The sequence below is a fragment of the Protopterus annectens genome, chromosome 17.part0 (assembly GCF_019279795.1).
Source record: "Protopterus annectens isolate FY-2018-M chromosome 17.part0, PAN1.0, whole genome shotgun sequence".
In the NCBI taxonomy this organism is placed as follows: domain Eukaryota; kingdom Metazoa; phylum Chordata; order Ceratodontiformes; family Protopteridae; genus Protopterus; species Protopterus annectens.
This window is the reverse complement of record NC_056751.1, coordinates 749,575,242-749,719,420: the sequence shown is the minus strand read 5'-3', so window position 1 is coordinate 749,719,420 and position 144,179 is coordinate 749,575,242. Positions and strand designations below refer to the sequence as shown.

The 144,179-nt window shown below is 40.1% G+C and overlaps 1 long non-coding RNA gene across 1 annotated transcript; it reads left to right on the top strand.

Moving 5' to 3' along the window:
* Positions 1-31,027: 31,027 nt before the first annotated feature.
* Positions 31,028-108,036, top strand: LOC122791359. The gene is made up of 3 exons (XR_006363148.1): positions 31,028-31,068; positions 98,577-98,644; positions 107,682-108,036. It is a non-coding gene; the product is annotated as an uncharacterized LOC122791359 (long non-coding RNA).
* The last annotated feature ends 36,143 nt before the right edge of the window (positions 108,037-144,179 follow it).

The window sequence follows — 144,179 nt, the reverse complement described above, 5'->3', positions numbered from 1 at the left end:
GATTGATTGATTGATTGATTGATTGAGTGACTGATTGATTGATTGATTGATTTTATGACACATTCATGCCTTCCCATCATATCTTGAAGTGGCTAAGGTGTACTTATGTATTTCTCATATTGTTTTATGTATTGAAATAATTAAGTAATATGATGAGCCATTCATCTTTTTTTGCCTCACTCCCACCCTTTATCACTCATTTTTATTATTATTATTATTTGTTATACATTACTGCTGAAAACAAAATGACCATCAGCACAGAGAAATAGGCTGACGATGGGGGTTTGGCCTGCTATACCTCCACATATAGCTGTGGCTGCATCACCACAGGCAGCACAGACACCCAGCACATCTGGGTCACAACCTGTCAGTGTTACCTCCACAAATCCTGCCATACCTTTTCTACCTGAATTAGGTAGCTCAGTGCTGTGGTAACCTCAGGGAGCAGTAGTAGTCGAGGTGGCGATATTGTCATCCAACAGGAGCTGATAGGGCTAGTGGAGGACATTAAGGAGGGGGACCTTGGTGCCTGAATAGGTATGGTTGGAAAGGCCCAGTATCAGATTGCAGAAATGATGCCAGTCCTGTACTGACACAGGCAGCTGATACAGGAGACAGTAATGACAGATCTGAGGGTGCAGACTAGATTCTCACTGTTCTCAAGCAGGACACGGATGCACCTCCAAGGGCCCCAACCTATCCCCAATCATGGTGCCACCAACCTTTGGTGTCTATCACCATCTCTGTCTGTCTTGTATGCCCTGTATGTCTGTGCTTGCTATTTAAAATATCCTACCTACTTGACCCACTCATTCCTATGTACATTTCCTAACATTATTCTCTCTCTAGAAAAAGGCACCTGTCCCAGAAAAAAACATGCTCCATACATAGCTCTCTACTTCACTTGATTTGGTGCATTGGCTATACAACACTATTCTGTATTGTCATCCATACCTGGTGTGATAACTGTCCAAGGTCATGAAATTCTTTGTACAATTTGACATTTATATTGTGAAGGCATGGATAGCTATGGTGCTCTCTCACCACCCGCCTGCAAATTTTTGCATTCTTTCCCCTGTTCTACCCTTTCCTTGCCACTCCTATTTTCACCACTGTCCTTCAATCCCTTTTTCAAATGTTTAATCTGACCTAAAAATAGTCACACAATGCACATGGCCAGAAATGACCTATCAAAAAGCCTTCATTTTTGTCCTCAGCATTTGCGCGGAAGCTAGCATTGCACACTAATGCTGAGTGGCAGTGAATACCATTTTACCTCCTAGGGCAAAAGGTGAAGATTTTCATTTCAGTCACAGTAGTCTGGCTAGTTTTGTGCAAATGTGCTTAAATCTGCTGTTTTCTGGGAACACAGAGTAAACACAGACTAAAGGCACTATTGTGAATCAGTTGTTGTAACAGTTTTTAGGCCATTGGATGCAATGAACTAGAAGTTCCTATGTGGTGTGTTGAGATAATTCATCTGTTTGTAGACTGATGTTTCTGCATTGTGTAATGGGTTTGATTACAGCTGTAAGTCAATTAATTTATAATGTTTTGTACTCCTGACATATAGTGAACAGCAAACATTTGGATTTCTTTCCATTTACAACATTTCATTAACATACCATTTAAACAGTGCAACAAGACATCATTTGCAAAAACATTCCAGCCCCAGCAGGAAGACTTAGTACATCACCCTTACCCTGCTTATGTCTTAATGTTGGTTGTAGCTCCTACCCCTTGTTTTGGCCTGTACCAAACACTTTATTGTGCTTATGTCTTAATGTTGGTTGTATCTCCTACCCCTTCTTTCACCCTATACCAAACACTTTATTGTACAGAGAGTAACGGAGTAATAATGAATAAATAAGCAAGAGCAACACACAATACAGTTGGTCTTAAGTGTCCCACAAAACATATCGTTGATATTTTTCTCTCCATCTGTCTCTGCCTCTATGTCTTCACTCCTTCTGCTTCAGTAAGTTGTCACTCTCCTCAGTTGTGTGATTTAAAATTTGTGAAGCAGGAGTTCCTTTGTGACATAATGAGATAAGGCTCAGATCTATGGACAAATTTTTGCATACTTTCAAGGGTTTTAATCCAAGCATTAGCTAAGTGTTACTATTTTAATACACTATTCTATGTGTTGCGATTGATTACATATTGATATGAGCCACCATTGCCCTGTTTCTGTCATAAGCTACTCTGTCCCTTCCATCAACTTCCCTCTATCTATGTATTTCCCCCTTCGGTGTCATTAGTCTTCCTCCTTTGCATTTGCACAATGTCCGGCACAGAGCACCAACTCCAACTGAGGATAAGTGGAAGTACACAACGTATGGCAATATCAGCTGAGTTTTGCTGTTGTGCACATTGCTGTCGTGCCCTTTACTCTGCTGCACTGTGTTTACATATGTATATTCTGGTTAATTTACCTTTGAACAAGCTGCAGTGTTGAATGTGCAGCTTACAGTTGTCATGACGATAATGAAGAGTAATACATTCTCCTGTCCTGCAATCCACTGTCACGTAGGAAACTTGTAAAGCAGGAGTTCTCTCCCTTTTTTAACTTCTCCAAATCTGTTGGGTTTCTAATACCAAGATGGGAATGGACCCCATTCCAAAGTCAAAGTACAATTAAAGTCCATGAAATTAGTATTATTTCAGTCTTTGATATCAGCCAGAAGTGCTCTTTGCAGCACCCACAATGTAGCCAGTAATGACTCCTTCTGCAGTTCGTACAGAGTTACATGTCTTGGTAACATAACTAAATATGACTGCAGATTCTTTTTTATAAGACCTGTTGCTCCTACTACTATTGGAACTATCTGGGTATCTTTCTTCCACATTGCTCTCATTTCTGCCTGCAAATCCTGATATTTTATGGTATTTTGTGATTTTGTGTCTATCTGTACTCAAGACACTGTAGTCACTGGGTGTGGCGATTTCAATGATAAATGCTAATGCTACTTTTGCCTTCTTTTCATGGACTACTATATCTGGTTTTCTAGCATCTATCTTTTCAACTTTTGGTAATGGATGATCCCATGTGATATAGACTTCATCATTTTCTATGATGCTTTGTGGCTCATGTTTCCAGTGTTTTTCACTCACTTCAGTACCATAATGTTCGCACAATTCCCAGTGCAACAGTCTTGCCACATTATTATGCCTTTCAGTATACAGTCCTTCTGCCATTAGTATGTCACAACCAGCAACAAGGTGTGCAACTGTTTCCACTTCTGTTTTACAAAAAAAGAAGTTATGTACTCACAATAACGTTCCATGTTTGTAGTCCATGTCATCCTTCAATCTTACACTTGGGTTCAGAGCCAAATTTTAGCTCTGACACGGCAATTCTCTAGCTCAAAGTCTTCTGGTTGGCTCATGGCAAGGAGGTATCCCATCATGCACCGTTGACATATCCCAGATCTTGTTTGCTGCTAGTAGTAGATCTATATAGAAAAAAGAACAAACCATGAAGAAAGGTCTCAAAACATAGAGAGAAAGTAATAGTTTAAATTCCCCCAGGTCCTCAAAGGAGGGGGCAGGAGGGTGGGATAGTAAGAATGAAGGACGAGATGGACTACAAACATGGAACATTATGGTGAGTACATAGCTTCTCTATGTTCTGTAGTCCTATCTCACCTTCATTCTTACACTTGGGATAGCATCCCTAGCACCTTTATCTTGGGTGGCTCATGGGGAAATAGTACTGAATACTGTGGAACCAAAGGAAGACCTGTTCCCGGAAGCCACGGGAAAATACTTCTGAGTACTGTGGAACCAAAGGAAGACCTGTTCCCAGAAGCCACGTCCAACTTGTAATGAGTTACAAATGTATGAGGTGTAGCCCATGTTGCTGCTGCACAAATGTCATCCATGGGAATTTTTGCTTGGAAGGCCACCGATGTAGAAGCAGATCTGGCAGAGTGGGCTTTTACCTTAAAAAGGAGATCATTGCCACTGGACGTATAAATTAATGAACTGCAGCTTGAAATCCAGTGTGATAAAGTAGGTTTTGAGATTTGGTAAACCCTTTCTTGAATCTGAAAAGGAAATAAACAATTGGTCTGACCTTCTGAAACTCTTGGTTCTATGAAGATAGAATCGCAGTTGTCTATGAGCATCAAGCTGGTGAAATTTGTACTCTGCTTTATCAGAACAATTTGGGAAAAAGACAGGTAGCTCAACAGATTGATTAATGTTAGCCTGAGAAGAGACCTTAGGAACAAATGAAGGGTTGGTCTGTAGAGAAACCCTGTCTCTATGAAATACCTTATAAGGCGGCCTAATAGAGAGGGCTTGAAGTTCTGAGACCCTCCTTGCAGATGTAATGGCCACTAAAAATATGTTTTTTCATGAAAGGAATTTGAGATTGCAAGTTGCTGATGGTTCAAAGGGAGGCAAAGTATGTTTTTGAAGGACAAAATTCAAATCCCAGGGTGCCACAGGGTCCATGACGGGGGGGGGGGTCTCAATAATGTGGCCAAATGTAAGGTAGAAATAGCTGATAGTTGAACTTTAATAGTGGCAGCGGCTGAACCTTGATGGAATAGTTGTGTAAGAAACTCCAAAATTGCAGAGATAGGGGCTGTATAAGGATCGAGGTTTCTATTGCGAGCCCAAAAGGAAAACCTTTTCCACTTACTGGTGTAAATCTTTCTAGTTGAAGGTTTGTGAGAAGATGTCAGAATATGTACATCAGGAGAAAAGTCATGAAGCCTGACTAAGTATGGAATCGGAGCAGCCACGCTGTCAAATTCAGGTTGTGGAAGGGATGGAACACCCCTGACATGTGTGTCAGTAAATCTGGCACTGGGTCCAGAATCCAAGGTTCATCCATTAGGTGAGGCCTGAGGAAGGGAAACCAAATCTGACAAGGCCAGTAAGCAATGAGGATCATCTTACTTCCCAAGGATTTTGCTTTCTGAATGACCTTTGATATCAGAGGAAAAGGGGGGAAGGAATAGAGAAGTCCCGAGGGCCAATTGTGAACGAGTGTGTCTCTGGGTGTCTCCCCTTTTGGGGGCATCAGGGTGAAGATGTTGCTGCATTTGGCATTCAGAGGGGTGGTGAAGAGATCGCAGCAAGGCTGACCCCATCTGCGAAAAATCTGTTCTGCAATGTGTGGATTCAGAGACCACTCATGAGACATAAGAATCGCCCTGCTGAGCCTGTCAGCTATCAAGTTGGTTTTCTCTGGAATGTGCGTTGTGACCAGAAACCATTGAGAAGACACTGCCCACTCCCACACTCGAAGGGCCTCTCTGCATAGGGGGTATGATTTGGTCCCTCCTTGTTTGTTTATGTACCATACCACTGACATATTGTCCGAGTGAATTGCAATCATCCCTAGAGGAAGACAGCTGTGAAGTGCTTGCAACACCAGAAGTACTGCTCTCATCTCCAGGACATTGATATGCAAATGAGCCTTGTGTTCCTGCTACGTGCCTTGGACTATTCTCCCTAGATAATGCCCCCCCCACCCTATCTGGGGTCTATATTAGATGCACAAAAAGACTTTAGCACTAATGCTCACATGAGTGAAAATGCAGGGAATTGAAACCGTGATTGTGGGGTCGTGTTTCAGTGAGGAGTGGGATATTTGCCCTTTCCTCACTGTAGTACAACCTCAGAGTTAGAATATATATTTAGTGGGGGGAGTGGGGGGGCACAGCAACTTCGATTACCAGCATTTTCACTCATGTGAGCTTTCACAGTAAAGTCTTTTCTATTTTATAATATAGACCCCCCCCCATCTGGGAGACATCCGGGGGAGATGGAACAAACAGTCTACCTGTGGTCCGATGGCTGGTCTGGGTCCACCAGCGAAGAGCCTGTTTGCACAATTCTGTTATCAGGATGGGGTGAAAAAGAGGTAGTTGCTGCAGAGACCACTGGGTGAAAAGTAACCACTGCAGAACCCTCATGTGCAGTCTGGCTAATGGGACTAATGTTATCGTAGAGGCCATCGTCCCTAACAATTTGAGTACCACCTTTGCTTTTGCCTTTTGCTGTGGAAGTAGACTCCAAATTTGTTGCCTGAGATTCTGGGCTCTCTCTATGGGGAAGTAAGCCCTCATTGTGATGGTATTTATTTCTGCGCCAATGAAACTCACATGCTGAGAGGGCAACAATGCAAATTTTTGCCAGTTTATTGTAATTCCTAGCTGCAAGCAAGTCATAATGGTGCCGTCCCTGACCTGTAATAGTAGATACATGGTGCTGGTAGTCAGGAGCCAGTCATCCAGGTATGGAAACACTTGAAATCCAAGGTGTGTCAAGTGAGCTGTTACCACTGCCATGCATTTGTTGAACACCCTGGTGGCTGTGGTGAGACCCAAAGGGCAGTGCGCGAAATTGGTAATGACTGGCCCCCAGCCGGAAGTGTAATTGACTCCTTGATGCTCTGTCCATTTTGATGTGGTAGTACACATCTTAGAGATCTATGGACCACATCCAAACATCTTTCCGTAACAGCGGGAGTATCAACTGTAATGTGACCATTCAGAACTTGGACTTCTTTACTGATTTGGTCAACTTGCTGAGATCCAAGATGGGTCTCAAGTCCACTGTTTGTTTGGGCACCAAAAAGAATCTGTAGTAAGTCCCCTAATCCTACTTGGTCTGCAGGGACGGGTTGGATGACACTCTTTTCGAGCAACTTTTGGATTTCTACAGTTGCTGAATCTCTGTGATTGGGTGGAACATCTGGGATTCTTCTGGTCCGAGGAGGAGTGAAAGAGAAGGGAATACGGTATCCTCTGGTAATTATCCTTTGCACCCACTTGTCTTGTATTATGTCACGCCAGGCTTCTGGGTACAAAGATATATGTCCCGCAACTGGCTCCAGAGATGCACAGTTGAGCCTCCTTTCAGGAGCGCTGGTAAGGATGACCACGAAAGGAATCACGGTCTCCCTGATTCTGTGGGCCTCCCCTGCCTCTAGGGTGACGTCTACCATTATTTCCTCCTCCTCTGCCTCTGGAGAAGGAATCACCCTGTGCATCCTGCAAAAACCTCTGAGACTTCTTGAACCACATCTTTCCACCCCTCTGCCCTTTGGGATAGGGTCTAAAAGGAACGGAAAAACGGACTCCCATGGCAGACAGGGTTTTCCCTTCCTGTTCACACCTGGTGAGTGTGTTCTTTACCTTAGGTCCAAACAATGAGGATCCATCAAAGGGGGCATTGGTAAATGTAGACTTAAAGGTCTCCACAAAATTACACAAGCGCATCCAAGAGTGCCTTCTAAGAGAAACTCCTGAACCTGCTGCCCTACTCGCTCCATCCACTGCATAAGATATCAACCTCATGGAGGAGTTAGCAATAGAATTTAAGGTAGACATCTGTGCGTTAAGCTTATCAGATACCACTTCAGATACATTACCTTGGAGAGTATCTCCCAGCTCTTTCAGGAGATCTCTTTGGAGCCTAGTGAAATGAGAAAGGTAGTTCAGCAATCTGAGTGTAAAAGCCACTGAAGAAAAAATACGCTTCCCCTACCTATCCATCATTTGAGACTCCTTCTTCAGTGGATGGACGGCGGAGGAAGTTTTAGCAAGTTCCTTTTTGGTGGCTACTGCCACTACCATGGCATCTACTGGCACGCCTTTGATGAGAAAATCTTTGTCCTAAGGTGCTGATAAGAATTTATTTGGTCTTCTAGGAACTGGTTCTACAGTATCAGGAGATTCCCACACCTTTCGACTCACTAGATCCAAACATTCATTGAAAGGTGGAGATACCCAGGAGGCAAACGGTTGAGACCTGAAAGTCTTAAGGTGCACTGGCTCCTCATCAGAAGGGGAGGTGGTGGGCCAGCTGCCTCTCTGTTTCAGGATCTCAAAGATATCTGCGAAAGAGATATCATCAGAGGATGACTTGGGGACCCTTCTGACTCCTCGGGGTCAGTGTCTGATGTAATAGACTCATCAGGTGAGTCAACATGGTTCCTTTTACAAGTTTTCTTCCAAGGGGGCACCTCAGAAGGATATTCTGGGGAGGTCTTGGAAGACTGGGGACCACTCATGGAGGGTTCCTGAAGATGTGAGTCTCCGCTATGTTGGGTGAGAGAAGGTGCTGAGACTGAGGACGGCGCTTTAGGGAGAAGAGTGTCGGTGCCCCTAGTTGGAACTGAAGACTTGGACAGAACACTCCTCATCAGCTCAAAGGCTGTCCCCCTTGGTTCTGAGGACGTCCCTTTTTCTGAAGGAGCAGAGGCAGTCCTCGGTACCAAGGAGACAGGCTCCAAGACAGACGTGGGGTCCGAACTCACCCGAGCCAAAGCACCAAGAGGTAAGCTTGGAACCAAAGAAGTTCAGGTCCAAGTGTCCCCCTCGGGCCTGACCAGAGAGCTTAGGACCCTATACCCACGGACAGTACCGAAGGAGTTGGAGTGGATATCGGAATTGAGAGACCCACCAATGTAGCTGGAACTGACCTTTACACAGCAAGTGGCACTGAAATCTCTGTCTCTGAAGCACCGGAGTGGCTTGGAGGAGGAACGGTGATAGGTTGTATGGGCTCAATAGGCTCCGGAGCCAACTGGGATGGAGCCAAAAGTAAATTTGCCAGCGCCGAAGTCTCCAGGAGTCTTGTACCACTGTCTCAATGCCCTCATCAGAAAGGCTCCTAGAGGACCTGGAGGATAAAGTGGGGGACCTAGACCGCTGAAAATTGGTGATTTGAGTGTCGGAGAAACCAGACGAAGTTCAGCTGACTGGCTCTGAGACACAGATTCAGTTATCGGCTCCATAATCTTTGAAACAGAAACTGATTGCTCCCCATCAATAACCTCTGTCGGCACCGAAACCAGTGGAGCCGAAGAGGAAGTAGTCAATTTTAAAATTTTCTCTGGCAGCTATGACGACACCGAGTGAGTGGAAGACTGCCTTTTTGTAGGTTTAACTTTGTCTTTTTTAGATGAGGGTGACTTGGAACTAGAGGAGGAAGAAGAAGCCAATTCTTCCTCAAAAGAATGCTTTAAGAGACCTTTCAATATAAGTTTGTTCTCTTGAAGGACTCGAGGGCTAAAAGCATGGCAAAAGGAGCAAGATTCTTGAAGGTGAATAGCACCTAAGCAGTATATGCAAATAGTATGCCCATCTGTCAGGGACATTTTTTGGGCGCACTTGGTACATTTTTTTAAACCCAGAAGGCTTGTGGTCTTTCAAGTCTTTAGACATATCTGAAACCAAAACAGATATCTAAGACAGACAGAAAAAAAACAAGTCACAGTTACTAGTGCAAGAAACAGAAACAGGAACTACCTCTAAATTAAACGGTTAGCCCTGAGGAAACAACAGAAAGTTAGACAGAGGACTAGATCCTCTAATTTAAATGGGCCTAGCCATAGAAGAAGAAACACATGACAGACTGAGGACTAGGTCCTCTTACTTAAATGGGCCTAGCCATGGGAAGGAAAAGAACACGAGCGACAGACCGAGGACTAGGTCCTCTAACAAAAATGGGCCTAGCCCTGTGAAGGAAAAGAACATGAGTGACAGACCGAGGACTAGGTCCTCTAACTTAAATGGGCCTAGCCCTGGGAAGGAAAAGAACATGAGCGACAGACTGAGGACTAGGTCCTCTAACTTAAACAGGCCTAGTCCTGGGAAGGAAAAGAACACGAGCGACAGACCGAGGACTAGGTCCTCTAACTTAAACAGGCCTAGCGCTAGGAAGGAAAAGAACATGGGCGACAGACCGAGGACTAGGTCCTCTAACTTAAATGGGCCTAGCCCTGGGAAGGAAAAGAACATGAGCGACAGACCAAGGACTAGGTCCTCTAACTTAAATGGGCCTATTCCTGGGAAGGAAAAGAACATGAGCGACAGACCGAGGACTAGGTCCTCTAACTTAACTGGGCCTAGCCCTGGGAAGGAAAAGAACACGAGCGACAGACCGAGGACTAGGTCCTCTAACTTAAATGGGCCTAGCCCTGGGAAGGAAAAGAACACGAGCGACAGACCGAGGACTAGGTCCTCTAACTTAAACGGGCCTAGCCCTGGGAAGGAAAAGAACACGAGTGACAGACCGAGGACTAGGTCCTCTTACTTAAACGGGCCTAGCCATGGGAAGGAAAAGAACATGAGCGACAGACTGAGGACTAGTTCCTCTAACTTAAACAGGCCTAGACCTGGGAAGGAAAAGAACACGAGCGACAGACCGAGGACTAGGTCCTCTAACTTAAAAGGGCCTAGCCCTGGGAAGGAAAAGAACATGAGCGACAGACTGAGGACTAGGTCCTCTAACTTAAACGGGCCTAGCCCTGTGAAAGAAAAGAACACAAGCACAGACCGAGGACTAGGTCCTCTAACTTAACCAGGCCTAGCCCTGGGAAGGAAAAGAACACAAGCGACAGACCGAGGACTAGGTCCTCTAACTTAAATGGGCCTAGCCCTGGGAAGGAAAAGAACACGAGCGACAGACCGAGGACTAGGTCCTCTAACTTAAACGGGCCTAGCCCTGGGAAGGAAAAGAAAACGAGCGACAGACCGAGGACTAGGTCATCTAACTTAAATGGGCCTAGTCCTGGAAAGGAAAAGAACACGAGCGACAGACCGAGGACTAGGTCCTCTAACTTAAATGGGCCTAGCCCTGGGAAGGAAAAGAACACGAGCGACAGACCGAGGACTAGGTCCTCTTACTTAAACGGGCCTAGCCATGGGAAGGAAAAGAACATGAGTGACAGACTGAGGACTAGTTCCTCTAACTTAAACAGGCCTAGACCTGGGAAGGAAAAGAACACGAGCGACAGACCGAGGACTAGGTCCTCTAACTTAAAAGGGCCTAGCCCTGGGAAGGAAAAGAACATGAGCGACAGACTGAGGACTAGGTCCTCTAACTTAAACGGGCCTAGCCCTGCGAAAGAAAAGAACACGAGCACAGACCGAGGACTAGGTCCTCTAACTTAACCAGGCCTAGCCCTGGGAAGGAAAAGAACACGAGCGACAGACCGAGGACTAGGTCCTCTAACTTAAATGGGCCTAGCCCTGGGAAGGAAAAGAACATGAGCGACAGACCGAGGACTAGGTCCTCTAACTTAAACAGGCCTAGCGCTAGGAAGAAAAAGAACATGGGCGACAGACTGAGGACTAGGTCCTCTAACTTAAACGGGCCTAGCCCTGGGAAGGAAAAGAACACGAGCGACAGACCGAGGACTAGGTCATCTAACTTAAATGGGCCTAGTCCTGGGAAGGAAAAGAACACGAGTGACAGACCGAGGACTAGGTCCTCTAACTTAAATGGTCCTAGCCCTGGGAAGGAAAAGAACACGAGCGACAGACTGAGGACTAGGTCCTCTAACTTAAATGGGCCTAGCCCTGGGAAGGAAAAGAACATGAGTGACAGACCGAGGACTAGGTCCTCTAACTTAAACGGGCCTAGCCCTGGGAAGGAAAAGAACATGAGCGTCAGAACGAGGACTAGGTCCTCTTACTTAACCGGGCCTAGCCCTTGGTGAAAAAAGCTTTGAAAAGAGAAAACAATTAGGCAAAGCCTAAATAGCAAACAAAACCAACAGCGAGAGCAGGGATACACAAAAAATAGGCCTGCGGAAGAAAGGCCAATAAAAAACAGCAGAAACACAGCAAACAATGCCACACAAGGTCTTTAACAGACACCAGACTATAAACGAATACTAAATAAGCTGAATACAACTTTTTCAAACACTACAAATTGAGTAATAATAAGAAAAAAATATTCCACTTAGCCACGGCCAAGAAGAAGCACTTTTGAACTCGTTGAGTGGCAAACGAGATCTGGGATATGTCAGCGGTGCATGATGGCTCGTAGCAAGGAGGGCCTAGCCCTGGGGAGGAAAAGAACACGAGCGACAGACTGAGGACTAGGTCCTCTTACTTAACCGGGCCAACCAGAAGACTTTCCGCTAGAGAATTGCCAGGTCGGAGCCAAGGTTCACTCCGAACCCAAGTGTAAGAATGAAGGCGAGATAGGGCTACAGAACATCCTATATTTGTCTGTTTTTTCCACATGTTCAATGGACTTAGTAAACCAACATGTATGTAGCTCACTATCTTGTGCCACTAATGTTAACCTTTCATCTCTTGGTTTGAATTCACCTCTCCTTAACCATTCCTGCATTTTTTCCTAATCAGCATAAGATTCTTCCAGAAGTTTTCTATACTTGCAACTATATTTCTGCATTTTCCACATCTCCTGCCTTCTCATCTGGTCCTTCACCTTATATTCTTTCTTTTGTTTTTTGGCACATTCAGTTGCTGCTTGATTTTTAACTACTTGTGGTTTGATTTCCATTCCTGCTTGATGCCGATATGCTTCTGCTAGCCTAAGCAGGGATGTCATCTTAGATTTAGTCTCCTCATGTTTCAAAACTTTCACTACATTTGGGTCTTGTGAGGTCAGCAGATATATGTGGGGTCCAACAATTGCAGATGTATACATGTAATCAATTTCAAGGAGGCCCATCCCTACTTCAGAATGGGGAATATATAATCTTGGTATACACTAATTTTTATAAATCATTTGATGAGCATGAAGCATCCTACTTGTTTTCCTGTCTAATCTATCCAGCACATTTTGGGCCCAGTCAGTCACACCAATTATGGCAGAAAGAGCAAACTGGTTTGTAGCTTGGGTTTCAATTTCTGATGCAAGGGCCTTTGAAAACCACTGCTACTACCTTACGTGTTAACTAGAGCGAGCGCCATATGGACAGTAATGGGCAATCAATGGAGTACGATTATGGCAAAGCAGAGGTGTGTCTCTTTCAGATGTACCTCTTTATGAATCTAAATGTTTCTGTAGAGATCAGTTCTTCTGTGGAGGCATCTACAGAGAAGACTAAAGAGGACTTTTGGAAGTTCTACACTTAATTGCACATTAAAATGGAGTCATTTCCTAGTGCGGAATGCCCAAGCTAGAAATGCAGAGTTGAGGTTGGAGAGACAGTCACATAACGGGCATTCCACATTAAGTGTCTGGAGTAAACATGAACATATTCTCAAAATCACAGAGGCTGCTGCAAATGGCATACATTTGTACACAAATTTTCATAGAAAAGAAATGAGAAGTCTAAAAAACAAAGTTTGGTAATGCAGGAAGAATTCAAGGAACTGTGGATGCACTTTATACACAAGTAACACATAACTGTAGCTTCCCAGGAGGGGTGGAATGTTTACATCAAGGGTGAAGTCCATGTGCTCTGCATACTTCTGTGTTCATTTGAATTGCATTTCTAGTTACTAAATTTCATCCATTTTTACTGATTATTTAAAACATAACTCAAAAATGCCAAAAATGCTTAACCAGTCATTTATGCCGGGTGAAAGCACCCATATAGCCTGCACTCATCTTCCTTAAACATACAAACTCCACAGAGAGACACGATAGTGCAGAAAAGTGAAATAAAAATGACTTGCTTTGTACACTGGTCTACCACAAACAGTAACACTGTAGTAATAATGTAAGGCTGTGCATTTTGGGCAAACCAGGATCAAAGAGTGATCCATACAGCAACACCTCAACTCTGGGCAACACTTCCATATTGGAACATGAGCTTCAATAAGTGGAAGGACAACTGGTCCAGCATCTTTAGTGGAGACTTGTGGTGCAGTTAGAATGAGGCGCACATAGAAAAATGGTATCCTTCTCCAGTCCATTAGAGATATCAGAGCATCTGATGACGAAAAAGAGAAACAGTGTAGTAAAACTGATAACAAGAAGGCTGAAAGTAAATGAGGAGAAGACAGCTAGGAAGAAGAGCAAATAAAATAAGCATAGAAAACAACATGTAATAATTACTAAGACTCATATTTAGGAAAAATTGTATGCACAGGAAGCTTTCATGAACTGCAGATGCCCCAGCCATACAAAAGCCACAGAAACATGGTGCAGGGACAATTATAAATGGAATAACAACATATGGGAGGAGCATTCATGAACTCAGGAGAACCTGTAATATTTGTAACCATGATAACATTCCCCAGCATCTTCCTTGTCCATGCTTTTGTAGAACTAGTGGCAACAAGGAACTCAACAAGTGGTTCCACGCTGCAGCAAAACTTACGACACCGGTATCCACAGTAATTTCAGAGTCACTTGAAGGAATCCCATATTAGCAAAAGGTCTGCAGTGATCTACAAGGGTAAGAAAAATAATTTGTCATAGGTTTAAATATTTAATTATCCAGCATTTATGCTGGCCAAAGTGTGGGATAAAGAGACTATGTAACTAAAATGCTTAAGGAAATTCTCAATTATTCCCATAGTATTGTAGTGCTTATTAGCATAATACTGTTAAAGTCAAAGACAAAGCAAAGAACAGCTGTAAATAGAGAAATGTTTTCTCCCTTCTCTTTATATCTGTCGATCTATGGTGACATAGCAAGGGGTTTTCACCAAAAATGTGTAAGGGTTACTTATAAACTGGAAAGAAACATAGAAATATTATAAAAATAATGTGCAGACTTTGTGAAGTATGTGCAGAATTTATATGTAAACTGTATCCCTTTAAGAGAGAATTAAACATGGCTGACCATTTAGCTCACTCGCCAGCAAAAGATGAATAAATAAAGAGGCTGTTCTAGTCCAGGTTAAAGGCCTATCGCCTTTGGAGAAGGGGTCTGGAAGTCCAGAGCATCAGCTCAGGAGACGAGATCTTTTAGCACACTACAGTTTTCCAGAAAGAAAAATACTTGAAACCTGTGTACCTGGAAAAGATGAGGACTAGGGACTTTATTTTGAGGAGTGTTCAGCACCTGTGTTTTTTAAAGGTACTATGATTTTTCTTTTAAAGACTACAGATGTTAAGTTTTGTTACCAGAAGATGCAGCCCCTAAATTCATTGTCTGAATAACTTTTTATATAATGGACTCTTATTGAAGCTGCGTTACTTTTTCTATATTGGTGGATGCAGAAAGTAACTTTCAGGATTAGTTTTCTTGCCTGCAGTCTTGGCTTAATCTGTCGTTGCCAAATAATCTTACTTTTCCACATGAAATAGTACTCTCTGTTTGAGAGGTGCGGACAAGATGTAGCAATGTTACACATTGCAAAGAAGCACACTGTGACCTTGTTATTGAAAAAATATCTCTTCATTTGCTGCATTCTGAAGTTTTGATCCTATTGCTTTGAGAGTATACCTTCTTCTAAACTGTGTACTTATTTACGAGAGAATACACTTGCTTCAGAAGTTTTGTTGTATTTCTGGGTGTGTATACCTGCTTTTTTGAGTTGTTGCATGTTGTGTTTTGGAGAGGGTTTCCCTGCTTCTGTTTGTAGAGGAGACAAATACTGTGGAACATCTTCTCCAACTGATCACCGCCACTGAAATGTCATGAAATCTATTGTGATGCCAAGAGCCAAGTCTCCATTAAAGCTACTGGGCAGAGTGGATGATTCAGAAGCTTAAATCATTACCTTTGAGCAGATTGTCAGACAGAAGTGAAGGGACTGAGCCAACAGGACTCATATACTGAACAGCTGTCAGGAAATCCTCTCCGTGCATTTACAAATGTGAAATGAACCACTTAAAAAGACTGTGTGAAAGCAATAAAAAAAAGTGTTTCCTTGCTCAAGCAGGAGGTACCACTGAGACCTAAGACTGAAAATGTTATGAATGTAGTTCCTGTAAAAACAAACTGACAAGGTCTCAACTGTTTTGCTCTTAAGTAGGATTAGTTTACTTCCTCTGACATTCATATCCAGCCTAAGGCTAAAGTAAGACATTTAGTGCAGGGAAGTGATGACACACATTGAGTATGAAAGCCTTAACCAATGATTTATTTTATTTATTTATTTTATTTTACATTTGTTGACTGGGATAGTCCAACTGGATACATGTCCATTTTCAGCAGAAGCCCTGGGAAAAAAGCTCCAAACATACAAACAGCAAATTATGACAATTGTTCAGGTTAAGCAGAGTTTTCAAATTCTTACAAATAATACCAAACATTAAAAGCATAAAAGACACAGAAGCAAAAAGAGATACAATCTCACATTTCAGGAAACAAGTAGGTAATAGACTAGCAATAGATACAAGTTTGAGTTTTGAACAAGTCCTCTTTAGCATATGGTTATAGGGTAGGAGTTAGTCAGGTATAGAACAAGGACATAGGCAATGCGTTTTAAAGTTTTGTTTAAAGACTAGTTTTGAATATAGTTATAGAGGGTGCCGAAGTAAAATCAGCAGGAAGTGAGTTCCAGGTTTTGCCAACAGCGCTAGCAAACAGAGAATCCCTAGCTAGGTCGTTAGTTTTGAATGTTTGTACTAGCAGCCTGTTAGATGAGTGAAGTGTCTTGAGGTTGCTATAGGTTGTGATAAAGTTTTTAGGCACAGATGTGTTTTCGGGTTGATAAGAGAATCTTATATGCAACTATTAGTTGATTGTTTTGAAGTAGGCCTGGTAATTCAAGCCACCTTAGAGGATTTAGGTTAAGACAGTGGTGTGTTCTGTAGGCTGCTCCCGTGCCAAATCTAGCAATGTGATTATAGCAGCTTGAGAGTTTGTTGAGGTCAGTTTTACTCAAATTTGTGAATAAAGGAGAGGCGTAAAGGAGGGTGGAGAGTAGATGTGTCCAGGTAATAACAGTCCTGGCTAGTGGGGTTAGGAAGGGTTTAATCTTGTATAGGGAGCCTAGCTTTTTGTTAACAGTTTTAATAGTTTTATTAATATGCATATCAAACTTAAGGTTATTGTCTACTATTACCCCTTAAGAGTTTAGTAGAGGGATCAGGGATATGATGATGGCCGTTGTTTGATTTTATAGTAAAGGTTGGTGAGGAGGACCTACGAATGGAGGAGAGCAGTAGTAGCTTCATTTTGTTAGGATATAGTATGAGTTGATGATTAAGGAGCCAATTTTCTACTGTGTTAAAAGCATTTTGGGTTAGAGACTGCAGATCTGTTGAGGAGGTGGCTGAGCAAATTAAAGTGGAATCATCCGCATATTGAATGCAAGTTGCATTTGGGATGACTGTGTACAAGTCATTAATAAAGATGAAAAAGAGAAGTGGACCTAATATGGAGCCATGGGGACTCCAAGGGTGATAGGTAGAAGGGTAGATAAATAATCCTGTCATAGAACAGCCTGTTGTCTACCGCTCAGATATGATTGGAACCGCTGGATAGCCTGGTTGTCAAGAAAAATGGTTTTCAGTGTGACTGAGTAGATGGTGGTTTACCATGTCAAAGGCCTTGGAAAGGTCAAGAAAGAGGGCTGAGGAAAGTATATTATTGTTTTAGTTTTGGTTTATGATGTTTAAGAAGGATAGGATGGCCGAGGAGGTACCGAGGAAAGGTCTGAACCCATGCTGAGATGCTGAGAGTTAGCCAGGAGGTTTTTCTGGATAAGGTAGCTCAGAAGTTGTTTATGGATGCATTCCTCCATAATTTTAGCCAGGGGTGACAAAATAGCTATAGGTCTATAGTTTGACAGTTCAGTGGAACTGCTCTCTTTATGGACTGGAGTCACATGGGATATCTTCCAGATAGAGGGGATGGCAGCTTCTGATATAGTTTTATTAATCGGGATGGAAATGGGGTACGCTATGGCATCCACAACTTTTTGTAGATATTCTGCAGAGAGAAGGTCCGCAGATTGGGTGGTTGGTTTTACTTTCTTAATTAGGGTTGTAATAACTGATGTGGAAACTGGATGAAAGTGAAAGCAGAGTTGGGAACAACTGGGCATAGTTGCAATTGAATTTGGGCAGCCAGGAGATAGTTGGCTAGCTAGGGATTGGATGGTTTCTGCAAAGAAGCTATTAAAGGTATTGGCAACTTCTTCTGAAGATTTTTGGTTAGTAGCCGAGGGAGTAGGAGTGGTGGATTGTCCTGGGTGGAGAAGTTTATTAATATCTGCCCAAAGCTTTTGAGTTTTTTTTTTTTTTTTATTTAATGATTAAAACTGTGTCTGGGTTATTGAAATAGAGCAATTTCCTAATTTGCTCGTATTTCTTGAACATAACTTCCAGTGTTAGTCAATGCTATTGTTAGAAGGCTGATACTCTGGGGGTTAGAATGAGGCTGGTTAGAAACTGGAGAGTGTTGAGGGCCCAGGTTACATTCAGTAAAGCTGCGTGGAAGAAGCATGCTGACCTTGTTCAAAGTGTAGTCCATAGAGATATTTAGTGCTGATAGCATTCTCTTTTATGTATATATATATATATATATATATATATATATATATATATATATCTGTCTCTCTCACTCTTTCTCTCTCTCTCTCTCTCTCTGTCTCGCTCTCTTTCTCTCTGTCTCTCTCTTACTCTCTCACACTCTCTCTCTGTCACTGTCTCTCTCTCTCTCTCTCTCTCTCTCTCTCCCTCTGTCTCTCTCTCTGTCTCTCACTCTCTGTCTGTCTCTCTCTCTCTGTATCTCTCTCACTCTCTCACTCTCTCTCTCTCTCTCTCTCTCTCTCTCTGTCTCTCTGTCTCTCTCTCTCTCTCTCTCTGTCCCTCTCTCTCTCTCTCTCTCTCTCTCTCTCTCTCTCTCTCTCTCTCTCTTTCTCTCTCTCTCTCTCTCTCACTTTCTCTCTCTGTCTCTCTCTCTCTCTCTGTCTCTCTCTCTCTCTGTCTCTCTCTCTCTCTCACTTTCTCTCTCTCTCCTCCCTCCCTCTCTCTCTCTCTCTCTCTCTCTCTGTCTCTCTCTCTCTCTCTCTCTCTCTCTCTCTCTCTCTCTCCCTCTGTCTCTCTCTCTCTCTCTGTCTCTCTCTCTCTCTGTCTCCTCTCTCTCTCTCTCTCTCTCTCACTCTGTCTCTCTCTCTCTCTGTCTCTCTCTCTCTCTCACTTTCTCTCTCTCTCTCTCACTTCCTCTCTCTCTCTCTCTCTCTCTCTCTCTCTCTCTGTCTCTCTCTCTCTCACTTTCTCTCTCTCTCACTCTCTCTCTCTCTCTCTGTCTCTCTGTCTCTCTCTCTCTCTCTGTATCTCTCTCTCTCTCTCTCTCTCCCTCACTTTCTCTCTCTGTCTCTCTCTGTCTGTCTATCTCTCTCTCTGTCTCTCTCTCTCTCTCTCTCTCTCTCTGTCTCTCTCTCTCTCTCTCTCTCTCTCTCTCTCTCTCTCTCTCTCTCTCCCTCTGTCTGTCTCTCTCTCTCTCTCTCTCTCTCTCTCTCTCTCTCTCTCTCTGTCTCTCTCTCTCTCTGTCTCCCTCTCTCCCTCTCTCTCTCTCTCTCTCTCTCTCTGTCTCTCTCTCTCTCTCACTTTCTCTCTCTCTCTCTCTCTCTCTGTCTCTCTCTCTCTCTCTCTGTCTCCCTCTGTCTGTCTCTCTCTCTCTCTCTCTCTCTCTGTCTCTCTCTCTCTCTCTCTCTCTCTCTCTGTCTCTCATGATCTCTCACTTTCTCTCTCTCTGTCTCTCTCTCTCTGTCTCTCTCTGTCTCTCACGATCTCTCACTTTCTCTCTCTCTGTCTCTCTCTATCTCTGTCTCTCTCTCTCTCTCTGTCTCTCCCTCTCTCTCACTTTCTCTCTCTGTCTCTCTCTCTCCCTCTCTCTCAATCTCTCTCTCTCTCTCTCTCTCTGTATTTCTTTGTGATTCGACACTGCAATAAATTGCAACAGCTTTTCAGTGTTTGAGTACTCAGTACTCCAACATAATGAGAACGTTTTTCAAGAACTAACACACACTGGACATATTTTCCTACTTCACAACACACAAGCATCAGCTCTGCCTTCATCTTTTCTTCCTTTCCATAAAATTTCCCAGCGACTTTACATAACCTGAGATCAGGAATCGCTTTCACAGGAAGTGGCCATTATATCGCTCAAGATATGGCAGCCCCTGAATGGCTGCTATAGAGACTTACCTCTTTTTGATTTGCTTGTCTGCTGTGCATTTCTCTATCATAACACACTCTTTTCATACATAAATCTAACATAAGCAACCCTCACATTGAGCATCGCATTTTCCATTCTCAGAAGTAACTATGGCTCATGCTGCCCTCCACCAGTGTAGAATTAGTGGGTTTAGCATTTGTAAATTGGGTTTAAGCCCATAGTAGCCACTATGTGTTTAAGTAACTGTGGTCTAAATGATGTTGTATATTTGACTTGTAAGGCTGGAGGGTCAAAGTCTATCTCTTCAACTTTGACTTGCCGTCCTTTCTTGTACTGACATGTTCATTGATTAATACAAACTCCTTACTTCCTAATATCTGAGGGTGGTATGGCCCACTTTCTAGCAAAAAAAAAAAAAACAATTTCTGTAGCTCAATAATGTCTCTCAACATTTTTTTCTCAAATTATGTAATAGATGAGATGTCCACCAATATCTATAACCTGATACAAGACTACACTTTTGTCTACATCAGAAGCATCCATATGCATTAAGAATTGATAAAAAAGTCTGGTGTTCTAAGGATTGGTTCTAAACCCAAGTTATCCAAAAGATTGTAATGTTTAAGCTGTTCACTTTACCTTCAAGGGAGCCCTACCAATTGTAGGGGCAAGCAATGACAGCAAAATTAGAAATAGATGTACAATAACGGGAATGAAGGTCTAAACAGCCTAAAACATTTTCTGAGTTGCTGAGTTATGTGGCAAGTTTATTAATTTATTTATTTATTTTTATTTACATTTGTTTACCGGGAAATTCCGACTGGACACAGGTCCTTTTTCAGCGGATGCCCGAGGAGAAAAGCTCCACATCATCTGCATGATAAAAAGAGATACAAAGTTGCAGCAATAGTAAATAACATTACAAGTTGTTGGCTTTAATACAATAACAAAATATTGATTATCAACAGTATATACAGTAAATGTTGTTGTCTTTTCTGCTTCAACTTTTTTAGACTGCAGTTTTACTATCCCTCATATCATTTACCATATGACAAATTTTTGTTACATTTAACTTGCACTTCATCTTAACACAGGAATTTAACATGGTTTGAGATTTTAGGGAGTTGTCCTTCCCAGTCATTAGAAATGGTATTTGGTCATCCAGGTAACCAGCTGTATATCTGGAAATGGGTCCAAGAATATTGGGTGTCAGCCTCTGTAGATGCTCTGTAGAGAACAAAAGGTAGGTGAGTAATGGAAAAGTCAGTTTGGTGTGGAAAATACTTTCTTTCCAAGGAATTCAGGGAAATGTATGCAGTCAAATTTTAGTTCTGAGTAGGCGCATTAACAGAGAAAAGCAAAAAAGTCATTTTTCTGTCATGTGTAGAGAGTAACAAAAAATAAAAATTATCCTTCCAGCAAAGGCTGTCCACAGTCCTTACAGAGTCAGAAAATAAACAGGAGCACACCTGAAAAGTCCTTCCACAGAGCTCTACCTGTGCTCGTCTGTACAACAGATCAAAATGCCATGCTACTTATAGAAATATCAGTCCCAAAACAAAATAGCTTCAACAGTTTCCCACAAATCTCTCCTCCACTACTGTGTGGACACCCCTCCCCCTTTTATCCTGCCCAAGCATGCTGCTCAAATATCTGATTTTGTGGAATGTTCCTGGTTTTACCTTGCATTTGTGGTCTGTTACAAAACATTTTGGCAAGTCACTAAGGATTGCATTTGTTTAATAATGACAGACCTTTATGTTTTTGATTTTGCATCGGTCAGAAGTTGTGTGTTAATGCAAACACATTATTCTAGCAATTTCTAAAAGTAGTATTTCAAATCTATTCCTATTTCTGGGCTTTTCCTACCCATTATTTTTGGAGTTTGACAGATTCTTGAGATAAGAGGTTGAGAGGTATACATCTTAGCTTCGGGGATATGTTTCAAAACCTGTTTTCAGAAACATCATTATCTAACTATGTTTATCTCTCTCTGGAGTCTCATATTTAGATTTAGCAATTATGAACCTTGCTTTAACAGCGGTAGTGGTTGTAATTTAGCTCTAAAAGCAGCTGACCCCAATTACTTAAACATAGGAAGAGTTTGCCTGTCTGTTTCAGCTGCTGTAGTGTATCCTCTTTGATGCTCAACAATATGCATCCGCAGTTCAACAGCAGTGTGCATCCCTGTCTCAGCTTCTGGCACAACAATCACTATGCTACTGTGTGTGTGCGTGCGTGTGTGTGTGTGTGGCACAACAATCACTATGCTACTGTGTGTGTGCGTGCGTGTGTGCGTGTGTGTGTGTGTGGCACAACAATCACTATGCTACTGTGTGTGTGCGTGCGTGTGTGCGTGTGTGTGTGTGTGTGTGTGTGTGTGTGTGTGTGCGTGTGTGTGTGTGTATGTATGCATCTGTTATAATTTGTAGAAAACAACACTGCAACTTCAACTTATTAATTATGAAAATAAATACGACAAAATATAGACCCCCTAAAATGTAAAATAAAAATATATAATGTAACAAGACCAAAACATCTGTAGGAAGTTTTGACTGCTTGTAGTAAAACATGCCTATTAACCAAATCAGTGTTTTCACCTATGTTCTTGCCTGCCATTTCTTAAAAAAACTCTTAGTTAATAATGTCACATTCCACTTCATCATCTTCATTTTTGTTATAATGTTCCTTAACTTCATCATCTTCATTTTTGTTATAATGTTCCTTACTGTCATTACTACTGTAGTCCTGTGCTTTTCATATATAGTTAATCTATCATTCCAAATACTCTACTGTCCATTTTTTTTCTATCCCCCACAATATCTCAAAGGGGCCATTTCCTATGACTCTCTTACATGAATCCAGTAAGCCCTTTCATTCCCCTGGGTTGAGAGCTGGACATCCCTGAGCTAACCCATGTGGTTAGAGTAGCATATGCCACTTCTGAAAGCAAAATAGCTACCAGTGGTGTACCACAGCGCTCATTTGGGAGCCCTCTCCTGTTTGGTGTATATTTCTCAGATGTTCAGGCCAGCACTTCTGGACTATGGTTAACTAAGTCTGCAGATAACTGTAAATTCTGTTGTTATTCAATCTTCAGCTGACCTACAAGGGCTCCAACACAGCTTAGACCATGTTAACAATTGGTGCAAAGACAGTGGTCTTAAACTAAATGTAAAAAAATGTAGCATAGTTCATTTTGGTAAACAAAACATTTTCACTTTCTATGTAGGAGATATACCCCTCCAGTCAGACACTGTTGTAAGGGATGTAGGCACTCTTGTTGATAATTCCCTTATCATGTGACTATTATGTCTCGACAGTCATTCAGAAATCCTTTTATCTGTTCCATCTAATTTCCATAGGCATCTCCACTAGATCCAGAAAAGTCTTAATTCCCCTTTACTCATATCTTATCAAACCCATTATTGAAGACCATGCACCTTTTGGCATCTATTTATCTACACATACCAAACAACCTGAGAGATCTCGAAGATTCATAACTGAAAAGATCAGTGGCCTCAAAAATCTTAGTTATCTGGAGAGAATGGCAGCCCTTTCTCTGTGCTCAATTTCTTACAGACTCTTTCATGAAAAGATCCCTGTTTGACTTGCTTTTCCTTTGCAGAACTAATAATACATCAAATACTCAGTTAAAGGAACTTACATCATGAGCAGATAAATAAGACATGTTGGCATGAAACATTCATATCCCAAAGTATCCCCTCACATCTAGAACAAACATCCACTACATGACCAGCAGAGTAGCACCCGTGCCACCCTCAAGGTAAACCTAGATAATTGGATGAGCAGCCTCAAATTTTCTCCTGGCCTATCTTGCCTTGCCCTCCTTGAAGCTAGAGGGAAGTTTTAAATAGGGTTTACCTGGTTAGGCTTGTAATGGTCTGCCAATCAATTGCCTGGTACTTACCTATGAACCTAAGAGAAAGATTGCTATGGCCCATTTGTCCCTGCTCAGGCTTATATATTCCACAAATGGCAACAGCCATGTGATAGAGAGCAGGTCAACTTGCTTGTCCCACTCAGCAGCCTACTCCTAGGCTATAGACTTGTCATGGCTGGCTGGTCAGGGGAGGAGGTATGCATGCTCCCACTCATTGACCTCCTGTTCACCAGCTCAACAGAAATGTCCCTGTTTACTGCAATGTGATCCAGTGTGACCACTAAAGGTAGGTAATGCATTAATCTATCTCTATTACTAATTTTACAAGCCTAGCTGTCTCTTTTTCCATGATGATGAAACAGCTGGCATTAGCCACTCAAACTCATCCACTCCCACCTGGTCTGTCAGAAGCCCGTATCATTTACTGAACACGTTTATGGGGCTATATTCAGATCTTCACCCTTTTAGACAATATCATCAACCATATTCATGGAATAAACATATCCAGTGCAAAATATTCTATAGTCTAAAAGCTATTGCTAGGCTTATGGTTAGGGCTGTTACTATTATTATAGTTAGGGTTAGGATTAGCTCCAAAGGGAAGGCTGCAGTTATAGTTAGGATGAAGTTAACAGTTTCTCTATAATGGTATTGTTATACACAGAATAAAACTATTGCATCTGAAATTAAGCCAAAAGGTAAGCTTTTTGGTATGATAAAGGTGCATATTGTAGAGTATTATGATCAGGTATCTGATCATAATCAACTTGTTATGAACGTATGTGTTTTAAAAATATATGCCAAGATGTTCACTTAGAGCTGAAGCTTGAGAAATAAATTTTTATGAGAGGGATAGCATGATGGTTAAGTTGTTTACCTCACCAACCAAAGGTCTAGGGGTGGATTCTCACCTGGGATGCATGGCTAGATGTAAAACAGCTCCTTTGGTCATTAACCTGGTATACACCTATGAATCTATAAATGTAACTTTCACACAGCTGACTTTGATTGCCCAACTAGGCTTGTAAAGGCCCTGGTAGACATTAGCCTAGTGTATTTCTATGAATCTATCACCTAAGAACATATAACTAGTTAGTTATAATTAAAGAGACTTAATTATATTTTTGTAGAACATGGAGCTTTACCTGTCCAGATGTACTATAAGTTAAAAGGAAAAAGTATATGTGTGTGAAGTATTTTAAAGCTTTGAATGCTATAGCATACTTAGCATTATCACACAGGAGTCTGTCTTGGCTTATTTTTCACCCTGTGTGATAATGCTAAGTATGCTAAAACCAAGTAAGACCATGTGTGTAACAGATCACACAGAGTTTTCTAGTCATAAAACACATTACAGGAATCAAAAAGACAGAGTAGCAATTAATTAATTAATAGAATTATTAGCGAAGGTCCCATCCCTACCTTATGGAAAGTCTCCCATATTATCCCCCTCCATAAAGGTGGACACTCCACTGAACTGTCAAACTACCACCCCATTGCCCTTCTTTCTCCTTTGGCTAAGATCATGGAGAAATGCATCCATAGGCAATTACTCGACCACTTAATCCAAAATAACTTACTTTCCAGCTGTCAGCATGGTTTCAGACCTTCACACAGCGCTACCACTGCCCTCCTTTCCTTTACTGATTACATTAACAAAAAACGCAAGCTTAATAATCTTTCCTCTGCACTATTTATTGACCTGTCTAAAGCATTTGACATGGTAAATCACCGGATTCTCATAAACATACTCAAATCCCTGTCATTAGATGCACTTTCCATAAAATGGTTCCAGTCCTACCTAGATAAAAGACAACAGGCTGTATTGTGGCACAAGACTCTATCTACCCTCCTGCCCATTACCCTTGGTGTCCCTCAAGGGTCCATCCTAGGACCTCTCCTCTTCTCCATATTTATTAATGACCTTCATCTAGCCATTCCCCAAGCCACATGCATACAATATGCTGATGACTCCACACTGATATGCTCAGCCACATCCACCCCTGAACTTCACTCTCTCACCCAGAAGGTATTTAACACAGTTGAACAATGGTTCAAACAGCATTGCCTTCTCTTGAACCCCAAAAAAACTAAACTCCTCCTCTTCAGTCCTACTCACAAGTCCTCTCCTTTGGATTTCTCTGTTACATCCACCAATGGTACCATTATATCACCCGATCCAACCACCAACCTACTTAATATCACCATTGACAACAATCTGAACTTTGACATCCATATCAACAATACTATAAAAACTGTCAACAAAAAACTTGGCTCTCTCTATAGGATTAAACCCTTCCTTTCACCTACAGCCAAATCAACTAAAGCCCACACTCATCTAATCTCTACACTCTTCTATGCCTTACCCATTTTTACTAATCTATCTAAGAATAACCTCAGCAAATTGGAAATGTCCTACAATAACATTGCCAGATTTGCTACAGGCAACCCATTTAAAACCCACCATTACATTAATATAAAGCAGCTAGGATGGTTAGAACTGCAAAACCTGATTAAATTCCACCAACTAACTATTGCCCATAAGACTCTTTATAAACCTTCCAACACTCCTATTCTATCTACCCTCATCACCCCGTACACAAATCTGAAGTCCTTACGTTCTTGTATATACCTCTAAACCTAACAGCAGGGCTGGGGATTCTCTCTTCTCTAATTCTGTTGGAATCTTCTCCCCAATGACCTTTCCTCACTTGCCTTTTTATCACTCTTCAAAAACAGACTGAAACTTTTCCTCAGATCACACTGGTTATGCTCCTGTACTAAACCTGACTAGTCATCTACCTCTTCAAACTTGGCGCTGCCTACCCCATACTTCTCAATAACTGTTATACCTTCCTTATTAACTATAAATCTGATCTCTCTCTAAATTACATTATTTCCAACCTCTGTGGATACTTATTATTGAGGGAACTCTTTATTAATATTACTATACAATAACCTGCCTTCCTTTTTTTATTATGTACTGTACCTGCATGATGTATTGTACCTGCATTTTGCACTGTTATGATTTTTAAACAAACACAAAAACTAGGTCCAGACACCCAGTATCGACAAATTTGCAGCAAAACAATAAATCCTACTGTTGGTAACTATAAAGGCTGTCCTCCACCAATGTGATAAAGTCTCACGATAGGAGACAAAAGCGTGCTCAATCTGTTTGAATTTCGTTTGGATTTGAGACTGTGTGTGTTTAAATAAAGACCTTGGATTTACAACATTGGTCAGTTCGTTCTTTTATATACACATTGGTGGAGGGCAGCCTTTATAGTTACCAACAGTAGGATTTATTGTTTTGCTGTTATGATTTTTGCCCTCACTGAAAATTCTCTGTTAACCTGTAATATGCATTGTATATATGACTGTTGTTATTTGTTATTTGTTGTTTTTTTGTTTCTGCCTTGGAGCTTATCTCCCCGGGCCACTACTGAAAATGGACATGCATCCAGTTAGACTAGCCCGGTCAACAAATGTAAAATAAATAAATAAATAAACACTTTATGGCACAATTATATATATTTTATGGTAATATTTGTGTTGGGTGCTTCAGGTAGGCATTATTTTCTCATTTTTTTAAATTTCTCCAAGTCTTTTGGGTTTCTAATACCATGACGGGTATGGACCCCATTCCTAAGTCAAAGTACGATTAAAGTTCATGAAATTAGTATTGTTTCACTCTCTGATATCAGTCAAAAGTGCTCTTCGCAGCACCTGCAATGTGCACAGTAATGACTACTCCTGTAATTCATATGGAGTTACATGTATTGGCAGCGTATTTAAATAGGATTGTAGACTCTTTTTTTTTTATAAGACCCGTTGCTCCTACTACTATTGGAGCTGTTTGTGTATCTTTCTTCCACATTGTTCTCGTTTCTGCCTGCAGATCCTGATATTGTATGACTTTGTGTCTCTCTGTACACAGGACAATGTAGTCACTGGATGTAGCAATTTCAATGATCGATGCTACTTTTGTCTTCTTTTTCTGGACCATTATATCTGGTTTTCTAGCATCTATCTTTTGAACTGTTGGTAATGGGTGATCCCATGTGATGTAGACTTCTCATATTCTATGATGCTTTGTGACTCATATTTCCAGTGTTTTTCAACCACTTCAATACCATAATGTCTGCACAATCCCCAGTGCAACAGTCTCGCCACATTATTATGCCTTTCAGTATACAGTCCTTCTGCCATTACTATTTCGCAACCAGCAACGAGGTCTGCAAATGTTTCCAATCCTGTTTTACAAAACCTACATTTGTCTGTTTCTTCCACATGTTCAATGGATTTTGTAAACCAACATGTACGTAGCCAACTATTTTTGGCCGCCAATATTAATCTTTCATCTCTTGGTTTAAATTCACCTCTCCTTAACCATTCCTGCATTTGTTCCTGATCAACATGAGGTTCTTCCAGAAGCTCTCTATACTTGCAGCTATGTTTATGTTTTTTCCAGATTTCTTGCCTTCTCATCTGGTCCTTCATGTTATATTCTTTCTTTTATTTTTAGGCACATTCATTTGTTGCCTGATTTTTATCTACTTGTGGTTTGATTTCCATTCCTGCTTGACGCCAATATGCTTCTGCTAGTCTAAGCAGGGAAGTCATCTTAGGTTTAGTCTCCTCATGTTTCAAAACTTTAACTACATTTGGGTCTATACATGTAATCAGTGTCAAGGAGGCCCATCCCTCCTTCAGAATGGGGACTATATAATCTTGGTTTGCACTGATTTTTATAAATCATTTGGGGAACATGAAGCATCCTTCTTGTTTTTTCTATCTAATCTATCCAGCATGTTATGTGGCCAGTCAATCACTCCAAAACTGTAAGTTACGATAGGAAGATCAAATTGGTTTACAGCTTGGATTTTCTTCCTAGATTAAAAACTGTTCTCGGGATTAATGTAAGTCTTCTGAATTACCCCTTAATAAGTTTTATTCACATTTGTTCATGTTTTATTGTTGATCCTTCATCAGTTCCCAAATATTTATACACTCCCTCTTGCTCAAGTTCTTTTATATCATATTCTTGTCCCAAACTGATGTTTTCTTGGTGCTGCAATTTTCCTGCTTTAAATGTTGCTTTTGTACATTTATCAAGACCAAATTACATTCTTACATCATTTGAAAAAGTTTTTTGACAACTTGCAGTTGTGCTTTCAGTTCCTCATCTGATGAGCTGTACAGTTTCAAATCATCAACAAAGAGAAGATGAGAAGTCTTTGCTCTTTGTTGTTTTCTAGGAGCCAAATTATAGCCGTGGCCTAAGCTGTTAAGTACATAGCTTAATGGATTAAGGGCAAGGCAGAATAGCAGCAGTCACAGAGTTAACATGGAATATCCCCCTTTGATTCTGTATCCCTGAAACAATAAGTTGCCCTTTATCATGGCTTAATTGCAAAGTGGTCTGCCACTGTTTCATGGTCACTGTAATGTAATTGATCAGTGTAGGGTATATTGTATACATTTTTAAGCACTCTTTTATCCATGAATGTGGAATAATATCAAATGCTTTTTTGTAGTCAATCCATGCCATACTTAGATCTGTCCCCTTTTTACAGTTCTCCACTATGACTTTATTTAACAACAAATGATCCTTTGTTCAATATGACTTTCTTTTACTGCCCTTTTGTTCTGTTGCCATAATTGAGTTTTCTTCTAAATGACTATAAACTCTGTCAGCATCAATTCCCATGTAATGTTTATACATCCTCGGAAGGCAAGTTATTTGTCTATAATTTTTAGGGCAGCTTGCAGGTTCACTCAAGTTGGAGCATTGTTTTTCCTGTTGTTAGCCAGGTTGGTGTCTGGTCGGGGTGTGCTTATAAATAATTCTTACTCATAGCTAAATCTTTGTGCATAGATGTTAATACTTTTAACCAAAAGTTAGGTACTGCATCTGGGCCTGGTGTTTTCCAATTAGAGGCTTTTCTTAACTTTGTTTCAATCTCTCTGGTTGTTACTTCATCCCATTTCATATCCTGCACCTTTAAACGTCTTATTCTTTCTTTTATTTCTTCTATCTATTTAGCATCTTTGTTTTGTTCCACAGGATCTTCATAGATACTTCTCCAAAATGTATCTATTTCTTCTTTTTTTTTTTGGTTGTCTTTCAATTCCTTTTACCTTATTTCCTAATTCTCTATAAAACTTGTTTGGGTCATCAATAAATTATTTTGTACTTTTCCTTTGTATTTATCTGTGTACCTTCTACGTTTTTCTGCCTGTGCTGAGATTTTTAGTTTGTTATTTGCTATAGTGCATGATAGATCCTGGTCTGTTCTAATACTGCATATTGCTTTTATCATATCTATCTTTCTGAGTATACTTCACCTGTATTTGATGTAGCATGGCATCATATGATTACCTTAGCCTCAGACACTATTATGTAGATACGCGTGAATCATAAGCAAAAACATAAATAACTCAACAAAGCCAAATATTCCACACTCACCTCAGACTCCTTAAAATTATTACCAGCCCACACTTAACACTTGCTAGCTCTCCTTTCACATTTATGGATTCATGTTGATAGATCAACAACTGTGTATCTGAGTGATGATCCATCTAAAAAAACAGCTGCAACAAATTTTGCTGAATCTCAAAGATATGTTACTTTGCAGGGGAAGCCCCCCCCCCCCATATTCTCCATCTGGAAGGACAGTACCACAATCCCCAAACTCAAATACACCTACTTTGAGGTAACACAACAAAACAGAAAAAAAGAAAACTCCACTGCCGGCAAACATTGTTTCAACCATTTTACTTTGTTGGATCAGCACTCGGCTAAAGATCTATTGACCCATTGACACTTTCCCCAAATTTGCTCTGGGCTGCAGCATGAAGTCCTTTCTTACTTGTAGTATATAAACATGCATTACAGCATCTTGACTGGATTGTTTTTTATTTACTAAAGACATTTACTGAATATCTATTCATTTATTTATGTTTTTTTTTATTGTATGTGTTTTCATAAAAACTATGTTTTGCAGTGTTTCCATTCTGTTTGTTTCCAGTGTCTCTTGCTCTGATTTTTACAGAATTATGTTCTCTATACTTCGCTTTAAATCTCTTACTCGTCTTGCTGTATTTACATGTTTCAGTTGTAGACGTATTTCATTCAAAACAAATTAAATTAAGACATTTTTCACAGTAAGTATTATAGTTCTGCAGCTCCTTCAAGTTACAGAAGGGGAAGTTTCTGCTGGGGGAATGAACATGTTATTGTAACACTAATTTAAACATTTGTGCATAATTACACAATAGACCATCATTCAAATGACTTGCTACCTAGCAGTTCAGTACAATGATTACATTCCCTTACAGATATTTCCCTTTTTTCTGCTAGGTGAACCAACTCAGCAGGAATTACAAGCAAAGCAGTCAGGTAAGTAATAGCCAGTGAAGTTAACTTTTAAGTATAGCAACTTACTTTACATGAACCTGTTTTGTTTTCCACAGAAACCCTAAGGACATTCGGAAATCTGTGTTTCAGGGGTATGTGGCCATAAGGATTCTTTATTCCTTGGGTGACTAGCAATGTAGACTTCTCTTCTAGCTAGCTTGGTGGATACATTACAATACAGTATTCCCAGCTCACCTGCGAATAAAATTGGACTCACTTCGCTATATTTGGCTTTATTATGTACTGAAAGGATAATCTAGTCTCCCCACTGAATTCAAATGAAACCTTTTCCCATTTAATTTTTTTCTGCTTTTCAAATATGTTTAAGTTCAACATAACACTACTAGTAATAATAAACTATAGAAATCTGTCCTATTAATTAGAAACATTTTGATTGTGTGCCATTCCCATATGTAGAAAGCAAATCTTTTAGAATAAATCTGATTAGATCTTCTCTATGACCTCAAACCCGTCTCTGTCCTCTTATGTTCAAATTAAAGTCGTTTCCAAATAATTCACGGTACAGTTTCTCTTTATGCCCTCTGCTTTGATTCACTGCCAGTTCCAGCTGGTCTGCTTCCAAAGACTGAATGTGTATTCATTTTCTTCTTCTGCTGTCAGTATATATTACTTTGTCAGTTGAGACAAGTTAGCGATCAGATGCAGAAATAGCATGCTTTGTGAGATTTATCTATATTTCATAAGGTTCACAGATTCATAGATTCATATAAGCAACCATTTAGATTTACACATGAAGGATATTTTAGCAAAATATAAGATATGCAAGAAGGTTGATTTGGAAATCTATCTCTCATCACTTGTAGCAGCAACGGTCATATACAAAAGGACAATAAAAAGGACAAACTGGACAGGATCAAAAGAGGAACTGAAGGAAAAGCAGGAAAAGCTGAAGGCATATACTAAGTAAAGGATAAGAAAGTGATTTAATTGGAAATTACATTTTAGGCAAATGACAGACAATTTTATTCTGACAAACAGCAGTAACTAATAATGCCAATGTAGAAGGTATTCACACAGCTGTGCATTTAATTAAGTCATTGCAATGTATTAGTGTTATACTGTAGAATATTTACAAAGTCAAAACCTCAGTTGGAGGTTGTAAATATTGTGAGCAGGGTCATATGCATTATTCTCAAGCAACTTCTCTAAGTTTATTTTAAAGTTAAATATATTATTTGATAACCTTATTGAGACTGGCATTTGATTGCAGCAATGTTTCCGAAATATAGTATTAAATATGTAAATCAACAAGATTATGTTCACTCCAAGTAGCATTTAGCCATAGGCCTTAGAGGAATATTCCAAAGTAGAAGTGAGATTATCAATTTTAAAACTACTATTTTAAAAAAAAATAACACATCTGTGACAAGCCTGTAACTAATAGATTGTAGTTACAACTCTAGCAGCTATTACTTTACTTATACCTTATAAGCATCACAGATGGAATTTATTTACTAAATATTCTCTGAATGTGTTCTAATATTTGCAACTAAGTTACAAGTTATATGCACATGGCCCACTGTATTCACTGTGAAGTGTTATCAAATATCTTGATTGCTGAGATAAGAGCCTTCTTATGCCTTCTTGCAATAGTTCTTAAAATGACTCTGTGACATCCCTCCTTTGGACCAGTAATCAAGGAGCCTCAATCCTCACCACTGACACCAGTGAGGGACGTTCACTTGGAACAAAAATAGATACACTCAGTATTTTCAGATGCAGGTATCTGCACCAAGCACAAGTTCCCTTAAGAGCACACAGGGAACACACTCTTGTCCTGAGTCTGCATTTCCTTCTCTCTCTCTCACAAGGCGCCAAATAAGTCTCCACACTGACTACAGCTGTAGAGCTGAGTCCTCAGCCGAGTGTTCCAAGCTAAGTCCTCTACCGCCTGGAAACCAGTGCTCTGTGTCCCTGAACCAAGTAGCTGACACACACACACACTTTGAGATTTGATTTTCAGACACACACACACACACACACACACACACACACACACACACACACACACACACACACACACACACAGAAAAGATGGCACAGATTTACCAGCTGTGCCCCTTCTGCCCAGACTATAAGGTAAATACTGCCACCAAATCACTCCAAAGCCAGCTACTGTAAGGCTGTTACCAGCATGTAGAGTCATAGGTGTTTACTAAGCTAATGATCACAAGGGCCTTTTTAAGCCTAGCCATGCATCCCAAATTTCTGACAAGTTCTGATACCCTTGAAAAGTGTAAGCATGGGCCTGGCAGATGAACCATTTACAGGTTGTCTGTGTCCATTTGAGACATAGGTGACAAACCACGGATAAATTTCAGTTTCCCATCTTTGTAACAATTTGAAGTTTGATAAAGCATTCTTTGAGAACATGAAAGCACTTACTTGAATTTAAATAAAAGCTTTATTTTTTATTATTGGCCATTTGAGTCTGTTTTGAGGACTGGATATAGTTTTTGTTATTTTGCTTTTATACTCGGAAGGTGCATTCATTTTGGTTTTATTATTTACCTGTACAAATCAGTTTGTTATATAAATGACATATAATTCTTTACAGGACTCCAGCTAGCTATGCTGGCATGTTACACATCCACTGCCCTACTTCTCCTACCACAGCTGGCAATATCTCACATCATCAAAGACTCTAACAAGCTACATAACATTTTCTGATTGATGAAACAGCATTAGACTCATTTCTAAATAGTCTGTCCTCAGTCACCCACAAGAACTTCAGATGAATCTGAAACAGGCAAAATTTGATGGCCAATTGCAGAAGGGACATTTTGTTTTCTTTTCCATAATGTTTTGCCATACAGTTACTTGTATTAAAGTAAACTTTATTAGCTTTGAGACCAGATCAACAATTCATACAAATATTTCTGCAGGGTGTTGAGCTCTTCCAAGCTTGTGACAGTATTTCTTTTTTTCTAGTGTTATCTGGAAATTTGCTATTCCATATATATTGACTTACTGGCAAAGTGTACTTAAATACATTAAACCAAAACTGACCAAAAATGCATCACTGGAGGACCAGTAACCAATCATTTGCTGCTTAGCCATGAATTCTTACAGAAAAGGGATGCAGAGGATTGCAGTACAAATATACCTTGCACATGTCCAGAATTAAACAGAATGTTCAGTTTTACTTCATATTTTTGGCCTTTTCTGCATAAAATTTGTGTTTTTTCTGGCAAATCAGTGTTGATTAAAGTCATTAAATAATAACAAACATTTCAGTTTCACACTGTATATCCATCATAAAATGCATGTTACCTTCTAGTTTTATAAGAGCAATATTTAAAATCTGCCCAAATTTTGGGTCTTTGTCCCCTTATTAATTTTGGCTTTATCCATATTTCTTGTGCTAAGAGGTTGAGAGGTATACGAATGCAGCTATAGAGAGTGGATATTGTTTTTTTTATTTTTTTAATTTAATTTTGGAAATTAATCCATACATGCAACAATAACACAAATTAGCAATTGTGTTGCAAAATAATATCAGTCATATGAAGTCTAAAGAAAAATAACACTTACTTCACAATTATTTATAAAAAACAATACCAAAAATTTCTGTTTAAACTGTGAGCTTTGGCTGGCTAAGACCTGTATGCTATCAATTGAACGCATAAGTGAAGCTAAGTAACTTTTATCTGCACTTTTATCAAATAATACACGATTTAAAGTAATTTGTTTGTGTTGCATTGAGGAATATCTAGCAGGAAGCTGTGACTCTGTTTTTCAGTAGTACAAGTGGTATTTTCAGTTAAAGCTTGTTAAAAAAACTGCATAGCCAGTGATAGTGGGGGTAGTTTCCTTTATTGTTATTCAGTTTCTGTCTTATACAAGTGGTACAGTGAATTATCTTCTGTTTAAACTGTGAGCTTTGGCTGGCTAAGACCTGTATGCTATCAATTGAATGCATAAGTGAAGCTAAGTAACTTTTATCTGCACTTTTATAAAATAATGCACAATTTAAAGTAATTTGTTTGTGTTGCATTGAGGAATATCTAGCTGGAAGCTGTGACTCTGTTTTTCAGTAGTACAAGTGGTATTTTCAGTTAAAGCTTGTTAAAAAACCTGCATAGCCAGTGATAGTGGGGGTAGTTTCCTTTATTGTTATTCAGTTTCTGTCTTATACAAGTGGTACAGTGAATTATCTTCTGTTTAAACTGTGAGCTTTGGCTGGCTAAGACCTGTATGCTATCAATTGAATGCATAAGTGAAGCTAAGTAACTTTTATCTGCACTTTTATAAAATAATGCACGATTTAAAGTAATTTGTTTGTGTTGCATTGAGGAATATCTAGCTGGAAGCTGTGACTCTGTTTTTCAGTAGTACAAGTGGTATTTTCAGTTAAAGCTTGTTAAAAAACCTGCATAGCCAGTGATAGTGGGGGTAGTTTCCTTTATTGTTATTCAGTTTCTGTCTTATACAAGTGGTACAGTGAATTATCTTCTGTTTAAACTGTGAGCTTTGGCTGGCTAAGACCTGTATGCTATCAATTGAATGCATAAGTGAAGCTAAGTAACTTTTATCTGCACTTTTATAAAATAATGCACGATTTAAAGTAATTTGTTTGTGTTGCATTGAGGAATATCTAGCTGGAAGCTGTGACTCTGTTTTTCAGTAGGTTCCCGCCCAACCTCCCTATTTTTGTCTTGGTGTTGATCTTGGTGGCTTTGAAACTGCCCGCCCCTCTTGTAAATTTGCACTTGGATACTCCTCCTGGGCCCATCTCATTTGCTCACTCAAAAAAAAAAATGTTATCTGCTTTTACTGTATTTGTGTTTCTTCCTACTTTATTGTGCTTTTGCGTCATCTTAAAAGTACTCAGTTGTATTTATTACTGCTTGTTGTAACTCACTCTAAGCCTTTTAGTTTAAGCACTTGGGCTTCAGACCAGTTGTTTACATTAAGAAGGTTTGTGGTCTGCATTGTAGTGGCAGGACAGGTAGCTTACATCCTACTGAGTTGGGAACTGCTGATTGAGGGCTCAGTGTTTGTTATTCTAAAAGTGTTTAATTCTGGTTTAAGCACTTGGGCTTCAGGCCAGTTATTTTACATTAAGAGGGTTCGTGGTCTGCACTCTTGTGGGAGGAGAGGCTGGACTCTGCCCTTCTGAGCTGGGAATTTCTGGTTAAAGGCTTATAGTGCATGCATATTTGAACTGCTTCTTACTGAAATTGGTACACCTTGTTTGCTGTAGCATAGACTATATCCAGGCCTGCTGAATCTAGCTTTGTTTGTATAACTTGAGCACTAATCCAGGCATTCTTTAAAGTACTCAATTGTATTTATTATTGCTTGGTAGTAACTTGACTAAAGTGTAGCTATCATTCTAAGTCTTTTGGATTATGCACTTGGGCTCAGACCAGTTGTTTTACATAAGGAAGGTTTGTGGCCTGCACTGTGGTGGCAGGACAGGTAGCTTACATCCTTCTAAGTTGGGAACTGCTGATTGAGGGCTCAGTGCCTGTTATTCTAAAAGTGTATTAGTTCTGGTTTAAGCACTTGGGCTTCAGGCCAGTTATTTTACATTAAGAATGTTCGTGGTCTACACTCTTGTGGGAGGAGAGGCTGGACTCTGCCCTTCTGAGCTGGGAATTTCTGGTTAAAGGCTTATAGTGCCTGCATATTTGAACTGTTTCTTAATGAAACTGGTACACCTTGTTTGCTGTAGCATAGACTAGACCCAGGCCTGCTGAATCTAGCTTTGTTTGTATGCTTGTTTGCTTGTTATTTCCCTGAAACACTAATTCCACCTAAAACGTGCCTTTTCAGTGCTTCTGTGGATCCCTAGTGATATCTGCATTGCTTACTGTACTTATTTCCTTGTTTCACTTGAAAGAAAGTTACTGTTTGTCATTTTTGCATTTAAGTTACCTGTAACACATTGCATTTAAGTTACCTGACACTTGCTCACTAAAGCAATTATATAAGTCAGCACTAAAAAATTAAAAGCACTACACCCTCACAAACTCCCCTCGAGTACCTTGTTCCCCATTGGCCCTTTTTTTCAATTATAAAGGAATTCCCAATACTATTCTAGCATGTCCAAAGGTCAGTTGTCAATCTCCTCTCTGGTCCAGCTGGTGAATCTGGGAATCTTGAGGCAATGTTACAACTGCCTCATGTACACAGACAACCCTCTCCTCCTCCCAACAAATTCCAACAAATGTGAGAGATGCAACCATATAGCCAAACTGGAGGCTAAGCTCTCTCAATTCAGTACTGGCATAACCAGTCAGGAGGAGAAGGAAACCACACTCACTACAATTCCAGTCTCACATAGACCTACCACGGCAGCAAACCAAACACATAAACACACAAAAACATACTCGGAGACTCTAAATAGAAATCTGCCTAAGCAGCAGAGACCTCCAAAGCAGACACCCAAGCAACCGCTACCCCAAAACAAAACACGTGCAACACATAGCTCACAAAGCCAGTGTGCCAAACAGTCACAGCCCGTAAGGCTAAACAACACACCTGATACACTTGTAATAGGTGACTCTATCGTCAGGCACACTGACGTCCCGCTCACCAGGCTGAACAAGGAGAAGGTCACGGTGAGCTGCCTGTTGGGCGCTAGGATCCGCCACATAACACAAGCACTCAGGTCACTCCAAGCCAAGTACAAATATGACTCCGTCATTGTTCATGCTGGTGTGAATGACCTGAGATGTACCTCCCTGGACTACATGAAAAGCGACATAGAGGAGCTCTCTGAGCATGTAGCCCAGGCCGGTATGACCCTGACCTTGAGTAGCATCTTACCCTCACCAAGAATGATGCCACAATATGAAGACAAGATGATTAATTTCAACAATTGGCTTAAGTATTGGTGTCATTCAAAGGGGATCCAATGCCTGTCAGCCTGGGATGACATGCTCGACAAGCCACGGTGCTTCACTAGGGACGGCTTGCACCTGTCACCCCTGGGCTTTCGGATATTGGCAAAGGCTCTTGCTACCCCCATAGTGCCTTTTTTAGGCAAGGCTCAAAAGACAAACCCACCTCCATAGGTATCACAAGGGAGAAGAAACTAAGAGTAATGCTACTCAACGCCAGAAGTCTAAACCTCAAGATGCACGCACTCGAAACTCTCCTTAGCATGGGGAACATCAATATCTGTGCAGTAACAGAAACCTGGTTCACGGCTCTCTAGAGCACCCCAGCACTACCAGGTTATACCTCATACCATGCTTTTTGGCCCCAAAACTTGGACCGAACTAGAAAAGAAGGGGGAGTATCAATATTCATCAAAGATACCCATACCTCCAGGTTGGTGGCACAGCACGAAGCATCAGAGACTATCCATGTGCAACTAACAGTGGGTAAAACTGCCTTCCATGTTATAGCCTGCTACAGACCACCCTCCCAAACCCAGGAACCCCACTCGGCCTTCCTGAGAACACTGGAATATATGAAGGTCTCTCCAAACACCATTATATTGGGCGACTTCAACTACCCAAACATAGACTGGGAGCATTACTCTAGCTCCAACACCCTAGCTCAAAGGTTCCTAGAATTTATAAACTCAAATGCTATGGAACAACTTGTTACCACTCCCACAAGAGGGGAAAACATACTGGACCTGATCATCACCAACATGGGGACTCTATGCTCCAGACCAGAAGTGTATCCCTCACTGGTAAGATCAGACCATAAACTAATCTCACTGGATATTCACATCCCGACCCCACCCCCTGCCCAGAAAACCACAGTGAAAAACTTCTCTAAAGCAAATTTCACACTCCTCAAAACCAAGGTGGAATCCTTCAAAGCCCCCGGGCCTGTGGAAAATACGGCCCAGACTGCAGAATCCTTTATAAACACATTCTATGTACACCTTCAGGAATGCATGGATCATGCAATCCCAAATAAAACCAAGACCCAGTCCTCCAAAGGCAGACGTCCTGTCTGGTAGACCCCAGCCATAAACAAACTATACAATAGAAGGAGTAAGTTACTACATGATAGAGCAAAATCCCAAAAAGGGAAGGCATCTCTGATCAGTGTTAGCAAAAAACTACAGGCACTCATAAAATCGTCTAAGGCCAGGTTCGAGAGAAAAATTGCAGAGGACACTAAGGATAATCACAAGGCTTTCTTTAGTTATGTTAGGAACCTGGGTGGGAATTCCCAGATATGCTCAGAATTAGTCCAAAATGACAAAAAATACACCGAACCCACAGACATTGCCAACATCCTAGCTGACAGGTTCAGTGCAACCCCCCCCCCCCACCAAAAGGGCAAATATCTATCCCAGCAGAGTGCTGCCCCCTGACATCTCAGATGCTCAGGTAAGAGCCGCCCTCTCCAAAGCAAAAAACACAGCATCAATGGGACCAGATGGTGTCCCGGGCTGCGTCCTACATGAATTCCAAGAAGAGCTAAACCCAAACATAAAACTACTGTTCAATCTCAGCCTTACTACAGGATATGTACCCAAAGAGTGGTGTACAGCAACAGTGGTCACTCTCCACAAAAGTGGTGCCTCAACGGATCCTGGAAACTATTGCCCCATAAGCCTGACTAGCTTGGTCTGCAAAGCTATGGAAAGGATCATCATGGACCTCATAAATAAAGATATTAGGGACCTACAGACACTGGATCCTACCCAGTTCGGCTTTGTTAAGGGCAGATCCTGCCTCTTAAACCTGGTTGATTTCTTTGAAACAGTCACCAAGGCCATTGACAAGGGGAAGGTGGTCCACACAGCCTACCTGGACCTCACAAAAGCCTTCGATACAATACCCCACTCGGGCATTATAGATAAGCTCACCAGCTTAAATATAAACCCCTATGTCACTAGATGGGTTGCAAACTGGCTCAAGGACAGAATCCACATGGTTAGAATTGCTGGAGCCATGTCAGACTCCAAACCAGTTACAAGTGGTGTCCCACAAGGCTCAGTCCTGGGACCTCTCTTGTTCGGTATATATTTCTCGGAGGTACAGGCCAACACAGAAGGACTGTGGCTGACCAAGTTCGCAGATGACTGCAAACTGGGTGTCACAATCGACTCTCCAGCCTACACAAGCATCCTCCAAAAGGGCCTCATAGAAACAGAAAACTGGTGCCAGAGCCATGGCCTCAAGCTAAATGCCCAAAAGTGTATAGTCATCCCCTTTGGCAAAAACAAAGTGCCCACAAATTACCACATAGGTGGTAATCCATTAAGTACAGAAGAAGTAATTAGGGACCTGGGGACCCAAGTTGATAGCAATCTCTCATTTGACAACCATGTGGCCAAAGTGGTTAGAAAAACATTTTATATAGCCCACCTAATCATGAACGGATTCACATCTAGATCAGGGGAGGTCATCGTGCCTCTTTACTCATCCCTCATCAGGCCCATAATTGAGTACAATGCCCCTTTTTGGATGTACCTTACCAGACACCTGCAGCAACTGGAAAGACCCCAAAAGAACCTCACCAAGAGGATCAAAGGGCTCAAACAGATGCCATATGCTGCCCGGTTAAAGAAACTCCAGCTCTACTCAGTGGCATACCGCCTGCTCAGAGGCGATCTGTGCCTGACGTATAAAGCCATGTCCAATCCAGAATTAATGGACATGCTGCACCTCAGAAAATCCAAATCCCATCGAGCTACGTGCTTGAGAGACTTGAACCTCAGCACTGAAATAAATAGGACATGCTGGAGGGACAGATTCATAACCCAGAGGCTCCCTTCACTCTGGAATAAAATCCCAGTCCAGGTTAGGCAGAGTCCCTCATTGACTCTCTTCAAGAGGAATCTTGATGAGTGGATGGGGGATCGTAGGTTTACCCCGGGTATCACTTCTGTGTCACTGTTAGACAGAGGCACAGTATACTAACCTCGAAAAAGGGCATAGCAAAATTAATTTAAAATGGGTGGCGAAAGCCAAACACACTCTGGCTAGGCTTATAAATGCCCTAAAGCAGATAACCCAGTATGAACCTATGAACCTATGAACCTATAAAAATCCCTTATAATGAAATATTAAATTCCTTAAAAACTCAATAGAAATTGCATGTAAAATTACTAAAAAAGAACAGTAAAAGAGAGGAAGCAAGTGAAAATGTGTTATTGATAAAGGGTATTCAGCCAAATCATTCAACCATCAAGACTCACATGCCTTGTTCATATTAATCTAAAGGAAGACATAATTCAGCTCAAAATGTGTCATAGTTCTGCATTTTCCACTTGAGGATCAAGAAGTTAAATATTTTCTTCTAACAGGGCAGTGAATTTCCTTTGATGTAGCAGTTTTAAATTGATTACTCTGAAAGAGTGCACTTTTTAACATTTAGTTGTTAAGCGGTTTTGTGCTTTATCTGTGTTTTTAATTCTGCATTATTTGGTTGCTTAATCATGCTGAACTTGATTAAGTTTTGCCTGGGCTAATTTGCATGGCATGAATGGCTGTGGTGTTATCCATCTAACCAAAATCAGAGAGTACAGGCAAAAAAACAAAACCACCAAAACATGCAATTATCCACAGTTATCAGCCAGTAACCATCCAGTGTAAACACAAATTAAACAATGTATTAAAAAGTTAAGTGCTTTCATCCATTATTATTTTGACTTCATCAGAACAATTTAAAATCATACAAAGATCATAGTTATACTAAAACCTTACAAGTCGCGCGACCTAAAACAATACATCACTTTTTAAAAATAAACTGAACACATTTCTAACTATGTGAAAATTGAATTTCATAAAAATCACTCTTAAAATAAAACATAATGCATTTCTATCCAAAAAAAATAAAAATAATAATAAAAAATTTAAAACAAGAATCAAAGGACAGGTCTTATGTAGTAATAAAAATTCATATTTTGATTTCTTCAGTAAAGGATTAAACTACAGTCAAGATACAACTGGTTAATAAAAACCTAGAAAGTTTGTTATTCGCCGTATTTGAATATCCCAGGTGATGAGTCCATACTGTGTTAACGATTCTAAATGCAGGCTGTCTCAGAGTCAGCTGATCTCAGATAATGTCATCATAATGTTTCCAGTTGATCTGTGTTTACTTTCAGAGACTGAAAAATAGGAAGGAACGTTAATAAACAGCTGTCTGTTGATTTTCAAACAGTAAAATAAAAATAAAAACCGGAACACTTGAGACAGTTAACCTAATCTATAAAAGAGCCTGCAGAAGACAGTTGAAGTCATAGTTGTTGTTCAGTTCAGTTCACAGTTAAGTTGAGTTCAGAGTTGTACTGAGAAGATTCCCAAACAACTCATCAAGAACTGTAAGCCTGTCTTTGCTCTGTTTTAATATTTGTAATATTTAGTTTAGATCAGGGACAGTGTTCTTCAGTTAGATAGGAAATTATAACTAATTAGTCAGAGTTTTGCTAAATGTTAGATTTCTATCCTTCAGTATTGATTTAATTTTCCTGGTGATTGAATTCTGTTTATTAAAATTACTGTTTTACATTGTTAATAATTTTGCGCATCATTAAATATTTTTGTTATCTTATATTGTGGCTGGGCAATTAGTGTATTCTTTAGTGATTTGAGAGTGCTTACACCTGCTTTGATAACTCCTAGGCCATTCTGAAAGCCTGGCTGTTTTAGGTCATTTGCTACCATTTGTTTTGATATCTAATTTTAATAACTGGATGCCTCTTTAAAAGGGCATGTAGATGCTCTGATTGGTGGCTGCCCATTACCATGTTATTTTGGGGAAGAGACCATACATCTCAACTGTATTGAATTGCTTGGTATTTACTAGTTTTGAGGGTAAAATAATGGGGTGCCACACATTTCTGAGTGGCTTCTTTAATTCCCAGTTTTTTATTTACAATTTTAAGTTCAGCTAAGGACTCAGAGACTGGTGGGAGATTTAGAAAAATAAAATCAAAGTTCAGACAGTTGTTTACAGCTGCAGCACAGCTTGCCCATGAGTGGTATGTGGCACAACCAACAACCAAGGATGGAGACAGTCCCTTTTTATATCAATTCAAACATATTCCTTTTAAAATGCATTATACGACTACTTCCAACCCCCTCCAGGAAAAAGTTAACAGTTTCTATGTTTTACTGACCTCTGAATGAACAAACTTACTAAAGCCTTTCTTGATTTTTAAGCATTCATTCCTGATTTAGAAGTAGGCATAAAAGGGAGCTAGACGGCACTAACTCTGATGGTTTGTGAATTATGGTGACTGATAACCAGTGCTTACTTCATGGCCAGTGTCAATCAGGTCACTTTTTAGCTACAAAGCAAGTATGACTGCTTAACAATCCTGGTGACTGAATAGATAGATTTGTAAGCTTTTGTTGAATGTTTATGAAATAGGACAAGACCTATTCTGTAAGGTTTAATGAAGCTGACAGCAAGATTGTAGGCCAAAGGTCTGAGGTCAATTAACAAAGTGGAACACTGTTTAAATCAGTGATAAGATGCTCAAAACTTGCACATATACCTGTATAGGCTTTTGTTGCAGGAATTGTTGTAAACGTTTTGATTTTCACCCTAATAAGTATTTTGTACTCATAGCACTACCAGTGCCACTGCCAGCATCAGTTTGCAGATAATCGGTCCTCACCCCTGATCTTCAGAAGTCATAGTAGTGTGGTAGAAAGAGAAGGATTTAGTTGTTTCAGAATATGGAGTATTTTTGCTCTTGTTTAAATGTATGTATGTTTGTATGCATGTGCGTGTCTGTCTGGGTGTTCTCTCTCTCTCTCTCTCTCTCTCTCTCCCCTCTTTTCACTGGCTTTCTGGACATAAGTTGTATTCAGTAGGGAGGTGGGCCTTCACTCTCCAATTTTTTTGTTTGCATGGAGCTTCCCCAGTGTGGCTCAAGTTTTTTTAGATTTTAAAATTGGAAGCCCTGTCTAATTATACCCCATCACCTAAAATAAGTAAGCAGACCTTGGCTTCTGTAGGTAAGTGGACCTTGGCTTCTGTACGCACATCTAGTGGCTTAGTTGAGGAACGTAGGTTATGTCCACCACTTGTCTGTCAGCCCTTTCCCTTACTATTATGTGAATCTTATAAGTCCCTAACTACTTTCATACATTGAACATGTTGGCTGTTTTATATCTATTGTCTACATTATGAGGTCACATCATTTCTTCATTTCTCCTTCTGAAATACCTGACATTGCACAGGAAGAAACAGCAGAAATTCTGGTGTTGGCACATATCTAATCATGGGGGAGCAGGAGAGAATTTGCAAGACACAATGGCTGTGTTTACACATGCAGTCAACACAACCTTGGGACAGATGTGCTGGAATTAGATTGTCACCTGACAAAGGATGAGCAAGTGGTCGCATCTCGTTATGAGAACCCACATAGGGCAACAGAGGTCAACATCAACATCTCTGATGTTAAGTACTCTGAGCTTCCACCATACCTTTGCAAGGTGAGTGTCACTTTTGAAAAAGAATGCTGCTGTGAAGGAGGTGATGACAAATGCATTCCAGTGTTTACTGAACTAAAATAAGCTCTCCAATCACACCCCTGCCCATACTGGGAGACCTAGGGTGATCCCCTTACCATGTGTAATTTTTTATTCCATCCCCACTAGGCAGCCCCCCTAACTTGCTCAAAACAGAACTTGAGACCCAACGATCCTACAATGAATTCCAAACTGTGGTTTATGGATTTGTCAGGTTTTCGTTTTTATGTAGCTTGCTTGCTCACAATGGTGTGGATTTTAATTAGGAAGACTAAGGAAAAGACTTCTCAGAAATGTGCTTTTTCCACCTCCACCCATCGGCAGTTTCTTTATTCCTCCACTTAAGACCCTAGGTTTGCTCCTAATGATTGCTAACCTGTTGCAGGCTGCAGCTGTAGTGTCGTCCCCCCCTCATAGCCCACCCGCTCACTGTAGCTGCTTGGATACAGTTTAAGATTAACATTGAATTGATGCAACTCATGATGTTTAATTCTTATTTACAACATCAGATTTGGAAGGGTGGTCTCAGTATACGTACTTCATACTTCTCAATCTCTCACAGCAACAAATCCAGACAAAGCAAAAATAATGGTAGGACAAGGTCCAAAAATAGGGACATATTTTGACTATTGCTCCTGTAAAGTCACTAGATAGTTGCTAGAATAACAGGTTTTGTATTATTATGTATTTTCTGAGAGATATGAAATCTGAAATTCAAATGTCTGTCGTTATTTATTATTATTTATTATTATTTAGTGACATCAATCTTTGTGTTGGTATTTCACAATTCCATTGTAGTGGGTGGGGTTACATGATTATGTACGCAAATTTTATGTTAATCAGTGTCCTGAGTTTTGGCCAGTTGTACCTACTTTTCATGGGCCTTTGTCCAGATTTTTGATGTTTACAGGTTGAGAGGTATGGAAGGGACACAGCTGGAAATCTGTATCAGGTTTTCCCAGAAGTGTTTGAATGTGTGTGATTTTATTTGTTTAAATGTGAGTGCATCAGAGGTCTTAAACTGGGACACGTTGCTCTGAAGTGTGTAATAAGGAGTTACATTAGGGGTGGACAGAAGTATACAGTCCAGTCCCAGATTATAGAGCATGTTTCTGTTGGGCTCTTATGAGAAATTGTGAAAGCTTACTCCTGTTTAAGTGACGGTCTTACATTGGAGTCAGTGTTAAGGACTGAAGTTCCTTAGTTACTGACCCAGTAAAATAGTGGACGTCACATACTGGTGGCACTTCAGTGAGATATTGATCAGACATCAAATATTGGTGGCATTTCAGTGAGATATTGACCGGACATCAGAGAAGACAAGAAAAATGCCTCCAAAGTAAAAAAAATATATATTTATTGAAACATTACAAATGCACCTGTTTAAGCACTTTTGTCCATTGCAATCATGGACTTCATCAGAACCACTTCATGCCATGCATTTCAGCCATGTCAACCCTTAACCTGGCCACACAACAGATATAATAAAACATTAGAAATGCCCCCCCCCCCCCATTTAAAATCAAGGACAGCTTTTGACATAGAACAGACTGTGAAATCCATATTATGAAACATGCTAAAAATAGAATATAATGATATAAATGTAATGCGATGCTATACATTTTAAAACACTCATTAAAGAGACATTGTCATTCAAACCTGGAGGGGACATAACTTATTTGAATATCAATGCCTAATAAAGACCATGATGTTACCTGTTTTTCCTCTTTTATTAACATTTTACAAGCCACAGCATTGTAAATGCCATAAGATATTACCTTTGTGATTTAACTTAGTCAGACCCAAGTTACAATAATTCTGGTGGCACCCAAATTTTCATGCTGCCATTCATTGCGATTTAATTAATTCAGTGTGGTAATACTGGATTTTTTAAGATGACTATTTTACAACTTCAATTTTGAACATTTCATACAGTATAATGTTCTTAATGAGTTTAACCCATGTACGTCTTTGACCAATCTATCAGATTTCTTTTTGTCTACTGTGACTTTTTTTTTAATTATTTATTAACATGATTTTCTGGAGGACCTATCTTACTTAGTCTTACTGATTTTAATACCTTATTTGTGGAACTGTAATTCAACCACAGTTATTTCTTAAGTATGGCCCTCCTGCCTTTTCAGCTATTGTGGGCTGACAAATGTCTCCAATACCTATTCTTTTCTAAGGGTATCTGGAGGTTGACACTCCAGGTCTATGTCCTCAGACTATCCACAGCACATACTGGTTAAGGTCATGCATCACTGCCCTGGTGCAAGAAATGTCACAGTTGTGGGCCTGCTCAGCCTTGTTTTGGTACTCAGGAAACCTATACAATATTTTAACCTGATAGTTTGATCCTGCACTCCATTGATGTTTCCTAGAACAACATTTACCAGTTTAAGATCAATGACAATTATTGGCACACTTTCAAACTTTTTGCATAGTGACATTGTTGTGGTCATAATGAAAACCAGGTTCTATGAGAAGTTTCATTCTCAGCTAGGTGTTGTCATCCCTGATAAGTGCTCCATTATCAAGTACCCAAGGTAAGTGCCAGGAGTGGGAATGTAGTTATCTACAATAAATCCAAGATTTAAATAATTCAAGTCCATGTTAGAGCTACCAATCCTTTTGAGTACACCATTGGAGTAGAAAAAAAGATCACATTTATTTTTATCTCCTTGGTAGCATTAACACATTTCTGCAAATATTCTTGGAGATACTCATCAGCTCCTTTATTTTTATTTTACTTATTTATTATTTATTAACTGGGTAGGTGAACTGGTCCATAGATCCTTTTTAGCCTTCATGCTAGATCACCCAAGCTGGTAGGTTGTTTGTGGCATTAATGTCTAGGTCACCTGATGATTCAGTTCAGCATGCCATGGAGTTTCTCTGGATTATGGAGGAGCTAGACTTCGTTTAGAGTGTTACCTTTGCTACTTATAAGTTAGGATAAGTTAGGAGGAACAATATCCTTGACTTAGTATTTTATGTGGTTTAGCTGTCTGGGACTTGGCGTTACAGCCAGTCTTCTGGTCAAATCATTACCTGATTTATTTAAATTTCATACAGTTCCTCTTGATCTGTGTACTTGATATTAACCAGATTATAGTTAGGGCTTTTTGGAATATGTTTTCTAGTAACCTGAGTCAGCTTGTTGCCCAGGTTTTGGAAATGCAGTAAGTAGATCCCAGACAAATAGTTATGGCATATACTATTATCATAACCACTGACCGTTCTCTTCTAACATTTGTTGAAGCTCTACTGTAGTTTGCAAATGCTAGTCTGATCATGAGCCTAACAACCTCAGAAGACTTGGTAGGAGGTTGGAGTGCATATGAAAGTAATCTTCTACAGGTCAGACTTAGACTGAATAACCATAATTCACATTAATAATCAGGAAGCTCATTTACAAATGCAAAGACGTTCCAGCCAGAAGATAAATCTACACATTTTTAACTTTACCATAAATCAAAGAACAGCAAAATAAGTAGTACATATAAAACTTTAATAAAATGATAACAAAATACAGAATGGTACAAATAAACATTATTTTTCACAACACTCTGTTGTCTTCAGCTAAATGCATTCAAATGAATGTGCAGACAATACGAGCAGGATTATATAATTACAAAACCAATTATTCAATTAAGCTCCCTAATTAAAAAAAATAATAATAATTAAACATTAAACACAAAACTGATAACTGTTTTTCAACAAATAAATTCAGCTTACATCAGTGCCCAGTCTCTGTGGAAATAATGTAGCATATTTAATCATATATAAAGCCATTTTCCTAGATTTTTTTAATTTGAAAATATAATATTTGTGTAGTAAAACAGCAGTCACTTGATGGTCTGATTGTAAAATATGTCACATTCTTAATTGTTTTTTAATATGGATGAGAAGTCACTAAATACTGTCACTACATAAAAGGTATCTGATGCACACCAGCCTTTGGGGTCATTGCTTTCTTTGTTTCCCTATGTCCATTTCCTGCCTTACCTATACTCTCATTCAATAAAGCTCTTCTTTGTAGTAACTTTTCATACACTTCCTTTTTTGTCTTCTCATAACCTGTTTTCCATGCGGTATTCCTTTGTGTCCTTAAAAATTTTGATTTTTATCAGGCCACCAAGTGAGAGAATGCATATGATCAGCTAACAGTAAAGTACACATTGCTGTTTGTTTAGTAATCAAGACTCCAGATTTTCTTCCACATCTGATCATTTAACTAAACTTCCAAGAACTGTATGGAATTATTACTTATACTACTAAATGTAAGACTCATTTTATTTGATTGTAAGCAATCAAAGAAAGTTTGGAATTCAATGTGGTTACCCTGGTAGGTAAATATTAAATTATGTAAAATACTTGTAAAATATAACTTTTTTGAAAACAATCTACACTCATGAATATAACAATTCTAAAACTGTCCCATAAGTAGACTATAAGGCATCGAAAACTGGATCCCTATACCAACTCCTAACTGTAATAAATAAATATTTTTGTAAATACAAAATAATTATTTGTCAAGCAGATAAAGGAGCCAATTGAATATAAAACTGGGGTTTGGACCCCTCACAAAATACAATAGATATGAAAATGCCTTGTACGTTTTACAGATGAATACAAAAAGCAAACACTAATAGAGGTCCAGTAATACCAAGAATACCTTTCTGTGTGAGTCAGTTCATTTAACAAATGAATGCGTCCCTAATAAAAGATTCCAGCTGCCAAATATAGGCTTCAAAATACAATCCAGTAGAGGTCTTTCCCTTGCACTGATATCTTCCATGCTTAAACAGCTAGACCACTCAGAGGTTTCTGTTAATTTTATGTATCTTGGAAATGATATAAACATATGTCTCCTCTGGATTCTCAACATATAAACATTCCATATCCTGTGGTGACAATAAATAAATCAATAAATAAAATGATTTCCTCTCTTCAACAACTGTAAATCCTCTGATAATCTTCAATAGGTGTCTTGTCTAAAGTATTTAGCTAAAGTGCTGTGTGACTAATCCTGTTGTCTTGACAGCATTTGGTGGCTTTTGAGTTGCCTGTCCCTACTATAAATTTGTCTCATTTCATCTGCTCATTCTACTGGGCCCTGAGACATCAATAGCAGCTGCAGATGACAGAAGGAGCAGAGCAAAATTATTTCCTAGCATTCCTAGAGAATGCCAGTCACTGGAAAGCCTGAACATTGCTTCTTAGTATCACGCTTGGTACCAGTAGCACTGCTTTGCTCCTGCTGAGAGAAGGAACACAGAGACATTCGCTCATGCTGGTCTCTAAGAGGGCAGTGTGCATGGGACTTCACTGAGTGATCTGGTTACGATTTTGTTGAGCACATCAGTGTCTTTGTGCAGCTTGGCTTTCTGTTTTCTTCAACTGCTGTAGGTTTCATTTGGGGTATCTACTAAGGGAAGACAATAACAAATGTACTACTGAACCCATAAATACCTGTGTTAGTACTACTTCTCAGGAAGCAGCTTGGTTAGTGCTACTCTGTGGCTTCTGGTGAGAGAAGGAGCAAAGTTTGGTCTCCAGTAGCCTTGAATGTAGTCTATATTCTTACAACACCCAAGCTGGCCAGCTGTAAAACCCATCTTGTACCATTCCTTTGTAGATGATGTAATAAGAATCTCTAACCATTGATATGCATTTTCTTACAATTTTTGCAGCCAGTTTGGTGGATATGGCTGTCCTGAGGCAGTGTAGCAATTGTCTAATATTTACTGACAACTAATTCTTAAACAAACGGATACAGTATATGAGAGATTTATTTCATACAATGCAACTGTAGGCACGGCTTCCACATAAAAGCATTTATGCTACCAAACAACTGTCAGAAACATATACCCTCCACCTACCACACTCAGTATGGTCTAGACACATAGACCCACAAATGCTGATGCTATAAAATGTAACCTTCCTAAACTCCGAATATCTCACAGACCTTACAATAAGTATCCTCAACAACCACAAATGCACTTGACCAAAACAACACCCACCACAACACATACAGCCACATGTCATAACATCTCAACTTCTAAGACCATAATGCAAAACATCACACAACCCAAAATGTTTACGTTTTAGGAGACTTCATTGTGAGACACACAGATGTCCCCTTCAACAGGCTGTGTAAGGAAAGAGTCACGGTCAGTTCCCTATTAGGGCCAGGATTCAACAGATCATGCACGCACTCAGGTCGTGGAAGCAAAAGTACAGGTATGACTCAGTCATAGCCCATGTGGGTGTTAATGACCAGAGACATACCTCCCTGAACTATATGAGGAGAGACATGACGGAGTTCTTGGAATATGTGTCCCAGGACTGTATGAGCGTAGCACTGAGCAGCAGTCTACCTTCTCTAAGGATGATGTCACAATATGAATAGAGGATAATTGACTTTAATAATTGGCTTAATTTTTGGTGCCATTCAAAAAAGGCAGATGGGATGGTCTGCACCTGGCCCCTCTAAGCTTTAGAATATTGGCTAAAACCTTGTACACCCTCATAGTTCCTTTTTTTAGGCACTGACAACCTGATAAACTTTCTAGCATAACAAGACCAACTCAACACTGTATCATTGAGCACCAATACTATTCTAGGATGCCTCCATAAGAGCATGAAACAATGTATTAGGACCACTATAATCACTATTTAACCATGGCCTTTATACTGGCTTCATGCCAAGTGAATGGAGGATGCAGCTGTCATCCCTCTACACATTGGTGGGATATCTACGGACCCAGGTAAATATAGACCCATAATTCTGACTAATTTCATATGCAAAACAATGGGAATAATCATCATGGAAATGATAAACACTGACATATGAATCCTTCAGAGGCAGGATACCACAAAGTTTGGTTTTGGCAAGGGCAGGTCATGCCTACTCAACCTGATAGACTTCTTTGAGAAGGTCATTAAAGCAATGGATGAAGGCAAAATGATGCATATTGCCTACCATGCCCTGGCCAAAGCATTTGACACAATACTTAGGCATTGTAAACAAACTTATGAAATTAGGTATAAATCCCTATGCCACTTGCTGGATAGCCAGATGGTTCACAGATAGGACCGAAGAGTTAAGGACAGGAGGGTCTACCTTCACAAATGAGCTAGTCACTAGTGGAGCCCTTCAAGGCTCAGTGCTGGGGCTGCTACTTTTTGGCATTTACTTCTCTGAATTCAAGACCAACATCAAAGGTCTCTGGCTGACCAAGTCTGTAGATGATTGCAAACTTGGCACAGTCATGGAATCTCCCGAAGACATAAATGCCATCCACAAAGGCCAATTATTAACAATTTGGGGTATGCCTCATTAAATATACCAAACAACTTCAAAGACCCTGGAGGTTCATAATTAAGAAGAGCACAAGTTTACAGACCCTGTGTTACCAAAGGGGCTAGAAGCACTGTCCCTTTAATGACTGGCCTAAATGATCTCTTTACACCTGGATAATATTCCATTAGCAATTAATGGAGCTAAGTACAAGAATTTTTGGACTACTCTTATCGGATGATTATTGAAAAAGAGCGAATTATCAACCCAAATTCTAAGGTCTTTTACTACATTTTCATTTTGTAGTGAGAAAGTACAGTTGTATAAGCTGTACTTACCACAACAGTAGATGTTTGATTAAATAATTGCTGCAGTAGCCTTTAGCAAGATGGGTTATATCCTGCCAAGGATATAATAGCCGGCCAGCTTCCAAAGCCTTAGGCTCCCTGCACTCATGTACCCTGGGTGCTCTCATCTCTAGCTTCTAAGCAAGAAAACAGCAGCCTGAGCAGCGCAATCCTTCAGAACATTCTTGGAGACTACTGTACTCAAAATAGAGTAAAGCCACAATCACATTACTTTAACTAAGCCAACTATATACAAAAATAGAGGGGTGGAGAGAGTGTGCATCTACTGCAGCAATGACTTAATCAAACATCGACTGTTATGGTAAAAACAACTTACCCAACTGCACTAGTTTCATTATTCCCACTGCTGCAGTAGCCATCGGCTATTTCAGTTCATTAGCAAAGCTTATCTAAGCTGGAGGAGGAAGGATTAGGATCCAAGAGCCCCGGGAGAATAAAACTAAAAAACTTGCTCTGGATGTAGAAAAGGAATCCAATTTGTAGTGCTTTGTAAAGTTTTGCACAGAGGAGCAAGGAATGTTTCTAGAGTCTATCCCTTTCCAATATGCCATCAAAGAAGACAAGGCTCTAGAAGAATGAGCCTTCACCCTGCCTGGAAGTGTTTTATTATGGTGGGAATGGCAAAATGAAATAGCAAGGGACAACCATCTGAAAATAATATGTTTTGACACAGGTTGCCCTTTCTTTGTTCTTTGATAGAAAACAAACAGCTGTTCAGCTTTCCTAAAGGACTTTTGTTGTCAAGACAGTACCTGAAATGTCTTGAAACATCTAGGGTATGTAGAATTTTCTGACTTTTTTTGGGTCAGGGGGGGATCAATGACTTGATTCAATATAAATTCTGAAACCACTTTTGGCATGAATGAGGGATTTGTTCTTAAAGTAACCCTATCACTATGAAATACAAAACAACGTTCACCCTCCATTTGAGCTTGCAGTTGAGATACTCTTCTTGCAGATGTCAGAGCAATGGGCAAGGCAGTCTTCCAAGTAATGAATCATAAATCAGCCTGATGAGCTGTCTCAACAGGAAACATAGTTACTTTTCCAGAACAGAGTTAAGACCCGAAGAAGGTGCCACCATTTTTCTAGGTGGTCGTACATGTAAAACCCCTTTCTTGAACTGCTTTACTAAAGTCCCTAAAGAAAGGCCAGACATGCTGAAATGACCAACAAATGAATCTTACAGAGTAGTAAGACAAGCCTGAGGACAGTAACACACAAATATTGCAAACCATGTTACGAGAACCCTGAATGGGATCTGGTTGTTAGTGTGGCACCAACTAGCAAATATTTCCCACTTCCTAATATAAGATTTCCTAGTAGCAGGCTTTACTGCCTCCTTTAGCACCTGCTGCAAGTCCTCAGAAACAAGATGTCTAAAAGGTGTCAAAACTGAATCATCTAGACATTCAGTTTTAGTTGTTTCACACAGGAGTTATCAAACTCCCACTGTCCTGTGTTAGTAGACACAATCTGTGAGAAAGCTTGTGGTAATTGGTTCTGGCTATTTCCATAAGAAGGGAGAACCACTGTTGCCTGAACCAAAGAAGAGTCACCACAATGATGTTTAGAGGGTCCTTCTGAATCTTCAGAATGACCATGTGTTTCAGTGGAAAGGGTGGAATTGTACATAGAAACATTCCTCCCCAAGGAAATGAAACAGCATGTTTTCCAGGCCTGCCTGCCTGCAAGGAGTCCTGGAGGAGAATTTGCTTAATTTTCTGTTCTAAGAGGAGGCAAACAGATCTCTTTGAGGTTTTCTCCACAACTGGATCAAATCGTGGAATATCCCTTCATTTAATTTCTATTTATGAGGGTTTGTCCTGGATCTGCTCAGCTTGTCTGTCAATACGTTTTGCTCTGATGGAATGTAGGAAGTTTGCAAGGTTAGGCTGCACTGACATTTGGCCATGCAAGGTAACATAGCCAGCTGGCACAAGGTTTAAGACATGGTGCTTCTCGGTTTCTTTAAGTACAACAACACTGTGGCATCATCTGTAATAACCTGCAAAGGCCCTGGAGACCAGAAGTGATGAAGACGTTTAGTGTGGATTTTAGCTAACATCTCTTTCACATTTATGTGCTTTGGTCTGTCTTGGTTGTTGCAAAGACCCTGCTTTTTACCTCATGCATAAGGCTTCCCCATGCAGAATCAAGTGCATCTGTTGTCACAGACTGGGTGAGAGAGTAAGACAGAAAAGAAGACCTGGATTCAGGGAACTTTGCTCTGTCCACCAAAGAATTTTTCCCTACACAAAATCCAAAACTGGAATATGAAAGTCTAGTAGGTGAGAATGTAGGTCAGTAATTTTGAAAAACAACTGAACCTTTCACATGTGCAGTCTGTTAGAGGAATCAGGAGAATCATAGATGTCATGAACTTAAGTCCTGAGAAATTCCCTTGCCATAGTCTGAGACTGATGTGGAAAACTTTTAGATAGAGATCCACTTTCTCTTAGGTCAGAAATGCCTTTTGCAAGGAGTCCAGGAAGGCACCCTAGAAACACAATTCTATGAGCAGTCAGAATGGATTTTAGATTGTTGATCTGAAACACTAGGTCCAAAGAGAAGAAAACCTTCTTACCCATTTAAGACACACCTGTCACCCAAGAAAGACTCCACAAAGATAAGTAAGGTGTCTAAAATAAGAAAAGATGTGGAAGCCTTGCAAGTCAGTGGGTCACCACAGGAACCCAAAATGATATCACACCAACTCAGCTCACCAGTCCAATCCACCACACCAGACACCAGGATCCAAAAACAACAAATTTATTCCAGGTTTAGTGCTTTCTTCCCTTAAGAGCCACCACAGGAACTAGGCATGGTGTAAACAGCGGTATATAACTCAAAGTGTAATACAGAGAATTGATAATGTAACCCAGACAAAAATCTTGGAACTTTCTGAAATTTGCTGCAATGGGATTTTGATGATAAGCAACTTTTAAATACAGTGTTACCAGAAGTCTCAAGTGAGGACTAAAAGGTAATAGATGCTGCAATGCCAACATTTCTATTTTGAAACCTATACAAGCAGGTCAAAAAAGGATAGGTCAAGCTAGGTCTCCAAGAAGGCTCCTTCTTTGGTACCAGAAATATTCTTGAATAAAATCCTTTGTTCCACCAAGCTGGGGGTACTCTGAACCTTAGAGCCAGCATTTCACTGATAAATGGAAAAAATAATAAAGTCTGATTGTGAGATGAACAGGAATTCCTAGAAAAAGACAACTCTCCCAAAGCCATTTAGCCCTCCTGTACAACTTTTAGAACCAACAGTGTCTGTGACAATCTTTTACCAAAGAGGAACAGGTAAAGCCAGGCTTTGGGACAGATTTAAAGGAGTGCCAAGGGGTGCTGTAGTAGTCATTCATTACTGGTAAACCACCCCTTTCTGGAAGTTTCTTTTTTTTTAGTTTTTTGTTAGATCCTTCCTGCAAATTTTTCTTAAAACTCTGCTTGCCAGAGGATTGTTGGATTTGCTTGCTCTGCTCTTTGAAAGAGGAAGCTGAGGGTTTTGAAGCTTTAAAAAAAGGAAGGTTGAAAAATCTTGGAAACCCCTTCAATATCTTTCCCCCTTTCATCAAATTATGTGAGAATGTGGATAACAGAAGCCCAAAGCAAAACCTCCTTGTCTATAAAAGAGAGTAAAAGATGTCAGCTTTCACATCTTCAGACAATCTCTGATTATGAACGCAGGCATATTTAGCTATCTGAGAAAGAGTGGAAACAACACACTCCAAGTCCCTCACATTATCAAAACAAACAACATGCATTTCAACATATGAGCCCGATAACTTAGAATTCTGAAGGCAATGGCTGTAGAAGAATAAATTATTTTCCCAAATCTGTCAAACGCTTTCCTATCTTTACAAGTAGGTGATACATTAGCAGATGTTTCATAAAAAGGTGGCTAGAAGTAGAAACAGCTGCAAGGTCAGATCTGGAATGAGAAAATAAATACTTGTATGACAAAGGGACTTTATAAAGTCTGTCAGCCTTTTTAGAGACTGGATGTTGTATGCCTGGCTTTGTACTGGTTGGCAAAACAGGAGTAACAGGGGTGATTACAGGCATATCCACTTGAATCATGTTATAAGACCTGTCCAAGGCTTTTAACATGGTCAACCACCAAATACTCATACACATTCTTCAGTCTTTGTCACTTGAAATCCAACCTATTAACTGGTTCAAGTCCTACTTAAATAACAGACATCAAGCAGTACTCTGGAACTCCACTCTATCTTCCCAGCTACCTGTTAACATTGGTGTCCCCCAAGGGTCCATACTGGGTCCCCTCCTATTTTCTTTATTCATCAATGACCTCCACCAAGTAGTTCCCCAAGCTACATGCATACAATATGCAGACGACTCCACACTAATCTGCTCAGCCACATCTGTATCAGATCTTCACTCCCTTACACAACACATATTTAATTCTGTAGAAAAATGGTTTTCACAACGCTGTCTCCTACTTAACTCAAAAAAAACTAAACTCCTTCTCTTCACACCTTCCAGTAAATCTCCCCATATGGACTTTACAATAACATCTAAAAATGGCACACCTGTATCACAAGATCCTACTACCAAACTACTAGGCATTACCATTGACAACAACCTTAACTTCGATACCCATATAAGCAACACTTTGAAAACTATTAATAAAAAAATAGGCTCTCTTTACAGACTCAAACCTTTCCTAACTCCAGATTCTAGAATAACTATTGCCCACTCCCACCTTATCTCTCCCCTCATCTATACCTCAGCCATATTTACTAACTTATCAAAAAATAATCTTTTGAAATTAGAACACTCCTACCACAACATAGTCAGATTTGCTACAGGTAACCCTTTCAGAACCCACCACTGTACTAATTTAAAGCAACTAGGCTGGCTTGAATTTCAGCAGCAACTAAAAATTAATCAACTAGCCATAGCCCATCAAATTCTATATCAACCTGACAAAACACCAATACCATCTACTCTTATTTACCCCTACCATAACCTAAAGTCCCTAAGATCCGCACACAAACTTCTTGTAAATATTGACAAAGCAAACAACAAGGCTGGAGATTCCCTTTTTTCTAACACTGTTGGAAAACACTGGAACCTGCTTCCCTCTGAACTTTCTACTATTCCCTCTAAATCTCTCTTTAAAAAGAAACATAAGCTCTACCTCAAATCACAATGGCTGTGCCCTGTACTAATCCCGACTAACTCTAGCTCTTGACACCTGACTACATTCTAGACCTTTAGAACCCTAAATCTACTTCATATTTACACCCACTGATCTATTTTTTTCCTTCTTACTATATATATATATATATAATTGTGTTTTTTTATATATATTCTTTCCACGTTATACCACTAGATGTACTTACATAACTGCTAATTTCTTCTTACTGTCCTTTATCCTCAGTTACTGTACATTATGCTACTATTCTCTTAGAATGTCACTTGTAACAATATTTTTGTAACACTATTTTTACCATTTATGTTTTACTTACTGCGTTTTTACACTTTATAAATATGTCACCAGTTATAATATTTTCTTTTACTCTGATTATTTTCATGTATTTCTTTAATGTAAATTCATTTTAACTTTGGAGCTTATCTCCCCAGGCCTCTACTGAAAATGGACATATATCCAGCTAGACTAGCAACAAATGTAAAATAAAATAAAATAAAATAAATTAATGAAGGGGAAATATCAGTTTACTCCCACTGATACAGATTGTTCATTTTAGCAACAGTTTCAGAAAAGGAACATTCTAAAGGGAATTCTGAGGAGCGGTTTCCTTAGAATCATAATCAGGAATCTGGCCAGAATTAAAATAAATGTTCCTGTAATCTTTCCTGTCATCTTCATCAACCAGAGAAAGCTCTGCACCAGGGCAAGGTGAATAGGGTTTCCCACATTTTAAATTCTTATCCAGAGGTTTTAAAGCTTGCAATAACCATTGAACCATTAAAATAAATTGCTCTTGATCAATGGGAACAGTGCTGGAAGAAGATAAACAGTGCTGAAGGAAGGAAACTCTTTCTTATTTTCAGAGACATTCCTGGAAAGGGGCTGACTCAAAGACTGCACCTCATCCAGTGGAGCAGGTCTCTTCCCTTGGCTGTACAAGGATGCACTCCCAATTGAAACTCCTATGGCCAAAGAAAGTAGCTCTCCCATGCCCATAAAAGGCACCTGAGCAGCCACAGAGAAGGAGGCTAACCCCTGGTCCATAATGGCCAAAAGGGCCACCCCAGAGGGATCCACAGCAACAAGTGAGTGGCCAAAGGAACACCCAATGGCCACAGCAGAGTCACCCACCTGTGACTGAGGCATAGAATGAGCCTACAATGTTGGCAAGGGCTCCTGTTTAGATTCCTTTTTTGTATGCACAGAGGAAGTAGGAACCAAGGTATCATTGACTTGCTCCATCCTACAGCCAAGAATGGGGCCTGAGACACATTAAGCAGTGGTGGAAGAAGTCAATAAAAAGCAAGTTGTCACAAAGTATACATTACAAGCAGCACACTTTTCCTAGAAATAGCGTGTAGCAAAGTACTAAGCCCTGACCAGTCACACAATTGCAAATATATACTAAAAATAGTTATAATGTTGGTGTTCTTGAAAGGGCTCAGGGCCCATCAGAATTATACAAAAAATAGAACTGTGGAAGAAAATCCCGTAAAGGAATTTATCTGCCCAACAATGGAAGAAGAAGAAGAAGGCTGTCAATCCTCTGAAGCCCTGAAGGAGTGTCCTTGAGGGTGGCAAGAAAGTACCAAAGGATTTTGGCACCAAGCTGCTGTTTTCTCCCTAAGGAGCTTGTACTAAGAAAAGTCTGGGCACGTGTGGAGAGAACCAAAGCTTCTTTAAAAGACTGGCCAGCTGTTACTTTCTTGATATGATATAAGCCATCTAGCTAAAGGCTACTGCATCAATAATTTCTGATGAACAGTTGTCAGAAATGGATGCCCAGTAAATGATTGTCTACCAAATGTGATTATATTGCACTTTTTTGTCCTTAGTCTCAAACCACTTTCAGTACACTGGACATTACAAGTACCAAATGTGATTATTATATTGCATTTTTCTGTCCTTAGTCTCAGACCACTTTCAGTACACTGGACATTACAAATACCAAATGTGATTATATTGCACTTTTTTGTCCTTAGTCTCAGACCACTTTCAGTACACTGGACATTTACAAGTACCAAATGTGATTATATTGCACTTTTTTGTCTTTAGTCTCAGACCACTTTCAGTACACTGGACATTTACAAGTACCAAATGTGATTATATTGCACTTTTTTGTCTTTAGTCTTAGACCACTTTCAGTACACTGGACATTTACGAGTCCTTGCTAGAAGGTATGGATATCAGAGAAGGACTTGGCAGTCGCTACCAGTTTGCAATCATCTCAGTCTTAGTTAGCCATAGGTCCTGATTCCCAGTTTAGAGATTGACAAAATATATGCAGAAAAGGAATGGTCTCAACAGTCAGCCCTGCTGGACTCCACTGGTTACTTTCATACTTTTGGATGAGGTACCTGTTACTCACACTGTGTTGGTTCCATCTTTTAGCCAGTTCACTCTCCATCTCACCATGTAGGAAAGTAGCATTTAACTTACTTATAATGCCTGCATGAGGTTTGGTGTCAAATGCCTTGGCCAGGTCAAGGTATGCCATGTGAACAGCGTTACCACTGTCAGCAGCCTGTGTGACCATCTCAAAGAAGGTAACCAGATTCATTAGCAAGGATCCCCCCCTGACAAAGTGAAACTGGTGACAGTCAAACCCAATGACACTTTTGTTATCATAGTTTATGAGGTCAATTATTATATGTTCCATTGCTTTACATATGAGTTTTGTTAAGCTGATGGATCTATAATTCACACGTTGATGGCAGGATCTCCTTTATGGATGGGATCACAACTGCTGTGCACCAAACTTCAGGGACAAAACCTGTAGTGAAGCTTAGATTGGACAGTTTAAGATAAGGCTGTGTGAGGCCATGCTTAGTACTAATTATAAAACGTGCAGGTATAGTCTCAGATTTTCAGTCCATTTCCCTTTGTGATAATAGGGAGGTCTGAGGTATTCATGGTTTTGTGGACTCTGGATAAAAGCCTTGTAGGTAAAGTTAGCTCTAAATGTGTTTACTAGTATACTCACAATGTCTGTTGAAGCCAAATGACAGGTGTCTTTTGAGTAAGTTCAGGGAAATTCAGGTGCTGTCCTTAGTTTCCTAACATAGATAAAGAAGGAGTTATAACTCTCATTAATATCAAATACTAACCTAAGTTCATGAATTGCTTTAATAGACCTATTAGTATTTTGGGGTTAGTGACACCTCTTCAGTTAGGGAAAAGGTAACAAGTAGTCCCCCAGGGTTCTGTACTAGGCATCCCCCTTCTTGCCATTTATTTCTCTGATTTAAACACTGATAACAATGATGTCTGGCTGACTAAGATTTATGATGACTGTACACTGGGTGTAGTAATTAAATCAAGCAGTGATACGAACACCATTCAGACTCAACTAACACTCGTTAACTTCCAGTGCACTGAAAAAAGAGGCTCAAAACTAAATAAGAAATGCAGTATCATTTCATTTAGAAAACAACACATTCTTACCACCTACTATGTCAGTGACACCCCACTCTCCAGTGAGTCTGTGATCAGAGAGTTGACCACATGGTTGATGGCTTCTTCTCTTTTAATCGCCATGTAGCAACTGTACTCAGAAATTACTTGCATATCTCACAATTAATCACAAAGTGTATCCCATCATTGAAGGTGCAGTGGTGCAGCGGTAGTGTTCTCACCTCATAGCAAGAGGCTCTCTGGTTTGATTCTCAGCTGGGGTGCCTTCTGTGTGGAGTTTGCATGTCCTCCCTGTGTTCATGTGGGTTTTCTCCAGGTGCTCCTGTTTCCTCCCACATTTCAAAGACATGTGTCTGGAGGATTTCTCCCCAGGCCTCCACTGAAAATTGTCTTCGTTCCAAGTCAGATTTTCCCAGTTAACAAATGTTAAATAAATCTAAAATCAAGGAAGTTAATTGCTCCCCTGTACACTGCCCTTGCTAGACCCATAGGTTTTTACTAGGCTAAGTACCACCAGGGTCTTTACAAGCCTAGCTGTGCAACCTAACCCAGTTTTGTCCCCAGGTTCCAAAAAGGAACACCACAAGCCACTGGATAGACTATCCAGTGGCTTGTGGTGTTCCTTTTTGGAATTTGTGCTTCATTTGGTTAACGTGTTTGTTTTGTTCTCAGGTTCCTTGGACACCTATATGGTGGGGTATGTTAGTGAACAGGTAGTTGAAGGTTGTGGGGGTTATGTTAGTTGGGGATTAATTTATTTAGGTCAACCTCTGTTCATCATAGACATGGAGGCCAGACCAGGGATGAATTTGTGATTTCCTATCCACTGATCAAAGTTTCTTTTGAATAGGGTCAGGGATGAACTCTGCTTCATGTAGACGAGGAGCTTATTTCATAGTGCAGGGACCCTTTGAGACACATATCACTCTCTCCAGCAGGTTCTACTTATGTCACAAGTGAAGGTCAGGTACATGGATCTAGTCTTTCTGCTAATGCTTGTCATGTGGATGTGGAAGAGATGCATCAGTGCTGGATATGAAGATGCCTTATATACCAGGCACATATCTCCTCTCAGTATAGAGATAGGGCCTTAAAGTGACCTGTGTAGGACAGGGTATTCATACTCTGCATTTTCATGGTGAGGAGCCTTTCAGGGTGTTCCAACTGTACTTAGTGCCTGGTTAGGCACATGCCAAAAGGGACACTGTACTCAATGATGGGTCTGATAATGGCTGAGAAGAGTGGTACTATAACTTCCTTTGACCTGGATGTCTTACCTCTGCTTATGAGTTGGACAAAATGAATGATTTTCTTACCATTTTGGGTACATGTTGGTCAAAGGCAAGATTCCTGTTCACATATGTTCACAGATCCCTAACTATTGATTCAGCTCTTAGAGGTGTTTTAACAATGGAGTAATTAGCTTGGGTAGGTGATTTCCCATGTAATGCATTTTTTATGTTGAGTTTTAATCCATGGCTTTGGCATCAGTCATTTGTTTCTGTACAGTATTCTGTGAATGGGGAATATTATACCATTTGGCATGTATCTCATTAGGCACATGAAAAAACAAAAAAACTCAAAAAAAAAAAATGCAGGATTTCAGGCCTCAAAAATTCTATGTATGAGAAAAGGCTGGAATCAGTATCCATATACTCTGTGTCATATAGGCTCTCGAGTCGCTACTCGTGCCTTGCCTTCTGTGGACCTCATTATTCATGCACTTCTCTTTCTCAATGCATCAAGTAATGTAGCCAACACTAGCATAAGAGATCTTAATTTGCATCAGGTAATAAAAAAACTAAATGGGGAGATTGATTCAGTGCCCAGCACCTCCCCTTGACTAAATGGGGAGATGGGTTCAGTGCCCAGCACCTCCCCTTGACTAAATGGGGAGATGGGTTCAGTGCCCAGCACCTCTCCTTGACTAAATGGGAAGATGGGTTCAGTACCCAGCACCTCCCCTTGAGTAAATGGGGAGATCGGTTCAGTACCCAGCACCTCCCCTTGAGTAAATGGGGAGATCGATTCAGTACCCAGCACCTCCCCCTGAGTAAATGGGGTGATGGGTTCAGTACCCAGCACCTCCCCTTGACTAAATGGGGAGATGGATTCAGTACCCAGCACCTCCTTTTGAGTAAATGCGGAGATGGGTTCAGTACCCAGCACCTACCTTAACTAAATGGGGTGATGGGTTCAGTACCCAGCACCTCCCCTTGACTAAATGGGAGATGGGTTTAGTACCCAGCACCTCCCCTTGAGTAAGTGGGGAGGTGGGTTCAGTACCCAGCACCTCCCCTTGAGTAAATGGGGAAATGGATTCAGTACCCAGCACATCCTTTTGAGTAAATGGGGTGATGGGTTCAGTACCCAGCACCTCCCCTTGAGTAAGTGGGGAGATGAATTCGGTACCCAGCACCTCACCTTGACTAAATGGGGAGATGAGTTCAGTACCCAGCACCTCCACTTGAGTAAATGGGGAGATGGGTTCAGTACTCAGCACCTCCCCGTGAGTAAATGGGGAGATGGGTTCAGTACTCAGCACCACCCCTTGAGTAAATGGGGAGATGGGTTCTGTACTCAGCACTTCCCCTGGCCAGATAAAAGCAGGAGTCACACAAAACTTTATAAAAAGAAACAAATAAGGCTCCAAACACTACCACGGCTAGAAGGTAGCAAACAGGTTAGCACATGGGGAAGACACCAGTGCTTTGGCAAGACATGTGAAAGAGAAGGGGGAAGAACATTGCTTTAGTTTTTTTGTTTTAGAATTAATCAATAAGAACAATAGAGATAGGGGATTTAAGAAACAGAATGGAGTCTATGGAGCAAAAGTGGATTCTTTTGCTTAAATTTTATATAGAACCTGGGCTTAATGACAAACTAACATTGAAACCATTTCTAAAAGCCACCATTTTAGAGTTTGCTGATTGGTTGGTAGATTTTTGGTTTTATAAATGGGATGTAGCAGTTAGCAATGATTTCAGGAAATTATGTCATCCCTCCTTTATAATGCCATGGTGGTACGGTGGTATCGTTGTTACCTCACAGCAAGAGGTTCTCCCGTTCGATTCTCGGCATTGCTTGGGGGTGCCTTCTGTGTGAAGTCTGCATGTCCTCCCCACAGTTGGGTAGCATTCGAAAGACATGTGTGCGTAAATGGGCGTGCTTTCGTTGAAGGTTGGGCATTGAGCTGGCACTTCGGCGTTTCGTAAAAATCTACTGCCAATCATTAGCGGACCGGAGTTCTGCTGTGGCGACCCCTTACCAGGAAAAGCCAAAAGACAGGCAACAACATGTCATCCCTCCTTTTAGTGATTTGTGTTTCTTAGAATTTTAAACATGTTTTAAATTCTGTTTTATGGTTTGAAGATGGAAGCTGGTTCTGAAAGCGCTAACCTGTTTGTTAAATTAAAGATTTGCTACCTTCGAACCATGGCAGTGTTTGGAACCTTATTTGTTTTTTTAACAATACTGCAGTGGTAGAGGGATGCATGTTACAGAGTAGGTTATATAAGTAACCTCCCCATGGATGAAGTTGATGAAAGGACCCCCCCCCAAGAGGATCCTAGGTTCCATGCTATCCCTGGCATGTATCAGTGAAGTCGGGGGGGGGGAGAAACCGGTAGATCCAGTGATGGATGTGGGGTGCTAAGCAGATGCTGTAGGACGAAGCAGGGGAGCAAAAAGGCTTAAAAATAACAATGTATCCAATTACTGAAACCAATTATCTTTACTTTGTACCCAAGTGTCATTCTTGGAGAAGGAACGATTTTACTCAGGACCGTTGTCTTTCTGCATGTGTTAGATGCACAGAAAGGTACAACATGTTTCCCTGAATGTAGTCGGGTTCTGCAAACCTACCCATTCAATCTCACATGGTCACCACCATGCCACTGTCATAATATGTCAGGTGAAAGGGTATTTAGAGCCCTTGTTCGCTTACGCTTGTATAAACAGAATACTAAGAACAGTATTTGTTTTATAAAAAATATGAAAAATCAAGGAGAGAAAAAAGTAACGAGCACAACAAGAATGAGTGAGTTCAAAAATGCGTCCACGATAAGAATTTAAAATAAGTCCGAAGCTTCAAGGCAATAACGTCCTGATGAAGATTTTATACAGATTACTGACATCATCAGACAACACCACAAAATAGTCATCCTTTCAAACAAAATCTTTACAAATACTGAGAAAAGGTATAGAATCAATTGCACATCAATCAGGTTTACCTTGTGTAGTTTTTATGAATAATAAGGAGGCTGTAAAAAGGCTGGGCATTACTTTTCTGCAAAGGTAAATCTTTCTAGTGTATGACATGTTGTAGTCTATCCACCTTTCTAGAAGATACTTCGATTCTGCATAGCTTTAAAGTCACAGAGAACATCCAGCACTTGATACATTGTCTCAGCTTTAAAGTCACAGAGAACATCCAGCACTTGATACATTGTCTCAGCTTTAATGTCACAGAGAACATCCAGCACTTGATACATTGTCTCAGCTTTAATGTCACAGAGAACATCCAGCACTTGATACATTGTCTCAGCTTTAATGTCACAGAGAACATCCAGCACTTGATACATTGTCTCAGCTTTAATGTCACAGAGAACATCCAGCACTTGATACATTGTCTCAACTTTAATGTTACAGAGAACATCCGGCACTTGATACATTGTCTCATCTTTAATGTTACAGAGAACATCCGGCACTTGATACATTGTCTCAGCTTTAATGTCACAGAAAACATCCGGCACTTGATACATTGTCTCATTTTTAATGTCACAGAGAACATCCAGCACTTGATACATTGTCTCAGCTTTAATGTTACAGGGAACATCCAGCACTTGATACATTGTCTCATCTTTAATGTTACAGAGAACATCCGGCACTTGATACATTGTCTCATCTTTAATGTTACAGAGAACATCCAGCACTTGATACATTGTCTCAGCTTTAATGTCACAGAAAACATCCGGCACTTGATACATTGTCTCAGCTTTAATGTCACAGAGAACATCCAGCACTTGATACATTGTCTCAGCTTTAATGTTACAGAGAATATCCAGCACTTGATACATTGTCTCAGCTTTAATGTCACAGAGAACATCCGGCACTTGATACATTGTCTCAGCTTTAATGTTACAGAGAACATCCAGCACTTGATACATTGTCTCAGCTTTAATGTCACAGAGAACATCCGGCACTTGATACATTGTCTCAGCTTTAATGTTACAGAGAACATCCAGCACCTGATACATTGTCTCAGCTTTAATGTCACAGAGAATATCCGGCACTTGATACATTGTCTCAGCTTTAATGTCACAGAGAGCATCCGGCACTTGATACATTGTCTCAGCTTTAATGTCACAGAGAACATCCGGCACTTGATACATTGTCTCAGCTTTAATGTTACAGAGAACATCCAGCACTTGATACATTGTCTCAGCTTTAATGGTACAGAGAATATCCAGCACTTGATACATTGTCTCAGCTTTAATGTCACAGAGAACATCCAGCACTTGATACATTGTCTCAGCTTTAATGTCACAGAGAACATCCAGCACTTGATACATTGTCTCAGCTTTAATGTTACAGAGAACATCCAGCACTTGATACATTGTCTCAGCTTTAATGTCACAGAGCACATCCAGCACTTGATACATTGTCTCAACTTTAATGTTACAGAGAACATCCAGCACTTGATACATTGTCTCATCTTTAAAGTTACAGAGAACATCCGGCACTTGATACATTGTCTCAGATTTAATGTCACAAAGAACATCCAGCACTTGATACATTGTCTCAGCTTTAATGTTACAGAGAACATCCAACACTTGATACATTGTCTCATCTTTAATGTCACAGAGAACATCCGGCACTTGATACATTGTCTCAGCTTTAATGTTACAGAGAACATCCGGCACTTGATACATTGTCTCAGCTTTAATGTCACAGAGAACATCCAGCACTTGATACATTGTCTCAGCTTTAATGTTACAGAGAACATCCAGCACTTGATACATTGTCTCAGCTTTAATGTTACAGAGAACATCCAGCACTTGATACATTGTCTCAGCTTTAATGTTACAGAGAACATCCAACACTTGATACATTGTCTCAACTTTAATGTTACAGAGAACATCCAGCACTTGATACATTGTCTCAGCTTTAATGTCACAGAGAACATCCGGCACTTGATACATTGTCTCAGCTTTAATGTCACAGAGAACATCCAGCACTTGATACATTGTCTCATCTTTAATGTCATAGAGAACATCCGGCACTTGATACATTGTCTCATCTTTAATGTTACAGAGAACATCCGGCACTTGATACATTGTCTCATCTTTAATGTTACAGAGAACATCTGGCACTTGATACATTGTCTCATCTTTAATGTTACAGAGACCATCCAACACTTGATACTTTGTCTCAGCTTTAATGTTACAGAGAACATCCAACACTTGATACAGTGTCTCATCTTTAATGTTACAGAGAACATCCAACACTTGATACATTGTCTCAGCTTTAATGTTGCAGAGAACATCCGGCACTTGATACATTGTCTCAGCTTTAATGTTACAGAGAATATCTAACACTTGATACATTGTCTCATCTTTAATGTTACAGAGAACATCCAGCAATTGATACATTGTCTCATCTTTAATGTCACAGAGAACATCCAACACTTGATACATTGTCTCAGCTTTAATGTTGCAGAGAACATCCGGCACTTGATACATTGTCTCAGCTTTAATGTTACAGAGAATATCTAACACTTGATACATTGTCTCATCTTTAATGTTACAGAGAACATCCAACACTTGATACATTGTCTCAACTTTAATGTTACAGAGAACATCCAGCACTTGATACATTGTCTCAGCTTTAATGTTACAGAGAACATCCAACACTTGATACATTGTCTCATCCCTCAGGTGTTTGTAATACATGTACAAATATTCTTGAAATGATAATACAGCGATTACCTCCCACATCAGCATATTTGATTACAATATCTATTTTGTGCCTTACGTTTTATAAAGCAATCTGTTCATTTTTATTTTAGCAGCAAATAAGACTACTTTTTTTATACATCAATTTTATGTAAAACAAATTATTGTAATATGATTGTTTTAATACAGTGGAAAAAGGATCAATATACTTTCCTGTAATAGTAAATAATAATTTGCTGGTGCATAACCTACATGTAATTGACTGTCTCAGTATCAACAGAAAGACAAGAATAATTTGTCTTTGCTTGCCTCAGTAACAATATAATCACGCATGTCAAAGGGCTTCCCCAGTCTTGCTCGAGCCTGAAGTAGAGGAGGTTTGAACACACTGTGTTCACTTTCCCAGTGTACAAATTATTAGTCATTGTTCTCAGGAATTCAGTGTCGGTGTGGAGGTGTTAGTTTTCTTACAATGACAATGTTTTGTGGCTTATTTTTCTCTGTGGTTGTGTGGCCATACAGGTAGCATATATCAATTAAGAGACTATACTATGTAAAGCCTCCCCACATGGAGTTTGCAGGAAGGCTTTTCCAATTCAAAAAAAAAAAAAAAAAGAAACAAAATTGCTGACTTTTTGTTTTGAAGCTTCAGCTGGTTTGTTTCATTTGGATAAAGTGTCAACTAACTTAATTTTGTCAACATGCAGCAGAACCATATCAAAAACTTCAGAAGTATTGCTATCTTCCTCCTACTGTCCTATTGTACTCTCAAGATACTTACAAGGCAAATCACATTGTTTTTATGATAGAGAAAATACAGGTTTCCTTATGAAAAAATTTATACATAGTTGATTAAAAAAATCACAATGGATTAAGAACAGACATGACCTGACACCGACCGACAAAGATCAAAAGCTTTTTTGCAGGGATAATTCCCTCTATTATCCATGTGGTGGGGAGCACCCCCAACACCTGCTTATGTATATAAATAAGTTATCAGTCACACAACAGTGGAGAAGGAAGAAACTCCCCAGGGCAGTGCACAACTGTCTCATACAAACCACAATTCTGGTGTGCCTACAATCTAAGGGAAGAAATATGCTGAAAAGTGAGCTTGAACAATAGCCTCTGGTCTTCACCAGTGTGCATATCTGGATTGAAACATCTGTCAGAACATTATCAGCTGGTTGTCAGAGGCTAACAAGGTAAGTTTGTAACACTCAGTTTGAAAATATGTAATTTCAGAATATTTATAAGAGGAAATTTCAAACAATGATCTAAAGCACAATGTACTCATACGTTGTCACATTACTTCCCAAAAGTATCACCAATTTTGCAGGTGATTGATGTTATTGATTAACCATGCAGAGAAATTACAAAAATGTTCAGATGGAGGTATATAATGAGTGGTTATAACCATGATGTTCACAAACGTGTCCCCTCATATGTGCTTCAGCCTGCTGTCAATTGGTCTCACCAACAATTGTGTTCTAATCTCCAGTACATTTAACCCTAAACACAGTTTTATATATTATTGTTCCTATTAATATCTTCAAGAGGGATTCCACATTGAAAAATGAAATAATGCTAGTGTAAATGCTGTCCAGCGTCTGTCATTTACATAATCACCATTGTCTACCTGTGCCTCTCTGTCATCACTTCCATTGTCAGAGTACAGGTACATTTTTAACATGCTTTCTACAAAAACATCCTTTTCATATTTCTTTTATCATTTAGAGCTCTTTGTGAAGCAGTTACTCTATAATTTGATTATCAAGGTCTTGAACATCTTGTGATTAAGGGGATAATAAAAAACTGAGAAACAAGCAGTATATTATACGGCAGTCGGTACTAAACAACACATTCACAGCAAACAGATAACTATTAAAACTTTAGCATCCCACATGGAATTCCAAGATGGCCGCCGACTAGTCTAGTCCTTACTCTCTGAGCTCCTCACAGCTATTTAACTTTTGGTTTTTTTTACAACTTTATATCAACCTTTTTCCTCAAATTTTTATACTAAAAGATTTTATAAATCTTTTTTTACGCATTTGGATTATTTTTTCTTCTGGACTTATTATCCTGGGATTTATTTTACCTCAGAACATTCTTGGTCTCTCTGCTGCTGGGACTCCTACTGCTCCAGTCTGTTCCTGGTTCCTGGTATCCTGTTGACTGCATTCCATTTCTGGGCACGGCTACAAAATCTGACTCCATGGAGACTCAGCCTACAAAGGCCAAATATACTTCAATGCTCTCTCCTGAAAAAGATTCAGGTTCAAAAAGACTGAAATCATCTAGACAACCTACAGAAACTATTAATGTAAGTAATAAAGATTTAAATGGCTTGAATTTCCTTTTAGAAGAACTAAAAATAGCATTAAAACCAATCCAAAGTGCTATACAAAACTTTTCAGAACAGTTTGCAGACTTTAGTAAATCTTTAAAGCAAATAAACGATAGTATTGTTACTATTGAAAATAAAATCTTAGCTTTGGAGGTTAAAACAGACTTATTGGAAAGTGACTTTAAATCTAGAGATAAAACTATTTCAGATTTACAAGCTAAAATATTGGATCTGGAAGCCAGGAGTCGAAGAAATAACATCATTATTCGTGGTTTACCTGAATCTTATGACAATAAAAACTTGTTATCTGTGACTAAAAATATCTTTGAAACACTGTTAAATTGTGAAGCTTCTTCAAAATATATAATTGTAGAGAGAGCACACAGAGCACTGCGTACAAAGCAAGATTCTTCTACACCAAGGTTAATTTATACTAAGTTACTAAACTTTCAAGACACTTTCCAGATCCTAGAAACTGCTAAAACAAAGAAACAATTCATATGGAAGTCTCACAAACTATCATTTTCCCAAGATCTTCCTGCACAGATCAAATTAAATAGACAAAAACTAGCCCCTATTGTGCTGACTTGATAAAAGAGGGATTAGATTTCGAATGGCTTATCCTAATACCTTGTCTTTCACAGCTAATGACAAAAGATTTGTATGTTCAGATCCTAAAGATGCAAAAGACATTTTTCTTAAAACATTTAAAAGCTTCCTGACACTGTATCTTAATATTCTACTGTTAAAGAACTACAATAAGGTTTGATTTTTCATTTCTTTACTCTGACAGTATTTGTGTTACATGATTTGTAATTCTGGTGTGACATAATTATATTAGCTTAAGAACTTGTCATGTAATTTACACATGGTAGATTTGGTGTGACAGTGTGCAGTGACAGGATATATGCTTGTTAGATTTGTGTGGATTAATAGAAGCATTTAAATTGCTGTATTTACTTTTTCTCTTTCTCTCACATATGCTTGCTGTGTAAATAGATAATATGTTAATTTTACTACAAGCTTTTGAGTTACAGCCTTCTGTGTAAGCTAAATGATTTTTGGAGGAAAAACATTCCATCTCAACATTCTAGCAAGAAAATCTTCCCCTCAGAGTTCCAGCTGATGCTCTGCATGAACATCACACTACAGTCTCTCTGAGATGGATGGTGATGTCATCATTTGTGAGGAAAGAAGGACAGTTTCAAGTACACAAGTCTGCTTGTTTTCAACAAGTATTCAATAGCTAACTTTTTAATAGATCTGGCTATTATTTAAAGTGTTTTCTCTTCATAAATGAAGGTTGCTTTTAAATTTAAACAGATTCATGTCACATAATATATTCAGTGACTTTTAGTGTGTCTGCATGACTTCAAAGCAAGCTGCTACTTTCATAAAGCAGAGTGAAAATGTTTCTGGAAACAAATGAACAGGTTAGTTTTATATATTAAAATTCTAAAGGATGTGTAAGGAAATGAACATATTTTCCTATTCAGAATATTTTTTCATACAATATTTTATATTATACTGAAGTGTTTAAGTTGACAAATGTTACAAAGTATACCTGTTCATATGAAAGTTTCATGTTCTTTCTATTCTCTGCTCTCTTTCTTCTCAGAGGCTGGATGTGATATTTATGATTAGTAGTTTATGTTTAAGAAAGCCTTTACTTATTTGAAAGGTTTGAAATAACTATCATGTTAAGTTGTCAATCTCGCCTTCATTCTTGCTTGATGGGTTTGGAGCCGATCCTCGGCTCCGACTCGGCACTTGCTAAGCTCGAGAGTCACTTTTACCAGCTCGAGGCAGCCCCATATCCCATGATGCAAGGCGGTAAGTACCCAGATCTCATTTGCCGCTTCGCTGATGAGGTCCTCCTTTTACCAGCTCCTGGTAAGTGAATTGTTACTTTACTATTTTAGCCCCTTTCTATGAAAAACCTTAAAATTATTAGTTTTAACTTAGTTTTAGTCCCTTTCTGACAAAAAATGTCCCTGTCTCCTCATAACTTTCAGTCAGACTTTCACCCATCCCATCCCCCCCCCTGTTAGGGTGTGTGTGTGTGTCTGTTATTGATACCTTTTTTAATTTAATTTAATTTAATTTCTTGGACTGGTGTTGTGTATGTGTTTTATTCACCATGTCTAAAGAAAGGGTTTCAGGCTTTAAGAAGTGTGACTCGTGCTGTCAGAAGATGTCTCTGACAGACGGTCACACTTCTTGCCTTTACTGCCTGGGGCCTCTTCACCTGCAGGACTCCTGTGCTATATGTCATTCTTTCAGCCAGAGAGTCCTGCAGGAAAGAAGAAATAAATTGATTTTGAGGGGCCTTCTTAAGCCGGAGGGCTCTCCGGCTACATCGGCCCCATCTAAGACTTCTAAGTCTTCCAAGGCCCAGGCTTCTGTGTCCAAGCCTGTGGCCTCGGCTCCGACTCATTCAGAGTCGAGATCAGCTCCGGCTAGAGCCGATTCTGGGTTACCTAAACCTTCGGCACCGATGGCTATCGGTGCCGACTCTGGTTCGACCACTTCGGTGTCGGCTCCGATTGGTTCCGACCACCATGTGGCCCAGGCATCGGTGTCGGCTCCGATCGGCTCCAACACCCTTACTTTTATGGCCGTGTCGGCTCCGGCTGGAGCCGATACATCGAAGCTGCCTGTCGGTGCCAATAAGTTGTCGGCTCCGACAGTTTCTGTGGTTTCATCGGCTCCGATGGTTCCTTCGAGGAAGAGGTCTAGGTCCCATTCCTTGGAGCCGATACTTTCGGCTCCGGCTTCGCCTCTCCTCTCGGAGCGGAGCCATCGGAGCCGATCTTCAAGGTCATCCAGGCTTTCTGACCATGATTTGGAGAGAGTGGTCAGTAGATTACTAAAGTCACAGGCACTGGCCCAAATGCTACATAGTCCGTCTCAGCAGATGACTATTAGTCCACACCCCATTGCAGTTCCTCCTTCGACTCTACCCCAGAGTTTGGAGTTGGAGTCTTCGGGAATGGTTTCTGCTATGGCTGTGGGACAGATACCCCCTTCTGCTCCTTCAGCCTCTACTCTTATCTCCTCTTCGAGACCTTCCTTAGAGGGATTCGGTGGCCGGGCTTCCCTGGTCTCCTCTGAGGGGGTGAGTGGCATCGGACCCTTGTCCGAACCCGCTCTTCCCCTTGGAGCCTCGGCCTTGGTGAGCTCGGCTCCGACATCTGCCTCGGAGCCTTCCTTTTCGGTGGGTCCTGGAGTTCCTAGTTCTTCGGAGCGGGTTCTCTCGGACCTTCCTGGGAGGGAGCCTTGAGGTGATGAAGAGTGTGCTGGCCACTGGTCTCAGCCAGCAGTCTGTTCCCTTAGCTCCTCCCTCTATGGTGCCTGTTGACATCTCTGCCACTTCTCTTGCTCCAGGACCCAGAGATCCTCCGCCTCAGGTTTCCCCACTGGGAATATCCCCCTCTTCCGAGGATTCTCCTGATTTGTCGGGAGATCCTCCGCGGAAGAGGACATGTAAGAGGAAACACGTAGACTCCCCCGAGTCTATCACTTCAGATACTGACTTAGATGAGTCAGAGGGATCCCCAAGATCCCCCTCTGAGGATGTTTCCTTCTCAGACATCCTAGAACTCCTTAGACAGAGGGGAAACTGGCCCACCAATAATCCCTCTGAGGATGAGTCAGTATACCTGGAGGTGTTTGGATCTCGGCCCTCCACCTCCTGGGTGTCTCCGCCTTTCGACCCCCTTATGCAGGTTATTGCTCGAAAGGCGTGGGCTGCTCCTGACTCTGTAGAGCCAGTCCCTAGGAGGCCTTCTAAATTTATTACTGCCCTGTTGGACAAGCAATTCCTTACAAAAGGTGTCCCCGCTGATGACATGGTGGTGGCGGCTGCCACCAAGAAGAAACTTGCAGATCCTTCCGTACCTGTCCATCCTCCTAATAAGGACTCTAGGACCATGGATAGATATGGTAAGCGGATGTTTTCTTCAGCGACCTTTGCTATCGTTAAGCTGAACTACCTATGTCACTTCACCAGACTCCAAAGGGATATCCTTAAGGAGCTAGGTGAAGTTGTGCAGGATCCTACAGCTGCTGGGGCTCAGGAAAAAATTGCTTCGCAGCTAGGAACCCTTAACTCCATTGCAAACTCCTCCATGCGGCTGATATCATATGCTGCTGATGGAGCGAGTAGGGCCGCAGGTACAGGTGTGGCTCTTAGACGCCAAGCCTGGATGCAGCTATGTAATTTTGCAGATCCCTTTAAGGCGTCCTTCACAAACTCTCCCTTTGATGGTTCAGCTTTGTTTGGCCCTCAATTGAAGGAAACGTTGACCAGGTGTGAGCAGGACGGCAAAACTCTTTCTGCCGTAGGAGTCCGTTTTTCCACCCCTTCTAGACCTTATCCCAAAGGACAGAAGGGTGGCAAAATGTGGTTCCATAAATCCCAAGGAGTCACGCCGGATTCACGTGGTCAGTTTACCCCTAGAGGCAGAGGGGGTAACAACAACAGACGCCGCTCTAGAGGCAGAGGGGGTCCACAAAACCAGGGAAACAGAAAGTCTCTCTCTGACAAGCCCTTCCAGCATCCCTGAGATGTTGCCCGGCTGTCCCTCCTTGGAGGCAGTCGGGGGAAGACTATCACTGTACCCAGAAGCCTGGCGTTCTCTCACTCAAGACAAATGGGTACAGTTGATCATATCCGAGGGTTACAAAATTCCTTTAGAGGAAAGTCCTTTCTATTCCTCAAATTCCCTTCCAGATGTACCACCCGGTCTAAGGGAAATTGCAGAGTTAGAAGTCTCAAAACTACTGCAAAAAGGAGCCATTCAGCCAGTTACAACAGACCATTCAGAGCCCTGAATCTACTCAAGGTTCTTTTTGGTCCCCAAAAAGATGGGAGACTGGAGACCAATATTGGATCTCAGCAGACTCAACAAGTCTGTGAGGAAGACAAGATTCCGAATGGTCACTCTTCAGTCGATTCTGCCCTTCTTGCAGAAGGACAACTGGATGTGCTCAATAGATCTTCAAGATGCATACTATCACATAAAAATTCACAGACGCTCCAGGAGATTTCTCCGCTTTCGGCTGGGGTCCAGTCATTTCCAGTTCAGAGCCCTGCCCTTTGGTCTCACCACAGCCCCCAGAGTGTTCACCAAATGCATGGCAGTGGTCACGGCTCACCTGAGATGTCAAGGATTCCAGGTGTTTCCGTATCTCGACGACTGGCTCCTCTCAGCCACCACCAGGCATCAGCTTGTTCAAGCCAGGGATTACACAATAAATCTTTGTTCTCATTTGGGCATCTCGATCAACTTCGAAAAGTCATCCTTATTGCCCTGCCAGTCTATTACTTTCATAGGCGCAAACTTAAACACTGTTCGGATGTCAGCTACCCTTACAGACCAAAGAGTTTCAGACATTCAAAGTCATGTCAGGATCATTCTAGCCAGCAACAAAGTACAGGCCAGAATGGTTCTAAAGGTATTAGGCCTCATGGCTGCGGCCATTACTCTTCTTCCCCTGGCTCGCTTCTACATGCGCCTTCTTCAGTGGATGTTGTTCACTCAGTGGTCTTACCAACAACTTCCAATGCGCCACCAGATTCTGGTGACACAGATTTGCAAAAATCATCTTGCTTGGTGGATCACTTCTCCCCAGATTCACCAAGGCAGACACTTTGTACCCCCATCCCCAGTAGCCACTGTCACCACGGACGCCTCCCTGATCGGGTGGGGGGGTCATTATCAGGGCAGGATGGTTCATGGGACATGGCAACCGTTCGAGTACCACCTGCACATAAATGTCCTAGAGATGAGAGCAGTGCTTTTAACGTTGCAAGCCCTCAACGACTTTCTTCCTGTAGGGACAATTGCAGTCCACACAGACAACATGTCTGTAGTTTGGTATATCAACAAGCAGGGCGGAACCAAGTCCTACCCCTTGTGTCGAGAAGCGCTCAGACTTTGGCAATGGGCAATCTCCTCTCATCGGTTTCTGGTAGCAATGCACATCCCTGGAAAAACCAACATTTTAGCGGACAGATTGAGCAGAGCTATTCTCATGCCTCACGAGTGGTCTCTCAAGCAATCTATAGTGGAAGAGATTTTTTCTGGAATGGGGTCGCCCATGTTGGGATCTTTTTGCTACTCCTCAAAACAGCAAATGCCCAGACTTCTTCTCTCTCTTTCCTCTGTCAGGCCATCCCCCCAGAGATGCTCTGACCCAGGATTGGCCCCAGGGACTTCTTTATGCTTTTCCTCCTTTTCCCCTGATCCCTCAAGTTATCCAGAAAGCAACCGTTTTGAGAGCCAAAATGATTCTCATTGCTCCTTATTGGCCTTGACAAATTTGGTTTCCGTTCCTCCATCGTCACCTTTTGGTGCAGCCGTGGCATCTGGACCCAGTGCCAGATCTTCTGATTCACCAATCCGGTCAGCTGCATCGGTCTATCCCTTCTCTCAACCTCACAGCATGGTTGCTCCACTTCCTTCCTTAGCCAGGCTTCCTTTGATCTCTAACCCTGTTAGAGACATCATAGTAGCTTCTTTAAAATCCTCTACCAGGAGGATCTATACAAGCAAATGGAAACATTTCTCTTATTGGGCTAAAGCCAAGAATATTGATCCTTTCACTGCCCCAGTTCAGGCAGTTTTGGACTTCTTAGCGGAGATTTTTCATGCAGGCTCCTCTTCTTCCACAGTTAGAGTTCAATTGGCTGCTATCTCAAACTTTCATGTTGGGATCGCAGATCACAATATTATGTCCCATAGGCTTTGTAGAGCCTTCTTGAAAGGAATTTTCCTCGTGAAGCCTCCAATCAGGAATCCTCCTCCTCAATGGGATCTAAATTTAGTGCTGACATCCTTGATTCTTCCCCCTTTCGAGCCAGCTGTTTCTTGCTCCCTAAAATTTCTTTCTTGGAAAACCTTATTCCTAGTAGCTATTACATCGGCCAGGAGGGTGTCTGAACTTCATGCTCTATCAGTTCGACCCCCCTATTTGGTCTTTCACAAAGACAGAGTATCATTGAGAACTAATCCGACCTTTTTGCCTAAGGTCGCCTCCAAGACTAATTTGAATCAATCCATTGATCTCCCTGTATTTTTTCCAAACTATTCAAACAGATCGGAACAAAAACTACATTATCTTGATGTCCATCACCAACTCAGATATTATTTGGACAGAACTAAACAATTTAGGAAATCCGATCAACTCTTTGTTTCCTATGCTGATAACAAGAAAGGCCTTCCTGTCTCTAAAGTGACCTTATCTAGATGGCTTTCTTCTGTCATCTCTGAAATTTATCGGCTCAGGGGAAAACAGCTGTGCTCAAAACCCAAAGCACATTCAACTAGAAGCTTAGCTACTTCTACAGCCTTTCAAGCTAGACTTCCTTTAGACACTATTTGTACAGCGGCCACTTGGGCTACTCCTCATACTTTTGTTTCCCATTACAAATTGGACTTGGCCTCCAGGGACAGAGCCAGTTTTGGCTCTACAGTCCTCAAGAGTCTGTTCCATTGAGCCACCCAGGATAGAGGTGCTAGGGACGCGGTCCCATCAAGCAAGAATGAAGGCGAGATTGACAACTTAACATTGAGAAGTTATGTACCTACCATAACGTTCCATGTTAGTTGTCTTCTCTCGCCTTCTTTCTTGCGACCCTCCCTCCTTCCCCCAGGCCTGGACAGACCTTTTTCTACAAGGAATTTTCATGCTGAAGACCATTCAGAGCTGGTCCTCCTTCCATCCTGTAGGCTTTCTTTCTTCCTTTGGGAAGTGTTTATGCTTGGTGCTATTGCCCTTTGTCATCAAACGAGATCTGGGTACTTACCGCCTTGCATCATGGGATATGGGGCTGCCTTGAGCTGGTAAAAGTGACTCTCGAGCTTAGCAAGTGCCGAGTCGGAGCCGAGGATCGGCTCCGAACCCATCAAGCAAGAAAGAAGGCGAGAGAAGACAACTAACATGGAACGTTATGGTAGGTACATAACTTCTCATTTAATATGATTAGCTGAATCTACCTGTATATATTTAAGCCCTTAGATTTACTGCATTTAGCTTGCTTGTTTCTGTTTTAATTAGATGTTCAAAATGTTTACTTTAAAAGCCTTGTCTTTTCATGCTGTTTTGCTATGTTACATCTATAGCTTAGAAGAATAGTATGGCTACATAACCTAACAGAGTCATTAGTAAAATATTCAAAAAGTAGATTTAAAATTATATGTATGCACATTGTTGTACATTCAGTCCAATATATATGATGCTGTTTAAGTTACTATTTAATAATATAATTATACTTTATTCATGTATATTAACTAGTGTTAAAACCTTACAGCTTATAATATTTCATTTTGAATAGTTCCTGTACTACTATTATCTAGTTAATAGATGCATCTCCAGACTGAATTGTTTTTCATTTTGAGATATGGTTGCTTGGTAGTTGTTTTTGCTTTATTTGAACTATAACTAAATACTCATTCTACAGGTATTAGTGCTTTTATCATACTAATGGTCATGTTGATTAATGAAATTATCACTAAAGTACTAAAGAAGGTTCAGTAGATAGTGCATGACTATTATCTTTAGTTGAGTAATGCTATGCTTATTTACTTATATTATAATGTTACCAGTTGGTTTTGTTATACTTATATATGTTATCTTACATATCTTTCAGTTTTAATTGTATTACTTCTTATGATAGAGTGTTCTAGTTAAGCAGAGTGTGATTTATTTATTATTTACTTGTTTCTCTTTTTCTTGAAATACTTGAGGAAATACATTTAATCACTATAAATTTCAATTTAAGGATAGGAGCTTTAGATTAGTATTAGAAGTAGGGATTAAGCATGTTGGACGTCTTGAAATTAGTTAATTTTGTATATATTTTTAGTAGTATTACTCGGACTTTATGTTATGTTAGGCTTCCTTTGAGTAATTTGTATTCTAACTTGAGGTTATTATTATCTATAATTACAATGTTTTTTATGTTCTTCTGCTCTTCCTTTATCACAGGGGATTGGTGGGTAGGCACTAGGGTTAGGATAAAGGTTATTATTATACATTTCATGGTTCTTAAAAACTTTTTTTTTTTTTCAACAAATGTTATTTGATGACTTGCTTGAATACTTAAAGACTTGTTTTTTCTTTTATTTTTTTCCTTCTTCTTTTTAATGTTGTGTTGGATTTGCACCTTGAGTTCACTTTTATAGCATCAGTAATGATTATACTTGTAGAATATGCCTGTTGACATAATTTTAGATTCTTGGAATGTTAGAGGCATTCAAGATAAAGCGAAAAAGTCACTATTATTTCATATGATCTTTAAATCACAGGCTAACATTTGTTTTATTCAAGAGACCCATATTTCACATATTGATTGGAATAAAGAGTTAAAAAAATGGATCAAAAGATTATAGCTTCAGGTGACTCATCTAACTCCAGAGGTGTAGCTATAATCATTAAACAAAAATTCATTGGGAATATTATTGATGAGAAATTTGATGATGAGGGGAGGTGGTGCTTATTTACCACTTCTATTGCTGGTTTGGACAAACCCTTATTAATTTTAAATCTATATGGCCCATGTAATTCACAACATTTGTTCATTTTAAAAATTTACAATATTCTTGCATCCTATAAGGATCATCATATTATAGTGGGTGGTGACTGGAATGCAGTTATAAACCCTGTAATTGATCGTTCCCGCTCCACTGTCACCTATAATCTTCAATCTACCCTGGCTATAAATGATTTGATGACAGAATATAATTTAATAGATCCCCTCCGCACTGTTAAAAGTATAAACAAGAATGATATATATACTTATTATTCTAAGTGCTATCATTCGTGGTCCAGATTAGACTTCTTTCTAATTTCAGATTATATTTCAAAATATATTGTGGACTTTACTACAGAACCCAGATTCTTTTCGGATCACTCAAGAATTTCACTAAAATTGAACATAAAACCCAATATCAAAAATAAAACTATGTTTAATAAGTGGACCTTAAATAATAACTTATTGTCAAATGAAGATATTTGCAAACAAGCTTCAGAAATCCTAAATGAAATGGTGAATAGTCTTGAATCATCTGACATTCCTTATGACATACAATGGGCTGCATGTAAAGCAAGATTAAGAGGTTTATTTATTAGTAAAGCTGGTTCTCCCCAAAAAACAATACTTTAAGAAAGAGGAATTTTTAAAATCAAGAATTTCTTCGTTGGAAAATCATCTTAGTCTGAACTATGATGCTACTTTAGAAAAACAAATTTTTGATTGTCAGAAAGATTTAATTCTGCTTCACCAAAATAACCTCTCCTTAGCTGAACAAAAGCTACTTGCTTCATATTCAGAGTGGGCCCAGGTTCCATCTAAATTGTTAGCGAGAATTATTAAAGTTAACTTCAGAAATCCAAATATTACATCTTTATCTTATAATAACAGATTATATAATACTGATGAAGAGATTATTCAACTTTTCACCTCTCTTTACACTGAGTTATATTCAGGTTCTTCTAATTCTGTTAAAGATAATCACTCAAAATTCTTTTAGACTCTTTGCAGTTCCCTAAACTTAATGATAATCAGCAAAACTACTTTCTACCCCTATATCGGTACAAGAAATCTCGGATTCAATAGATAATCTTAAATTGGGTAAATCTCCGGGACCTGATGGTTTTACTCCAGAATTTTTCAAAACTTTCAAATTGGTAGTTCTTCCCTTTCTATTTAAAGTTTACAATCACATAAGAGTTAATGATATCTCAGATATTCATTGGAACACATCCAAAACCATTCTAATTCTAAAAATAATAAAGATAAATCTGACCCAGTAAATTATAGACCCATTTCTTTAATTAACGTGGATATTAAGATTCTGTCATCTATTCTGGCTAACAGACTGAAACGGATTTTACCCTCAATTATCTCGTCAGATCAATCAGGTTTTATGTCTCAGAGACATGCTTGGGATAATACTCTATCTTTAGAGACTATACTTCATCTCATTAAGAAAAATCCAAACCCTATATATGCTTTGATTATAGATGCATCAAATGCCTTTGACAGAGTATGTTGGAACTTTCTATTTCAAACTATGTTATGTTTTAATATTCCCTTATTCTTTATAAATTTTTAAAAGTTTTATACAAGAATATGTTTACTAGACTATACATTAATGGTCAATTTTCTGCTCCGATAAAGATCACTAAAGGAACAAGACAGGGTTGTCCATTGTCCCCTTTTCTTTTCAACATTTATTTAGAACCTTTGCTATTGTTTATTACTCAAAATACTTTTCATAACATCCCTAGAATTCTTAATACTAATATTCATTTCTCTGCTTTTATGGATGATTTAGTAATCTACTTTCAAACTCCATTATCTGATTACAGAAAAATAATGAATTCTATTGATTATTTTTCTTTGGTTTCCAACTATCTTTTAAATTCTACAAAAACTCATATTTTCCCTTAAATCATTTAGCACACAAATCTTTTTGTTTCCAGACGATCATTTTCAGTTTACTTATAATATAAAATATTTAGGAATCAATTTAGAACACAATAATAGATCTTCCTTTCAAAATAATATTAATAAATTATGGAACTCTATATTGTCTGATATGGACAGATGGAAGCATCTAAACCTTTCATTTCTTTCAAGGGTGGCCATTATTAAAATGAATATTCTGCCTAAATTTCTTTACCAATTCTCATCATCTGATCAGATAATTTCAAAAAATTTTTTTGAGTCTGTAAATAAAGCTTTGGCAAAATTCATATGGTTCCCTAAATCTGTTAGAATTTCCTATTCTAGATTAGCATTTTCGAAGGACAAGGGAGGTTTGGGTTTACCTAATCTTTATCGCTATTATTTGATTGTCTCATCTAATAAACTTCTTACTATCTCTAAATTCAATAACACTTCTTATCCAAATCACTCTTTATGGATAAAATTATGGTATAATTATGTCATTTCTAATAATTTAAATCCTGAAGCTATTCCCTTTATCTCTCTGGATAGTTTATTTATTAAAAATATATCTACAGTATTTAAACAAAAGATTAGAGATTTCCAAACCTTACTCAAAATGTGTAAACTAGAAAAGATCTCGCACCATGTTCAGCCAATTCATCTAAACCCAAATATATTATTGGACAATAAACTTTTGAACTTAACAAACTATCCTTTAATTAAAAATCTAAAAGTAGGAGATGTTTTGAAATATCTTGACTTGCCTTTATCTGACTGGCATAAGTTATTGAAAGTAAACTGGAATTACTCACCAATTCTTACACAACTAAGAGCAATAATTAAAACAAATTTATGCGTCTGGTCCCCATAGACTCACAATTGAAAAACCTTAACACGATTATCAAAATACTTTCATCATCTGATAAAATGCTCTCAAACTCATATAAATTAATTAATTCTTTAATGATGGACCACAACTGTCTTTTTATCTAATGTTTGGTTGAATTATAATTCCCAATTGTCAGAATCTCAGAAAGTCCTGGCTATTAGACACACTAAGGAATTTATCCCTTTTAAAAATTAGCATACACACAATTAATGATTAATAATGATGCCTACTTTACCCCAATCAAATTAAACAAATTTAACCCAAATAAGTCCCCTTCGTGTTCATGCTGTTCTCATCCCCAAGCAGACCTCCTTCATATTCTATGGTATTGTCATTTTCTCACAGATTGTGGACATCTTTGAAAGTCAGACTGCAGAAAATGGGATATCAAAAATCCACGTTGACGTGGGAATTTGCTATTCTACATATTCCATTGATTCATCTTTCAAAAGTTGATATTCATGTTATCATTTTTATTTGCTCATTACTAAAACTTTATATAATACAAAATTGGATTGATCGTTCTAAATTAAAATGGGTTACTTTCCAGAAAATGGCTTTTAAATTTATTGATGCTCAAAGATACTTAGGTGGGAGTCCAAAAAAAAAAGCTATTAGAAAGGTTGTGTTAGAAAAGGTTCTAAACATATTAAATAGTTAATGTTAAATATATATATATATTTTTTTTCTCTCAGGTTGCCTAACTTGTATATAGTGTACATATGGTGTATGTTTTATTTCTAAATAATTTATCAAAATCTCAGGAAGGTTGTTATCACTAGATGAATTGTTATATGTTCATTTATGCCTTCTTGTTATGTATATTCTTTTAATTGTCTTGCTATTCATATAATTAATAAAAAATTTTTTGAGGAAAAAAAAAACTTTAGCATCCCACAAGAAGCCTCCCATGGACATTAAAAAAGTGCATGTACAACAGCAACATTTATATATAATACTAATTAATAAATCAAACATTCATACAACCATAAGCTTGCAATGAAGCTTTGCATTATAGATTTTAGATCATAATGTATCAGATCCATTGTCTTATGTATACAGCTTCTGTATGACTTAAGTTTACTATCAAGATTTCTCTTATTTTGAACTTGTTCCCAAATTGCAACTCTAAAATGTGCACTTTTCCAAAATTGGCAAAACAGCACACAGAATTTATTGATGTCCTAATATGCTTTTGGAAACAAATTCTAAGTTCTGTCCATTTTAGTCTTCCCAGTATGCTAGACTGCACAAACAAAATGAAACGTACATAATAAATTAAGAAGAGCACAGGAAATATTCTTGTACTGAAACATCTCTCACAAAAAGAAGAGCAGGCTAACAATGGGTCATTCCTATACCCCTGATTTAGTCGTTCACCACTATATGAGCAGACTGGACTTGAAAGCAAGGAGCATCTATAAGAAAATGTTGCCTTTTAAAACATATCGGTTCAATAAAAACTCATTTAATAGCTGTCACTAAGATCGGGAGCAGTCCTCAAAAACAGAACACAGAATCCTGCTTTGTATAGTGCCTAAGTTTCAGAAAGACAGAGTCAAATTGTTATGGTGTTTGTGATCCAGACTTGTGGCCACTTACCTTTGTCTTTCTTTAGCTGTCCAAACCGCCAGACAAAACTGACAGGAAAATAACAATTGTTACTGTCAATCTACCTTATTTCACTGAAGGATATGCTTCATAGACTATCTGCCCTTGAGGGTCATTTTAAGTCTAGCTAATTACCCCGTGTGAGAATCAAAACTTGTATCTTGTGTCTGTAAGGTAAACACCTTAACCATTATGACAGCCTCCCCTCACATTCTAGAAACCTTCTAACAGCTTGCCTTATAGCTCTGAGTAATTTGACTACTGCAGATGCTCAGATATTCTAAAAACCTTCTAAGTTTGCCTTACAGATCTGAATAAGCTGTCTACTGCACATGCTCAGAAGTCCTAATGATAGGTAACTTTAACATACTACAGAGAAACTGGAAGAAGAGAATGTCATCTTTCTCTGCTCTACCCCAGAAGTTTTGTTCAATGATAAACCTCCTCACCAGGATGGAAAAGAAGATTCATAAGACTAGCTTACTAGAATAAGCAATGATTCCTGCTGCTGTTTTAAGTATCTCATCATAAGGATCCCAGATGCTGAAATATATATTCTGACAAGGATAGTTTCCAGTAATGTACCTTCTGCTCCAATGTATGGCTGGAGGCTACCAAACCAGACAGGACACAAGCGATTATCAAGGCAAAGATGAGAGACTTTTCTGCATAAGCCTTCAGAGACAATTTTTTTGGTATTAAATGGACAATTCTCACTTTAAATGATTCAGCAGATGAGACCTTTGACTAACTGGACATGACCAGAGATATACATCTTTATAAAGAGCAATGACCAGTGCATGATGTGCTCAAAATATTCTGATGGTCAAGACCACCAACATGTTGTCAAAAATGTACATTTCATAGAAACAGTCATAATTGGGGAAGAAAAATGAATGAATTTCAAAAACATTTATGCCTCCAACTTTGAGAACTCTGGATCGTTCATTCATGTACATTCTTCCAATGGTGCAACCTTTAATGTCTTACGTGCCGGTAAATGTTCCAAGAACAAGCTCTTTCCTGAAATGGTGGAAAACTTTACCCATGAATTTGGGTAGGCTAAAATCATATACCCTCATCAGTGGAGCAAACAACAGCCATACATCTTTAGGTAAAGGTGGGAAGAAGGAAGATTTCCCTTAACAAGCAGTGACTACTTTTTTGGCGTTACTCTTACTGATGAGTGCATTCTAGATACTGATTACATACTGGATTAAGGTAAGAATCACCTATACAAAAAAGATAATCTATTATTAAAGTTGAAAAATAAAAACTATAACTCTTCTAGGTCTCCATTGCTGAAATGCTTTGATGGAAAAAAGACATTTTCAAGCAGTTGTCAAAATATCATATCCAGCCTGACCTTCTTTTCGATATGTTGCATGATATTAAACAAGGTCATTTTCCAGACACAATCAAAACACAAAAACATGGAAGTCATCCTGAAAAGGACAGGCAGGATAAAGCATATATTTTTTTCCTCTGTTTCACATACTGTTACTAAATAAGGTATATTTGGTAAGTATGGGTTCACCATCATTTGCCTGTGGAAGAACAAATTGTGATCAAATAGAAAACAACCCACACTGAACTTTATATCACAGCACTAGGGTACAGTGTACGTAGACAACTACTACTTATCAAAAAATGTGGAACTGCTATGGCATGTCTGAAGTCAAAATGTGTGAATGATGTTGTCAAATATCTGCTAAGCTTCAAGTTCTCAAAGTATTCTGATGGTCCCAAATAGTTCAGCTGTCTTAAAAATTGAATTAGCAGAAACAGAATTATTCTGAAAGCCAGCAATACCAAGCAGTTTGTACTGTGTGGTTGAAAATGAATGACTCTGATCCCAGCGAACATATCAATGTATCCGCAGAGCATGGCCAAACTGTAGAGACACTGGTTCCCAATCAAATACATTGATTCTGGCTAGACCAGACTATGAATAAATCATAACAGGGACAAGTACCCAAGGTCCAGGGCAACAGACATGTTTGTCTTTGTACAGGCTGCTGTCCTATGTCCTGGTCAGTGACAAGCAGTGCATTACTAGAATAACACTTGTCTGTCTCTTGCCTACTTATGTGTAAAGACGTCATGTATTTACTTTGTCTGGGATCTTACAGATTGTAGAAATGAATTACAGCAGATTTTTTATTTTTATTTATTTATTTTTATTTATTTTATTTTACATTTGTTAACCAGGTAGAGTCCGGCTGGGCAAGTAGCCCATTTTCAGTGGAGACCCGGGGAGATAAGCTCCATAACAATTGTATAAAAACTTTTGTAATATTTTTGTACTATTGAAATGGAGCTTATCTCCCAGTCTCAGAGAAATGGGCTACTGCAGACTCTAATTAACAAATGTAAAACAAAATAAATAAAAATAAATAAATAAAAATAAAAAATCTGTTGTAATTCATTTCTACAATCTGTAATATCACAGACAAAGTAAATATTTTCTATATAAAAGTAAAAATTTTCTACATTTGAGGTAGAAAGTATATATGCAAATGAGCCATGCAATTCCATTTTGAGTATGCTAATTTGTAGGAGCATTATGGCTGCTTCACATTATGCTTCATTTACAAGCAACTGCAAAATATGGCATGAGGCAAGTGTGAAATTACCTGCTTGTATTCCGGCCAAGGTACTCTGATTCACAGGCCTAATTCAGCACAAGGTATGATATACCAAGCCCAAATACAGCCTAATGCAGCACAAGGTATGATATACCAAGCCCAAATAAAGAATAATGCAGCACAAGGTATGATATACCGAGCCCAAATAGAGCCTAATGCAGCACAAGGTATGATATACCTAGCCCAAATAGAGCCTAATGCAGCACAAGGTATGATATACCGAGCCCAAATAGAGCCTAATGCAGCACAAGGTATGATATACCGAGCCCAAATAGAGCCTAATGCAGCACAAGGTATGATATACCGAGGCCAAATAGAGCCTAATGCAGCCCAAGGTATAATATACCTAGCCCAAATAGAGCCTAATGCAGCCCAAGGTATGATATACCTAGCCCAAATAGAGCCTAATGCAGCACAAGGTATGATATACTGAGCCCAAATAGAGCCTAATACAGCACATTATGATATACCGAGCCCAAACAGAGCCTAATGCAGCACAAGGTATGTTATACCTAGCCCAAATAGAGCCTAATGCAGCACAAGGTATGATATACCGAGCCCAAATAGAGTCTAATGCAGCACAAGCTATGATATACCTAGCCCAAACAGAGCCTAATGCAGCACAAGGTATGTTATACCTAGCCCAAATAGAGCCTAATGCAGCACAAGGTATGATATACCGAGCCTAAATAGAGCCTAATGCAGCACAAGGTATGATATACCGAACCCAAATAGAGCCTAATGCAGCACATTATGATATACCGAGCCCAAATAGAGCCTAATACAGCACATTATGATATACCGAGCCCAAATAGAGCCTAATGCAGACAAGGTATGATATACCGATCCCAAACAGAGCCTAATGCACACAAGGTATGATATACTGAGCCCAAATAGAGCCTAATGCAGCACAAGGTATGTTATACCTAGCCAAATAGAGCCTAATGCAGCACAAGGTATGATATACCGAGCCCAAATAGAGCCTAATGCAGCACAAGGTATGATATACCGAGCCTAAATAGAGAATAATGCAGCACAAGCTATGATATACCTAGCCCAAACAGAGCCTAATGCAGCACAAGGTATGTTATACCTAGCCCAAATAGAGCCTAATGCAGCACAAGGTATGATATACCTAGCCCAAACAGAGCCTAATGCAGCACAAGGTATGTTATACCTAGCCCAAACAGAGCCTAATGCAGCACAAGGTATGTTATACCTAGCCCAAATAGAGCCTAATGCAGCACAAGGTATGATATACCGAGCCCAAATAGAGCCTAATGCAGCACAAGGTATGATATACCGAGCCCAAATAGAGAATAATGCAGCACAAGCTATGATATACCTAGCCCAAACAGAGCCTAATGCAGCACAAGGTATGTTATACCTAGCCCAAATAGAGCCTAATGCAGCACAAGGTATGATATACCGAGCCCAAATAGAGCCTAATGCAGCACAAGGTATGATATACCGAGCCCAAATAGAGCCTAATGCAGCACAAGGTATGATATACCTAGCCCAAACAGAGCCTAATGCAGCACAAGGTATGTTATACCTAGCCAAATAGAGCCTAATGCAGCACAAGGTATGATATACCGAGCCTAAATAGAGCCTAATGCAGCACAAGGTATAATATACCGAACCCAAATAGAGCCTAATGCAGCACATTATGATATACCGAGCCCAAATATAGCCTAATGTAGCACATTATGATATACTGAGCCCAAATAGAACCGAATGCAGCACAAGGTATGATATACCGAGCCCAAGTAGAGCCTAGTACAGCACAAGGAATGAGATACCGAGCCGAAACACAGCCTAATGCAGCACATTATGATATACCGAGCTCAAACAGAGCTTAATGCAGCACAAGGTATGATATACTTAGCCCAAATAGAGCCTAATGCAGGACAAGGTATGATATACCTAGCCCAAATAGAGCCTAATGCAGCACAAGATATGATAAACCTAGCCCAAATAGAGCCTAATACAGCACAAGGTATGATATACGGAGCCTAAACACAGCCGAATGCAGCACATTATCATATACTGAGCCCATATAGAGCCTAATGCACCACAAGGTATGATATACTGAGCCCAAACAGAACCTAATTCAGCACATTATGATATACTGAGCCCAAATAGAACCGAATGCAGCACAAGGTATGACATACCTAGCCCAAGTAGAGCCTAGTGCAGCACAAGGTATAAGATACCAATCCCAAACAGAGCCTAATGCAGCATATTACGATATACCGAGCTCAAACAGAGCCTAATGCAGCACAAGGTATGATATACCTAGCCCAAATAGAGCCTAATGCAGCACAAGGTATGATATACTGAGCTCAAATAGAGCCTAATGCAGCAAAAGGTATGATATAACTAGCCCAAACAGAGCCTAATGCAGTACAAGGTATGTTATACCTAGCCCAAATAGAGCCTAATGCAGCACAAGGTATGATATACCTAGCCCAAATAGAGCCTAATGCAGCACAAGGTATGATATACCGAGCCTAAATAGAGAATAATGCAGCACAAGCTATGATATACCTAGCCCAAACAGAGCCTAATGCAGCACAAGGTATGTTATACCTAGCCCAAATAGAGCCTAATGCAGCACAAGGTATGATATACCTAGCCCAAACAGAGCCTAATGCAGCACAAGGTATGTTATACCTAGCCCAAACAGAGCCTAATGCAGCACAAGGTATGTTATACCTAGCCCAAATAGAGCCTAATGCAGCACAAGGTATGATATACGAGCCCAAATAGAGCCTAATGCAGCACAAGGTATGATATACCGAGCCCAAATAGAGAATAATGCAGCACAAGCTATGATATACCTAGCCCAAACAGAGCCTAATGCAGCACAAGGTATGTTATACCTAGCCCAAATAGAGCCTAATGCAGCACAAGGTATGATATACCGAGCCCAAATAGAGCCTAATGCAGCACAAGGTATGATATACCGAGCCCAAATAGAGCCTAATGCAGCACAAGGTATGATATACCTAGCCCAAACAGAGCCTAATGCAGCACAAGGTATGTTATACCTAGCCAAATAGAGCCTAATGCAGCACAAGGTATGATATACCGAGCCTAAATAGAGCCTAATGCAGCACAAGGTATGATATACCGAACCCAAATAGAGCCTAATGCAGCACATTATGATATACCGAGCCCAAATAGAGCCTAATGTAGCACATTATGATATACTGAGCCCAAATAGAACCGAATGCAGCACAAGGTATGATATACCGAGCCCAAGTAGAGCCTAGTACAGCACAAGGAATGAGATACCGAGCCGAAACACAGCCTAATGCAGCACATTATGATATACCGAGCTCAAACAGAGCTTAATGCAGCACAAGGTATGATATACTTAGCCCAAATAGAGCCTAATGCAGGACAAGGTATGATATACCTAGCCCAAATAGAGCCTAATGCAGCACAAGATATGATAAACCTAGCCCAAATAGAGCCTAATACAGCACAAGGTATGATATACGGAGCCTAAACAGAGCCGAATGCAGCACATTATCATATACTGAGCCCATATAGAGCCTAATGCAGCACAAGGTATGATATACTGAGCCCAAACAGAACCTAATTCAGCACATTATGATATACTGAGCCCAAATAGAACCGAATGCAGCACAAGGTATGACATACCTAGCCCAAGTAGAGCCTAGTGCAGCACAAGGTATAAGATACCAATCCCAAACAGAGCCTAATGCAGCATATTACGATATACCGAGCTCAAACAGAGCCTAATGCAGCACAAGGTATGATATACCTAGCCCAAATAGAGCCTAATGCAGCACAAGGTATGATATACTGAGCTCAAATAGAGCCTAATGCAGCAAAAGGTATGATATAACTAGCCCAAACAGAGCCTAATGCAGTACAAGGTATGTTATACCTAGCCCAAATAGAGCCTAATGCAGCACAAGGTATGATATACCGAGCTTAAATAGAGCCTAATGCAGCAAAGGTATGATATACCGAACCCAAATAGAGCCTAGTGCAGCACATTATGATATACCAAGCTCAAATAGAGCCTAATACAGCACAAGGTATGATATACCTAGCCCAAACAGAGCCTAATGCAGCACATTATGATATACTGAGCCCAAATAGAGCCTAATACTGCACATTATGATATACCGAGCCCAAATAGAGCCTAATGCAGCACAAGGTATGATATACCTAGCCCAAACAGAGCCTAATGCAGCACATTATGATATACCGAGCCCAAATAGAGCCTAATACAGCACATTATGATATACCGAGCCCAAATAGAGCCTAATGCAGACAAGGTATGATATACCGAGCCCAAACAGAGCCTAATGCAGCACATTATGATATACTGAGCCCAAATAGAACCGAATGCAGCACAAGGTATGATATACCGAGCCCAAGTAGAGCCTAGTGCAGCACAAGGTATGAGATACCGAGCCCAAACAGAGCCTAATGCAGCACATTATGATATACCGAGCTCAAACAGAGCCTTATGCAGCACAAGGTATGATATACCTAGCCCAAATAGAGCCTAACGCAGCACAAGGTATGATATACCAAGCCCAAATAGAGACTAATGCAGCACAAGGTATGATATACCTAGCCCAAGCATAGCCTAATGCAGCACAAGGTATGATATACCTACCCAAATAGAGCCTAATGCAGCACAAGATATGATAAACCTAGCCCAAATAGAGCCTAATACAGCACAAGGTATGATATACGGAGCCTAAATCGAGCCGAATGCAGCACATTATGATATACTGTGGGCGGCACAGTGGTGCAATGGTTAACGTTGTTGCCTCACAGCAAGAGGTTCTCCGGTTCAATTCTCGGCTGGGGTGCCTTCTGTGTGGAGGTTGCATGTTCTCCCTGTGTTCGCGTGGGTTTCCTCCGGGTACTCCGGTTTCCTCCCACATTACAAAGACATGCATCTGGAGTATTTCTCCCCGGGCCTCTGCTGAAAACAGGCTCTGTGGAACCTAGTCGGACATTCCCGGTCAACAAATGTTAAATAAATAAATAAATAAATACTGAGCCCATACAGAGCCTAATGCAGCACATTATGATATACCAAGCCCAAATAGAGCCTAATGCAGCACAAGGTATGATATACCTAGCCGAAACAGAGCCTAATGCAGCACAAGGTATGATATACCTACCCAAATAGAGCCTAATGCAGTGCAAGATATGATACACCTAGCCCAAATAGAGCCTAATACAGCACAAGGTATGATATATGGAGCCTAAATCGAGCCGAATGCAGCACATTATGATATACTAAGCCCATACAGAGCCTAATGCAGCACAAGGTATGATATACCAAGCCCAAACAGAGCCTAATTCAGCACATTATGATATACTGAGCCCAAATAGAACCGAATGCAGCACAAGGTATGATATACCAAGCCCAAGTAGAGCCTAGTGCAGCACAAGGTATGAGATACCGATCCCAAACAGAGCCTAATGCAGCACATTACGATATACCGGGCTCAAACAGAGCCTAATGCAGCACAAGGTATGATATACCTTGCCCAAATAGAGCCTAATGCAGCACAAGTTATAATATACCTAGCCCAAACAGAGCCTAATGCAGCACAAGGTATGTTATACCTAGCCCAAATAGAGCCTAATGTAGCACAAAATGTGATATACAGAGCCCAAACAGAGCCTAATGCAGCACATTATGATATACCTAGCTCAAACAGAGCCTAATGCAGCACAAGATATGATATACCGAGCCCAAATAGAGCCTAATGCAGCACAAGGTATGATATACCTAGCCCAAATAGAACCTAATGCAGTACAAGGTACGATATACCTAGTTCAAATAGAGCCTAATGCAGCACAAGGTATGATATACCGAGCCCAAATACAGCCCTATGCAGTACAAGGTATGACATACCAAGCCCAAATAGTGGCTAATGCAGCACAAGGAATGATATACCGAGCCCAAACAGAGCCGAATGCAGCACATTATGATATACCAAGCCCAAATAGAGCCTAATACAGCACATTATGATATACCAGGCCCAAAGAGAGCCTAATACAGCACAAGGTATTATATACCAAGTCGAAATACAGCCTAATGCAGCACATTATGATATACAGAGCCCAAACAGAGCCGAATGCAGCACAAGGCATGATATACTGAGCCCAAATAGTGCCTAATGCAGCATATTATGATATACCGAATCCAAATAGAGCCTAATGCAGCACAAGGTATGATATACCAAACCCAAACAGAGCCTAATGCAGCACAAGGTATGATATACCAAGCCCAAACAGAGCCTAATTCAGCACATTATGATATACTGAGCCCAAATAGAACCGAATGCAGCACAAGGTATGATATACCAAGCCCAAGTAGTGCCTAGTGCAGCACAAGGTATGAGATACCGATCCCAAACAGAGCCTAATGCAGCACATTACGATATACCGGGCTCAAACAGAGCCTAATGCAGCACAAGGTATGATATACCTTGCCCAAATAGAGCCTAATGCAGCACAAGTTATAATATACCTAGCCCAAACAGAGCCTAATGCAGCACAAGGTATGTTATACCTAGCCCAAATAGAGCCTAATGTAGCACAAAATGTGATATACAGAGCCCAAACAGAGCCTAATGCAGCACATTATGATATACCTAGCTCAAACAGAGCCTAATGCAGCACAAGATATGATATACGAGCCCAAATAGAGCCTAATGCAGCACAAGGTATGATATACCTAGCCCAAATAGAACCTAATGCAGTACAAGGTACGATATACCTAGTTCAAATAGAGCCTAATGCAGCACAAGGTATGATATACCGAGCCCAAATACAGCCCTATGCAGTACAAGGTATGACATACCAAGCCCAAATAGTGGCTAATGCAGCACAAGGAATGATATACCGAGCCCAAACAGAGCCGAATGCAGCACATTATGATATACCAAGCCCAAATAGAGCCTAATACAGCACATTATGATATACCAGGCCCAAAGAGAGCCTAATACAGCACAAGGTATTATATACCAAGTCGAAATACAGCCTAATGCAGCACATTATGATATACAGAGCCCAAACAGAGCCGAATGCAGCACAAGGCATGATATACTGAGCCCAAATAGTGCCTAATGCAGCATATTATGATATACCGAATCCAAATAGAGCCTAATGCAGCACAAGGTATGATATACCAAACCCAAACAGAGCCTAATGCAGCACAAGGTATTATATACCGAGCCCAAATAGAGCCTAATGCAGCACATTATGATATACCGAGCCCAAACAGAGCCTAATGCAGCACAAGGTATGAGATACCAAGCCCAAATAGAGCCTAATGCAGCACAAGGTATGATATACCTAGCCCAAATAGAGCCTAATGCAGCACATTATGATATCCCTAGCTCAATTAGAGCCTAATGCAGCACAGGGTGTGATATACCGAGCCCAAATAGAGCCTAATGCAGCACAAGGTATGATATACCTAGCCCAAATAGAACCTAATGCAGTACAAGGTACGATATACCTAGTCCAAATAGAGCCTAATGCAGCACAAGGTATGATATAACGAGCCCAAATAGAGCCGAATGCAGCACATTATGATATACTGAGCCCAAATAGAGCCTAATACAGCACATTATGATATACCAAGCCCAAATGGAGCTTAATGCAGCACAAGATATGATATACCAAGTCCAGATACAGCCTAATGCAGCACATTAAGATATACTGAGACCAAACAGAGCCTAATACAGCACAATGTATGATATACCAAGCCCAAACAGAGCATAATGCAGCACACTATGATATACTGAGCCCAAACAGAGCCTAATACAGCACAAGGTATTATATACTGATTCCAAATAGAGCCTAATGCAGCACATTATGATATACAGAGCCCAAACAGAGCCTAATGCAGCACATGGCATGACATACTGAGCCCAAATAGTGCCTAATGCAGCACATTATGATATACCGAACCCAAATAGACCCTAATGCAGCACAAGGTATTATATACCGAGCCCAAATAGAGCCTAATGCAGCACATTATGATATACCGAGCCCAAACAGAGCCTAATGCAGCACAAGATATGACATACCAAGCCTAAACAGAGCCTAATGCTGCACAAGGTATGATATACTGAGCCCAAATAGTGCCTAATGCAGCTCATTATGATACACCAAGCCCAAATTGAGCCTAATGCAGCACAAGGTATGATATACCGATCCCAAACAGAGCCTAATGCAGCACAAGGTATGATATACTGAGCCCAAATAGAGCCTAATGCAGCACATTATGATATACCTAGCCCAAACAAAGCCTAATGCAGCACATTATGATATACCAAGCCCAAACAGAGCCTAATGCAGCACATTATGATATATCAAGCCCAAACAGAGCCTAATGCAGCACAAGATATGATATACCGAGCCCAAATAGAGCCTAATTCAGCACATTATGATATACTGAGCCCAAACAGAGCCTAATGCAGCACATTATGATATACCAAGCCCAAACTGAGCCTAATATAGCACAAGGTATGATATACCTAGCCCAAACAGAGCCTAATGCAGCACAAGATATGAGATAGTGAGCCCAAATAGAGCCTAATGCAGCACAAGGTATGATATACGTAGCCCAAATAAAGCCTAATGCAGCACAAGGTATGATATACCGTGCCCAAATAGAGTCTAATGCAGCACAAGGTATGATATACTGAGCCCAAATAGAGCCTAATGCAGCACAAGGTATGATATACCGAGCCAAACAGAGTCCAATGCAGCACATTATGATATACCAAGCCCAAACAGAGCCTAATGCAGCACAAGGTATGGGATACTGAGCCCAAACTGAGCCTAATGCAGCACAAGGTATGATATACCTAGCCAAAACAGAGCCTAATGCAGCACAAGGTATGATATACTGAGCCCAAATAGAGCCTAATGCAGCACAAGGTATGATATACCAAGCCCAGATAGAGCCTAATGCAGCACATTATGATATACCAAGCCCAAATAGAGCCTAATCCAGCACATTATGATACACCGAGCCCAAGTAGAGCCTAATGCAGCACAAGGTATGAGATACTGAGCCCAAATAGAGCCTAATACAGCACAAGGTATGATATACCTAGCCCAAATAGACCCTAATGCAGCACAAGGTATGATATACCGAGCCCAAATAGAACCTAATGCAGTACAAGGTATGAGATTCCAAGCCCAAACAGAGCCTGATGCAATACATTATGATATACTGAGCCCAAATAGAGCCTAATGCAGCACAGGGTATGAGATACCAAGCCCAAACAGAGCCTAATGCAGCACATTATGATATACTGAGCCCAAATAGAGCCTAATGCAGCACAAGGTATGAGGTACCAAGCCCAAACAGAGCCTAATGCAGCACATTATCATATACTCAGTCCAAATAGAGCCTAATGCAGCACAAGGTATAAGATACTGAGTCCAAATAGAGTACAGTGAAATGTAAGCTATCATTTAGGGGAGAATGGAAAGAGCAGTCTTTTAATACCTGCAGACACAGCTGTAATGTTCTACATGATTGGCCTGACAATGATATCATCTGATGGTAAACATACATCTGCCAGTTGTACTCATTTCTTTGCCCATTCCTCACACATTTATAGCACTTTTTATCTGCTGTTACTCCTGTTAAAGGCTTGGACTTTCTTGTCCTGCTCATTGTTTGTCCTGGTGTCCTGCATCCATCCTGTAGTCATTCTCCTCCTTCTCCCCTTCTTCCTGTTATCAAATACACCCCCAAATGTGTCTCCATGCCAACTTTTCCTGTTATCAAATACACCCTCAACTGTAGCTCCATGCCAACTCTTCCTGTTCTCAAATACACCCCCAAATGTATATCCATCCCAACTATTCCTGTTATCAAATACACCCCTAAATGTGTCTCCATGCCAACTCTTCCTGTTATCAAATACACCCCCAAATGTATCTCTATGCCAACTCTTCCTGTTATCAAATACACTCCCAAATGTGTCTCCATGCCAGCTCATCCTGTTATCAAATACACCCCCAAACGTGTCTCCATGCCAACTCTTCCTGTTATCAAATACACCCCCAAATGTATCTCCATGCCAACTCTTCCTGTTATCAAATACACCCCAAATGTGTCTCCATGCCAACTACAGTATCCCATTCCTTGCCATACCTAGATGAGTAATACTAAAGCTGGACCCTCGCTGTAGTCCTCTCTTCACTGCTTTCCCCCCACCCTTAGATAGTCCACCCTTTCTGTTACCTCTACCTTTAATATTTAGTGTACCCCAAATTTATGTTATTACAATCCAGGCTTTCCTGGAACCAAACTGTAAATGTAAAAGACTACAGTCACAGTACCCATATATGACTTTCAGACTCGCAGTCCTGTAGTCCTCCAGCTTATTCAACATTCTGCTAGGTTACAGGAGTAACGTTTTATCAACAACCTTTATATCCTACATGTCTGGTCACCTGGATATGCCAAATGCATATTACTATTTACTTCTTCTTTTGGCTTTTCCCGGTTAGGGGTCACCACAGCGGAACTACGGTCTGCTAATGATTGGCAGTGGATTTTTATGGTGCCGAATTGCCAGCCCGATGCCCAGTCTTTAAAGAAGGCACACCCATTCACGCACGCACCTACCTGCATGTCATTAGACGTCACTCGACTGCATGGAGGACATGCACACTCCACACAGTAAAAGCCTTAAATTCATACTGAGTGACCAGAGAAGAAAAGTACATTTCAGATGCTCAGATATGATATATGTATACAGTAGATAATATAGTCTTACCGATACACCGTTTATCATTACAAGTGATCTGCATCTGAAGACCAGAAAAGGGAACCCGCATGATGTGTGCATAATGCAGCACTGCATACCAGTGCTTAGAATACCTTCAAGATAATATTCCTAAATTACACTACATGAGTAAATAAAATGAAATAAATATTACATAAAGAAGAGAGTATTACCACCCTGTTGCCCAAAACCAAAGATGTGAGGTGTAGAAAACAGAAGTGAGGTGTAGCAAATAAACTAATTACTTGTTTTGCTACACTGAGCATGTGCATGGCAACGCCAAGGAAAAACAAGATCAATTTCAAAATGCATCTATGAGTGACATTATGCATTTGGGTGAATCTTCAGCAATCCACTCATTAACACATCATGAAATGTAACCTGTTGTGCTCTTTCACATGCAGCAGTCTACATATCCAGAAACAATGCATTATCTAAAAATATACAAGTTTCAAGTTATTATTTTTCTAATTAGTTTTTCTTTTCTTTTGTAGGTCAGCCTTTTTTCTTCCTTAATCTGCAAACTTCTTACCCTGATCCAAGCTCATGCTTTGTTTCCACACTTAAATCGAAAACATTTTGAACGCCCTTTCTTCTTTACACAATTAATGTGTGCTTAATCAGGGACATTCTCTGTAAACGTGTAACTCACTGTTGCTGCTAAGGTTCTCTAAACCTATGAATACAGAGCACGTTGAATAAACATTGACAATGTACTGATGCATTGTCTCAGTAATAATCAAATTGTAAATTTGATTATATGTGTCTGTGTAATGAAAAGCAACTGTGTTTATGGTAGATGAGGAGATTTGTAAATGATCTCCAGTGAAATGCGATCTTGGCTCAGCTAGTGCTATCCCATCAATAAAATTAAATAAATTACTTGTAAATTCATCCAAAAATACAAATTGTGACTTCAGTAATAATGCAAACTAATGTGAACCTTAGTTGCAAAAGATGATGTTTCTTAATGCTGTTTTCATTAAGCTGTAAAAGAGGCACTAATAGCGTTTTGTTGTTGTTCTTAGATCCTGAGTTCCCCCCAGAAGATATCACTGTATACTCATTAATTGAAGAGAGACCTACAAGAAAGAAGGTCAGTATGAATGTAAATGTCTGAGACTTACTAATATTAATATCATAATTAGGTACAAAGCTAACACAGTTATAAAACTGTAACAGAGATGGCACATTCTATGAAAAGGAAGTAAACATTCATACTATACATGTACAACAGTGAAGCTCATTTCAAGAAAACAGATCAGAGAAGAAAAGGGCAAGCTTGACAAATGCAGTGCACAATGACGAAGGTTAAAGCAGTTGACAGAGTAGCTGTGAAAGGGAAGTGTGAATTACACAAAAACAGCATGCATCTAACTAATAACCAACAATTGAAATGTAACTTTCCAGTTAATATTCAGCCATACCAGTGTCTGTATAAAGGCAAATTCAGAAAGAGGGCATCTTGTGTTCCAATCTTCATCAGCTGCAGCTAAAGCATTGAAAACTTATACAATGTAGCAGGGCAATGCAAAGTACCAGATGCAGTCAAATCCTATGACTTATACAATGTAGCAGGGCAATGCAAAGTACCAGACGCAGTCAAATCCTATAACTTATACAATGTAGCAGGGCAATGCAAAGTATCAGATGCAGTCAAATCCTATGACTTATACAATGTAGCAGGGCAATGCAAAGTACCAGATTCAGTCAAATCCTGTGACTTATACAATGTAGCAGGGCAATGCAAAGTACCAGATACAGTCAAATCCTATAACTTATACAATGTAGCAGGGCAATGCAAAGTATCAGATGCAGTCAAATCCTATAACTTATACAATGTAGCAGGGCAATGCAAAGTACCAGACGCAGTCAAATCCTATAACTTATACAATGTAGCAGGGCAACGTAAAGTACCAGATGCAGTCAAATCCTATGACTTATACAATGTAGCAGGGCAATGCAAAGTACCAGATGCAGTCAAATCCTATAACTTATACAATGTAGCAGGGCAACGCAAAGTACCAGATGCAGTCAAATCCTGTAACTTATACAATGTAGCAGGGCAACGCAAAGTACCAGACGCAGTCAAATCCTATAACTTATACAATGTAGCAGGGCAACGCAAAGTACCAGATGCAGTCAAATCCTATAACTTATACAATCTAGCAGGGCAATACAAAGTACCAGATGCAGTCAAATCCTATAACTTATACAATGTAGCAGGGCAATACAAAGTACCAGATGCAGTCAAATCCTATAACTTATACAATGTAGCAGGGCAATGCAAAGTATCAGATGCAGTGAAATCCTATAACTCATACAATGTAGCAGGGCAATGCAAAGTACCAGATTCAGTCAAATCCTATGACTTATACAATGTAGCAGGGCAATGCAAAGTACCAGACGCAGTCAAATCCTATAACTTATACAATGTAGCAGGGCAACGCAAAGTACCAGATGCAGTCAAATCCTATGACTTATACAATGTAGCAGGGCAATGCAAAGTACCAGATGCAGTCAAATCCTATAACTTATACAATGTAGCAGGGCAACGCAAAGTACCAGATGCAGTCAAATCCTGTAACTTATACAATGTAGCAGGGCAACGCAAAGTACCAGACGCAGTCAAATCCTATAACTTATACAATGTAGCAGGGCAACGCAAAGTACCAGATGCAGTCAAATCCTATAACTTATACAATGTAGCAGGGCAATGCAAAGTACCCGATGCAGTCAAATCCTATAACTTATATAATGTAGCAGGGCAATGCAAAGTACCAGATGCAGTCAAATCCTATAACTTATACAATGTAGCAGGGCAATGCAAAGTATCAGATGCAGTGAAATCCTATAACTCATACAATGTAGCAGGGCAATGCAAAGTACCAGATTCAGTCAAATCCTGTGACTTATACAATGTAGCAGGGCAATGCAAAGTACCAGATACAGTCAAATCCTATAACTTATACAATGTAGCAGGGCAATGCAAAGTACCAGATGCAGTCAAATCCTATAACTTATACAATGTAGCAGGGCAATGCAAAGTACCAGATGCAGTCAAATCCTATAACTCATACAATGTAGCAGGGCAATGCAAAGTACCAGATGCAGTCAAATCCTATAATTTATACAATGTAGCAGGGCAACGCAAAGTACCAGATGCAGTCAAATCCTATAACTTATACAATGTAGCAGGGCAACACAAAGTACCAGATGCAGTCAAGTCCTATAACTTATACAATGTAGCAGGGCAATGCAAAGTACCAGATGCAGTCAAATCCTATGACTTATACAATGTAGCAGGGCAATGCAAAGTACCAGACGCAGTCAAATCCTATAACTTATACAATGTAGCAGGGCAATGCAAAGTACCAGATGCAGTCAAGTCCTATAACTTATACAATGTAGCAGGGCAATGCAAAGTACCAGATGCAATCAAATCCTATGACTTATACAATGTAGCAGGGCAATGCAAAGTACCAGATGCAGTCAAATCCTATAACTTATACAATGTAGCAGGGCAACGCAAAGTACCAGATGCAGTCAAATCCTATAACTTACACAATGTAGCAGGGCAACGCAAAGTACCAGATGCAGTCAAATCCTATAACTTACACAATGTAGCAGGGCAATGCAAAGTACCAGATGCAGTCAAATCCTATAACTTATACAATGTAGAAGGGAAATGCAAAGTACGAGATGCAGTCAAATCCTATGACTTATACAATGTAGCAGGGCAACGCAAAGTACCAGATGCAGTCAAATCCTATGACTTATACAATGTAGCAGGGCAATGCAAAGTACCAGATGCAGTCAAATCCTATGACTTATACAATGTAGCAGGGCAATACAAAGTACCAGATGCAGTCAAATCCTATAACTTATACAATGTAGCAGGGCAACGCAAAGTACCAGATGCAGTCAAATCCTATAACTTAAATGTAGCAGGGCAATGCAAAGTACCAGATGCAGTCAAATCCTATAACTTATACAATGTAGCAGGGCAACGCAAAGTACCAGATGCAGTCAAATCCTATAACTTATACAATGTAGCAGGGCAACGCAAAGTACCAGATATAGTCAAATCCTATAACTTATACAATGTAGCAGGGCAACACAAAGTACCAGATGCAGTCAAATCCTGTAACTTATACAATGTAGCAGGGCAACACAAAGTACCAGATGCAGTCAAATCCTATAACTTATACAATGTAGCAGAGCAATGCAAAGTACCAAATGCAGTCAAATCCTATAATTTATACAATGTAGCAGGGCAACGCAAAGTACCAGATGCAGTCAAATCCTATAACTTATACAATGTAGCAGGGCAATGCAAAGTACCAGATGCAGTCATAGGATTTACTAAAGAGTATTTTCTAAAAGACCAGCCACAATGAAAGGTATAACAATACTTAATAATAAATAATAAAATAGAACACATGAGAATACTAAATATCTAAGTACAATAGAGATTCAGACACAGGAGAAATAAAAATAACACAGTTGGACAGATTCAAACAGATGCAGAAAAATAATGCTTAACTACTCTCACTGTATTTCCTGACTGGCTAAAAAATAACTGTTCACTAGCTAACAATTAATACAGAAAGGGAAGTGTGAATATACACGCTGTGGCACAATGGCATTTGAGTGTGAACTTTGGAATGTAAGGAGTGCACCAACTGTTCAGTACCTACTTGTTTCCATTTCTGAACTTTTAACACCTCAACAGACCATAATATTACCATAGTTTCCCCCACACCCTACCATTGCCATTGATTCACTTTCATTGTGCATTATACTTTGCTGGAACTCATGTGACACCCATTATGCATTGCACTTTGCTGGTCCTCATGTGACACTCATTGTGCATTGCACTTTGCTGGTCCTCATGTGAGAGCACAACTTTGAACAAGCCTGCCAGTACAGCTTTGGTGATGTGCACAATGAGATAAAACATGAATCAAGAACATTCACTATAAATAATTACATTAGAATAATGACTACATGGGAACCTAGAAGTTGTGCAAAAAAAAAAACAGCTGTAGCCATTAGCCTGTTCATTGAACTACAGAAGTTTGCAAATGTACAACCTGTGGTGGGAGTAAGACAATGGCAAAATGAAACCATTGTCTTCTTGTGAGGTAAGAGACGTCTGCATTTTATTGTACTGCTTTCTACATATATTATAGTTGTTTATTGAGCCACCTGAAACTGTATTACAGCAAGGGGTTGAAGTACTGCATGTATCTGAGAAAAGGTGTGTGATGTCTGAGGTAGTATGAACAGGAATAGAGGTTTATGCCAGGACACAACACTTTCAGGTGATGCTACATAGTGACATAACTGCAAAATAGGAAGGTCCCATATGTGCTGCAGTGCATGAGAGACATAAGTCCTGGTTTGAGCTAAAAACTGAGTGTGTCCCACTCACTGTTGAGATTCAAATCTTGTAAGGTGTTCTGCTTTATTGTGGGTAACTCACTATGTCCTGTGTTGTCCTTTAATAGATGATTACAGCTGTCTGGTGGGCAGTACTCTGTGTGGGGCCTTTGAGTAGTTCATTCTTGTCTGCTGATTGGCAGTATATTATTAGATGTACTTTGCTTTCATTGTAGGGAAACAGGGGTTGTCACCTGTTTCTGTAAAGGAGTGTTCTTGTAGTGGACCTTGTAGTCCACAGTAACCATGGCATAACCACGAGTGATGTGTTCATAAACCTTTTACAGTCACTTCTCGTGATGGACTGTGGTTGTGTCTACTGCTGTGCTGACCACATACTAATGTAAAAGATCATCTAACATTTAGCATATGCTGTGGGGGAGGATATACTATCGTCGACATTCACAGTGTATGTCCATGTGAAGGTGGTTGACACAGATAATGATAGGCAATCCCAGTGCTGAGTCTCTAGCACTTCTACAGTTCAGAGGGCTAACACAATGCATTTAATGACATTCACAGTAATGCAAAGTTTAGGTAATGGCAGTTTGTGTGCTACTGTAGCCCATAGATGCACAACACACATGATCTGCTCCAGAAACCCCTGTGTTTCTACTTAAATTCCTTTTCTGGGTAATGCAGCCTCCTGTCATGTGTCAAAATAATACCCAGAAACATACCATTTCACATGCAGCCTCATGGGTGGCACATAAAATGGGTCATATGAGCCCTGGACATATTTGTGCATTACTGAAGTATATGTATAAAAGGTAGGACATGCCACCAAGTATTACAGGTAGTCACACCTGATGCAGAAAGACATCACAAAGGGACATCCTTCTAGTCAAAGAATAACATCCTGCTGCAGACATCAATCAGTAAAGTCATTTAATGGGCTGGAATGAGAGATATGAGAAGATCTTTCACAAGCATATGTGTCGGGACCTTTTGGCACAGACCAGTGCAGTCACTGGTAAAAAACAGGACTATGAATAAGTTTGCAGAAGGGTCCCCAGCATGACTGCATGTGCATGTGGCAAGACAATCTTCCTGGTATGGGAGCAGGGGTGTCTGCTAACAGAAGCATCGTTATAGGATATTAGTGTTGATGAAGGATTCATTCAGAAATGTGCTTATACTTCTGTGTTTTCATGGGTACTGTGCTGTCAGGCTCCTCCACAGTGGATTTAGGCAACTGCCTGGCTCCAGTGATGATGGCAACCAATGCCTGGGCCCAGTGATGATGGCAACCAATGCCTGAGCCCAGTGATGATGGCAACCAATGCCTGAGCCCAGTGATGATGACAACCAATGCCTGGGCCCAGTGATGATGACAACCAATGTCTGGGCCCAGTGATGATGGCAACCAATGCTTGCACCCAGTGATAATGGCGACCAATGCCTGGGCCCAGTGATGATGGTAACCAGTGCTTGGGCCCAGTGATGATGGCAACCAATGCCTGGGCCCAGTGATGATGGCAACCAATGCCTGGACCCAGTGATAATGGCAGCGAATGCCTGGGCCCAATGATGATGAAAACCAAATCCTGCCATAGTCAAGGGCTCTAGCAGCAGTGAAAGACACGGGTAGGGTAACAGCCATAACCTCTCTCCCCTTCACCAAACACAGCCCTTCTGCATGTGCAATCTATCCCTTGGTCTCAGAATGCCACAGTAAGACAAGATTTCATCAACACACAGGTGTAGGGAGTATCCTCATCTCCAGTGTCAGAATCATCCCTAGTTACTGCCCGATCAAATGACCATGAAAGGCATAGTAGTGGTCAATGTACTGGTGGACAGACAGTCCATGGGTTCATAGGTTCATAAGTTCAGGGATTCATAGGTAAATACTAGGTCAGTAGTCAAAAGACCATTAAAAGTGTATTCAACAAACCACAACCATAAGTTCCATTCAGACTCATACAAGATAAATTGCTAGGAATTTGAGGCTACCCTTCCAATTATCTAGGTTTACCTTGAAGGTGACAAGAGTGCTATCCTGCCTGACATGTAGCAGACATTTGTTCCAGATGTAGGGGACACACTGGGATATGCCAAGTGTCTTATTTATCTGTTGATAATTGTTTAGTTTTTTAAACCATATATTTGAGGACTTATTAGGTCTGAAAATAAATAAAAGGTCAAAGACAATCAGATATTTCATGGATCAAAATGCTAGACACAGATTTCTGTGAAGAACCAACATAGGGAGTCTGTATGCTTCAGATGTCCCTGTGAGGATGCCCATCACAGCCACTCCTCTTCTAATGACAGGTCCACCTCCATCTCTGGTGGGTCAGCCAAACACAGAAAGGAAAAAACATAGTCTAGGTCTCAGAGTGCACTACCTCCAAACCACCAGCCGCTGTTGAGGACACTGCAGGCACCATGGCTGACACACACACACCCATCTGTAACACTCACTGCTGTGCAGTCATGACACAATGGAGACACCCCCACTATCCCCAGCTGTGCATACAATGACAGCTGTGCCCTGACCTCAGTAATCTGTTACCTTGACAGCCTTTATCTGATGCACAGTGTGACCAGTACACACATGGTATAACACAGACTTGCTGCATTAGTGCAAGCACAATTTTTTTCTGTAGTATGTTATGCTTAATCTGACCCACAGTAATTAACCAGACTCTCCCTGTTAACTAGTGTCATGCTCTCCCAGACCCACTTCTGCCTCCTCACACAACCATCCCCTGCAGCCAGATCCTCCACAGACTCCTAATTAGACACTACCTCCTTCAAAAGCTCCACCTCTGCAACTGGCTCTTCCACAGATGCCTCTTCAGACACCTCCTCCTCCACAGGCTACTCCCATTCAGCCAGCTCCCCCACATGCTCCTCATTAAGCACCCTGTCCTCCAAAGGCTCCTCCCTTGCAGGCAGCTCTTCCACAGGCTCCTCCTCTGCAGCTGGCTCTTCCACAGACCATTCATCAGGCAACTCCTCCTCCTCCTCCACAAGCTCCTCCCCTGCAGCTAGCTCCTCCACAGACTCCTCATCAGACACATCATCTTCCACAGACTCCTCCCCTGTAGCCAGCTCCTCCAAATACACCTTATCAGATACCTTCTCCTCTACAGACTCCACCTCTACAGCTGGCTCCTCCTTAGACTCTTCATCAGGCATCTCCTCTTCCATATGCTCCTCTCCTGCAGCCAGCTCCTTCGCAGTCTCTTCCTTATTGCCATCCTTCACTGCTGACTCTAGGACTTCCACCTCATGAATGTTGCTTCCCAGCTGTTCCTATTTCCATAGTAACATGTTGTCTGTATACTAATGTGGGCTATTGGTACACTGTATAGTAAACCTATGGGATGAGGGTTGGCATAATGGTTAAAGTGTTTATATAACAGGCATAAGGTACAGGATTTAATTCTCATCTTTGAGGGGAAATTGGCTAGGCTTAAAATGGCCCATAAGGCAGCTAGAACTTATGAACTTTGTGCATTGCAAACCAACTATCAGTCAATGGACTGGAGCCCTTTATGGATGATATACCACTGTCCCTGTTTACTAGGTGCACCTTTATTGCCATGTGGATCAATGGCTACCAGTACCTTATGGAAATGGGCTATGGAATAAAATGCACTCAGTGTTGCTTCTCTGCTCTGTGCTGTGTGGGAAACACACATGCTCCCCCACATGCTGTAGCATGACATCATGAAACTGATTAGGTATCCTTGAAGCACATGCATGGGATTCACCGATCATTTGGTCACTGGAAGGAAAAATTTAGCCCGAATTCTGATAGCCACAGGAAAAGGGTACTTCGTGTATCCCATACACCTGTGTATGATAACAACACATCTGGATAAACTCTTGCATGGTACATCTATCAACATGGTAGAAGGCCACTATTTATGTGTGATGGAGGCTGTGCTAAGTTAGGAAGAGATAGATTATTTTCGTGGAGCTGAGGGTGATGACATACAGGTCAGGGACTTTTAGTCATCAGACCAGTATATTGCATATACATATTTACTAAAGCAGTAGCTACTCTGTACATCTCTTCATGATCTGTCTCCTGTAAGTTCAGGATTTTACTGCAGTAAGCACCTCTGGCAGTCACATATGTCCACACAAAATTCACACAAAATTCATACATTTCTGAATTGTGCTAACATATACCATTATTTGCATTTGCCACTGTCCTCGTTTCCATATTATTTTGTGCTCATTAGCTTAGTATGGTGTTCATGGAATTTTACAGCCTAAAACAATCCCATTCAGAGTATATCTGAATCACTCCTCCTTGGTGCATGTCTGTTCATTGCACAAATTTGCTTACCATGAAATGTAAAATTTTTCTCGATCCCAGGATGTAATTTTTATGAATCTATAGCTGTACAGCCACTGTTGCAATTATCCAGGTAGCTGCATACAAGCAAATACCACTAAAGTGTTTTTAAAGTTAATTTTGCAAATACTCCCTCATTTTGTTTTGTGTCAGATTGGTTTATGTTTGCTTTCCAAGTTTGTTTCACAGGCCACAGATCTTAGCTCTGTGTAAGTCTTATGTTATAATAATATAACCAGAGTGAATACATATAGATCTCATATAACTTGTAGCAAGCATTAAGCATTAAAAGAAAAAAAATTGTCAGATATGAATTAATGGAACACTGAGTGCAAGCAAGGAATTAATGCTGTACTGTTTCTCTTTCTAGATCATGAAAAAATTGGATGTAGAAGAAATATACCATTATGCAACAGAACCTTGCATTGAAATCTATGAAAAAAATGTAATACCAGGGAAGTCATCTTAGATGTGTTCATTTCATGTTTTAAAACTTTTACTATGTTTGGATTTGGTAGAGTCAACAGATATGTATGCAGTCCTCCTATTGGAGATTTATACAAGTAATCAGTACTGAGGATGCTCATACCGCATTCACAACAAGGAATATATAATCTTGGTATGCACTGATTGTTGTCATTTGATAACCGTGACACATTTTCTTGTTTTCCTGTCCAACTGATCCAATACCTTTTGAGGCCAGTTAATCAACCCAAAACTGTAAGTCAGAGCAAGAACAGCAAATTGGTTTATAGCTTGGACTTTGTTCCTAGATGTCATGACTGTTTTTAGTATTAATTTTAGTTTTCTAAAATATTCCTTACTGAGTTTTGTCAGTTCCCAAATGTTTATATACTCTTCTGCTCAAGTTCCTTTAGATCACGTTCCTGTCCCAGGCTGATATTTTCCTGGTGCTGTAGTTTTCCTGCTTTAAAGGTTGTTTTACCACATTTATCAAGACCAAATGACATTCTTATATCATCTGAGAATGTTTTAACAACTTGCAGTTGTGCTTTCAGCTTTTCATCTGACAGTTTTAAATCATCCACAAAAAGAAGATGAGAAGTGTTTACACTTTGTTGTTTCCTGGGTGCCAAATTGTAACCATGACAATGTGTTAAATAGGCAGCTTAATGGGTTAAGGGCAAGACCAAATACCAGCAGTGACAGACAGTCACCCTGGAATGTCGTTCTTTTAATTTTTACCCGTGGGATAATAATTTCTCCTTTATAATGACTTTGCTGTAAAGTGGCTTGTCACTGTTTCATGGTGACTGTAATGTAATCGATCAGTGTAGGGTATATCTTATACATCTGTAATCACTCCTTTATCCATGGATGTGGGATGCTGTCGAATGTGGTTGTGTAATGCACCCATGCCATACTTAGGTTCTTCCCCTTTTTACAGTTCTACATTATGGCTTTATTGAATTATTTAATAACAAATTATCCTTTGCTCCATATGACTTTCTTTTACCTTTTTCTTCTTTTGCCATCATTCAATTTTCTTCTAAATGACTTTAAATTCTGTCGGCATCAATTCCTATACATAGTTTATACATCATTGGAAGGCAAGTTATTGGTCTATAGTTTTTAGGATAGTTTGCAGGTTCACTATTAAAGAGGAAAACCATTTTTCATGTGTTAACCAGGTTGGTGTCTGTTTGGGGTGCTCATAAATAATTCTTACTCAGGGCTAAATCTTCAGGTAAAGATGTTAATACTTTTACCAAAAGTTAGGTACTGCATCTGAGCCTGGCGTTTTCCATTTAAGAGCGTTTCTTAATTTTGTTTCAATTTCTCTGGCCGTTACCCTGTAGGTTTGAGTTTCCTACAGTTTTCTTTTACTTCTTCTATCCATTCAGCATCTTTGCTATGGTCCACGATCACATCTTTGCTATGGTCCACGATCACATCTTTGCTATGGTCCACGATCACATCTTTGCTATGGTCCACGATCACACTTCTTGTCTTTTTTTTTTTTTTTAAACAATTTTAATTGATTTTGATTATAATGAAAACAATCACATAGACATATATGAGACATTTTGCATTATAGGTTTACAAATTAATAACATGTATTTATAACATTTAAATATGAATATAAGATTAACAAAACCAAACTAAAGTATGTACATAGACATCCAGTATTTATACATTTACTTACACTGTAATCTTCATTTTGTAGCTTATTCTCACGAATGACAAGGAAAGTTAATTACCTTTATGCAAAATGATCATTTTTTCCAACATATTTTGTAGGTTAACCCATAAATGATGTTCATATGTCTTTCTAGATGTTCTAGAGGTTATGGTTCTTATCTGTAAATGGCTGACTTCTTTTAATTAATAAGTAAACTCAGAGAATGTAGGAGGATATTTTGAGATCCAATTTTTTGTTATGATCTTCCTAGCCACTGCCAAAATAGTCCATAGAAATAAGTATTTAGTTTTCCTTTCACATTGTGGAACAGGTGTATTAAATATGATTAACGACTTATTCAATATGAAATTATCTGAAAAAAGTGCTTGTAGAAAATCATTTATATTACTTCAAAAGATATTTAAGGTTGGACAGTCAAAGAACACATATGCACAGTTAATGTCTCCACTAGAGTTGCATCTATTACAGATATTCTGCTTTTTATTGATTTTGTCCATTATTTGTGGTGTATAAAAGGATCTATTCATGAATCTCCATGTGCAGATCTTCCATTTCAGAGAAAAGGATGTTTTCCCAGCTGATTGTAATATATTAACCTTATCTTGCTCACTTGGGGGATTATTAGTAATTAAAAGAATAGTTGCAGTAGTTATGCGTGCAAGAAAATGTGTTAATTGTTGCATAGTTTTTTGTGTTCAGTGACATTGATTTCTTCCCTTCCTTTCTCTTGCTACTCTGTATTTTTGTGGTAAGACTTTATCCATTATTTATTTAGCAGTACCATAATATATCCTTTTTACTTCTGTTATAACAGGCCTTGATCACTGTGTTCATTTGTTTTATCAGACATCTAGCACTTTGGGTATTATTGACTTTCTGTAATCTATTTCTTTCATCAATCTTAATATGTCTGTCCGTCCCTATTAAATTAAGCATCTCTTCCCTTCGATTAGTATCTTCTAAACTGAGGGTACATTGTTTGTTTTCTGTTTCCTGCAGGCATTCTACAGAAAGTTCCAGAACATCTTCCTGTGCCATATTTTCTTCAGCTGGCCCCTGTTTCATCTGTTGCTGTTTTATGTGGGAATTCACTAGCCTATCACTCAACACTGACTGTGTCAGGGCTGCCCCTGTTTCCTGCTCCTACCCTTGTTGTGCAACTCCAACTGAACTTTTGTACTGCTTTTCTACTGAAGAATCCGCGGTATCTTCATGTGGCAAGTGATGAGACACTTCCTGTTCCACCTGTTTCTCTTTAATCTGTGGACTCGTTGCTCCATCATGCTGTGACATTACCAGAGTTGGATTTTCTGCACTAAAACCTTCACTTTGCAGGTAATCCATAACTTCGGCTTCTATTTTTTTAACTTCTACTTTACTAATCTTCTGTTTTGTGTTGCCCCTTTGTGATCTTATTTTTTGTACTGTGAAATTGTCCATATCTGGGTACAGTTCCCTGTATTTCTCTTTGAATATCTTTGGAGCTTCTTTTTTGTGTTGATTAATTTGACTTTCTCCTTTGCATAAATATTGCACCACATCAGATCTCTCCCTTTTTTCCCATCTTTTTTATACCTTTCAAAAAATCTCTAGGTTTTGTTCTTTATATTTTTGCCCTTCCTCAGTCATTTCTTTTTCCAAATGGTCCAGAGTGTCTTGATCTATATAATGTTTTTCATGGATCTGTTGCTTTAATGAAAACAGATTTGCATTTGATGCTTTTGACAGTTTTTCTTGTGCAAATATTTTTCTTTCCTCTAATTTCTCTCTTAATATTATTGAATGTCCTCTATCTGGAAATTCTGGGCTTCTTACATAATAGCAGCAATGCATAATTACTTTCGTAACTTTTATAGTCCACTCTGTCATCTTTATGTCTCTTTTTTTTGGGCTTCATTTTTTTGTGTTTTTTGTGGACTACTACTTCCTTCTACAATGGGGGAGGGTGTACCCTCCCCCTGATCCTACCTAACCCCACTGTAGGAATGTTTCCATGTCTTGAGGATTGTACACTGTCATTTTTTCCAGGCCTGGCACCAGTGCGCCTACCATGATTGGGCACTTTTTCATCCTGCAACTTGTGCACCCAGCAGTCTATTTTATTTTTAAATCTACTTCTGTCCATGATATACAGTATATAAAATACAGTGTATATAGCAGTGTTAATTTGATGAGATTTTGTAAAAAGATGGCTCACTTCATGAAGGTACTCACCAAGACTTGAAAATGAATTTTATTCCAGCAATAGTGCTCCCCTTTGCTTGCTGATTTTATCATCTCTTCATTCAGACCCTACGTATACCAGTATGACATCTATCAGACATTTTAAAGCTGTTTCAGCTTCTTGATGCTGCTTTGAGATGGATACTGTTTATACTTTAATGGAAGACTAGAGTATAGTAGTACTAAAGGGCAGTTAAAGTTTGTGAAGCACCTTTCTTCCATAAGAATGCTACTTAACAAATGTGACTTTTACCTAATTTCTGAGCATAATTGTAATTCTCCATGTATTAAAAGGTTGTTCATTATGTCAAAGAACCTCACTATAATAAAGGTTATTATTTTTTTTACTGAATGCAGCAAGAATGCCCCATATGTTATAATAACTAAAAAATGCCCTACTTTAGTTATAGATTAGAGTGCTCAGCCAGTTCACTTAATTAAATTACTGATTATTGTGATTTGGATTCGGTGCTTGCTTCTAGATGTTTATACGTATAAAAGTAGTAATGTAAAAGATTAGTGTTCATGCATTATGCATTTTCTTTCTGTGAGAAGAGGGTATGGAAATAATGAGGCAGTTATAAGGTGTGTAATTTCTTCTGCATCATATATGCATGACTATAACATAGGTTATCATGACTATAACATAGGTTATCATGACTATAACATAGGTTATGAAAGTGCAAATGAACAGGTAAAGACTGTGAAAGAGACAGCTGGGAGGTATTGCTTCACTTTGTTTGTTGTTTTAGAATATTAACTGTAGTGTGTCTTTTAATGCAATAAAGTACTGGTCTTAAAAGACTAAGCTTTGCTAGCTTAAAGTATGCCAACAGCATTAACCTGACCCATTTGTGAAATACTGAGATCTCCTGGCATTACAGTGTGTATTCTGATACCTTCTGTGCATAATAAACATGCTAATTGTCATGTCAGTCTATGCTCATTACTAACAGCATTACTATTAAATATATTATGAAGCCTTGAAATCCATTTACTATGAGCAATAAGTAAAATGCCTGAAAAAGCGACTTTGTCAGCAATGTTAAAACAAGATGACTACAGCTTCATTTTATTATGTGATATTTTATTGATATGCAAGCCGAAAGCATAACAGTTTTCAATAGAGTCCTTTCTTTGTAACAGCATAAGACACACCAAATATTGCCACTTCTCAGGTAATGGGAAAAATATGAAAATCAGCTGTAATCCTTCCATGATACAATAATTCCCTCAACCCGCTATTACTGGGGAAATTGATGACCAAGAATTATTCAAATGACACTACCCATGAAGCAAACCTGAGAAGTTTTAAATTGCAATGGAACAGCTATGGCCACAAGGAATAGTATATATGGAAACACATTCTCGCCACCATAGCAATATCTATGCAGTATGTTTGCTGGGTTCAAGAGGTTTTTACTTCATCCAAATGTGGTTGCGGCACAGAACAGCTGTGGAGGTGACATGAATATGAACTCCATCAGTGTTATAATGTCTTCAGGGGAGTGGGGAACTCATGATCTATCTTTTTTCTTCTAAATATCTGAAGCTGACTTGCTGATGGAGGTGGAAGGATTGCATCTAAATGTTGCAGAGCAGGCAGATTTCATTTAAATTGCATTGAAATAAGCCCATATCTCATTGCCGCAATGCCATGCTGCATACAGTCAGAATTTAGATTAGGGTGCAGAACAGTGTCAAGACTATGAGCTCGTAATTAACTGCATCCTGCTCTCTTGCATTTCATCCCTTCATTCTCTCTTGTGTTCTACATACTGCTGAATAATCATTTCTTTAGCTCAGTGCTTCCTGGTATTTTGGAAATGAGGGACTTGTCCCCAGAGGGCCTTTCCTGGCTGTGAAATAAATAAATACAAAGATTATGGTGCATCAGTCTGCCAAAGTGAATAAATACATGGCAGACATTGTTATACTTTTTCTTGGAACAAGATAGCTTTTCCCAGAAACGACTCGTTACTTAGTCAAAGATGAAAATGAGAATTTTATGAAGAAACAAGTAATCCATGTATAAACACGTGCTTCATTGCAGTTCCTTATTGGCATTGTTTTAAATGCTTTTCATTTGCCTTTAGGTTTATGTATGTTAATCATATTATAAAAGTCATATCTTTCATTTATTAAGATATTTTAAGGTAAAAAGTAAGAATGCCCACATTTTTAAGAGCAGCATATGATTTCCAATAAAATGTTTCTTTAGCTAACAATGTACCAACTGGTCTTGTGTGTTTCAAAATCCCAAATTGTTTATTAAATTTAGAATGCATATGTAAGACATAAAGTCCTGATAATGGGTAAAAATCCTTTAAGATTACCCGTAAAACTGAATTGTTGCAGAACCAGGAAAGTATTGTCTGTTTTCCCTCAACCAGATTATGCTGTTATTTCTTAACTTTGAAACCTCCTGAAATTAAAATATTTTTCTAGTGAGTGATTAAGTGTAATCCCCAATTTATAACCCTTGTAAAGGGCTTGACTTTGAACTTTAATTCTGTGTTTGGGGATTATGATTGGGTTATGACTGGCTTTCAAGATTTTGTTTTAGTTAACAAACAATCCTTGTTGGATAGATTTCTCACTCATGATATAGGTCCCACACACGTATTTGTTGGGCAACTCAGACATTAGTTATCACATAGTAGAATTCCTTTAAATTATGTAAATGAAACATATTAACAAAAAGTACCAAGTGTTCTTTAACAGAGCATGCTCCCGAGCATGCTCAGTATTCCCCTGCATCTTAGTTTTACATCTAAAATGTATACAGAGAGGGTAACAATATTTTTATATGTTACCTTATTTCTGTCACTTTGCATGAATTCAATTAGCAAGGACATGTAGCTATTTAAAAATGTCTTTTCCTAAGTTCTTGATATGAGAGACTGAAACAACCTTATTAAAATATATTGAAATAGTATTTTTAAGTCGGGGGACTACTTGACCAAGTGTAACCAACACAAAAGTAGTTATCAGCTGAAATTGTGTCTTGCAGGCAATCCTTTAAGTACTTTTCTACTTCTCCCAGTCTCCTTAGACTTGTTTTTTTTTTTTTTGTTAGGGTACTACAGGGGGCCATGCCATTGTAAAAAGGGTGCAAGGATTTGTTGCCTACATGTATTTCAACAGCTGTGCAACTTCTATTGCATTATGCTCAGATAATCAACCTAGACCAATTATTTTATGAGAAAAAAATCTCTATTAAAAATGAAACCATCACAGTCTTGAGAATTGGAAGATAGGCAGGGAAATGCAAATGCTGTGATATTAGGTTTGCAACAGGATCAAATTCAAAATTACTTCTTCTTGGGAAATATACATATCATGTCCCTACAATGGGTATGTATCCCTCCAGTTGTTTATTTATTTTTATTTAATTATTATTTTTGTATTTTCATTTAGCCTTTATTGACTGAGGTAGTCCACTAGGCCAGCAGTATACTTTCTGTGGTGTCTTATGGTGATATGCATACTAACTAAGGGAAATGTTTCCATGGCACAGGGAGCTTTCTGTGGGTGCAGCTGGAGGACAGGGCAACAAGGAGTAGCAGATGACCGGGATACTGAGTCAGAATGAGTCTTTGCCTGACGAAGTGGAGAAGATTATAGTGCGTCATCGTATAGCTGGTATTAGTGCTACTGATGCACAGATGGTTTCTTCACTGTCTCCCAATTTGTCTGAGTCACAAACTAGTCAAACTCAACTAACTTAGTTAACATATTTGGCTGGTTTTAATGGTTTTGATGGTAGTTTTAATGAAACTATATACTATGCTGAGTGGTACTTCTGTACTTTTTGTGTTAATTCTATAGAGAGTGTTTCTGACAAAGTAATCAGATAGAACATTCTACCAGGTAAATGAGAACACCGGCTACTTTTACTGTCTAGGAAGTGTTTCTGACAAAGTAATCAGATAGAACATTCTACCAGGTAAATGAGAACACCGGCTACTTTTACTGTCTAGGAAGTGTTTCTGACAAAGTAATCAGATAGAACATTCTACCAGGTAAATGAGAACACCGGCTACTTTTACTGTCTAGGAAGTGTTTCTGACAAAGTAATCAGATAGAACATTCTACCAGGTAAATGAGAACACCGGCTACTTTTACTGTCTAGGAAGTGTTTCTGACAAAGTAATCAGATAGAACATTCTACCAGGTAAATGAAAACACCAGCTACTTTTACTGTCCAGGAAATAGCAGTGGGTGATGTACAATGTGTTAAGCCAGACAACCATACTTACTACACGCCAGGAAGTTGGAAGAAGTTATTTTGCTGTGTAAGCTAAGAGAGACCATCTTATAGAATAAGATCATCTCTAAAACAACATGCACCTCATATTTCATCTAAACATGACCTAGTTATTTACAGTTGTTTTATTGGGGGCAATGTTATTACACCTTTATGTTTTGCACTTTTTATGATCCATTCCTGTATTTGTTTCAAAAATTAAACATTCTGCACCTTAATTTTTGAGACTTTTGAGTTTCTGTATAATTTTTTTGTGATTGTGCTTGAAGCAAACCAGAATATACATCCTTGCAATTCTTACAAGTTCTTAGCTGCTAAACACTGAGAAAAAAGGAATCATTTTGCATTTTAAAATGGGCATTCTTTCTGAAGAGGTCATCCTACGTTATTTTGGCCCTAGGTGTAGAACTGTTCACAGTACTAAGAATTTTATGATGATAGGAAGTTATATGCTGCTGAAAGGGAAATGAGAGTGACTTTATTAAGAGAAGAAGTGAAAACCTACTCATATAACGTGCATTATAAGCATGGATGGTATAAGAAGGTCTGCAGTCAAAGTGGGGCAACCAAAAAATAGTTTTTTTGTGGAAATGCTGCTTATTTAATTAATGATTGCCCCATATAAAGATGTATTACATGTGCTAAGAAGGTCATGCTGCTAAAATTGTCATCTTGACTGTGCAAAATGTGGGGTGGTGTACTAGATGAAGGATTATACTGTTACTGTCACTTGGTAAGATAACCAAAATGTTTGCAGTGATCCTGAGGCTTGTCTCTCAATATAGCACTTTGTCAGTATATCATTTGTTGACAATAAATTAGGTGATTTTGAACAAGGCAATATGGGGATGTAGACATTGATATTAACTGTGAACCAAATGATGCTCTCTCATTCCTGCTGGCCACTTATATTAGTTCCTTTTCACATGAAAATAAGTTTGATCTACTGAACTTCAAGAATAGAGCACTCTGGTCGGACTAGATTTATGGGAATAGAGTACGTCAAAGGAAAAGAGAAACATGGATCCCAACTAAATAAAAAATATAATTTCTCCATAGTTCCTAGTAATATAAATAGTATGAAAAATGATGTCAGATGCTTTACTGTTTTGCAGTGACATAAAAATGCAACAGCTGATATCATTCGTTTACAGTATGCTGGGTTTAAGATTTTCACAAGACTGTAAAAGGAAGCAGTTTGCACAAGGTTGGGGAAGAAGGATAATACAGTCTGTGATTATAGATACATGTTCTGAGTTATCTATTCTGCTTAGCAACTCAGAAATTCAGGTCCTGGACATAATTACATACAGGCACACCATATAAAATACCTTAATTCAAGTGACTTCTTCTCCACAATCAAATTCTACAACTAGAATATCCTAAAGCCCCATGCCGCTAGATTATGCTGTAACCCATGTCAATAAAACTTCTCTAAAAATCCTGTCAAGAGCCACTCACCACTCAGAACTAACAGAGTCAGGTCAAAGGTCAAACCCCGCAGCCTGGTTAACAAAATAATCTAGTTTTTGTATTTTACTTATTTTGTCTTCTTCCCATCATCACAAATTGTATGATACAAGGTTCACATCAATTATCTGGTTATCTGGCACTGGTAATTATGTATACAAAAAATGTATATGGAAGCAAAATGAAAACATTATATACAATGTGGAAAATGAAAATATACTGTATATTATCTATGTATGTGAATATTGGAGCTGTTCTCGCTGGGCCTCCGCTAAAAAGGGGTATCTATCTGAGTCTGACTTTCTTGGTTAACAAAGGTAAATAAATAAAATTATTGGGGTGCTGGCAGACAGTTGGTTATAGTTTGTACGATAAAGGACATGATATTGATTTCCAATTGTATATGTCTGTACATCAGTAAAAGCTACAGAACGACTTTTCCATAAAATGAAAACTCTTTTTGTTAGTTGTTATGGATTTATTTATCATGGGTAACCTAAATTGTGACAATAGAGAAATTAAAAAGAAAACAGGGTCAGATGTTAAGCTTCGTTATCAGCTTTAAGATTTTTTCTAGCTCTACGTTAATAAACTGTTACCATATACCTACCGTAGAACAAGCTTTACAATGAAAATCTGTAGTTTGTTTCTAAAACAATTCAGGAAATAGCTAGCAGGAGCATTATTATAGGTTTATCAGATCATACAGCTGTTTAGGAAATAATAGCAATGCTCTTTAAAAAGGAAATGAACTGAAACAATTGAGTGGTTATGTGCTATTATTGTTTTCACTGAGCATGCCGACATGAAACTATTTTATTCCATGGGGTCAGACCAGCGGGTAACACTGCAACTAAAATGTAAAGCTTTGTCTTTAAATATCAAGAAGACCGGCAAGTCTTTGCAAAGGAAATGCACTTAAAAATATCTATGATACAGCACTAGAAATGGATGATGCTATCATTTGACCACGAATGAGATATTTGTCATAAAAACTTTACAGATTAAAGATATTTTGTACAGGCAAAGACATTTATTTAGAGATATGAAAATAACTTAGTCCATTTTGGGTAAATAAGTTAAAGTTCATGAAGAGCTATCAGATGCTGTATCAAACAGTAGAGGTTATCTGATTACAGAGCAAAGTAACATTTATTATACCATGATCCCCCCAAAACGTGCACGCTGATTGGCCAGCGTGCCCGTTGTAAATCGAGTTATACTAATGGAAAAAGGTCCGGTCGCCCGGACTTTTTTCCATTAGTAACTCTATCTCGCTATGTTAAATGGGTTTAACATAGCGAGACAGCTTTAAAATAAGCAACGGACATCTCCGTTGCTTATTTTAAAGCTGTCTCGCTATGTTAAACCCATTTAACATAGCGAGACAGTTTAAAAGCAACGGAGAAAGCAAGATCTCCGTTGCTTTTTCAGTCTCGCTATGTTAAATGAGTTTAACATAGCGAGACAGTTTTAAAATAAGCAACGGAGATGTCCGTTGCTTATTTTAACTGTCTCGCTATGTTAAACTCATTTAACATAGCGAGACTAAAAGCAACGGAGATCTTGCTTTCTCCGTTTTGCTCAACTCTGATGTACTGCGCAGGCGCGCAGTACATCAGAACTGCCGCGGATGCCAGGCATCTGTGGAAGGGCAGTAAACAGGCATTATACTATGCCATTATTTAAGAAAAGGAACAGTTTCTTTTCTTAAATAATGTCATGGTATAATAGCAATAACCCACTTCTGGGTGTGGGTAATGCTATACCCACGGTTGGCTTTGTTTGGTCCCTCGGCCGCCTCAGGACCAAACCACGCCAACCGTGGGTAAATTTAGCATTACCCACACCCAGGCGTGGGTTATTGCTATAATCAATGCTACTAAGGGACACTTTATATCCTATCATGTCAAAATAAGTATACGTGAATCATTCTGTCACAGTATGAAAATTAGGATACCTACAGAGTGTATTAATGTTTCTGACACCTTAAAAAATTCTGTTAGAACTGTTTTTTACACTATTTGGGGTTCAGAATTAAACCCTGTCAGAAAGAGAAATGTACGGTTTGCTCAGCCCAATTAATTATCTTGCATCTTTATATACACAGGCACGCACTGGGTTTAAAACAGCTACTGTCTAATACAGACCACTCAGTTGCTGATGTATTATGACTAAACTACACAAATATCCTTGCTATGATAGAAAAAAAAATAAAAAAATACATTTTGCTGAAGATTTACATGAATATGGCTAAAAGATGAAAGCATGTGGTTCATCATTGCAGGATACAATTCAAAACAGGAAACTATGGTATATTCAGATCATGTTTTTTTTTTTAATATAACCTTAGAATGAACTTTCAGATCAGACAAAAAAGCCATTGCAGATAGAAAGAAAACATTTAAGACTTTATGGGGATATCATTACTTCTTATGGAGGCTGATATTTAATTTTCAATTACAAGTTCTTTAAAATATAAACAGATTGAAGAAACAAGTTTCATTTATGTTCAGCTAAAGATACTATGTGCCATTTTTTAGACTGTCCCAGGACTAAAACATTCTGGAAAGGTAGTACACATTTTGAGATTTGTCTGAGAGTTCCACAAATAATTATGAATATGACTGTATAGGGAAATGCCTCTATACTAATGCACCGGTGCAGATTTGGATAGAAAATCCTTTGCTTGTTCTTAGTTTCTTCAGAAGGCAAAATGTGGTGAATTACCAAATAACAAAAAATGAGGAAACTTCTCTGTGTGGAAGAGCTAAGATTCCCTAGAGCTCAGGTACCTCATAAAAAACATACTATAAATCTCCAGCCTAATTAATAACAGATGCTACAAATACAAAACTTTCCAAAGTATAAATCCACTAATAAAAGTAGGAAGAGCACAAGCTGGCTCAAGTAAAATCTTTTTTCTTAAAAACACACAAACAAGCAATCCAAATAGTACTTGAAAATAACAGAATAAAGCGTAGAAATTCACCATTTATTTATTTATTTATTTATTTATTTTACATTTGTTAACCGGGTTAGTCCAACTGAGTTTGCAAACAAACCCAGTTTCAGTGGAGATCCAAGGGGAAAGAGCCCCAGCAAACATAAGCAAAGATAAACATACAGGACAAAGAGTATTAAAAACAATGCAAATACAAAATTAAGTATAGAGAGAAAAACAGAAGGAAAAAATTATAAACATTAAGGGTTGCACTGATAGCAGTGGTATAAAATGTACTACATATGAGAGTAAAAACAAAAGATAATCGTTGTTCAAAAGAAGGACAATGTATAGACATCAATAGGAAGTGGGGGAAAAAAGATAAATAGTGTGGAGAATGGGAGGGGAGAGAAAGGAGGGGGCTATTGTAGTAGAACTTAGGGTTTAGGAGGTTAGTTTAAGCAGAAGTTACTAACAGAGAAGAAAGTTAGGAGATGCAACAGGTTATACAGCAGGACAAACTAAGACTACGTGTGGTCAGGGCAACGGCATCATTTCAAGTTTAGTAGGTGGGATTTAAGCTCCTTTTTAAAACAGGGAAAGGAAAGCTTGGATCTAATATTTTGAGGGAGTTTGTTCCAATTTAGTGAGACAGTGTTTGTAAAGTAGTTTGCATTTATATACCTGTTTTAACCCTGTTTAAAAGCATAGGAATGATTTACTAGGGTAGCTGTGTTGTAAAAGACAATTAGCCTGTTTACTAGCTAAATACCCATTCCCCCGAACACCAGTGTGATATTTGACACAGTGCTGCCCTACTTCAAGCTGTGTGATTCCAGAATAAGTTAAAATAAACTAAATTAAACTAAACTAAAAGTTAAAAAACAGATTTTACATTAGTAATTGCTAAAACTTCCTGAAAGCATTTCATTGTCATATCAAAAAAAAGTTAACATTGTAAGTCTTCAAAACTCCTTAGACATTTTGTCTATCAACATTCAGAAACATTTTTTAACATTTTTAACATAGGTTCATAAGTTCATAGTTAGGTACTAGGCTATCTGCCCGAAGGCATTTATAAGCCTAGCCAGAATGTGTTGGCTTTCGCCGCCCCCTTAGATTAGTTCCCTGTGCCTCTGTCCAGCAGAGCCACTGAAGTGATCCCCGGGGTAAACTTTCTGTTTCCCATCCACTCGTCAAGGTTTCTCTTGAAGAGTGTTAGCAAGGAGCTCTGCCTAATGTAGATTGGAATCTTGTTCCAAAGCATGGGACATCTCTGGGACAGGAATCTATCCCTCCAGCACTTCCTATTTATTGTTGTGGCGAGGTTTAGATCCCTAGAGCGTGTGGCTCGAGGGGATAAGGTTTTCTTTAGGTGGAGCATGCCCATCAATTCTGGGTTGGACATGGCCTTGTATGTCAGGCAGAGATCATCTTTGAGTAGGCGGTATGCAACCAAGTACAGCTGGAGTTTCTTCAGTCGAGCTGCATAGGGCATCTGTTTGAGGTCAGTGATCCTCTTGGTGAGGTACTTCTGTGGTCTTTCCAGCTGTTGCAGGTGTCTTGTAAAGTACATCCCAAATGGGGCGTTGTACTCTATGATGGGTCTGATGAGTGATGAGCAGAGGGGCACAATAACCTCTTTTGATCTGGATGCGAACCCTTTTGTCATTAGGTGGGCCACATAGAAGGATTTTCTAACCACTTTGGCAATGTGATTATCAAAGGAGAGATTACTATCTACTTGGGTCCCCAGATCTCTTATTATGTTTTCTGTATTTAGGGGACTACCACCTATGTGGTAGTTTGTGGGTACTTTGTTTTTTCCAAAGGGGATGACTATGCACTTTTTGGCATTTAGCTTGAGGCCATGACTTTGACACCAGGTATCCATCTCAGTGAGACTCTTTTGGAGGATGTCTGTGTCAACCAGAGAGTCAATTATAGCCCCTAGTTTGCAGTCATCTGTGAACTTGGTCAGCCATAGTCCTCCTGTGCTTGCCTGTTCCTCTGAGAAGTATATGCCAAAAAGGAAGGGTACTAGGACTGAGCCCTAGGGAACGCCACTTGTAACCGATTTAGAGTCGGACCTAACTCCTGCAACTCTTACCATGTGGGTTCTGTCCATGAGCCAGCCAGAGAATTCTGTTGAAGGCCTTTGCAAGGTCTAGGTAGGCTGTGTGTACCACCTTTCCCTCATCTATAGCCTTGGTAACTGTCTCAAAGACGTCCACCAGGTTTAGGAGGCATGATCTGCCGTTAACAAAGCTGAACTGGGTAGGGTCCAGTGTTTGGAGGTTCCCAATGTCTCTGTTAATGAGTTCCATGATGATGTGCTCCATAGCCTTGCAGACCAAGCTAGTCAGGCTTATAAGGCGATATTTCCCAGGGTCTGTTGTGGCTCCACCTTTGTGGAGTGGAATAACCATTGCTGTGTGCCACTCTATGAGTACATAGCCTATGGAGAGGCTGTGTTTGAACAGTGTGTTTAGGTGAGGGGTTAGTTCATCTTTGAGTTCTTGTAGGACACAGTCTGGGACACTGTGTTTTTGGCTTTGGAGAGGGCTGTTTTAACCTGAGTGTCTGTGATTTCAGGGGCTCTACATTCTTCTGGTATGGTTATGGGCCCTTTTGGGGGGTGAGAGAGGGTGAAGTTTGCACTGAACCTGTCTGCCAGGATGTTGGCGTTATTGGTTGGTTCAGTGTATTTTGTGCCATTCTGCACAAACTCTGAGCATATCTGAGCATTGCCACTTAGATTCTTGACATAGCTAAAGAATGTATTGTGGTTATCTTTGGAGTCCTTGGCAATTTTTCTTTCGAAGCTCACCTTGGATGATTTTATGAGGGATCATAGTTTCTTGCTGATACTGATCAGGGATGTCTTCCCTTCTTGGGATTTTACTCTTTTCTGTACTAGCTTCTTCCTTCTGATGTATAGCTTTTTTATGGCAGGGGTCCACCAGTCTGGTTTCCTTTTCTTGGAGTAGTGAGTCTTGGTTTTGCTTGGGATAGCACGATCCATGCATTCTTGTAGGTGCCCATAGAATGCATTAGTAAAGGATTTTGCAGCTTGGACAGCATTATCCTTTAGCAAGGAGGCTTTGAAACTTTCCACCTCGGTCTTAAGTAACACGAAGTTTGCTTTTGAAAAGTTTTTCATGGTGGTTTTCTTGTCCGGGGGTGGGGGCGGAATGTGGATATCCAAAGTGATTTGTTTATGGTCAGATCTAACCAGCAAGAGGTTGACCTCTGGTGTGGAGCACTTGTCGCCCATGTTGGTGATGACCAGGTCCAATATGTTGTCACCTCTGGTGGGAGTGTTGACCAGTTGATCCGGGGCGTTTGAGTTTATAAATTCTAGGAAATGTTGGGCCAGGGAGTTCGTACTCGAGTAGTTCTCCCAGTTAATGTTTGGGTAATTGAAATCACCAAATATTAGGATGTTTAGTAGGACCTTTATGTTTCCCATTGTTTCCAGAAACGTGGAATGGGGGTCCTGAGACATAGATTGCTTTCATCTATCACAACTTCTTCAGGTTTGTGTGTCAAGTGGGAAAAGCAAATAAACAAGTTAAATAACAATATTACAGTTTGTTGAACTAAACAGTACAGATTATTTAAGAAAATGTAGTACAAAAAAAATCCTAAATAAAAAAACTGCCAAACTCTTGATAATATGGATATATATATATATATATATATATATATATATATATATATATATATATATATATATATATATATATGGATATGGAAAATATAGCAGAAAAAACAACCCTAGGAAAAAATGTGTAAACAGGACCCCATTTAAAATTTATGAATATTATAATATTGAAGCCAATATGCAGTATATCTACTCTTCATATTCAATATGTGTCTAGTTAAGCTCAAACACTGTGCATTAAAAAGTTACAACTTAAAAAGGCTAAACTGACATGAAAATTGTGAATAATAAGTTAAAAGATAAGATAGCATCACATATGTTGTAGATACGTAGAAAACTAGATACAAATGCTTTATACAAGTGTATTCAGTGTTATGGAAATGAACATTTATTCAAGTTTAGAGTGCTCCAAAAGATATATTTAAATCATAGGGGTGGGGATATTGTTACCGTTACAGAAGCATTGGAATATAGATGGATAAATTATTTTAGGGTGGACGCCCCACCTGGTTTAAATACAATAAATAGCATTAAGCCTATACATAAGTTAAAACATTCTATTATCTAATGCTGTATGAGAATTTTTATACTGTTTCTATAATATTGTTTTTTTATTCTCTATGTGGTTTTGTTGGTAATTAAAGGGTTAATTTTTAATTAACTAATTAATTTTAATTGGTAAGCTGGCTGTGACTTTTATCATCATCATCATCTTTCGGCTGTTCCCGTTAGGGGTCGCCACAGCGGATCATCTGTTTCCATTTCTTCCTGTCCTCTGCATCTTGCTCTGTCACACCAACCACCTGCATGTCCTCTCTCACCACATCCATAAACCTTATCTTAGGCCTTCCTCTTTTCCTGTTACCTGGTAGCTTCATCCTTAGCATATTTTTCCCAATATACTCAGCATCCCTCCTCAGCATATGTCCAAACCAACGTAATCTTGCCTCTCTGGCTTTGTCTCCAAACCTTCCAACCTGGGCTGACCCGCTAATATACTTATTCCTAATCCTGTCCATCCTCGTCACACCCAGTGCAAATCTTAACATCTTTAATTCTGCCACGTCAAGCTCAAACTCCTGCCTTTTTGTCAATGCCACTGTCTCCAACCCATATAACATAGCTGGTCTCACTACCCTCTTGTAGACCTTCCCTTTCACTCTTACAGGTACTCGTCTGTCACAAATCACTCCTGACACTCTTCTCCACCCACTCCATCCTGCCTGTACTCTCTTCTTCACCTCTCTTCCACACTCACTATTACTCTGAACTACTGACCCCAAGTATTTAAACTCATCCACCTTCGCCACCTCTACTCCTTGTATCCTCACCATTCCTCTATCCTCCCTCTCATTTACACACATATATTCTGTCTTAGTCCGGCTGACCTTCATTCCTCTTCTCTCTAGAGCATATCTCCACCTCTCCAGGGTCTCCTCCACCTGTTCCCTACTCTCACTACAATTGTTATATAAAATGCTGAACTGATGTTTTAAACTGTTGCATTGAGAAAGAGTCTTGTACTCGAAAGCTTTGTGCAGTGTTGCAGTTTATTGAATAAATGTATTTTGTGAGATGGTCTGTCTTTTTGGTTTATTGTTTTTCTTTCTTAATAAAGATGTTTCTCGTTTAAAAAAAAGAACAGGGACATTTTATACATCCCAACCTCAAACTTTAACTGACTGCTTGGATCTTAGGGTCTTAAAACCTTTTAGGCACCTGTTTACTGCGGCTGTACAAGAGGCACTAATGGGAGTGAGAAAGCCCCCTACCACAAAATCAGATATTGGCAAATGGAAACTATTTTCTAGTTGGTGCCAAAAACATAACCTGAATTTCTTTAACAATATTTGTGTGAGTTATTTTTCTATATGCCTGTCCCCCTCCTCTTTCAAGGTTCATTTGTTTGCCATTTCAGCATGTCTGCCCTTGGATCCCAGTTTTTCAAGGCATTCCCATGTCAACATATTTTCAAAGGGTTTTGCATTCCTATAAAAAAACAGTCCCCGGGATTCATGAAGCTCGGCGCAAGGCCGGTGTAAGGTCTGCGCCGGCGGTGCAGTGAATAGCCGGCGTAGTAGCGCCATATGCATATTAATGAGAGTGCACCGTAACCACAGACACGTGCGTAGTGTACGTGAGCGAGCCCAAGTAGGATGCGTCAGTAGGCGTGTCTAAGCAGGCAGGCGAAGAGCAACCTAAAGTGCTGGCTGCCATAGTCCGCCCAGAATAGAAATGGCTGCAGCCATGGCCCGTGCAGAATGAAATGTACACAGAGTATGCAACAAAGTACCCGTCCCAACTAAACAGAGAAGCAAATAAAACCCACGCAGCCCGAACTGTACCTGTCCAAGGAACAAAGGATACGCGTAATACCGTGTCCGTCCCGCAATGTACTGTGAGTGTGCATACTCAGAGAAGGTGTACAGCAGCATGTCAGCGCGCCGCACCGACATAGGAGTAGCGACTAAGGTCACCAACTGTCCCACTTTGCGAGGGGCAGTCCCTCTATGGGCATTCGTGTCCCAAAAAAAAGTATTAAAAATGGGAAATGTGCTAAGATTGTAGGTCATAATGATATCCCGTATTTAATGTAATGGTAGCCTGAATCGGTTATTGCCGTAACTGAAATACCTAAATGTCACAAGAAACAGAATAAGCAACCAAACTGCCACAACAATAAGCTCTTATTTAGGCAAATAAGTGAAGTTCTATGCTATATAGTGACCGTGTGCATGTGACGGCCTGTGAAGTCAGATGTGGCTCCCGGAAATATCCCACCCTGGCAACTGGAAAAGGTGGCCACCCCAGTAGCGACATGGGCATGGTCAGCAGGGTTACCAGCTGTCCCAATGTGCCATGGACAGTCCCTCATTGGACAGTTGTGTCCCTGCAAAATGCGAAGAAATGGAAAATGACAGGAGATCCCGTGCCAAAAATATTCCCGCAATATACATGTAATAGTAGCATAAAACATATAATCCGTATATGAAACACATACATGGCATAAGAAACTGAATAAGGACCCCAAATGCTAACAGAATAAGTGTATAGTATGGCAAACAAGTGAAGTTCTGTCAAGTGCACTTGCCGTGGGTATGTGTTGTCCTGCAAAATCCGAAGTGTCCACAAAACATGTCCCACTATGGGCATTGGAAAAGGTGCCAACCAGAATGGCCACAAGCAGTAGTGAGAGGACATAGCCGGGTAGCTGTGTTGACATAACAACAGGAAGGAATCAAGATACCTTAAACACAGGAAAACATGTGCATAGCAACATATCCCACACCCAGCAACGTCTCTGTCGCATACACTGGATGGCGTATGTTGAAGTGTAATATCCAGAAGCAGAACGCATGCATTCCGATGTAATACACAATAGCCTCATTGTAGCATGTCAGTCCCACCCATGTACACCTGTGCACCCAAACCTGCTAGCATCCGTGTGCAGCTATACACCTACACACAATGTGCATACCTGAAATGTGGTAATATGTTTATGTTAGGCAATGCCACACGGGCAAATACGTACCCCACATGTCATCAACCCACCTCAGGTACAGATATGGAAATGGCTGCATGTGAATGTGTCTGCAGAATGTGCACATCCCGCATGTGGTATGTACCCGTCCAAACCATATAGGTTTGCATACGACACGGTGCACATAACTGTACACATGTGGACAAGTCGGGTTGTTGAACCACCGCATCGATGATTAGCCATGCAGAGAAGTCGATCACATATAGCGGAACACGTGCCTACCAAACAGGACGTCCTAACAGGGTGCTACAGGCAAAGAAGGGGAATGTGGGACATCAAATGTGGAGAGTAGCGTTGCTGGACGGCCAAATACACACGGTCAAGGTAAAGGACGGAACCACATGCATATGGGCGGATGGATGTTGTTAGAAAAATATATATAGAAACACATATGAAGTGCTAGTTTACACTCGAAATACTACATAATGCATTGAATTGTACAGTACAATATAGCAGTAGAACTGATCCTGCATGTAATTGGTGAAGCTAAGCTGTAGTGTGATGGAATTCTGACCCTGGCAGTAACCACTACTGCAGGCTCATGTCTCTCACCATTAATTATCTGCTGGGTTACAGAACAATAAATGTATGTACATGCATAACATCACCCCTTCCCCTGAGGAGGATGGCCTTGTGAGCTCTATCGAAGATAAGAGTACAACTCCTTACCAGAGAGACAAAGCAACGTATTAAGAAATTAACTGACTACTGTATCGGAACAGTCCAGGGTCCTTGAAACAGCTACAATCACAGAAGGACACTGTAATTGACCAGGTGCCATGCAAGGCTGTGTTATTCCCATGGGAAAACATCTTAAAAGCACAACCCCAGCACCCACGTATGTATAGACTATTGCGGACCATAGTGATGGAAATGCCCTGTGACCGACCACGTCAGTAAGGTGGGCAGAAGCTGATTGTAAACATTATATAAAGAAATTGCTTACTGTATAGAGTCAGACAAAACTCTCATACTTGGACTGTATATTATTTTGCCTGCCTGTGTACACTACTAAAACTTTGTGAACCCGAGCCTCCTGTGTGATTGACTGTCACGTAGAAAAGCCTACTGATAACTACAGTCTGGTTCTAACAACTTATTTGACATTGTAATCCTTGTAATCCGGAATTCCCTTGGTAAGCTACAGGTCAGAGTGCATGGGTGGTTAGACATCTACGCAGGAGAATTTGCCTAAATGGTTCTTCATGAATGTAAAGACCTCCGACTGAATTGTTGTGTGTAAAGAGGCTGTCCACTGTCTGATCTGTGGCTGAAAACCGGAAAACTGGATCCCAAGAAGAAAACGTGCAGCCTTAAACAGGAGGCTCAGGTAAGGAGTGTTTGCCTCTTTGTCTCTATTGTAGATCAGGGACCAGACTACATTGTGTTTCTGTTAACAGTTGTGATAGCGGGTCGAAGACCAATCCAAATAGTGTTAAATCTGGACATAGGTCAGGGGAACACACAGCAGAGTAAATAGTCATTGTAGACACTACAGTGGATACAGGGAAGGAGATACCACGTGGTACGAGAGAAGGGTACGTAGCAGTCATGTAGAGGATATGGGAGGGTAGTGAACAAACAGATCATGTGAACCGCGTTCGACGGGTGACGTGAAGTATATGCAATCGCAGAGAGCACATAATGTGAGATATTCAGTAAAATGGGGTAATAAATATGACATTGATGGTATATTAGACAAAAGATCATTACAGAAACATTGCAATCCCTGAAAATGTGCTGCACATGTTCCAGGGTAAACACCTGTCCCACCCCGTGAGGGACAGTCCCCCTTTGGCCACTTGTGTCCTGCAAACAAACCGAACAAATGGCAAATGTCCTGATATCTCAGGACAAAGATTTCCCAGATATCTTTTCAAATGGTAGCATAAAACAGTAATGTTGTATCTGGAACAACAAAATATCATAATAAACAGAATAAGCAACTGAAATGCTACAACAATTGGTAGCTCTCCTGGCAAAAAGTGAAATCCCGTCCTATGTACTGGCCGTGGGTATGCATTTCCCTTGCAAATTACACGTTCCGAACACTAATGTCCCACATTGTGCATTTGAAAAGGTGGCAGCCCTAAGATGTGCAGGCGACACAACAGCGACAATTGGGTATCCGTCATGCACATAGGTGGATTGAGGTAGTGAACCGAAGGGAACAGAACTCTACAAATGAGAAAGCATCATACGTACACAGAGAAGATCATAATACAGTAGTAGCGACAGCCCCCCACCCCCCTACCACCTCCGATACCACATCCAGGATATGAAGCGGGAGGGCAGGCTAGTCCCCACATGTTATCCCGTGGCAACAGAGGTATCACAGCGACCACATGTAACAGAAGCTATTGAAACTACATCCCGAACCCGTAACATACCTAGGGACACTCGAGTAAGAAGACAGTCACTAGAACACAGTGAGGATATATGTCAATTAATTTAAGTACCGAACCCTCATGCAGGACAGGAAGGCCAGGACCCAACCCCCGTAGTGTATAGACCGTGGACACCAGAAGATATCTGTAAAGTCACAGAGGGAATTCCCCATCTACAAAGTAATCGCTATTCACCATGCAATACCCCTGTATCTTCTGATCGGAAAACAAAGGGGGAATGGCGGATGGTACAGTATTTACAAGCTGTACATCATGTAATAATACCTAGGGTACCGATGGTGCCAGACCCACACACAATATTGAATGCTATGAACACGCCACAGAAGTATCTTACCATGGTACATATAAGCTATGCTCCCTTTGCAATGCCTATACATCCAGATAGTCCGTATTGTTTTGCATTTACATTCAGGGTAACAGATACAGCCATACCCGGCTATCGCAGTGATACTGTGAAAGTACAATGATATTCCCACAGGAGATCGCTAGCTACATTCCGGTGTTTATACCACCCGGGGCCAGTCAAGTTCTACTTTATGTGGATGATATTCCGCTTGCGGCCCCTACCCAGCAGCAATGTATGGAAGATACAATAGCATCATTGAGATATTCAGCAGAACAGGGACATAAAGTAAGCAAGCATAAATTGCAACTACAGAGAATACAGGTAAAGTACCTGGGATATGTGGTATCCAAGTAGGGTAGAACATTACATGACGATAGGAAGGTAGCAATGTCACAAGCACCCAAGCCAACTAACAAGAAGGGAAAGAAGTCCTTTCTGGGCCGACTAACATTTCTCAAACCTGGTTACCAAACAATGCTTTGGAATCCGCCGTAATGTCTGCCTTAATGTTTAATACACCTATGGCAAGTTTAGAGTGCTCCAAAAGATATATTTAAATCATAGGGTGGGATATTGTTACCGTTACAGAAGCATTGGAATATAGATGGATAAATTATTTTAGTGGGTCCACCTGGTTTAAATACAATAAATAGCATTAAGCCTATACATAAGTTAAAACATTCTATTATCTAATGCTGTATGAGAATTTTTATACTGTTTCTATAATATTGTTTTTTTATTCTCTATGTGGTTTTGTTGGTAATTAAAGGGTTAATTTTTAATTAACTAATTAATTTTAATTGGTAAGCTGGCTGTGACTTTTATCATCATCATCTTCTTTCAGCTGTTCCCATTAGGGATCGCCACAGTGGATCATCTGTTTCCATTTCTTCCTGTCCTCTGCATCTTGCTCTGTCACACCAACCACCTGCATGTCCTCTCTCCACATCCATAAACATTATCTTAGGCCTTCCTCTTTTCCTGTTACCTGGTAGCTTCATCCTTAGCATCTTTTTCCCAATATACTCAGCATCCCTCCTCAGCATATGTCCAAACCAACGTAATCTTCCCTCTCTGGCTTTGTCTCCAAACCTTCCAACCTGGGCTGACCCACTATATACTTATTCCTAATCCTGTCCATCCTCGTCACCGAGTGCAAATCTTAACATCTTTAATTCTGGCACGACAAGCTCAAACTCCTGCCTTTTTGTCAATGCCACTGTCTCCAACCCATATAACATAGCTGGTCTCACTACCCTCTTGTAGACCTTCCCTTTCACTCTTACAGGTACTGTCTGTCACAAATCACTCCTGACACTCTTCTCCACCCACTCCATCCTGCCTGTACTCTCTTCTTCACCTCTTCCACACTCACTATTACTCTGAACTACTGACCCCAAGTATTTAAACTCATCCACCTTACTCTACTCCTTGTATCCTCACCATTCCTCTATCCTCCCTCTCATTTACACACATATATTCTGTCTTAGTCCATGACCTTCATTCCTCTTCTCTCTAGAGCATATCTCCACCTCTCCAGGGTCTCCTCCACCTGTTCCCTACTCTCACTACAATTGTTATATAAAATGCTGAACTGATGTTTTAAACTGTTGCATTGAGAAAGAGTCTTGTATTTCAAAGCTTTGTGCAGTGTTGCAGTTTATTGAATAAATGTATTTTGTGAGATGGTCTGTCTTTTTGGTTTATTGTTTTTCTTTCTTAATAAAGATGTTTCTCGTTTAAAAAAAAGAACAGGGACATTTTATACATCCCAACCTCAAACTTTAACTGACTGCTTGGATCTTAGGGTCTTAAAACGTTGTACGCACCTGTTTACTGCGGCTGTACAAGAGGCACTAATGGGAGTGAGAAAGCCCCCTACCACAAAATCAGATATTGGCAAATGGAAACTATTTTCTAGTTGGTGCCAAAAACATAACCTGAATTTCTTTAACAATATTTGTGTGAGTTATTTTTCTATATGCCTGTCCCCTCCTCTTTCAAGGTTCATTTGTTTTGCCATTTCAGCATGTCTGCCCTTGGATCCCAGTTTTCAAGGCATTCCCATGTCAACATATTTTCAAAGGGTTTTGCATTCCTATAAAAAACAGTCCCGGGATTCATGGAAAGCTCACGGTGCAAGGCCGGTAAGGTCTGCGCCGGCGATTGCAGTGAATAGCGGTAGTAGCCATATGCATATTAATGAGAGTGCACCGTAACCACAGACATGTGCGTAGTGTACGTGGCGAGCCCAAGTAGGATGCGTCCAGTGGGCGTGTCTAAGCAGGCAGGCGAAGAGCAACCTAAAGTGCTGGCTGCCATAGTCCGCCCAGAATAGAAATGGCTGCAGCCATGGCCCGTGCAGAATCAAATGTGCGCAGAATATGCAACAAAGTACCCGTCCCAACTAAACAGAGGAGCAAATAAAACCCGCCAGCCAGACTGTACCTGTCCAGGAACAAAGGATACAGCGTAATACCGTGTCCGTCCGCAATGTACTGTGAGTGTGCATACTCAGAAAGGTGTACACCAGCATGTCACCGCCGCCCACCTACATACTAGTACCGACTAACGTTACCAACCCTCCCACTTTGCGAGGGCGGTCCCTCTATGGGCATTCGTGTCCTGAAAAAAGTATTAAAAATGGGAAATGTGCTAAGATTGTAGGACATAATGATATCCCGTATTTAATGTAATGGTAGCCTGAATCGGTTATTTCCGTAACTGAAATACCTAAATGTCACAAGAAACAGAATAAGCAACCAAACTGCCACAACAATAAGCTCTTATTTAGGCAAATAAGTGAAGTTCTATGCTATATAGTGACCGTGTGTATGTGTCGGCCTGTGAAGTCAGATGTGGCTCCGAATATCCCACCCTGGCAACTGGAAAAGGTGGCCACCCCAGTAGCGACATGGGCATGGTCAGCAGGGTTACCAGCTGTCCCAATGTGCCATGGACAGTCCCTCATTGGACAGTTGTGTCCCTGCAAAATTCGAAGAAATGGAAAATGACAGGAGATCCCGTGCCAAAAATATTCCCGCAATATACATGTAATAGTAGCATAAAACATATAATTCGTATATGAAACACATACATGGCATAAGAAACTGAATAAGGACCCCAAATGCTAACAGAATAAGCGTATAGTATGGCAAACAAGTGAAGTTCTGTCAAGTGCACTTGCCTTGGTTATGTGTCGTCCTGCAAAATCCAGTGTCCACAAAACATGTCCCACTATGGGCATTGGAAAAGGTGCCAACCAGAATGGCCACAAGCAGTAGTGAGAGGACATAGCCGGGTAGCTGTGTTGACATAACAACAGGAAGGAATCAAGATACCTTAAACACAGGAAAACATGTGCATAGCAACATATCCCACACCCAGCAACGTCTCTGTGCATACACTGGATGGTATGTTGAAGTGTAATATCCAGAAGCAGGCATGCATTCGATGTAATACACAATAGCCTCATTGTAGAATGTCGGTCCCACCCATGTATTACCTGTGCACCCAAACCTGCTAGCATCCATCTGCAGCTATACACCTACACACAATGTGCATACCTGAAATGTGGTAAGATGTTTGTGTTAGGCAGTACCCTACGCGGGAACAAATCATTACCCACATGTCATCAACCCACCTCAGGTACAGATATGGAAATGGCTGCATGTGAATGTGTCTGCAGAATGTGTACATCCCGCATGTGGTATGTACCCGTCCAAACCATATAGGTTTGCATACGACATGGTGCACATAACTGTACACATGTGGACAAGTCGGGTTGTTGAACCACCGCATCGATGATCAGCCATGCAGAGAAGTCGATCACATATAGCGGAACATGTGCCTACCAAACAGGACGTCCTAACAGGGTGCTACAGGCAAAGAAGGGGAAGGTGGGACATGAAATGTGGAGAGTATCGTTGCCGGACGGCCAAATACACACGGTCAAGGTAAAGGACGGAACCACATGCATATGGCTGGATGGATGTTGTTCGAAAAATATATATAGAAACACATATGAAGTGCCAGGTTACACTCGAAATACTGTATAATGCATTGAATTGTACCGTACAATATGGCAGTAGAGCTCATCCTGTATGTAATTGGTGAAGCTAAGCTGTAGTGTGATGGAAGTCTGACCCTGGCAGTAACCACTACAGCAGGCTCATGTCTCTCACCATTAATTAACTGCTGGGTTACAGAACAATTAATGTATGTACATGCATAACATCACCCCTACCCCGAGGAGGATGGCCTTGTGAGCTCTATCGAAGATAAGAGTACAACTCCTTACCAGAGAGACAAAGCAACGTATTAAGAAATTAACTGACTACTGTATCGGAACAGTCCAGTGTCCTTGAAACAGCTACAATCACAGAAGGACACTGTAATTGACCAGGTGCCTTGCAAGGCTGTGTTATTCTCATGGGGAGCGTCTTAAAAAACACGACCTCAGCACCCACGTATGTATAGACTATTGCGGACCATAGTGATGGAAATGCCCTGTGACCCGACCACGTCAGTAAGGTGGGCAGAAGCTGATTGTAAACATTATATAAAGAAATTGCTTACTGTATAGAGTCAGACAAAACTCACATACTTGGACTGTATATTATTTTGCCTGCCTGTAGCACACTACTAAAGCGTTAGAACCCGAGCCTCCTGTGTTATTGACTGTCACGTAGAAAAGCCTACTGATAACTACAGTCTGGTTTTAACAACTTATTTGACATTGTGATCCTTGTAATCCGGAATTCCCTTGGTAAGCTACAGGTCAGAGTGCATGGGTGGTTGAACATCGCATGGGAGAATATGCCTAAATGGTTCTTCATGAATGAAAAGACCTCCGACTGAATTGTTGTGTTGAAAGAGGCTGTCCACTGTCTGATCTGTGGCTGAAAAGAAACGAAAACTGGATCCCAAGAAGAAAAGCGTGCAGCCTTAAACAGGAGGCTCAGGTAAGGAGTGTTTGCCTCTTTGTCTCTATTGTAGATCAGGGACCAGACTACATTGTGTTTCTGTTAACAGTTGTGATAGCGGGTCGAAGACCAATCCAAATAGTGTTAAATCTGGACATAGGTCAGGCGAACACACAGCAGAGTAAATAGTCATTGTAGACACTACAGTGGATACAGTGAAGGACATACCACGTGGTACGAGAGAAGTGCGTAACAGTTGTGTAGAGGATATGGGAGGGTAGTGAACAAACAGATCCGCGTGATCCGCGTTCGACAGGTGACGTGAAGTATATGCAATGCGAGAGCACATAATGTGAGATAGTCAGTAAAATGGGGAATAAATATGACATTGATGGTATAGTAGACAAAATATCGTTACTGAAACATTGTAATTCCTGAAAATGTGATGCACATGTTCTAGGTAAACACCTGTCCCACCTGTGAGGGATAGTTCCTCTTTGGCCAATTGTGTCCTGCAAACAAACAGAACAAATGGCAAATGTCCTGACATCTCTCAGGACAAAGATTTCCCAGATATCTCCTCAAATGGTAGCATACAACAGTAATATTGTATCTGGAACAACAAAATATCATAATAAACAGAATAAGCAACTGTAATGCTACAACAATTGTTAGCTCTCCTGTCAAAAAGTGAAATCCTGTCCTATGTACTGGCCGTGGGTATGTTCATACCTGGCAAATTACACGTTCCGAACACTAATGTACCACATTGTGCATTTGAAAAGGTGGCAGCCCTAAGATGTGCAGGCGACTAAACAGCGACAATTGGGTATCCATCATGCACATAGGTGGATTGAGGTAGTGAACCGAAGGGAACAGAACACAACAAATGCGAAAGCATCATCATTACACAGAGAAGAGCATAATACAGTAGTAGCAACAGCCCCCACCCCTACCACCACCGTTACCACATCCAGGATATGAGCGGGAGGGCAGGCTGAGTCCCCTGCAGCTATCCTGTGGCAACAGAGGTATCTAGCGACCAAATGTAACAGAAGCTATTGAAACCACATCCCGAACTCGTAACACACCTAGGGACACTCGAGTAAGAAGACAGTCACTAGAACAGAGTGAGGATATCTGTCAATTAATCAATGTACCGAACCATCATGCAGGACAGGAAGGCCAGGACCCAACCCCCATAGTGTATAGACCGTGGACACCAGAAGATATCTGTAAAGTCACAGAGGCAATTCCCCATCTACAAAGTAATCGCTATTCACCATGCAATACCCCTGTATCTTCTGATCGGAAAACAAAGGGGGAATGGCGGATGGTACAGTATTTACAAGCTGTAAATCATGTAATAATACCTAGGGTACCGACGGTACCAGACCCACACACAATATTGAATGCTATGAACACACCACAGAAGTATCTTACCGTGGTACATATAAGCTATGCTCCCTTTGCAATACCTATACATCCAGATAGTCCGTATTGCTGTGCATTTACATTCAGGGTAACAGATACAGCCATACCCGGCTACCGCAGTGATACTGTGAAAGTACACCGATATTCCCACAGGAGATGGCTAGCTACATTCCGGTGTTTATTCCACCCGGGGCCAGTCAAGTTCTACTTTATGTGGATGATATTCTGCTTGCAGCACCTACCCAGCAGCAATGTATGGAAGATACAATAGCATTATTGAGATATTCGGCAGAACAGGGACATAAAGTAAGCAAGCATAAATTGCAATGACAGAGAATACAGGTCAAGTACCTGGGATATGTGGTATCCAAGTAGGGTAGAACATTACATGACGATAGGAGCAGCAATGTCACAAGCATACAAGCCAACTAACTAGAAGGGAATGAAGTCCTTTCTGGGCCGACTAACATTTGTCAAACCTGGTTACCAAACAATGCTTTTGAATCCACTGTATTGTCTGCCTTAATGTTTAATACACCTATGGCAGCACAACACATACTACACTGGATTACAGTAGCAGAAACAGCTTTCTGCAGACTAGAATGATTGATAGCTTAAACATCTGTATTAGGACTCCCGAATAATCATAACACATGTTGTCAGACCGTAGACTGTAAGCGGAGATATATGACGTCAGTCTTGATGCAACAGCATGGAAGTAAGCAACGCTACATAGCTTAGTACTCATTGCAGTTGGACACTGTGGCATGGTCAGTGCCACATTGTGTACAGGCAGTTGTTGTAGCACCCATGGCAGTACAGGCCCCGGCCTCAATGTTAACATACCACCCTCTCACCGTGAGAATGTCTCATGCAGTTGCGATCATTCGGCTGAGAGGATAGCATTCCTGACCCGTGCTACACATTTGTTCTGTTTGACCATACCACTGAGTCAACCTCATATGGCGATTGAACGTTGTACAACATTAAACCTATCAACGTCACGTCCGACACCTGTGTATGGCACACCACACAGTTGCCTATACGAAATGGATGAAATAACTACACACAGACATGATATCACTGAGATACACTTAGATGATGCAGAGGTGACAGTTAATGTTAATGCGGATCATGTAGACAGAGTCCTACAGGAACGAATCAAGTAGGTTATGCAGTAGGTATTGATAATGAGGTTGTAGACGCCCAAACCTTGCAGCATAACGTGTCTGCTCAAGCAGCAGAATAGATAGCTTTAACACGTGCTTGTACTGTAGCGAAAAAGTGATGTGTGGACATATGTCCCAATAGTCAGTATGTTGTCTGTACAGTGCATGTTTATGAGCAGCAGTGGAAGAATAGGGGAATGATAACATCCACCGGTAAACCGATTAATCATCGCAATTGATCTTGAATGCATTAGATCCCAGTCAGTTACCCACTAAAGTAGGTAATTGTAAATGTGCAGGTCATAGAAAGCAACAGGATAACAGTAGGAAAGGTAAGGCATGAGCTCATGCAGCTGCAAAACAATCAGCCTCACAGTTGGAAAGTGTTACTTTGAATGGGGAATGACAATCCTCAGACATTCTAGATGTAGAAACTTTACAAACAATGCAAACATCAACTTCTGAGAAAGCAGAAAAGCCGACGTGGGTATGACGGAGAGCAGTCTTTGAACACGGAATGCACATATCCACAGTGCGAAAGCCAATATTAACGTCTAATGTATTCAGATATGCGGCTTTGTGGAGCCATGGGTAGAGACATGTCCCAACAGGAGGGATGGTACATTTCGTTAACAGAATACCCCTAACATACGGAATTACGAACCACATACAAACATCATGAGCAGCGTGTCACATTTGCAGTACATATCATGCACAGGGAGCATTTAAACCAAAGGGAGTGAGTTTACCTACACCACCATAACCGTTCCGTACTATTTGTATGGAGTTCATACATCTGAATAAATGGGAAGGGAACAGATACTGTTTAGTGATTACACATATATATAATCAAAATGGGTAGAAGCATTCCCAACCATGAATCCGGATGCAGCAGCAGTGGCAAAGATGCCAGTAAAATAAAGTATCCCTACATCTAGCATGCTGTAAAGAAGCTACAGTGACAATAGAACACATGTAGTCTCCCTATACTCATCACTCATCAGACCAATGATTGAGTACAATGCCCCATTCGGAATGTATCTGACCCGACACTTGCAGCAGCTGGAGAGGCCACAAAAGTTCCTCACCAAAAGGATAAAGGGTCTCAAACATCTGTCCTATGCTGCCCGACTGAAAGAACTCCAGCTCTATTCAGTCGCCACCGCTTGCTCAGAGGTGACCTTTGCCTAACATACAAGGCCATGTCAAACCCAGATTTGATGAATATGCTTCACCTCAAAAAATCTAGATCCGTCAGAGCCACAAGGGCGGGAGACTTAAACCTCGACAGGCTATTAATAGGGCGTGCTGGAGGATAGATTCATCACCCAAAGACTCCCTATGCTGTGGAATAAAATCCCGGTATATGTGAGGCAGAGCACCTCGCTGGCCTTGTTCAAGAGAAATCTTGACCAATGGATGGGAGATCGCAGATATACCCCAGGGATAACCTCAGTGTCACTGCTCAACAGAGGCACAGCAAAATAATGGGTATAGTTCCCCATACTAAAGGGGTGGCGTAAGCCACAAAACTATGGGCTAGGCTTGTAAATGCCCTCGGGCAGATAGCCTAGTATGAACCTATGAACCTATGAACCTATGTAGTGAACCAGACAATCACACAACTTGGGGGATTATTTTGTATTACCATGAATATAGATTGCATGTATAACCCACAGTCAGCATGACTGGTGGCGCGGTACAATGTGAGCCCGAGAAATAAGTACAGGAGGTTGGTGGGTGACACCCAGATGAGTTTCATTAGCTGTTCACCTCTAGCATTGCTGAGCATGACAACAGTTCCAAATGTAAAGTGTTTCACCCCCTTCGAAGTAGTATGTGGAATGGCATATCATGTGCCAGAGTGGATATCTGTAATGTATGCAGAGCCGGAGGGGGATGGCCCATTAGCAGGTGACATGAGAGGACTGTTAACCAATAACACTGTTTTGCAGTTAGTCTTTTACAGATAAAGAGCAAGCGAAGCCGGACGCATAGCTGACACCAGTATCCTGTGTGTATGTCACTGTTATCCAAAGAACAGACATGTCAAGTGGAATGTGTGAAGGTCTGTACCAGGTACTGTTGGCAACGCCTACTGCAGTAACGTTTGCGGAGAGGTCATCATGGGTTCACCTCACAGTTGTCAAACCGGTAAAGGATATCAAGTCTGATTTACATCTCGTAGCTGATATACCATACAGACCGAGTCACCCGGGCCAGACTGCATAACAATACAAAGCAACCCCTAAGACATTTGGTTTACTGTCTTACTGATCATACACCTATTAGCCATGTTTGTGTTCAATTTACATGTGCTGGGACTATACCTGCATAGAAATACACGGATACAAATGGTGATACGTGATGAACTGGCCCCAGAGTGGCTTCCAAACGTCAACACATACCTAGGCATGTGGCGTGTGCATGTACAAACTATGAACATTTTAAATTGCTGTGTTTGTACTGCCATACCTACATCATATGGAGGACTTCCATGTATGTTGTCCTTGGGGATAGATTGAGACTTATGTATATGTACACCGTGATACAGGTTCTGTGAGATCACAGGACAAAGTGGCACTATGCTTACCTGTTACACAAAAGTAATTGTTTGTTGTCATAAACATGATACAGTTCAGGTTGGTGGGAGTATTTGTAACATAACTGTGTCTTACAAATGTCATATAACAGCCAAAGATCACTGTACTACTTGTAGCACCATTCATGATCTGTATTGAAGCATCATGAGAACAACGTGGACGGATGTGCAGAAACATCCTGAATTGCAGAAACAGTCCTCTGTCATACACAGGAAAATGTTACATGCAGAGGTAACCCGCATCAGTAGTAAAGAAGAATATTGTTATGTTGTTGGTGGGAAAAAGCATATGAATGGTTACCTGAGAATTGGTCGGCCAGTTGTTATTTGGGTTATCTGGCTCCACTCCATGACATACTGCACAATTGCCTCTGGAGTGCAAGCGAACTATGACACATATAGCTCAAGAACTGGGAACACAGTCGAGAAACCTACCAATCCAGTGGGTGAAATGGAAGCTGTTGTGAAAATGCATACTTCTGCAAGAGATAAAGAAATATCGAATCATATGGACTTGAGTGACAGCGTCATAACTTGGCCTGGAACACTCCCAGCTTGTGGAGTAGTGAAATCAATCAGGAACACAGGAAGTCGTCCAAGACCTGTCGGAGGAATGATCAATGTGACTTTCCCGCTCTTGAACCTGTGACCGATGAACTGTATGCAATGAGAACTGTTGTGTCCACGAAATGTATTAGCGCCACGACTGCACCCTGGTGTCGAGAACGATGCGCTTATCAAAGACCGCTGTGTCCAAGTACCACATAATAAGAACTAAACCAACGCACCCAGAGGTAATACAGCAGGTGTTATCTATGGCGGAACCAGGCCCAAACCACTGACAGACCATTTCCACAAACCATTTGGTGGATGGGGTTCCAGTCATACTGAATATCTCGATTGCCATTTGTGTTGTTCTGCTCATATTGGAGCATGATGTGTCTGTTGGATACTTTGCATGTAAGTATTAGTCAGGGACTCTGTCGGCGATATCTGTAACCGAGACTATGTATCAAGAGCTGTAGTGGTATTTGTCAATACAGAATTAAATCCATTCTGAAATGTACAACAAATTACTTGCCTAGTTAAACCTTCCAGACAGGAAGAGGCTAGGAATGCAATAATGTTGTAAATGTTCCTGGATAGAATAGAAGCAAGCAAAGGAGGGGGAATGTTAGCAAAATATATATTTAAACATATATATGACCTGCTACTGTAGAAGCAAATATTGTGTAATGCATATTATTCTATATTACAAAATGGCAGTAGAGCTTATCATGCATGTAATTGCCCGTAGTGTAGCTGCAGTGTGATTGAACTATGACCCTGGCAGTAACCAGTGCAGCAGGTGTATGTCATCCAGCATTAGTCATCTGCTGGGTTAGAAAATAATAAATGTATGTACAGGTATACCTCTCATCCCTCCACTGAGTATGATGGCCTTGTGAGCTCTATCTAACACAGAGTACAGCTGCTCACCAGAGAGACAAAGGAACCTAGTAGGAAATGAAGTGATGACCGGATCTGAACAGTGTTGTAACCGTGACAGAGCAGAATTTACCGAAGTACATTCTAATTGACTATGTGGCTCGCAAGGCTGTGCTATCCTCATGGGAAATTATTTAATAAGCATTACCTCAGCACTGTTGTAGGAATACAATATTGTGGACTATAGTGATGTAAATGACCTGTGCCTGACCACATCATTAATGTGTGCTAAAGATGATTGTAAACACAATACTCATACAGCTGTTACATGTATTGAGTAAAACAAATCTCTAAACTTGTACTGCAAAGTTATTTGCCCCCTGGTGCACAGTAGTAAAACGTTGTTAATCTCAGCGTCCTGTGTTATTGACTGTCATTTTTAAAAGATGAATGAGTGTTACAGTCTTCTTTAAACAACGTAATTGACAGATGTGTATGTTCTAGCATGGGAATAGGTCAAGCCAACCATCACAATCACCATGTGTACCACATACAAACAGCCAGTAACATGCAGTAGTATTGCATGAAGGCATACACGACTGTGGGAATAGCACAGGACATATAGGCGTGCCAAGTGCAGATGCATGACACAAACCCCAGGATGGGTGTCCCTGCAAAGAGGAACATGTGCCAACCACACCACCCACAGATGTACCGGCAATAAAAACACATGCCAAACACATAGAAACACTACTGTCCAACACACGACTACTGCGGAGCCTGGTCAAACACCAACATGAAGCATGCACAAACAGGGACTTGTGTAATTGTTGCCTTAACACCCCCCCATAGGCTACAGAAGAATAGAATGGACATATGCATGTAATGTTGTGAAGGATGTGTGGTAGTCCTCAGTAACACAGTGTTAGGGACACAGATACACTGTCATCCACGTGTGACGTATGTGCACTGTAGACAGCACACCTGCAAGTAATACAGAGGACAATCATGTGCCACAGACATATACACATGAGAAAGAGGATAGGGGATAGACAAGTGTAAATGTGACAAACTATGGATATAGGTTCATATGTCCATAGGTACAGGGTAGGCCATCGTCCCAGGTTCAGCCATAACACAACACCATAGTTAGGATGACTTTGCAAACCTTCTGTGCATCACATAAAATATTCATGATATTGCTGTACCTCCGTCGAGCAGTGATAATGATGTAATCCCTGGCCTATACCTGCAATTCTCCATCCAATGGACAACATACCCGCGAACAAGGCTAGGAAGGATCTCTGTCCCACATGTACTGTGATGTAGATCCGCAGCATTGTGAGTGTCTGGGTGATATATGTGTCACTCAAACACATCCCAGTAATGACCATGACAAGGTTCATGTCACCTGCCCTAGTGGTTCTGAGGGATGCAGATACAGTAGGTGAAGCATACACATGACATATGGGTTGACATGGCCTCGTATGGCAGGCACAGGTCAACACTAAACAGCAGGTATGTGACTTAATGGGGCAGGGTCCTACAAGTGTGGCAGCTTTACACAAAATGATGTCATCCTGCATCTGTCGACAATAATGAACCTATGAGGGCTTCCAGCTGCTGTAGGTGTATGGTCAGATACAGTCTGAATGGGCCAATGTAGTAAATCATAGGTGTAACACGTAATGGGTACAAGGAGACAATGACCTAGCCTGATGTAGATGTGAATCCCTGCACAAACAGGTGGGCAATGTAGAAGTCCCACAGAACCACGATAGCAATGTGTGTGTTGAATGAAAGGTGACCGACAAACTCTGTCCCCTGATCCCTGGTAATCACCCCTGTGCTGTGTGGACAGCCACCTATATGCTGGACAGGGGTGACCTACTACTCCTCGACAGGTATGATGTTGCATTACTTACCATTTAGCTGTGGGACATGTCCCTGACAGCAGATATGCATATCTGGGAGGCCCCTTCGAAGGATATCTGTGTCAGATGTCCGTCCCACTATGTCACCTGTTTTGCAGTCATCTACAAACAATGTTGCCCATAACACCCGTCTGTGTGCCTGTACCATGAAAATGTAGATGTATGACAGGAGTGCACCCACGGAAGGGCCCCATGGGACACCACTTGTGACAGGCAGTAGGTCTGACATGCTGCCAGCAACTATGACCGTGTGGGTTGTGTCACATTTACAACACATTCTGTGATGTACGTGTTCACATCCCAGCCAATGGGTTTATCAACGATACCTGAGGGGGGTAATGTT